The 144,179-nt window shown below is 44.3% G+C and overlaps 1 protein-coding gene and 1 long non-coding RNA gene across 4 annotated transcripts; one reads left to right on the forward strand and one right to left on the reverse strand.

The window, feature by feature from the left end:
* Positions 1-25,775: 25,775 nt before the first annotated feature.
* LOC137340607 (uncharacterized) lies at positions 25,776-80,898 on the reverse strand. Of its 2 annotated transcripts, XR_010966833.1 has the most exons (3): positions 80,653-80,837; positions 30,891-31,061; positions 25,776-26,097 (listed from the first exon to the last, which is right to left on the reverse strand). It is a non-coding gene; the product is annotated as an uncharacterized lncRNA (long non-coding RNA). The 2 variants fall into 2 exon arrangements; XR_010966832.1 differs by lacking the exon at positions 25,776-26,097 and having other exon boundaries at positions 30,093-31,061; positions 80,653-80,898.
* LOC137340606 (carbohydrate sulfotransferase 12-like) lies at positions 80,822-117,793 on the forward strand. Of its 2 annotated transcripts, XM_068003165.1 has the most exons (3): positions 80,822-81,225; positions 110,415-110,511; positions 110,912-117,793. In XM_068003165.1, the coding sequence occupies exon 3, from the start codon at positions 110,986-110,988 to the stop codon at positions 112,288-112,290; it is 1,305 nt and encodes a 434-aa protein (XP_067859266.1). In that variant the 5' UTR covers positions 80,822-81,225; positions 110,415-110,511; positions 110,912-110,985; the 3' UTR covers positions 112,291-117,793. The 2 variants fall into 2 exon arrangements, with proteins under 2 accessions (XP_067859266.1, XP_067859267.1); XM_068003166.1 differs by lacking the exon at positions 110,415-110,511.
* Positions 117,794-144,179: the final 26,386 nt, after the last annotated feature.

Here is a 144,179-nt window from a genome sequence, read left to right on the forward strand (position 1 = left end):
GGGGGTATCCCCTGTCCCCGAGGAGCCAGCCCTTAAGGCTGTTTGGTGTGTGGAAGAGGGCCGGGATGTTGGATTCCCTCAGAATGAATGAATCATGGCAGCTGCCAGGTAATCTGGCACACACATGAAGAAATCTTTTCTGGTGGTCACAAACGAGCTGTGCGTTGATGGAGTGATAGCCCTTTCTGTTGATGAACAGTCCTGGCTCATGTAGAGGTGCTCAGATTGCAAATTCATTGCACCCTGTACCCGTGGGAAACTAGCTATGGAGTGGAAACCCATTGCCCTCTCCATCTGGCTGAGGTCGTCCATGGGGAAGTTGATGTAGTGGGACGCCATGGGAAACAAACTGTCGGTGACCTGCCTTATGCACTTGTGGGCAGATGACTGAGAGACCCCGGCGATGTCACCGGTGGTGCAATAGAACGATCCAGAGACGAAGAAGTTGAGGGCAGTGTGACTTTAACTGCGGCAGGCAATGCGATGCCACCAGGCCCAGCCGGGAGGAGCTCTGCATGAAGGAGGCTGCAGATGCATGCAACCACCTGGCGACTCACTCTCAGCCTCCATAGGCACTGCTCCTCAGAGAGGTCCAGGTAGCTCAGCCTCGGTCTGTAGATCCTCTCACGAGGGTAGTGCTCTTGCGACGTCGGTCCTTCTGTTGTCCCATAAGAACATAAGATATAGGAGCAGGAGTAGGCCATATGGCCCCTCGAGCCTGCTCCGCCATTCAATCAGATCCTAGCTGATCTTCAACCTCAACTCCACTTTCCTGCCCAATCCCCATATCCCTTGATTCCCCGAGCCCAAAAATCTATCGATTTCAGCCTTGAATATACTGAACGACTCGGCATCCACAGCCCTCTGGGGTAGAGAATTCAAAAAGATTCACAATCCTCTGAGTGAAGAAATGTCTCCTCATCTCAGTCTGAAATGGTTGACCCCTTATCCTGCGACTATGCCCCCTAGTTCTAGATTCTCCAGCCAGGGGAAACAACCTCTCAGCATTTATCCTGTCAAGCCCCCTCAGAATCCTCTATGTTTCAATGAGATCACTTCACATTCTTCTAAACTCCAGAGAGGATAGGCCCATTCTACTCAATCTCTCCTCATTGGACAATCCTCTCATTCCAAGAATTAATCTAGTGAACCTCTGTTGAACCACCTCTAAGGCAAGTATATCGTTCCTTAGATAAGGAGACCAAAACTGTATGCAGTACTCCAGGTGAGGTCTCACCAAACCCCTGTACAATTGTAGTAAGACTTCCTTACTCTTGTACTCCAACCCCCTTGCAATAAAGGCCATCATGCCATTTGCTTTCCTAATTGCCTGTTGTAGCAGAAAGCTAACTTTTTGTGATTCTTGTACCAGGACACCCAAGTCTCTCTGGACATCAACATTTAATAGTTTCTCACCATATAAAAAATATTCTGGTTTTCTATTCTTCCTACCAAAGTGAATAACCTCACATTTCCCCACATTATACTCCATCTGCCACCTTCTTGCCCACTCACTTAACCTGTCTATATCCCTTTGCAGTCTCATTTTGTCCTCCTCACTGTTTACTTTCCCACCTAGCTTTGTATTGTCAGCAAATTTGGATACATTACACTCGGTCCCTTATCCAAGTCATTAATATAGATTGTAAATAGCTGAGGCCCAAGCAATGATCCATGCAGTACCCAACTGGTTACAGCCTGCCAACCTGAAAATGACTCGTTTATATACTCTCTGTTTTCTGTCCGTTAACCAATCCTCTATCCATGCTAATATGTTACCCCCAACCCCACGAGCCCTTATCTTGCGTAACAACCTTTTATGTGGCACCTTATTGAATGCCTTTTGAAAATCCAAATATACTACATCTACTGGTTCCCATTTATCTATCCTGCTAGTTACATCCTCAAAAAACTTGAATAAATTTGTCAAACACGATTTCCCTTTCATAAAACTATATTGACTCTGCCTAATTACATTAGGATTTTCTACGTTCCCTATTACCATTTCCTTAATAATGGATTCCGGCATTTTCCTGATGACTGGTGACAGGCTAACTGGCCTGTAGTTCCCGGTTTTCTCTCTCACTCCTTTCTTGAATAGCGGGGTTACATTTGTTACCTTCCAATGCACTGGGATCATTCTAGAATCTAGGGAATTTTGGAAGATTATAACCAATGCATCCATTATCTCCACAGCCACCTCTTTTGGAACCCTCGGATGTAGGCCATCAGATCCAGGGGATTTATTGGCTTTCAGTCCCATTAGTTTCTCAAGTACTTTTTCTCTACCGATAATAATTACTTTAAGTTCCTCACTCTTATTAGCCCCTTGGTTCCCCATTATTTTGTGTCTTCTAATGTGAGGACAGATACAAAATATTTGTTTAACCCATCTGCCATTTCCTAATTCCCCATTATAATTTAGCCATAAGAGCATAAGACCATAAGAGATAGGAGCAGGAGTAGGCCATTTGGCCCTTCGAGCCTGCTCCGCCATTTAATGAGATCATGGCTGATCTGATTTTTACCTCAACTCCACTTTCCCTCCCTTTCCCCATATCCTTTGACTCCCTTGCTGATCAAAAATTTGTCTAACTCAACCTTGAATGTATTCAGTGACTCAATCTCCACTGCTTTTTGGGATAAAGAATTCCTAAGATTCATGACCCTCTGGGAGAAGAAATTCCTCCTAATTTCCATCGTAAATGGGCGACCTCTTATCTGAGACTATGCCCCCCAGTTTTAGATTCCCCCATGAGGGGTAACATCCTCTCATCATCTACCCTATCAAGTCCCCTCAGATGCTTATACGTTTCAATAAGATCTCCTCTCATTCTTCTAAACTCTAATGAGTATAGACCTAACCTATTCAATCTTTCCTCATAACACAATCCTTCCATTTTTAAAAATTTGTTCATGGGATGTAGGCATCGCTGGCAAGGCCAGGATTTATTGCCCATCCCTAATTGCCCTTGAGAAGGTGGTGGTGAGCCTCCTTCTTGAACCGCTGCAGTCCGTGTGGTGAAGGTTCTCCCACAGTGCTGTTGGGAAGGGAGTTCCAGGATTTTGATCCAGCGACGATGAAGGAACGGCGATATATTTCTAAGTCGGGATGGTGTGTGACTTGGAGGGGAATGTGCAGGTGGTGTTGTTCCCATGTGCCTGCTGCCCTTGTCCTTCTAGGTGATAGAGGTCGTGGGTTTGGGAGGTGCTGTCGAAGAAACCTTGGGAGTTGTTGCAGTGCATCCTGTGGATGGTACACACTGCAGCCACAGTGCGCCGATGGTGAAGGGAGTGAATGTTTAGGGTGGTGGATGGGGTGCCAATCAAGCGGGCTGCTTTGTCCTGGATGGTGTCGAGCTTCTTGAGTGTTGTTGGAGCTGCACTCATCCAGGCAAGTGGAGAGTATTCCATCACACTCCTGACTTGTGCCTTGTAGATGGTGGAAAGGCTTTGGGAAGTCAGGAGGTGAGTCATTCGCCACAGAATACCCAGCCTCTGACCTGCTCCTGTAGCCACAGTATTTATGTGGCTGGTCCAGTTAAGTTTCTGGTCAATGGTGACCCCCAGGTGTTGATGGTGAGGGATTTGGCGATGGTAATGCCGGTGAATGTCAAGGGGAAGTGGTTAGACTCTCTCTTGAATGGAACTGAACACTGTGCAATCATCGGCGAATATCCCCATTTCTAACCTTATGATGGAGGGAAGGTCATTGATGAAGCAGCTGAAGATGGTTGGGCCTGGGACACTGCCCTGAGGAACTCCTGCAACAATATCCTGGTGCTGAGATGATTGGCCTCCAACAACCACTACCTTCTTCCTTTGTGCTGGGTATGACTCCAGCCACTGGAGAGTTTTCCCCCTGATTCCCATTGACTTCAATTTTACTAGGGCTCCTTAGTGCCACACTCAGTCAAATGCTGCCTTGATATCAAGGGCAGTCACTCTCACCTCACCTCTGGAATTCAGCTCTTTGGTCCATGTTTGGACCAAGGCTGCAATGAGGTCTGGAGCCGAGTGGTCCTGGCGGAACCCAAACTGAGCATCGGTGAGCAGGTTATTGGTGAGTAAGTGCCGCTCGAATTGGCTGAAGACTGGCTTCTGTGATGGTCGGGATATCGGGAGGAGGCCGAGATGGATCATCCACTCGGCACTTCTGGCTGAAGATGGTTGCAAACGCTTCAGCCTTGTCTTTTGCACTCACGTGCTGGACTCTGCCATCATTGAGGATGGGGATGTTTACAGAGCCTCTTCCTCCCGTTAGTTGTTTAATTGTCCACCACCATTCACAACTGGATGTGGCAGGACTGCAGAGCTTTGATCTGATCCGTTGGTTGTGGAATCGCTTAGCTCTGTCTATAGCATGTTGCTTCCGCTGTTTAGCATGCATGTAGTCCTGAGTTGTAGCTTCACCAGGTTGGCACCTCATTTTCAGGCATGCATGGTGCTGCTCCTGGCATGCTCTTCTACACTCCTCATTGAACCAGGAATCAGCCAAGTGAACGTTCTCTGAACTGCCTCCAATGCAAGTATATCCTTCCTTAATTAAGGGCACCAGAACTGTATGCAGTACTCCAGGTGTGGCCTCACCAGCACCCTGTACAGTTGTAGCACGATGTCCCTGCTTTTATGCTCCATCCCCCTAGAAATAAAGGCTAATATTGTTTGCCTTCCGGATTACCTGCTGCACTTGTATGTTGACTTTCTGTGTTTGATGTACGAGGAAACCCAGATCCCTCTGTACCACAGCATTTTGTAGTATTTCTCCATTCAAATAATATTTTGCTATTTAATTTTTCCTCCCAAAGTGGATGACTTCACATTTTCCCACGTTACATTCCATCCGCCAAATTTTTGCCCATTCGCTTAATCTGTCAATATCCCTTTGCAGACACTTTGGGCTCGATATTAGGAGGGCTGCGGGTTCGCGGCGGGGGGGGGTGGGGGGGTGACTGGGCACATGGGTAATGCGCCCAGTGAAATCAATCTGCCCCGCGCTCGATCGCAGCCTAATTGGATCCACTTCCCTGTTCTTCCGGGTCCCCCGCTGCTGAGCTGCGCGTCGGGCTGACTGCGCATGCGCAGTAAGGTCTGTCAGCTGGAGGAGCTCTATTTAAAGGGGCAGTCCTCCACTGACTGATGCTGCAAGAAATAGGAAAAAGTACAGCATGGAGCAGCCCAGGGGGAAGGCTGCTCCCAGGTTTAATGATGCCTCACTCCAGGTATCAATGGATGAGGTGAGGAGGAGGAGGGGGAGGACAGAGATCTTCCCCCCGGCGGGCAGGAGGAAGTGGCCTGCCTCTGCCACCAAGAAGGCCTGGCTCGAGGTGGCAGAGGAGGTCACCTGCACCACCAACATATCACGCACCTGCATACAGTGCAAGAGGCGCTGCAATGCCGTAAGTAGGTCAGCCAAAGTGAGTAAACTTATTCATTCCCCTAAACTCCGTCTGCCACATCACCGCCCCCACCCCACATCTCCTTCTGCACTGTCAACACTACTCTGTCACATCACCCCTCACACCCACTCAAACCTCATCCTCATCTTACCTGCACTTACTCACCTCGCCAGTACTCATCCCGCCACTCCCACTCAACCCAATCCTCATACAATCTCATGGCTCTATCTCATACTCACCCTCTCATGCATCTCTTTCACGGTCAGCCTCACTCCACCTGCCACTACCTGTGCTGCAGCCACAGGGCATGCATCACATATGTGCAGTAGGAAGCGTAAGGCAAACGTGTCGTAAGCATGAAGGGGATGCACAAGGGTGTTTGAGGGTTTATCATGGTTTTTACTTATATTTAATTTCTGATTAACTCACATCACATATTATATTGGCACCACTACTGCCACGTCTTTGTGAATCTTGTCTAGTTTGTGCAATAATGCCCTTTCCTGAGGATCACAATGAAGATCCACACCTGATGCCACCCATTGTGTCACTGCAGAGTGGGTGTAGGTGTATTTGCAGGGCTCTTTTGTGCAGTCGACTGAGAGACGTCGGCGATGTCCCCGGTGGCACCCTGGAAGGATGCGGAGGAGAAGTTGTTGAGGGCAGTGGTGACTTTGACAGTGACAGGTAAGAAGATGGTGCTCGGGCCAGCCGGGAGCAGCTCGACATGAAGGAGGCTGCAGATGTCCACGACTACATGTCGAGTGACTCTGAGCCTCCGTGTGCACTGCTGCTCAGAGAGGTCCAGGAAGCTGAGCCTCGGTCTGTAGACCCTGTGGCGAGGCTAGTGCCCTCTGCGACGCATCTCTCTCTGCGGTTGCCCTCCCTCCTGCTGTGCAGGTGGATGTGTCACAGCACTTTGTTGTGAAGCTCCACGTGTCAGAGGTGGACGGTGTGGCCGGCGAGGCTGGTGATGTTGTTCGCCCTCCGAGGAGGTCATGACTGCAGCTATGGCGGCCCCCATCCGGAAGATGTACATTTGAGGGGGTCCGCAAGGTAGGTAAGTGTGTCTGGACCCTGGGGTAAGTGTGCAAGTTTGTGAATTTGATTGTTAGGAGGAGGGTGGTGGACGTCAAACTTTGTCCAAAGTGACAGAGTGGCCTCCTGCAATGAGTGAGGGTCTCCCCCCACCACCTGTCAAATGGACCTTTGCAGCTGCCACAGGCTGATGGCTGCAACACGTCCATTTCAACTGGGAGTGTTCCCCCAGTACGGGAAACAGTCCTAGTTGTTTCTAAAATCCCACCCCTCCTGACATATTCCCTTAATCAGGTCTGTTAATGACCTGAAATAGCTAGGTAAATACTCTCAAGTGGCACCCCGCCGGCTTTAATTGCCTGCACGAGTCCCACATGCAGGGGCTGCGCGCGCACGTCAGAGTGTCTGTGGGGAACCCGGAAGTAGGCGGGTTGGAGCCGGGCTCCCGACCCGCTCCGGGATTCCCCGATTTTCGGAGCCCCCCCGCCAGGAATGCAGCCGATAGCGGGTGCTAATATAGGGCCCTTTGTGTCCTCCTCGCAACTTGCTTTTCCACCTATCTTTGTATCATCAGCAAATTTGGCAACAATACACTCTGTTCCTTCATCCAAGTCATTGATACATATTGAAAATAGTTGAGGCCCTAGCACTGATCCCAGCGGCACCCCGCTAGTTATAGATTGCCATTTTGATAATGATCCTTTTATCCTGTCTCTTTGTTTTCTGTTAGTTAGCCAATCCTCTATCCATGCCAGTATATTACCCCCAACACCATGAGCTCTTACCTTGTGCAGTAACCTTTTATGTGGCACCTTATCGAATGCCTTTTGGAAATTCAAATATACTGCATCCATTGGTTCCCCTTTATCCACCCTGCCCCTTACTTCCTCAAAGAACTCTAATAAATTTGTCAGACACAATTTCCCCTTCATAAAATCATGTTGACAGTCCTTGATAGTACTATGAGTCTCCAAGTGTCCTGCTACTACTTCCTTAATAATGGATTCTAGCATTTTCACAATGACAGATGTTTGGCTAACTGGTCTATAGTTACCTGATTTCTGCCTCATTCCCTTCTTGAATAGGGGCATCATGTTTGCACTTTTCCAATCCGCTGGGACCTTTCCAGAATCTAGTGAATTCTGGAAGATTACAACCAATGCATCCACTATCTCTGTAGCCACTTCCTCTAAGATGCTCAGATGCAAGCCATCAGGTCCAGGGGACTTGTTAGCCTTTAGACTCATTAATTTACCTAGTACTTTTTCTCTAGTGATTGTGATTGTTTTTAGTTCCTCCTTCCCCTTTGTCCTTTGATTATCTACTATTATTCATATGTTATTAGTGTCTACTACTGTGAAGACAGATACAAAATATCTGTTCATATTCCTCTGCCATTTCCTTGTTTTCCATTATTATTTCCCCAGTCTCATCCTCTAAGGGACCAAAGTTCACTTTAGCTACCCTCTTCCTTTTTATATACTTGTAGAAGCTTTTACTGTCTTAGCCTCTGTGGGGCCAATGTTTACTTTTGCTGCTCTCTTCCTTTTTACACACTTGTAGAAGCTCTTACAATCTGCTTTTATATTTCTTGCTAGTTTACTTTCATATTCTATTTTCTCCCTTTTTACCAATTTTTTGGTCATCCTTTACTGGTTTCTAAAACTCACCCAATCCTTAGGCTTACTACTCTTCTTGGCAGCATTATAGGCTCTTCTTTTAATCTAATACTATCCTTAACTTCTTTAGTTAGCCACGGGTTGATCACTTTTCCTGTGGAATTTTTATTTCTCAATGGAATGTATATTTGTTCACAATATTGAAATATTTCTTTAAATGTTTGCCTTTGTTTTTCAACCGTCATGCCTTTTATTTTAATTTCCCAAACTACCTTAGCCAACTTGCCCCTCATACCTATGTAATTGGCTTTATTTAAGTTTAAGACTCTAGTTTCGGATTTAAGTACATCAATCTCAAACTCAATTTGAAATTCTATCATATTATGATCACTCTTCCCCGGAGGATCCTTTACTGTGAGATTACTAATTAACCCTGTCTCATTACACAATACAAGATCTAAAATAGCCTGTTCCCTGCTTGGTTCCATGTGTATTGCTCTAGAAAACCATGCATTCCATGAACTCGTCCTCCAAACTACCTTTGCCAAATTGATTTGCCCAGTCTATATGAAGATTAAAGTCCCCCACGATTACTGCATTACCTTTGTTACAAGCTCCTATTATGTCATGATTAATACTCTGTCCAATGGTATAGCTACTATGAGGAGGCCTATAAACTATTCCCGCCAGTGTTTTCTGCCCCTTGTTATTTCTTACTTCCACCCATACTGATTCTACTTCCTGAACTTCCGAACCAAGATCCTTTCTCACTGCTGTCCTTATGTCATCCTTTATTATTGGAGCTACACCCCCTCCTTTTCCATTGTGCCTGTCTTTCTTAAACATCATGTACCTTGGAATATTTAGTTCCCAATCTTGGTCACTTTGCAACCATGTCTCTGTAATGGCTATTAGATCAAACCCATTTATCTATATTTGTGCAATTAATTCATCTATCTTGTTACGAATGCTCTGTGCATTCAGACAAAGAGCCTTTAATTTTGACTTTATACCATTTTTTCCTGCTTTGACCTGACTTGTTGATGCTCTATTATTGGTAAACTCTCTGTCCCTTTCTGCCACACTCTGCTTATCTTTACCCAAATCACTACACTGCTCTGTTGTCTTGACTTTTCTCATTAGATTTCTAAATTTCCCCTCACCTGGCCCCTACCCCCCTTTTTAGTTTAAAGCCCTATCTACAGCCCTAGTTATTTGATTCTCCAGAGCGTTGGTCCCAGGTTCTCCTCTCTGCTCTTGTGCAGATGCCTGTGGCGCACCACTATGTTGTAGAGCTTCAAGTGGTGGAAGTGCATGCCGTGTCTGGCAAGGATGGTGATGTTCCTCCTCCTTGGATGTACTGGTGAATGCAGACAATGCGTTCCCCCATCCTGATGGTCTCAGTTTGAGGGGGTCCAAAAAGTAGGTAAATAGATGTAAACAGAACAATTCTGAGTGTGAACCAAGAATTTTCAGTCTAAATACAAAGATCTCCCAGCCTGAGAGAACTGAGTGCCCTGCTGCAATAACTCACCTTTTATCCCCATCTGTCCAAATGGCTGCCGGCTGCAACCTGCCTAGTTTCCCATGACATGCTTCACACAGCACGGGAAAGACGTTGAGGCAGGTTTGAAATCGCTTGCCATCATGTTTAATTACATTCATGCACATTTCAAGTACTTTAAGTATTTGAATTGTTGGTTTAAATATCGTCCCGCTGGCTTCAATTGCCGACGGGACTTCTGGGTTAGGGAACGGGGCGCGCAATCAGATGACTCTGGGTCGTGCATGTTTTTCAGCGGGTTGGAACCGGGATTCGTTCCCACTCCAGAAATTCCCAGTTTTGTTTGCCCCCCCGCCCCAACGGACCTGCACTTTGATTTTAAAATCATGCCCTTCGCGTCAAAAGACTGAGTTATGAGGAAATACTGGAGAACTTGGGCTTTTCAACCTATAGGAGACATCTAAGAGGGAATTGTGGTGTCCACACTCGAGCCTATGGGCCATATTCAGCCCACAAAGCCCAGGCAACTCAATTGTATTTGCACTTTTATTTCTTGCTCTCTGATTTGCCCTGATTGAATTTCTTGGGTCTGAACATTTGGAAATGGCTGTTCTTAGCACTGTTGCTTCAGTGGTTGGTAACTCCTAAATTAGAACACCAGGATCAGTTAATAACAGCAACTTGAGATGTATGTAAATTAATGGGAACATGATTTGAAATTTATAGATTCATTTTAACTATGGCCTAGAAATTCGAAGGTACTGTGCCCGTTTTTCATGCGCAAAATGTGCACCTAAGCATCAAATATGGTGGGCGGGGCAGGCGTGCCCAGCACGAGCCGGAAGTGCGTCACCATATTGGTAAAGGCAGAAAAGAGGCATCAAAGACCCGTACCTGAAACAGACAGTGGGCACTTTGCATATGCAAATAGGGGACCTAACGGCTGTTTGAGGCCCCTGCATTGCCAAAGACGACAGCAATTTGCATTTATATAGCGCCTTTAACCTAGTAAAATGTCCTGAAGTGCTTCACAGGAGTGTTACCAAACAAAATTTAACACTGAGCCACATAAGGAGATATTACGACAGGTGACCAAAAGCTTGGTCAAAGAGGTAGGTTTTAAGGAGTGTCTTAAAAGAGAGAAAGGTAGACAGGCGGATAGGCTTAGGCAGGGAATTCCAGAGCTTAGAACCTAGGCAGCTGAAAGCACGGCCACCAATGGTGGAGCGATGAAAATCAAGGCTGCGCAGGAGGCCAGAATTGGAGGAGCGCAGAGATCTCGGAAGGTTGTAGGGCTGGAGAAGGTTGAAGAGATAGGGAGGGGTGAGGTCATGGAGGGATTTGAACACAAGGTTGACAATTTTAAAATCGAGACCTGGAGCCAATGTAGGTCAGCGAGCACTGAGGTGATGGGGGAATGGGACTTGTTGCGATTTAGGATATGGGCAGCAGAGTTTTGAATGAGCTCAAGTTTATGGAGGGTGCAAGGTGGGAGGCTGGCCAGGAGAGCATTGGAATAGTTGGGTCTAGAGGTAACATAGGCACAGATGAGGGTTCCAGCAGCAGATAAGCTGAGGCGGGGAGGAGATGGACAATGTTACAGAAGTGGAAGTAGGCAGTCTTGGTAATGGAGAGGACATGGTATCAGCTCAGGATCAAATAGGACGTCAAGGTTACCAACCCCCCACCTGATCGCTTTCTCCCCGCTTCCAATCCCCTCTCCCAATCGCTTTCTCCCTCTACTAATCATTTCCCCTCTTTCTCTAATCACTACCCCCCTCTCCCGATCACCCCCTCCCTCCCACTTGCATCCCCCCATACCTATCGGCCCCCCCCTTCCAGGATCTAGCTGAGGGCCGCTGCTGGTGACGCAGTAGCCTCTTAATCAGCGAGCTGCCCGGGGATGCCCAGCAGGTGTCTGCAGCTTGCCAGTCTCATGTAAATGAGGTCAGAGATCCAATATTGGGTATTCCTCAGGCCTACCCATTCTGGTGCATAGACCGTTCCAAGTTCCCAGTTTGTGCCAGCACCAATTTGTAAGGCTATAAATTTAAAAGGCCCTTTTCAATTAACTTCTAATGTTTTATTGGCTTGTTTAGCAAACAACACAAACATCAATATTTTATATTATTCTGAGTATGAACTCAATCACACTGGTTTGTTAGCAGTGGATTAGTTCCATACTTGGCATTATTTTTCAAGGCTCAGGTATCACAATAAGGCCGTCACATGGATACTGACTGTTCAAACAGGCAAGAGAGGCACTTTTTTATATAACAACTAAATTAAAACATAAATACAAATCGCTTCCCCACTTGAATTACTTTTTGTAAATTAATTGGCCTAGATTTTCCACTATGCTGGGACTGGGCTGCGTTGTCAGCCATTCCCTGCCTGCCACAAAGATGCGTCTCTGATCCCAGTTGATTTACGTGTTTTTTGTCAGGCTCCCTAGCCTCAAACAGGTGGTTGTCTGTGTTACAAACTGGATAGCCAGGGGGCGAAGGATAGAATACTAGTGCCTAGTCTTCAGTTGCTTCAAGTCTTTATTCACAAAGCTCCACATTGCATCCACCCCACATCTTCGATCAGCTCTCCTATAAATGGATACAAGAGCATGCCCAATTGATATGCACACCTGAATACAATTAACACTAATTGATATAAATCACATGGATACAATTAATAGTCTGGGGGTGGGAGGGGAGGTTGGAGTGGAGAGGAGAGGGGCGGGGCGGGGCGGGGCGGGGCAGGGCAGGGCAGGGCAGAGCAGAGCTTGTCTGTGGCAGGCTTTTGGGTCTTGCTGCAATGTAGTGTGATTGCTGGTCTCTCCATTGCTGGTTAAAGGTTGTAGAAAAAAAACTTTAAATTTCCAAATTCTTGCCCGAGCCTGTGCAATTAATTTCCCTAAGATAATTTGTATAGACTTTCCATTTCTTTTATAATTTAAGTGCCCAATCTGTCGTCATAGTGACACTGGATGCCAGGGACATCTAGCTGTTCAGGTATCCCTTGCACCCATGGTTGCTATGGCGCAAATGATGGAAATACATTGGATGGCGTATTGCCACCATTTGATATCATTAAAATATGCTCAGCCATATATGGGCAGACGTATTGCATGTCACTTCTGACGCAAGACTGCAACAGTGTACAAATGGGCAAGGTGCAGTGGAGCGTATCCTTTGCAAGAACTAGTTCTTATCACTGCCCACCTGAATTAGGCTGAACAATATGCCATTATGTATTTTCTTCCATTCTCTCTTTGTATGCAGTTTTTATTTTTGCCTCCTTTCTTCGATGTTCCTCTCCTCCATTCTCTGCCTCTGGCTCTCCTTCTGCCCTCGTTCTTTCCTCGGTTTTTACTGTTCTACCGAACACATGATCCTTTAGGTGGCCCCGCCTTTCTGTTTTCTATTTATCATTCTCTGAAGGGGCAAATTTAACCCTATCTGCCTGGCGGAAACCGGGCATGTGGGCTGTTAAAATCGTCCGGGAGACTGACCCACTGACGTCCTGTTCCACTCCCACTGTCTTCTATTTTAATCTTCTCTTCTGAGCAGGCGGCAAGGAAACCTGTCTGAGACCGGCAGGATCCTTCTTTAAATATGCAGATCAGGATGTAATGGGAAGAGGAGCCGAGACTAGAAGAGTCCTAAACAGATAAGTCTTTTTACTTTCCTTGTGGGGCTGGAAGGAGGCTGGAGTGCTTCTCCGAGTCACGCAAGGAAAGTTTAGGTCTCCTCGGCCCCAGGCTCCGCCCCTTCCCGATTGCGAGACCCTCCGAAACCCCCTCCTCACGACTTACCAGAGTTTTGGTGACCGTTTCTTCAGTCCAGATCGGCAGCCTCCAGCCACCCAAGATTATGCTCCCGCCTGCTGACCAGCATCTGCTTCCCCCCAGTTTTGGGCGGGCGCCAGCGTGGGGCCATGCAGTTGAGGCCTGGGAGTTAAAATTGTCCAGACCAGTGGGGTTTGGCCCTCACCTTGGCCCCCGTCCGACCGATTCCCACTCCGAGTTAAAATCGGGGCTCTAGTCTCTGTCTCTCACACCAGACAATTTTTCCCCGATCCCCACTGCAGATTGCAAACTCTCCGCAATTATACAAACTGCTGTATCCCGTGCTTCCCAGCACATCTCATTACATCAATCCTACATAAAGGGGAGAGGCATTTTTTAAACTTAACCTAATATCCTTTAATACCACATGATGTAAAGAAGACACAGTAAAGAGAGAGTGATGTAACAAAAAATAAACCACTAGTGAAACAACTTTATATCCTTACCCTTTGCAACCCTGAGTTATGCACCTTCTGACTTTTTGACAAAGGCTTGAGATATATCCTCTATTTAACTTTACATTAATCCTTTTATTTGGACTTGATGCTGTTCCAACCACTGAAACTTTACACCTTCAGCCCAGCACTCAAGAGTCACTCGAAATTCCATGCAGACAGAAATTTAGGCTTATTACATTGTACAATGAAAAGAATCCACCTTGGTGCAATTAGAAATTTAAGCAATGGGTTGTTATTGCAACTAACTTTCTGGCTGCTCAGAAAATACTCTGATTACTTTGGCTGGCAGCATTTTTCTGAAGTTAATCCACAGAAGATGTGTAACCTCATAAATGATAGAAAGCAACCATGGGTACCCACCATCGGCAGGCAAATTAAGTACCTCATATATTCTTTTGAAACAAAGGCCCCGAAAATCTGCAGCAGGAAGGTTGGAAACAAGGCCGAGAATTGAATACTCCAGACAGTTGTTGGGGTTGAAGTGTCCAGCCGCTCCTTACAATGACATCAGTGTAGAAGGAAGCAGGGTTGAGGGTGGGGCGGGGGTGGGGATCCATACGTCAGGCTCCAGATGAGCCCCAGTGGTGTGGGTACCCACCATTGGTGGGCAAATTAAGAAGGTCTGTCAGGGTTCAGCAGCAGAGGTTCACCATAGGCAGATCTTGGCACTTCAGCCAAGATGCTCCCTATTATGGAGTTTTGGAGCCGAAGTGCTTAATTTAATTTTAAAAACAAGATTTACAAACTTCTGTGGAGGGAAACCATTCTATCAAGTAAAATTAGTGGAACTAGGTATGTTAGTTTAACAGCTATGGTAGCGCAGAAGTTACAGTGTTGACTAGCAAACCAGAGATCCTGATTTTAAATACTACCATGGCAAGTTGTGAAATTAAATTCAATAGGGCCAATTTTAACGCACTTGCCCTGGTATAAATAGGGCGCTAGCTGCTCAAAAATGGCATTGGGTCATTTGCCGCCCTGTTTACACTGGCGCTGTGGCCGCCATTATCTTGGGTAAGGACCTGAAATGGGCAGCTGGAGCACCAACCTGTTTCAGGAGGGATCCTTAGAGCCCAAATGTGATTTCTTTTTATTCGTTCATGGGATGTGGGCATCGCTGGCGAGGCCAGCATTTATTGTCCATCCCTAATTGTCCTTGAGAAGGTGGTGGTGAGCCGCCTTCTTGAACCGCTGCAGTCCGTGTGGTGAAGGTTCTCCCACAGTGCTGTTAGGAAGGGAGTTCCAGGATTTTGACCCAGCGACAATGAAGGAACGGCGATATGTTTCCAAGTCGGGATGGTGTGTGACTTGGAGGGGAACGTGCAGGTAGTGTTGTTCCCATGTGCCTGCTGCCCTTGTCCTTCTAGGTGGTAGAGGTCGTGGGTTTAGGAGGTGCTGTCGAAGAAGCCTTGGCGAGTTGCTGCAGTGCATTCTGTGGATGGTACACACTGCAGCCACAGTGCGCCGGTGGTGAAGGGAGTGAACGTTTAGGGTGGTGGATGGGGTGCCAATCAAGCGGGCTGCTTTGTCCTGGATGGTGTCGAGCTTCTTGAGTGTTGTTGGAGCTGCACTCATCCAGGCAAGTGGAGAGTATTCCCTCACACTCCTGACTTGTGCCTTGTAGATGGTGGAAAGGCTTTGGGGAGTCGGGAGGTGAGTCATTCGCCGCAGAATGCCCAGCCTCCGACCTGCTCTTGTAGCCACAGTATTTATGTGGCTGGTCCAGTTAAGTTTCTGGTCAATGGTGACCCCCAGGATGTTGATGGTGGGGGATTCAGCGATGGTAATGCTCTGTAGATCTCTAGATATAAATAGGTGCACCGTGTGTGGTGCCTATTTTTAGCCTGGATATGAGCATCCCCTTTCCCGCCCTGGGATCGCCTCCTCCCGCCAGGCCCCAGCTGTCATTCAGCTCAGTGTGGGAGCCAGCCGATTTCCCGCCCTCCCACAACCTGCGAGCTTAAGCAGGGTGCCCGCTTGGCACCGGCAGCATGTAAGTGCAGCCCAAGCCTGAAAATGGCTAGCCTCATGCTAGCAATAACAGGCAGGCGGCAGGCGCACACTGCCCGTTGACTGGCTGTAGTTAAAATCAACCCTAATAAGTCAGGTAATTTCTGGGCAAGCACCAGGAAAAAGTGATGATAGCAGCTGGATTGTTGTCCAACTGGTGTCCTTCAGCACCCGCTGTTTGAGAGAAAATAGAAGCTTTGGTTAAGGTCTAAAATCGTTGAACTCAATGTTGAGGCCGGAAGGCTGTAAAATGGGCCAGCACCAGAAAAAAATGGTGATGAAAGCTGCTGGTTTGTGGCAACAGACCAACTTTCTGTTTGGCACTTTAGAGCCTTCCGGCAAATAACTGCCCCTAATTTATAATAGATTGCTAGTTTCTTTCAGGGAAACAGTTATTGTGGGGAATGGAAATATGGCCTTTTTTTTATTCGTTCATGGGATGTGGGCATCACTGGCAAGGCCAGCATTTATTGCCCATCCCTAATTGCCCTTGAGAAGGTGGTGGTGAGCCACCTTCTTGAACCGTTCCAGTCTGTGTGGTGAAGGTTCTCCCACAGTGCTGTTAGGTAGGGAGTTCTAGGATTTTGACCCAGCGACGATGAAGGAACGGCAATATATTTCCAAGTCGGGATGGTGTATGATTTGGAGGGGAACATGCAGGTGGTGTTGTTCCCATGTGCCTGCTGCTCTTGACCTTCCAGATGATAGAGGTCGCGGGTTTGGGAGGTGCTGTCAAAGAAACCTTGGCGAGTTGCTGCAGTGCATCCTGTAGATGGTACACACTGCAGCCATGGTACGCCGGTGGTGAAGGGAGTGAATGTTTAGGGTGGCGGATGGGGTGCCAATCAAGTGGGCTGCTTTGTCCTTGATGGTTTCGAGCTTCTTGACTGTTGTTGGAGCTGCACTCATCCAGACAAGTGGAAAGTATTCCATTACACTCTTGACTTGTGCCTTGTAGATGATGAAAAGGCTTTGGGGAGTCAGGAGGTGAGTCATTCGCTTCATGATACCCAGCATCTGACCTGCTCTTGTAGCCACAGTATTTATGTGGCTGGTCCAGTTAAGTTTCTGGTCAACGGTGACCCCCAGGATGTTGATGGTGGGGGATTCGGCGATGGTAATGCCGTTGAATGTGAAGGGGAGGTGGTTAGACTCTCTCTTGTTGGAGATGGTCGTTGCCTGGCACTTGTCTGGCCCGAATGTTACTTGCCACTTATCAGCCCAAGCTGTCCATGTTGTCCAGGTCTTGCTGCATGCGGGCATGGACTGCTTCATTATCTATGGGGTTGTGAATGGTACTGAACACTGTGCAATCATTAGCGAACATCTCCATTTCTGACCTTATGATGGAAGATCTGAAGATGGTTGAGCCAAGGACACTGCTCTGAGGAACTCCTGCAGCAATGTTCTGGGGCTGAGATGATAGGCCTCCAACAACCACTACCATCTTCCTTTGTGCTAGGTATGACTCCTTTTCCCCCTGATTCCCATTGACTTCAATTTTACTCGGGCTTCTTGATGCCACACTCGGTCATATGAACATACGAATTAAGAGCAGGAGTAGGCCATTCGCCCCCCCCGAGCTTGCTCTGCCATTTGATGAGATCATGGTTGATCTGATTGCGACCTCAACCCTACTTTCCTGTCTACCTACTATAACCTTTGACTCCCTTGTTAATCAGGAATCTATCTAACCCAGCCTTAAAAATATTCAATGATCCTGCCACCACCACTCTCTGGGAAAGGGAGTTCCACAGACCCACAAACCTCAGAGAAAAAATTGCTCATAACCAGAAGAACAAAAACAGAAGCAAAATACTGCGGATGCTGGAAATCTGAAATAAAAACAGAAATTGCTGGAAATACTCAGCAAGTCAGGCAACCTCTATGGGGAAAGAAACAGAGTTAACATTTCAGGTCAAAGACCTTTTGTCAGAACCTGACGTAAGGTCTTTGACCTGAAACAGATGCGAACAGGAAAGGGGGAAGCGATCGGGAAAGGGGGGAGGCGATCAGGGGGGCAGTCGTTCAAGAGAAGTGGGGGGAGGGGGGAAGACGACCGAGAGTGGGCTGATCGGGGTCCGGGAAAGGTCTTTGGGACTGCTATATAGCTGGCTCCACATTCAGGTAACGAAGCACCACAAAGCAGCCACAATTTTCCAATAAGGACCTGATGGTGCGGGTCCTCGGAAAGATCCCCTCTTTCTTCTGACACTTGATACATAGGGGATAATTTTAACCCCAAGAATGGGTGGCCTGGGGGCAGGTGGGCAGTATAAATTGTTGATTTAATCAGCGGGACCGCAACCCGGCTCCAACACGCCCACTTTCGGGTTTAACCCAGGTTCATTTGGATGCGTGCACACAGCCAAAACACGGAAGTCACATCCCGTATTAATGCCGGCGGCTGGCTTGTTAAAGGGACAATGTAGGTAATTTAAACAGTTGAGGTACTTAATTTTTTGTGGATTCTGAACCTGAAACGAATTTTACCTTACCTGCAGGGGTTTTCCACAGCTTCTCAAATTCGCCAGTGAAATGGAGGCAAGATTCATGCAGAAGTTGATTGGCCCTTTAAACCAGTGATTGACACATCTCAAGAAAAACTTAGGGATTGCAGCTGGTCTCTCAGTTCTCTCAGGCAAACGTTTGGTTGAGAGTTGTTTGTGTTGGGTCTCTATTCACTCTTGCAGCCACCACTCAATTAAATTAAATAAACTGAAAATACTCAATTGTTAACATCCTGAATCAATGTTGAGTTTGTGCACAAACTTATATTTTTAATGTAAGGAGTCTTACAACACCAGGTTATAGTCCAACAGCTTTATTTAAAATCACAAGCTTTTGGAGGCTTCCTCCTTTGTCAGGTGAGGAAGGAGGAAGCCTCCGAAAGCTTGTGATTTTAAATAAAGCTGTTGGACTATAACCTGGTGTTGTAAGACTCCTTACATTTGTCCACCCCAGTCCATCACCGGCATCTCCACATCATGGCTTATATTTTTAAGAATGTTGACAACATCTGAAATATTGGAAGATTCTGCACTCAAGTTACTTGAAAGAATCATAACGTTTTATAAGAGCTTGGCCGTTTAGTCAATAAAAATTATGGAACTCCAAATGTGTTTCCAATTCTCATCCATTTTTTGCCTTTGTGTGGTCCATCTCTTCCCTTCTTTTTCTGGCTTTCTCTGTCTCCATCTTTGCATCCTTCTCCACCTCACCTTCTTCTCTCCCTCTCCCCCCCCCTCCTACTCCCTCTCTATTCCTCCCCTCCTCTTTCATTTTCCCTCTCTCCTCTCCCTTATCATCCCTCCTCTCCTATCATTTCTCGCTCACCCCACTCCTCCCCTGTCCTCATCCTCTATCCACCCTCTCTCCCCTCCCCATTCCTCCCCCTCGGTGCCTCTCTGTTCCCTACCCTTCCTCTCCCCCTCACTCAGTCTGCCTTCACTGTTCTCACCCTCTCCCTTTCTTTCACCCTCCCCCCACTGTCTTAGTTCAAATATCTCCCTTGGTTAACATGAAAAGTTGCATTGGTTTTGACTCCCCATGTGCAATGCCATGGCGAGTCTACATCCCCGGATAATAAACCCACTCAACTGAGCCAAAAAATAAAAAATCAAAACCCACCCACTGAGCAGAAATTCTGGCATAGGATCACAAACTCTCATTCACCCCATCTCAGAAATTGCTGCTTAGGATATTAAACTAACATTTACACGAGAACCCACCCCCCGATGGTGGAGAACCCCCTTATGGTGGAGAGCCCCCATGGTGGAGACCCTCCCCCACGGTCGAGACCCCACCCCCCAGGGTCGAGACCCCCCCGATGGCCACCTCCGGCATCAAAACACCCCCCACCCACGTCCTCCATGGCCTATGATTTCTCCCTCCCTCCCCTCCGATTCCCTGCTGCTTTCCCTCCCGACAGCCAGCCAGCCTGTCAACCTGGCTGGCTGTTATGTGGGAAACCAGGAAGTAAAGTCAATTGCCTTCAATTGAGTTGCGATCGCCGAATCCAGTGCGCTCATTTCGCTTCCGGGTTTTCCACGCGATTATCTACCCACCCACTCAGTTCCCAGCTTCATGCTAAAATCAACAACAACAAATGATGCCAATGGAGTTGGTTAGTGAACCTTGACAATGATAAAAAAGAGATTGTTCGTAGATAAGCTATCCAAGTTCTCTGCAGACTTATATCCCTACATAATAAAGTAGGACATATTTGTGACCTTTAAGAAATGACAAAACGATTGCCAGCCTGAAACTAGTTTAATGGCACAGTACAGAAGAGACTACCTGAATTCATAATACATGCAGGGCATTATGGGCACATCAGCGTCTTTAACATTTTCACATTATGCACAAGTTTTGCTAACTTCACAGTTGCCTGCACAAATAATTTGTTCCTAATACCAGATAATTGGCAATTTCATTGATTTATAAGTATGAAAGGAGCAACATTCACTAGAATAGGTAGATACCCACCCCCTTTTTAAAATTTACCAACAAGGCTCAATCTACTGTTTGTTGTTCAACTTCTTGTGGAAATGGGTCAAAGAGTATTCAACCTCTAAATGCTTCCCCCTAGACTGCTAAATAGCATAGTCTGTCTTTACTATGGAAAAAACAATTAAGTCTGTGGGGCCTCAAAATCTATTATTAGCTGAATTTTAAAGTCATTTGCTCATGTTCATTTGAAGGTACCGAAGAGATCTGGTAACCAACAACTACGCACTTGACAGAATTACTTCTCAACAATGTGTGAATGATATTGTTCCAGTTAATGGCCTCAGCTGCCAAACTTCACTCAAACTACGAGATTTCATGGCACTTTTCCCCCATGTATAAAAATATATATAATTTTAATGACAGATTAGTCTTCTTAGCAAAGTGGGATTTACCGTCCTTTAGTTTTAGCTCATGTTAGAATCCCGTGAAGTATGAAATGCGATTTTTAATTAAAAAGCTGCTGACTGAGAAAAGGAAACAGCAGCCAAGTATTTTCTTAGAAAATGTCACGAATCAGACAAGTGCAGCTCATTATTCTTATTAGCCTAGACCTTCTGCCCTCCCCCCTTGATTAGAGTGCATCTCAGGTGAGGCCGGATTTCTCCCACTCTAGGGTTGCCAGCGCTGGTTGGAGACATTCCTGGAAATTTGATCATCTGACATTCTGACCACATGACATCAGATCACACGACTTCTACAAATGTTATTGTATTTACCTTATAAAGCTTGGGTCCCCTGAAGTTGAGTATTTTTGCTTGTGGTTTCGCGCCAGCAACTGTTGTGCTGCAAGTTCCAAGAACCAGGATGCCACTTGTGAGCAGGCAAAGAGGGGAAACCGAGGGTGGGGAAGAGGGGAAACCGAGGGTGGGGAAGAGGGGAAACCAGAGGTGGGAGGAACTTGGATTCCACCACTAACTAATGGTAATTCGCTGAAATTGCACTGATAACTCTTCGTAAAGTGGTAACATTCAGATTCCCCTCATAATTAACAGTAATACAGTAACTCACTGATAGTCTATATGTAACTGGTAGAAATAGATGTAATGTCCCGATATCCTACCTCTAAGTAGTAGTAATCCTATAACCTACTGATATTCACCCTGAAACCATAGCCAGAATCCCCCTGCACTGCACAAGGTGCGGTCAGGCTCCCCAGTCGATGCCACTTTTAAAAGGCCCGATCTCTCTCCCTTTCTCCTTGGACTCTAGTTTGGACTCCGATTCCATGTGGAGGTTTCAACTCTGACCTGGGAGCCTCGGTCAGAGCTGATCTGTGCTTGGACTTCACACATCAAAACTGGGCGGCACAGAGCGACCCGAACCAAACCAAGAGATCACACAAAGGGCTCAGTGTTTGGGACAATTCTCACAGGGCGTGTCGTCCTAAACTCAGCTCAGCACCAACATTTCTAAAGTACTCCCTGGGCTCGGACTCAATAAAGGAACATTTTCGTAGAGTTATAGAAATTACGATGTGGAGATGCCGGTGATGGACTGGGGTTGACAATTGTAAACAATTTTACAACACCAAGTTATAGTCCAGCAATTTTATTTTAAATTCACAAGCTTTCGGAGATTTTCTCCTTCCTCAGGCAAATGTTTCAAGATCTCCTTGAAGCCTACGCATTTATACATATTGAACAATACATGGTGTTTACAGACTGCCCCTGCAACTGCCCGTTGCCAAGGCAATCACCGTGTTCAGACAGAGAGGTGTTACCTGCAGAACCCCCGAATACACATTCAACAAAAAAACAAACAGGGAAAAAAAACAGAGAAAAAAAAACACAGAGAGAGGCAGAAACATCCGGAAGGCAGAGAGAGCCAGCAAATGACCCATTATATTAAAAACAGATAACATTTGTTCGCTGGTGGGGTAACGTGTAGCGTGACATGAACCCAAGATCCCGGTTGAGGCCGTCCTCATGGGTGCGGAACTTGGCTATCAATTTCTGCTCGACGATTTTGCGTTGTCGTGTGTCTCGAAGGCCGCCTTGGAGTACGCTTACCCGAAGGTTGGTGGATGAATGTCCATGACTGCTGAAGTGTTCCCCGACTGGGACCCACTGGTCTTTCTATGGACCCACGGCAAGGAATCACTAAAGAGACTACACGATAACATCAACAAGTTCCATCCCACCATCAAGCTCACCATGGACTACTCCTCAGAATCAGTTTCTTTCTTGGACACACGAATCTCCATCAAAGACGGGCACCTCAGCACCTCACTCTACCGCAAGCCCACGGACAACCTCACGATGCTCCACTTTTCCAGCTTCCACCCTAACCACGTCAAAGAGGCCATCCCCTATGGACAGGCCCTGCGAATACACAGGGTCTGCTCAGACGAGGAGGAACGCGATGGACACCTACAGACGCTGAAAGACGCCCTAGTAAGAACGGGATATGACGCTCGACTCATCGATCGACAGTTCCGACGGGCCACAGCAAAAAATCGCATAGACCTCCTCAGGAGACTAACACGGGACGCAACCAACAGAGTACCCTTTGTCGTCCAGTACTTCCCCGGAGCGGAGAAACTACGCCATGTTCTCCGCAGCCTTCAACATGTCATCAATGAGGACAAACACCTCGCTATGGCCATCCCCACACCTCCACTACTCGCCTTTAAACAGCCACCCAACCTCAAACAGACCATCGTTCGCAGCAAACTACCTAGCTTTCAAGAGAACAGCGTCCACGACGCCACACAACCCTGCCACGGTAACCTCTGCAAGACATGCCAGATCATCGACACAGATACCACCATCACACGAGATGACACCACCCACCAGGTGCATGGTTCATACTCCTGTGACTCAGCCAACGTTGTCTACCTCATACGTTGCAGGAAAGGATGCCCCAGAGCATGGTACATTGGCGAGACCATGCAGACGCTGCGACAACGGATGAACGGACACCGCGCAACAATCGCCAAACAGGAGGGTTCCCTCCCAGTCGGGGAACACTTCAGCAGTCATGGACATTCATCCACCGACCTTCGGGTAAGCGTACTCCAAGGCGGCCTTCGAGACACACGACAACGCAAAATCGTCGAGCAGAAATTGATAGCCAAGTTCCGCACCCATGAGGACGGCCTCAACCGGGATCTTGGGTTCATGTCACGCTACACGTTACCCCACCAGCGAACAAATGTTATCTGTTTTTAATATAATGGGTCATTTGCTGGCTCTCTCTGCCTTCCGGATGTTTCTGCCTCTCTCTGTGTTTTTTTTTCTCTGTTTTTTTTCCCTGTTTGTTTTTTTGTTGAATGTGTATTCGGGGGTTCTGCAGGTAACACCTCTCTGTCTGAACACGGTGATTGCCTTGGCAACGGGCAGTTGCAGGGGCAGTCTGTAAACACCATGTATTGTTCAATATGTATAAATGCGTAGGCTTCAAGGAGATCTTGAAACATTTGCCTGAGGAAGGAGAAAATCTCCGAAAGCTTGTGAATTTAAAATAAAATTGCTGGACTATAACTTGGTGTTGTAAAATTGTTTACAATATAGAAATTACAGCACAGGAGGAGGAGGCCATTCAGCCCCTGGTGCTGTGCTCCCTTCTGTAACCCTATCCCCCTCCCAAAGATCTTTTTATATTTATTTACCCCATTCCTTTTGAAATGAAGTTTTAGTCTCTACCTCAATAGCCACATATGGTGAAGTATCCCACTGTCTAATAGCCCTAAGTAGAAAAACCTTCCTCCTCCCTTCTCCATTGTTTCTTCCAATGAGAATCCTTGGTTTCTGTTCCCGTGTTCCCCATCCGCCCACCAGTGGAAATAATCTTTCACTAGTTCCCCACCGTAAGGTCCCAGGGTTTCACTTACCCCTTTATGTGCTGCTGATCTCTCAAAGCTGCTCCCGCTCACCACCTTGCTGCTGATTATCCTGGCTCTGTGGGAAACGCTGGTCCCAAGCCCACCCCCAACTCATTTTGCCCAAGCCCAGACTCCTAGTCCCTTTATCTTCCCAGTCCCCTTCTCTCCCTGACCGCCCATCCCCTAATCCCCCATCTCCCTCGCTCCCCATTCCCCGGACTTGCTCTCTTCTACCACTCTCAAGCCTCCCCTGATTTCAGAACCTCCCTCCATTTCAGGGCCAATGTCAGAGCCCCCCCGCCCGATGTCAGAGCCCCCATCCCACCGATTTCAGAGCCCCCTCCCTGATTTCAGACCCCCTCCCCCGATTTCAGCGCCCCATCCAGATTTCAGAGCCCCTCCTATTTCAGAGCGCCCCTCCCCCCCATTTCAGAGCCTCCCTCTCTATCCGATTCCCGACTCTCCAGCCCCCTCCCAACTGCACTTCACGTGGTTGCGGGTCTGATTATGATGTCACCGAGCTGGAGGCTTCTCCAACAGCAGCTGGTGATGTCACGGAGCAGGGAGGGGAGGGGGAGGTGGAGGAAGAGGGGGAGAGGGAGGGGCACAGTGCGGCGGGAAATTTAAATTGAAATTGGAGGCAGTGCTCAGGAGAAATAACCCTGATTACGGGAAACTCCGGGAGGATTAGGAACCCCATCCTACTCCAAAGATGCCCCACTGACCCTGGCCTGCCACAACAGTAGAAAGAGGTAGCCGGAGAGCTGCCTGTGGAAAGTTATCATTTTAGTTTACCCTTCAAATTTTATAATTGTTGATGGCCCTGTGCACGGGTGCGATGGGAGACTGTTTGCACTGGGCCCACTTCTACTGAAACTCTGAGGCTCCTCTGCCAACCTCTGAATGCAGGTTGCTGGGGTCCCCAGCATTCTAACTGGGCAAATGAAAACACAGCAGGAGAAATTTATTTAGGGAGAGAGTTGTTGGACTAAGGCATGATTTGCCATGGGAGTGGTTGAGGCAGAGACTATTGCATCTATTAAGGGAAATTTGGCTAAATATTTGAAGCAGAGGTAGATACAGGACTATGTGGAGAGGGTGGGGCAGTGGGATTATTTTAGGTGGCTCTAGCAAACAGCTGGGACAGACATGATAGGCTAAATGGCCTTCTGTGGAAAGTTATCACTTTAGTTTCCCCTTCAAATTTTACAATTGTTGATGGCCCTACGACCACTACGGTTCTTTAATGCTCTGCACAATTGAATAATCCGCTAACTCTCAGAAATGTAGGGTGGCCCCATGGATGGGATACTGGGGGCTGCAACTGTGTGTGAAACCATAACCAGCAACAGCCACCAACACTTTCAGGAGGGGAGAAAACTGGGGGGGGGAGGGGGTGGAATTGATGACAATGTGACCAGGAGGGAGAAAAATGAGATCATTCACATTACACAAGTTTTAACACATCTTTGTGTAATTATAAAAATGCTCTTTTTCACAAAAATGTAATGGTTGCAGCAAAAAAATAAATTTGCAAGCACACATTGTAATAACTGTAACCTTGTCTGAGAACTTTAAAAGCAGTAAATTGCACTGAAGAGTAGTACATGTGGAAAATATTTATGTTAATGATTTAATGCAACCTCTCTTGCAAATGATAATGACATCAGCAAGCTCTTATCAGTGATGTTTTTTGTTTTATACTCTTTGCTTCATTGGCGTCTCCAAACAGACAGAAGCATATGTACAGAAACAAGATAAAATGCAAATCTGATGTATTCGGTTTCCTGAAAGTATTTTGTATTCAAAAAGCAGCATGTGTTGATGAACAAAATCCTTCTTTATTCCTGCAGTGCTGAGTTCTTTGTGAGTTAGTTAGGTTATATCGAGGAACTGCAAAACAATGGCAATAATTACATACAGATTCCAAAGTACAAGGTAATGACTTTCATACAGCTGGACAAAACTAGCATTGTTCAGAACACACGTAGGTGTTTTTATTTTTGATAAGTAGCAGATTTCACCTTGGATTGTTAGCTCACCTTGCCACAAGTTTCTTGCAACAAGTACAAACAGCGTAAACACAGGGAACTTAGAAAGAAGGAGACGATCGTGTGCAGCGCTGAACTGTTCAGTCTGGCACCATGACTAGCCTAAATGCTTATGCCTGTGATGAAAGTGGAGACAAATGCTCTAGCGACGAAAATATGTTAAGTGCAGAGTTTTAGTTTTTCTGCATCAACATCCTATTTCTTTTAAAAATATTTGTTCTCAGAGTGAGTGTGACACTGGCCACAATTAGTCTGAACAATTGAGTGGCTTGCTATACAACTTCAGAGGGCATTAGATTCAACCACATACTGTGGATTACAATCACATGTAAATCAACCAGTTATGGATGGCAGGTTCTATTCTCTGAAGGACATTAGTGAACCAGTTGCAATTTTACATGAAGGCCACAGCCAAACTGTTGTGAAATGCAGAAATACAAAGCTCCTTAAATGCTTTGACAGTGGTGTCCTAATCATGAGGAGAAGTACACAAGAGGATTACACTAATAGTTATTTCATGCTGCATACATTTCCTGGTACTAGCTGATCCCACCATGCTGTTGCTCAAAGGCAGCCTGGGGTCTGGACCATAGATTGTTTAGCTGCTTAAGATGGCACTGTGTTTAACTTTGCCTTTCTCTTTTAAGACCAGTGCTCAAGTATTCTCAGCAGGGTACTGTTCTAAATAGGTCAAACCTGAAGTCAGTTGGTGGCTAATTCCCAAAGAACGTTCCTGTAGATCGGCAGTTGCTTGTTGTTGTACAGTTGTACAGTTAGTTGTGAATCCCCAGCTCCTGCCCTTGAGAACAGGAAAAAACTAAAAAGAAATGGCTGGCTTTCTTTTTTATACTTATGACATTTCTAAATGCAACAACTGAAGTCTGATGAGCATGTGCTAGATTTAAGACTAAATACTTCTTATATATCGTAGGAACATAGGAACAGGAATAGGTTATTCAGCCCCTCTAGCCTGTTCCGCCATTCAATTAGATCATGTATTAGTAGCAAATCTCCTGTGGCAGTGCTCATGATAAATCATGTTTACATTGTCTTACAAGGACAGGACTGTTATACCATGTAACGTACAATGTATTACAAAGCGTGGGCTTAAATTTTATAGGTAGCTGCAGCAGCAACAGAAGAGGCCAATGTCTGACACACCAAGTGCAATGTGGTTGTTACATTTTATTATTTAAATCTACAGGTGTCTCCGTTTCCCAAAATATTGAAAAGGTTGATATACTTTTTTATATATAACTAATTAGCAATGCCAGAAAACTCTCAATAGGCAGAGAGATGCTTGGATCATTTAGTCTCAGGCATAGTGTATTCTGTTTCCATAGTTACACTCAAACATGTGTGCTCACCAATGGATTATTGTACTTAAGAAAGTTTTTCAACACGTTACTGTTGTCATAAATTTGAAGCAAGCTATTTAACATTGCTTTTAGTGTCTGATTCAATGGTATTTTGTTTATACAGGACCAATTGTTCTGTTGGCCTTGTAACAGAATGATATATAAAAAGTACATAATGGCACACTGAAGTGTTACCAACTTGTAATTCTATGGGAAATATAGAATAGGCTTTTAGAGAAGGCAGGTAATCATTTTTACATATGATTATAAAATGATGTAATAATGTGCACTTTCGTGCTTGCAAACCAAATAAAAAGCATATTGACAGGATGGTTTATGGGATGAACATTGTAGCTGTGTTTCTTGAAAACCTTGTCAGCAGCTTCACTGTAAAACAACAACGTGCATTTATATAGCGCCTTTAATGTAGTAAAACCTGCCAAGGTGCATCACAGTGGTATAATCAGACAAAGATGTACACTGAGCCAAAGAAGGAGACATTGGGGGGGTGGGGGGGGGTTGGAGAGGGTAACCAAAAGAGGTAGGTTTTAAAGAAGGTGTTAAAGACAGAGATGGAATTGGAGAGGAGAAAGGGCGTAAGGAGGGAATTCCACAGCGTGGGCTGAGATAACTGAAGGCACAGTCTGCAATGATAGGGTGAAGGGTGAAGAGAATAGGGCTTGCACAAAAGGCCAGATAGGTTAACAATACTTAAGGAAGGTATGTTGCTCATGACATCTTTAGTGAATAATTGGACAAAATAATCATTTAAGAGCCAAATCCCAATGATGCACTCATGGAGACCAACCAGACAATCCCTGTACATACATTATGAAATTGGGTAAGTAGGCACAAATGCCTAAATTTGACAATCCAAATATGTGAGATCTTTGAAGGCTGTGCTAAGAGCTTGCCCGGGCCTCATTACAACCCCTAAATTTATTCTCTAATATTTCAGTAGGTCCCTTGACAAATTCCACATGTTTTCTGGCCTGTTCATTCCTTTTGTAATGCTCACCCCTATAATGCAGGTCCTTCTGGGTTGTCATTCCAATTGCTTGAGAAGTTGTATTCCTAAAGTTGTGATTGACAGTTTGGTGCCACATTGTCATTTGATTTACTGTTTGACATTACATGCTGCAATTTCTGCTTTATTGTTTTTGCATTACTTTCTTCTGCAGCTTGCTGCTGCATTTTTGCAACATAAATCTGTAGCCACAGCACTATTGCTGCCAGCAACTGCAAATCTTAGCTGTAACCATACTGCTCAGCATCAGCATTAATTGGGGCTTCCTTCCAATGGCTGTTATAGATTTGGAGGAGGAAGAGGAGTTCAGTTAGAGGAAAGAAAGTCAGGCGCACTTGTATCTGAGGCATCTGGTGCTTAATTAAACTTGGCCCGGAACACAAGTATGCAAACCTAGGCACACCTATTGGTCATGTCTGAGGAGACCTGTCTTTGTTGTCTTCACTTTAAGTGAAGCTGTACCAGAATGGTACCATCCACTTGAGTCCTACTTGCAGATAAGATCTAGCAGAGGGACAGCCCTACTCGTTGCTGTGAAGGTTACAACTGCATTTAATTTCTACGTGACTGCATCCTCACAAGCCATCATTGGGAACATTTGCCACATTAGTCAGACTTCAGTCCATGGATGGATCAATCAGGGGAAGCACTTTTGTCCATTTCCCCATTGAAAGGAAGTAACAGAACAAGACGGCACAGCTATTTTACTAGTTGGCAGCTTCTCTAAAGTGCAAAACCTCATTGATGGAACACATATAGCCAACAAGGCCCTAACAAGTACCCTAAACCATATTTGATGTACAGGTGGCAACAGACCGGGCGGACAGAATGTACAATACTCCGGCAGAAGCCACCAGCCTTCACTGTGTCAGCACCAATTTAAGGAGTAGACAAAATGGACAGCAGGCATTTAGGGGATCATGGCTATCCCTGGAGTCCTGCCAATAAAATCAGTGAGGAAACCCCAAACAGAAGCTGAAAGGAAATAAAATGAGGCTTATCCTCCATCTCAATTGCAGTGCTACATACGATTGTCACGTTGAAACAGAAATTCTGCTGTCTGGAGACAGCAAGTGAGGTATTGCTGTGCAGTCCTGGGAAGGTGTCTAAAGTTATCAGTGCCTGCAGTATCTTGTATTATTTGCAATATATAGAGGAGAATCCCTTCAGCCAGAGGACCAGGAGGATCAATCTGCAGCCTTAGCAGATAATGAGGAGGCAGCTGAAATAGTGAGGTTGATGTGCAGCCAGGAAGACTGGTGAGTTAATCACTGACAGGAATTTCACCCATAATCTGGTGGCCTTGCATGGACATCCTGATATTTCTTTTCATAATGTATTGGCTCCATGAACAACGTGCTCTGCCTAATCACCAGAGCCTTTATTACTAATCCTGCCTGTGTTCCAACACATATTTTATGTCGCTTGTTTACAATAAATTTACACAGTACATTCCAAAGAAGGTGTAACCAGTTTATTTCCTGATTCAATTTCTGTCCCTCCTTCAATGTTTACTTCCTTTGGTGAGGGTATAGGGCATGTGCCTAATCTAGTGCACCTTCTAAGTGTTACCTTGGTGGGAGGTATAAGTGTGGTAGCAGCCTGCTGCTCTTCAATGAGGGCTTCTCGACATGGTTATGCGCTGCCACTCTTTTGTGCTTACTTGTAATCTGGATCTGCAACTACTGTCAGCCTGTGCTGGCTGGCTGCTTCCATTTACCACCTCTTCCTCTGAAGGGGCCAGCTGGGTTGGGTGGATGGGGCATCACGCTGAGGGATAACTGCCTCATCTTGGCAAGCTTCATCTGCCATGCCTCAACTGCTGAGTGCCTCTTGTGGACCTTTGGCCACCATAATGAAATATGAAGCCCACCATCAAGGTTCTCTTAAGTTGTTCCCATAGGCTCCCAAAGCCAGAAATGAGACCCTCCTGTAAATTGAGCCCAAGGTCTCAATAGCAGGAGTCACAGCACTGGCAAACTAAACGTTGGCCCTATGTCCTAGGGAGCTTCCCTGCAGATAACCATGGAGTTACCATTCATTCCATGGTTTGACTGGAAGCCACTCACATACTTGTACAGATATCAGAACTGCACTTCTGAATAGTCTCCGCCATAATATGCAGGAAACTCTGAAGATACTCAAAAGAACTGCATGACAAGCTTCTGCTGATTAATAAATTCAACTTTATATGTAGCCCCTGTTAGTTATGATGCTGTGGGGCCTGCAGCAGATGAATGTCTTGCCTACCCTTTTGTTGGGATGGCACAAAGCCACCAAACTCTCTCTCACCCATAGCCTCTATGGCCTCCACCCCAAACATTTCTAGTATTATCTTCTTATGGCAGTTCAGCTGGCACAGGTTAGCAGGGTTGCCGTTAGCCCAGGTTCTTTGTCTCCGGTTGTGGGCAGCCTTTTCCTCTAAAAATAGACAAAATATATGATTTCAACATTTGTATGTAACATGAGGTGCACCCCAAAGCTCAGTAAACATTCTGCCAACATACAAGTAGTTTGAGGTACCATTTGGACTTTGGCAAAACATGAAGGGGGTGAATTTCCATGGGGGGGTTCTCCCATTTGTCCACAGTAACTTCAGAAGAGCCGCGGAAACCCCAGAAAAATGACATAAATGGCATTTACACCATCTTTAAGCGGTTTCCATGGTTGTTCTACTGACGAGTGGTAAATACCCCCGGTCTAAAATCACCACCCTACCCCCCACCCTCGGAAGTTTCATGAGGCATTGGAACTATTTCCCTTTGCCAGCCACCAAGTTCCAGTTAAAGCATTATAGACATGGTAGTTTGGATATGAGGGGATGAGAGGTTGTGCCAGTGCTTTCCTTCCTGCATTGCTAATGTTGCACTATGTTGGGGGTTTAGTGTTTATTGCATGCATATTACAGGCATTCATTTGATTTGAGCTGAAAGATCATGCACAACTGTATCTTTGCACTCTTCCTAAGTCCAGAGAATTCGTTTCTCATCTGGACTCATAGTTACAGACATGGGAGACTGTATTCACTCTCTGGAAAACCTCCTGCTTGTTGCACATTGGTTCTGAGAGGTGAGTTCCCTTCTGTATCCAAAATGGAGACCTTCCTCTGTTGCACTTCTGTAGCAACTACATTCCTTGAATTTCCTGGCCCAGGCTATTTGCATAGCCCAGGTGCAGGTGCACCCCCTAGCAGGGCATTGCACCAGGAACTGGGGAGGAGTGGAAATAAGAGGGGCCTGCAGCTACACTCTTGGTTGCCGGCATTGGGGCCAAAAGATCATCTGGAGGTGGAAGCGCTTAAAAAGCACTTAATTTAATATTATTTCTTCAGCTGCCCTGGCAGCCCAGCAGACCCTCTGGTCCATGGAATTTTAAATGCAGAAAATACTTTTGTGGGCTTGCCTTAGTCAAATTTGCCCTCCAATTATATGCTTAATTGACACATTAGTCAATTATATTCTAAAGTTAGTTGGGTTTAATGGTTTGTGGAAAATGAGGATTTGCAGTAATTACTGGATGTATTGCATTTCTGCTAGTGTCAACATATGTGGTATGTGGTAACATTACTAGATATATGATGATTTGGTAGGGGTTTCTTTGAATATCCTGACATGGTCTAATGCTCCAAATTTCAAAACCCCAGCACTTTTGTAAGACTATGTAAAGTTAGTGGTTAAAGAGAAGCTTCTCTTCCATAAGTTCTCTTCTTGTGTACAGATTTGATCCATAGGTGCTAAAATTAATAGATGATTTTGAATTTGTCAACCTGTTATTTTAATCACAGATTAAGTTGATGAAGATGCTTGATCGTAATTCTGGCTAAATGTAGCTTTCTGCCTTTGTGATTATTGTAAACATTTTTCTATGACAAAAACAAGGGCAAGTGGCCTTTTTAGATCCTCTAACAAGTACTAGCACAAATACAATCTATGTTGCTTCTGTTTAAAAGCAGGTTCTCATGCAGTAAAATACATATATAACAGGAGTCACTTAGTACATGGACTGTGAGGGATGATTTTGCCAATTACATTGCAGGCCTTTAATACGATTAAAAACTTTGTTTATAGTGATACTACTCATTTAAAATAGGCAGCGTGAAATTTATAGCCCCCCATCACCCTGTCCTGGAGAAAGCCCAACTATAACTTCCCCATGACTGTTCGCTTTCAAACTTAACCAACTCTTTATTTTGCCCTTGAGTACATATTGAACTTTCTGTTCTCTTCAAACTTTATGTACTTAAACAAAATAACAGTTTGTCCCTGCATACTTGCAATTATATTTGTACTTGTTTTATATCAATTAAAACTTTTGGAAACATTTTATCTCAATGCTGCACAATCTCTTGCCTCTTGCTCCTTTGTAAGCGTAAGTAAAACAATTTGGGGTAAAATTCCTCTTTCACAAAAAAAAGGGAGGTTACCTATTTTTCTTTTAATTAAGAGCCCACTAATGAAATCATAGGAACACATAGCTTTAAATTGTGTGATTTCCAAGAATATAATTTTGTGAGGGGAATGTTAATCTTGGACCAAAATGGGCATTCTCCTATTTTTTATTAGAAGAGTTTCACCCTTGTTACCTGCTCATTGAAAATAAGAAAAATGAAGCGTAAGCTTGCAATCCTGCAAAGTAGCACACAATCATGCCAGTAAGTGCATTCCTTATTCATGTTTGTCATGCTTGACATAAAAACATCTGAAATTTAATTAACAACATCTGAAGCTTCAGAACATCCACTACTTAACAAAGTTGTTTTGCGATGAGAGAATGGTAGAACAGTGCCAAAATTCAAAGTATTTTGCTTTTCAAAGGCTTCTAACGAACAACACATGAAATACTATGGCCCCGAATTTCCATGGGCTGAGTTGCACTACATTTGCATCAAGGTTAGATGACTTGAGTCTGCTGACGGTCTGTAGTGCTGTTTGCATCAGAACTTTGTGGATCAGCTTATTTTCATATCAATTGGCGGATCCATTGGCGTAACCCCTATGTAAAACAGCAGTAATTTGTTGGGGTGCTTGGAAATTAGAGTGCAGCCTTTAAAAAGCCAGTTCCGGTTGTATATTGCAGCAAAAGACTGGGGGAACAGCAGATAAGTACCAAAGTGCTGAGCTTGGTAAGTTGACTGTCAGCATGTTTGACTGGATGTCTCGTGAGTGTTTGTGTGCCAATTCTTAAGAATGTCTATTACAGGAACAGCTGATAGAGGCAGCCAAAGAAGGGACAAGGACATGGCACAGAGACAAAGAAAATGATGACACAATTTCATGGAGACAGACCTGCAAATCTCTGGATGCAATTGTGCTCAAGAGAGACTGAGTGTCTGGGTGTCTCTGGTAGAAAACCTGCAAAAAATGTTGTTTGTGCCGTGTGGAGTGAGGTGGTACTGGCACTTCTCACCCCCAGGACTGAAGACCAGTGCTGGAAGAAGTTCAATGACTGACCAGGGCAAGACAGGTAACATATTGACCGCTCTCCCTTTTCATCTTTATGCACCAGTGCATTGTTTGCCCTCTAAAATAGCTGCACAAATAACACTTCACAATGGACTCTGCTTAAGGGGGGGCACTAATTCAGAATCTTACAGAATGGCTACCCATCTCCCCTAACAGCAATTCTAAACTGCCTCCGCTGAATTCACTCATTGTTGTTGCAGGACAAACTGGTCCACAATGCCTGCAAGAAGCAGGCAATTGAGGCATAATCAGCAAACTCAAAGACCTCGCTCCCATGAGGAGCCAGCCATGGAATTTATGGGATGGCACTCCATTCTTGTTGTGGGAAATGGCAAGATTGGGGGCAGAGTGCCAGGTCAGTGGCCAGCAATGGCTCCCTCCTAGGAGCAAGTGGTCATGAGAGGAGGGCCACCTCAGTGCCTCAGAACAAGAACAGCCAACCATCTCTTGTGATTCTGAACCTCAGGTTGCACCTAACAGAAGCACTAGAATAGGAAAAAAAAGACACGTGCACTTATATCATGCTTTGTTATCCGTGGAGGTTAGTATCATACAGGAAAGGCTTTTATTTGGTGTTGACTTATTTAATCAGATGATTCTTATTGGCATGTTCATGTAGGGGCAAAGAGGTCTGATGTGTAGTCATGTTCCAGGATGGGTACTGGATTAAAGGATTGGTCCTTTATTTGAAGGTGGAGCTGGAATTACAGGAGCGTTGACTTAAGTATCTGTGTTAACCCGAAGAAAAGTCCTCAGTAATCAGTTGTGCTCTGATGCCCCTAGCAGCAGTCACTGACGAGTCCTCTGAGTGATGTCATCATCACGAGGCTCTCCTCCATGTACATCTGCCTCCAAAGCTGCTAAGGTCACTTCCTCAGAAATATCTAAGTCCAGGCCTTTTTGTTTGGCAAAGTTGTGGAGTGCATGGCAGGCTACAATTACACGTCACACACAAGCTGGAGCATTCTGCACAGTCCCTTCCAACCTGTCTTGGCAACAAAGGTGCCCCTTTAATATCCTGATGGTCCTCTCAATGACCACTCTTGTAGAGGCATATGCCACATTGTAGAAATTCTCTGCTGCTGTTTGGGCCACCCTGAGTGGTGTGTTTATCCGTGGGAGAAGGGGTGAGGTATTGTAGTCCACAAGCCATCTGTTGACACGATTTTCTTGGAGGTCAGGGAGGGTGAGGGCTGAATTTCAAAAGATGAATGCATATCGATAACTTCCAGCATATCATTGATGTGCATGTTATCACGCACAATCTGTAAATTAAGGGAATGGAAACCCTGCCTGTTGAGGAAGTAATCTGGGTGCTACCCTGGACCTCGGGAAAGCCAGCAACCCCATAAAGCTGGATGGCACAATTTCAGTTCTGCCTTGCTGTGATGTCAAACTGGATGAATTCCCCAGCCATCCTGTAATGTACGTCAGTCATCTAACAAATGCATGCTCACACTACAGCCTGGCTAATATTACAGTGGTCCCCATGGCTGCCTGGAATTAAATGCCATAAAAGTTGAGCACGGTCATCGCCTTTATAGCTACAGATAGATTGGTGTGGACAGGTGACTGTGGCTGCAGGTTCTCCTGCAGTAGATGTGTGACCCCCCCCCCCCCCCCCCCCCCAAACAGTGCCTCTCTGGTTATGTGCACTCTTTTAATACACATCTCCATACTAAAGTCCTCAAGTCTTACCATATATTATTTGGTGGGGGGGGGGGGGGGGGGGGTAATATCTGGTGAGGTACATCCTCTCTAAGAGCTGCCTACCTCTTCTTTCCTCTATTCTCTGATCCGCCTCCTCCATTATCATGGCATACGATGATACACTCATAGGAAATGCCATACCTGCTCCTGAGACACCCTCACTGAGGGTGGTGGAGGGATCAAAATCTCTCAGTGGTCTCAGACTCCCAGCAGCAATAAGAAACAAATCCATGGTTTTGTAGACAGGATGCCAAACAAACGCAGTCGTTCCCAACTGCAGAAGTCACTGGTCAAGCTCTCCAAACTCAAAAACTTCTCACTTCTGCCTGTCTCATCTGATTCTGGCGACAGCTGTGATTTGAACCTCTCATTCTAACTCGCTCCTAGGGCACTGTTGAGTATAAAACCAGGAAATTTGTGGCTGCAGTGCCATTGGCCCTCATTTAAATAGACTGTAATGAACTCGGGACTTGGTGTCTGGATTGCAGGAGGAGCCAAAAAGCACTTGGGAATTGTGAGGGGTGGGAATCTATTTTGGGTCAGAAAATTGGAAGAAACAACTTCAGCTCCATTTTGCTGGCAAAAAAGAGCCCAGTCTTATCTAGTTACAGGCTTAGTAACTCATCCTTATCCATGATCTAAGTTTGTTACTCATACGGTATTGTAACATTTTCATCAGGGTATCTGAAAAATCAATTCAGTCATTAACATGGGTAATTTAATTGCAAAGTGGAGCATCTGAATAACTGTACATTTGTTGGTGAATTTAGCAGTTTTGAAAAATGTCAAATAAAATTGTCACCAATAGGAGCAGAAGCGGTTTCAAGTAACACACTGCTTTTCAAAAAAAAATCATTTGGGATGTATGAAGGATCTGTCAGCAGTGTTAACTGCCAATCTATCTTACAATACCACACAATAAAATGCCAGAATGTGTGAAAATGTCTTTACTAAGAACAGTGCTTTTGAAGAAAATGTTACCTGTAAAATAAATTTTAGGGAATAATTTGGTTCAGCAGTTTAACAGACCTTCTAGGGTATGGATTTGAATCCAATTCAGAATGATGGAATAAAAGACTCTTCTTTCTGCCAGTTGCAAATCGGTCAAGGGCATCTTAACTCAGTCCTGGTGGGCTCGAGTCCACAGCATGAAACTGCTCATAAGTGGTCACTAAATTGGCAATCTCACTCAGAGTTCAAAAGAATTTGGAAAATGGAACGTTACATTAGTATACCAGAAAGTTCTCCTCTGTGGTTGGCATTAATATCCACAATTAGGACTATATACTGGGAACCTCACTTGGCATCTAATATAAGAGTGTTTGATAATGTCCACCGAGTGAAAAATGTGCAAACATTTGACAATCTCCAGGACATTATTTGCTTTACACGTATTCACTAAAGTTTTTTTTTCTTTTAATTGATATTGGGTATCAAATTTGAAGTTATTAAATCAATGTTCTGACAATCTTAAACAAATGATAAAATGGAACGATTGATATGTGACCTGAACCTGCCTAACAAATATTCTGGATGAATACAAAAGTCATCCAATGAATTTTCTGGTACTTGGTTTTTTGTCAGATTCAAATTGCCAACAATCATTAAGAAAGATAAATGAAACCATATCAAAGTAGTAGATATTGATAATGTATAAAAATTACTGGACATTTCAGCTACTGTATATCAAAACAAGTGTATATGATTAATGAATATTCAGCTGCCCACTATTCTGATGATCAGATTGTCTGTGTACTAATTAAATAATCACTCAGTTTCTCACTGAAATGACAGTATTTTAGTTAAAATATATATTGCCCTCAGTATTTTTACAGTTACTCTGAGCTGTGAAAGGCTTGGTTTACTGATACACAATTTGACACTGTTTAAATTGTAAATCAAACAGCTTGAAACAATCTAGACTCTTTCCAATAATGGCCTTTTATGTTCCCCTCCCCCTCCATGGTATGAGCCTATTTGTAGGTAATGTGTCAACACTATTTGCCAACATTTAATGCAAGGAACAGAACAGGTAAGTGGGGGTTCAAATACAAATAATGTTACTTAGTACTTCTGACCTTCACAAGAGTAAAAGCTAACAGTGAAATCCAAAATCTTGTTTAAATGTCAATCTTAAGTCCTCGGGGTTCTCCTTAGTTAAAACATTGTTCCAGCTGTAAAAGTGCAGATTTATTTTGAAATGAATTGCATAAAGTAAGGAAAATGTAATACTGACACATAAACTAAATGTTCAAAAATGGAGTTAGATCACAAATCTGCATCTGAGTAACTTTACAAAAGGAATTAGCAATGGTGTGAAGTGGTTTAGGCTTTGCACTGATGCTAATCTTGTGAAGTGTCAAGGCCCAGACTGACTCTGAAGTGAAGAGTGAGAATACCTTCGCTAGGGAGTTTTATTCCCCTTCATTCTGATGTCAAGTCAGGCCATGACACTGGGTTGAGGCTGCATTACACTATAACTGTTGTGTCAGTACAGCTATAGTGTAAATGCACTCATAAAAGTTTAATGATTACTCATTTGGTCATGAATTTAACATCTAATTTTTCATAATTATAAATTAGAAGCTTTTCCATTAAACTTTTAAAAATGACTGACCCTTTGGGCCCGATTTTAGCACCCGGTCTCGGGTGCGTTCTCGGCGGGGGGGGCCTCTAAAATCCCGAAATCGAGGAGCGGGACCGGATCGGGCCTCGATCCCGCCCACTTCCGGGTTCCGCGCTGACTTGCGGGGGTGCGTGCGTAGCCCCCGCTGGTGGGAATCCCGCAGGCAATTAAAGCCAGCGGGGTTCCACTTGAGTGTATTTATCTAGGTATTTCAGGTAATTAAATGACCTGATTAAGCTGTTTTTATAACAAGTGTGGGATTTTACGGTGAAATGAGACTGTTTCCCATACTGGGGGAAACACTCACACTCCCAACGGACGTGTTGCAGCCAGCAGCCTGTGGCAGCTGCCAAGGTGCATTCCACAGGTGGGGGGGGGGGGGGGGGGGGGAGAGAGCCTTCACCAACGCAGGAGGACACTCCGTAACATTGGGCAACGCCTGCCCTCCACCACCCTCCTCCAAGCAAGAAGATTCACCGGCGTGGAAGTGCAACCCCTGTGCGAGGACACACTTTTCTAGCGTGCACAACCCCGCAGACCTACACCTGCCAGATGGGTGCTGCGTTGACATCCTCGGAGGATGAACAGCATGTCCAGCCTCAGCAGCCTCGCAGTCCACGCCGTCCGCCTCAGAGACGTGCATCCCCACAACACGGTGCTGTGGCACATCCACCTGCACAGCAGGATGGAGGGCATCCGCAGAGAGAGATGCGTCGCAGGAGGCACTACCCTCCGCACAGGGTCTACAGACCGAGGCTCAGCTTCATGGACCTCTCTGAGCAGCAGTGCATACGTAGGCTCAGAGTCACTCGCCAGGTAGTCGCCGACATCTGCAGCCTCCTTAATGACGAGCTGCTCCCGGATGGACCAAGCAGCATCTTCTTACCCGTCGCCGTCAAAGTCACCACTGCCCTCAACTTCTTCGCCTCCGGATCCTTCCAGGGTGCCACGGGGGACATCACCGGGGTCTCTCAGTCGTCTGCACACAAGTGCATAAGGCAGGTCACCGATGGGTTGTTCCGCAGGGCCTCGACCTACATCAACTTCGCCATGGATGAGCGCAGCCAGACGGAGAGGGTGGTTGGATTCCATGCTGTGGCTGGCTTCCCACGGGTGCAGGGTGTAATCGATTGCACCCACATAGCGATACAGGCACCTCCACATGAGCCAGGGCTGTTCATCAACAGGAAAGGGTATCACTCCATGAACGCCCAGCTCATTTGTGACCACCGCCAGAGATTCCTATACGTGTGCGCCAGATACCCTGGCAGCTGCCACGATGCCTTCGTCCTCAGGGAGTCCACCGTCCCGCCCCTCTTCCATGCACCCAACACCGGCAACGGCTGGCTCCTTGGCGACAAGGGATATCCCCTGCACACGTGGCTTATGACACCTCTGAGGAACCCCATTACCGAGCCGTAGCGTCGATATAATGACAGCCACATTGCTACCAGGTCTACAATTGAGCAGGCTATAGGGCTGCTCAAGATGCGCTTCAGGTGCCTTGATCGTTCCGGGGGAGCGCTCCAATACACGCCACTCCGAGTGGGACGAATTATAGTTGTCTGCCGTGCCCTGCATAACATGGCACTACAGAGAGGGGTGCCGCTGGAGGAGGCCCCATGCACACCCGCCACCCACATTGAGGACGACAATGAGGAGGAGGAGGAGGAAGAGGGAGAGGAGGAGGAACGACCCATGGGCCGAACACCGGCTCACCTGCATGCTCGTCAGGCCAGGGAGGCACTCATATGCCAACGGTTCTCCTAACATCACACTGTGTGAGGCGTTCACATGCCATAACGTGCACAGACGAGAGTCCATACAGGCTCCCTCCACAGAAGAGTGGTGCCTGTACACCTGCACCCACTGTATTATGCCCAATGGGTGGGACGGGGTGGTCGTCGTCACGATGAGGCGCATGGAAGGGACATATTGCACAAGCCGCAGAATTATGGACAAGAGGTGGCTGCATTGGTGAGAAAAAGTTTATTTTTTGTTGACATTCAAAGAGTGGAAATAAAAAAAAACAAATAGACAAACACCCTGGTGCAATCCCTGTGTGCTCACGGAACTTTAGGCTTTCGTTTCCGGGTACCCCTACGTGGTGCTACCCCTGTGGCTCCAGCAGAGGTGGTGGCAGGTTGCTCCTGTTCGTGCCCTGGTAGATGCTTTGGGCCGACGCCCCCTGGGTTTCAATGCCCATGAGGGCACCTCCACAGACTGCTCCTCCTGCACCTGTGGAGGGGCAGACTCGGCCACCTGGAGAGGATGGACTATTGCGGGCACTGGTTGAGAGGGGGGCAACGGGTGAGACGTGGGGGCGCCTTGAGTAGCGTCCACACTTCCATTTCCCCGTTCACCATCTTCCCTCTCATGGCCAAGGCCCACATCACCCCTTCCACCCTGCTGGACGGCAGTTTGGATGACGTGGGTGAGACCTTGCAAGGCCACCTCCAATGTATCTGTCAACCTGTTGATGGCGGCAGAATGTTGCTCACCCTGAATCCGAACAGCCGTTGTGAGGGCCTGGATGGACTCATTGGTGAGCTGTGCGTGACGCTCGAGGGAGGCTAGCCTATCCTCCACCGCAGACGTTCCCACACCTACCCGTGACACTATCTCAGAGATGCCTTCATGTCCCTGCGACACTATCTTGGGTACGGTAGCACAGTGGTTATGTTACTGGGCTAGTAATCCAGAGGCCTGGACTAAAATCCAGAGTCATGAGTTCAAATCCCGCCACGGCATCTGGCGAATTTAGATTCAATTAATTAATTAAAAAATTCAATTAATTAAATAAAAATCTGGAATTAAAATACTAGTATCAGTAATGATGGCCATGAAACTACCGGATTGTCGTAAAAACCCATCTGGTTCACTAATGTCCTTTAGGGAAGGAAGCCTGCCGTCCTTACCCGGTCTGGCCTATATGTGACTCCAGACCCACAGCAATGTGGTTGATTCTTAATTGCCCTCTGAAATGGCCGAGCAAGCCACTCAGTTGTAAAATCTCGCTACGAAAAGTCATAATAAGAATAAAACCGGACGGACCACTAAGCACCGGACACGACAACGGCAAAACACCAAGCCCAGTCGACCCTGCAAGGTCCTCCTTACTAACATCTGGGGACTTGTGCCAAAATTGGGAGAGCTGTCCCACAGACTAGTCAAGCAACAGCCTGACATAGCCATACTCACAGAATCATATCTTTCAGCCAACGTCCCAGACTCTTCCATCACCATCCCTGGGTATGTCCTGTCCCACCGGCAGGACAGACCCACCAGAGGTGGCGGTACAGTGATATACAGTCAGGAGGAAGTGGCCCTGGGAGTCCTCAACATTGACTCTGGACCCCATGAAATCTCATGGCATCAGGTCAAACATGGGCAAGGAAACCTCCTGCTGATTACCACCTACCGTCCTCCCTCAGCTGATGAATCAGTCCTCCTCCATGTTGAACACCACTTGGAGGAAGCACTGAGGGTAGCAAGGGCACAAAATGTACTCTGGGTGGGGGACTTCAATGTCCATCACCAAGAGTGGCTCGGTAGCACCACTACTGACCGAGCTGGCCGAGTCCTGAAGGACATAGCTGCTAGACTGGGCCTGCGGCAGGTGGTGAGCGAACCAACACGAGGCAAAAACTTACTTGACCTCGTCCTCACCAATCTACCTGTCGCAAATGCATCTGTCCATGACAGTATTGGTAGGAGTGACCACCGCACAGTCCTCGTGGAGATGAAATCCCGTCTTCGCACTGAGGACACTACCACCGTGCTAAATGGGATAGATTCAGAACAGATCTAGCAGCTCAAAACTGGGCATCCATGAGGCGCTGTGGGCCATCAGCAGCAGCAGAATTGTATTCCAGCACAATCTGTAACCTCATGGCCCGGCATATTCCTCACTCTACCATTACCAACAAGCCAGGGGATCAACCCTGGTTCAATGAGGAGTGTAGAAGAGCATGCCAGGAGCAGCACCAGGCGTACCTAAAAATGAGGTGCCAACCTGGTGAAGCTACAACTCAGGACTACATGCATGCTAAACAGCGGAAGCAACATGCTATAGACAGAGCTAAGCGATTCCACAACCAACGGATCAGATCAAAGCTCTGCAGTCCTGCCACATCCAGTCGTGAATGGTGGTGGACAATTAAACAACTAACGGGAAGAGGAGGCTCTGCAAACATCCCCATTCTCAATGATGGCGGAGTCCAGCACGTGAGTGCAAAAGACAAGGCTGAAGCGTTTGCAACCATCTTCAGCCAGAAGTGCCGAGTGGATAATCCATCTCAGCCTCCTCCCGATATCCCCACCATCACGGAAACCAGTCTTCGGCCAATTCGATTCACTCCACGTGATATCAAGAAACGGCTGAGTGCACTGGATACAGCAAAGGCTATGGGCCCCGACAACATCCCAGCTGTAGTGCTGAAGACTTGTGCTCCAGAACTAGCTGCGCCTCTAGCCAAGCTGTTCCAGTACAGCTACAACACTGGCATCCACCCGACAATGTGGAAAATTGCCGAGGTATGTCCTGTCCACAAAAAGCAGGACAAATCGAATCCGGCCAATTACCGCCCCATCAGTCTACTCTCAATCATCAGCAAAGTCGTCGACAATGCTATCAAGCGGCACTTACTCACCAATAACCTGCTCACCGATGCTCAGTTTGGGTTCCGCCAGGACCACTCGGCTCCAGACCTCATCACAGCCTTGGTCCAAACATGGACAAAAGAGCTGAATTCCAGAGGTGAGGTGAGAGTGACTGCCCTTGACATCAAGGCAGCATTTGACCGAGTGTGGCACCAAGGAGCCCTAGTAAAATTGAAGTAAATGGGAATCAGGGGGAAAACTCTCCAGTGGCTGGAGTCATACCTAGCACAAAGGAAGATGGTAGTGGTTGTTGGAGGCCAATCATCTCAGCCCCAGGGCATTGCTGCAGGAGTTCCTCAGGGCAGTGTCCCAGGCCCAACCATCTTCAGCTGCTTCATCAATGACCTTCCCTCCATCATAAGGTCAGAAATGGGGATGTTCGCTGATGACTGCACAGTGTTCAGTTCCATTCGCAACCCCTCAGATAATGAAGCTGTCCGAGCCCGCATGCAGCAAGACCTGGACAACATCCAGGCTTGGGCTGATAAGTGGCAAGTAACATTCGCGCCAGATAAGTGCCAGGCAATGACCATCTCCAACAAGAGAGAGTCTAACCACCTCCCCTTGACATTCAACGGCATTACCATCGCCGAATCCCCCACCATCAACCTCCTGGGGGTCACCATTGACCAGAAACTTAACTGGACCAGCCATATAAATACTGTGGCTACGAGAGCAGGTCAGAGGCTGGGTATTCGGTGGCGAGTGACTCACCTCCTGACTCCCCAAAGCCTTTCCACCATCTACAAGGCACAAGTCAGGAGTATGATGGAATACTCTCCACTTGCCTGGATGAGTGCAGCTCCAACAACACTCAAGAAGCTCGACACCATCCAAGATAAAGCAGCCCGCTTGATTGGCACCCCATCCACCACCCTAAACATTCACTCCCTTCACCACCGGCGCACTGTGGCTGCAGTGTGCACCATCCACAGGATGCACTGCAGCAACTCGCCAAGGCTTCTTCGACAGCACCTCCCAAACCCGCGACCTCTACCACCTAGAAGGACAAGGGCAGCAGGCGCATGGGAACAACACCACCTGCACGTTCCCCTCCAAGTCACACACCATCCCGACTTGGAAATATATCGCCATTCCTTCATTGTCGCTGGGTCAAAATCCTGGAACTCCCTTCCTAACAGCACTGTGGGAGACCCGTCACCACACGGACTGCAGCGGTTCAAGAAGGCGGCTCACCACCACCTTCTCAAGGGCAATTAGGGATCGGCAATAAATGCCGGCCTTGCCAGCGACGCCCACATCCCGTGAACGAATAAAAAAAATAAAAAAAAATCTCGGCGATACCCTCCTGCACCTGTGCCACCATTCCCCTCATGCAGGAGTTGGACTCCTCCATCCTCCGTGCGATTGTGGAGAGTGCGCGTGGCACCTCTCCCAGTACCTCAGCAATGTGCTGGTGCCCCTCGACGACTCTCCTTTTGACTGGTGGCCCCCTGGGTTCAGTATCTGGGTCCGGCTGAGCAGAGCCTGGAGAAGAGTGCTCCCACCGACGCGGACCCTCCGCGGCTGACCCTGCCACCAGGGTCTGCTTATGCTCACGTGTGCGCGGTGACTCACCATGTGCAATCCCAACTAACTGAGGGGGGGGACCCACCGAGGTGTGTGTATCTGCACTGGTGGATGCAAGGCTCATGTGTGACGATGCACCCTCAGAGACGGGCATGTCCTCTGAGGAATCGCCCTCAACCGAAACGTCGATTGCAGACGGCCTGCAAGAGAACAGAGGGCAATATCAGGCATGTGTCCAAATGTGGCGGTGCGGCATATGCCATGTGATGCTAAGATCATTCGCGCTCATGAGTGATGAGTGCCAGCTTTCCCTTACCGGCCGTTTCGACAGAAACAGCCTCGCCATCCGCCACCGACAGGCAATGCAGCGTGCGGCTGATCTCCAGTGCCTCGACCTCGGCGTCTGTCAGAGCCACCTCGTGTGGCGGGCCCCCTCCGGTGCGTGCCCTATCGCGTGTGTTCCTGCACCTCTTCTCCTGTGAGGGCAAAACACAAAAACGTTATTGAGTGATGATTACAATGTGAGACGCTTCAGGCATTGGTGTGAGTGGGTTGAGCGTGTGGCAGATGGATGGGAGGATGCGTGTGCCACATGGCCATCCCACTGTATGGGCATTGGGGTGTGTGGTAGTGGTCGAGTGGGGACAGGGACGGTGGGTACGTGCAGGCACTGTGAGGATGATAGTTGGGTGGCTGTGAGGATGATAGTTGGGTGGCTGTGAGGATTGGTGCGGGAGCGCAGTGCTGTCAGTGGAGATGGGGTTGTGAGGTGGTTGAGGTGATGTGGAAGACGGAGTGACGCAGAGTGCGTTAGTGTACTCACTTTCCCGGACCTGGTGAGGTCATTGAATCTCTTGCGGCACTGAATCCAAGTGCGGATGGTGTTGCCCCTGCTTGTGACCTCCGCGGCCACCTCCTCCCATGCCCTCTTGGTGGCGCTGGCTCCTTCCATCCGCGGGGAACAGCGTCTCCCTCCTCATGCGGACCCCATCCAGCAGCACCTGGAGGGCGTGGTCCGTGAATCGGGGAGCAGCCTTACCCCTGCGTTCCTCCATCCTTCATGGACTGTAGGTTGTGGCTGGAGGGGCTTTGGTGGACTGCCCCTTTAAATAGAGCTCCAACATCGCTCAGACGTCAATGCGCATGCGCAGGCTGCTGGCACGCAGCTGAGAAGTGCGGAACCCGTAACTGCCGGCTAATTACATCAATCATCCCGCGATCGCGCGCGCAACGCACTCAATTTGGACGGCGCGTTTTCCTCGAGCCCGAATGACCACCCGCTGCCAACCCGCACCCCTGGTAAAATCGGGCCCTTTAAATTTGGTTTTGAAAGGAGTCTTACAGTGACCTCTTGTGGATAGATTAAGTAACATGCAGCATATTTAAGATGTGGAGATGCAGGTGATGGACTAGGGTTGACAAATGTAAGGAATCTTACAACACCAGGTTATAGTCCAACTGTTTTATTTGAAAATCACAAGCTTTCAGAGGCTTTCTCCTTCGTCAGGTGAGTGTGGGCCTGACGAAGGAGAAAGCCTCCAAAAAGCTTGTGATTTTCAAATAAAACAGTTGGACTATAACCTGGTGTTGTAAGACAGCTTATTTAAACACAGCAAAGGATTGTTCAAAGTGTTGTGACAGCATTACCTGCAATGAAAAAAAAACATGCACTATTTGCTTGTTTGCAGTACTTGTATGAGGCACAAATATCTGTCAAGTAATATATACTATATTTACCTGTAATTTCTCAATTTGTGTGCCTGATTTCAGCATGAAAATTAAGTTACCACTACACCCAAGAAGATGGAGTTATTGTAGCTGCTAGTCTGCCTGTCTGCTTATTTTTCAACCATAAGAAGCAACTGAATAATATTTTAACCTGATATTTAACTTCAAAAGGTTGATATCGTTGTAGAAGTTGAGATGTGACTAGATCCAACTGCAATATTTTTGGCAGTCAAAGCTATTCAGGTTTTATTCTGTTTTATACTAATCCCTACATTTTTGATAAAATTAGTAAACAGAAGAAAACATATCCTATAGAGCTTAAGGTTAAGACACATTATTAGAGAACAATGGAGGGAGTTTTGTTCAGCATCTGTGCTACACTTGAACTTGGAGTGATTGATTCTGACACTGAGGCCTAAATTTTAACCCCATGAATGAGGGCGAAGGTAAAAATTGTAAAAAAGACTAAAACCCGACCCCAACCTGCCTCCAACCCGCCCACTTCCAGTTTTAACGGAGGTGGATTGAGGGGCGGGCGACCAACCTGCTCTCAGGAGGCGGGTCAGTCAGTAAAATCTTTTAAGGAGGCTGTGGGCCTTCATTTTGACAGCTTTTTTATTTTTAATTCCAGGGGGCCGGGATTCCCGGGCCTTCTGCTTCACACCACATGAGAGGAGGCAAGAATGCCCGGATCAACAGGTAAGTGCCTTTATTGCACGGCTTGTGGGCCAGGAGGGGCAGGAGTGCCCCAGGCCCAACAAGCCTACCTGCAGCGATCCCACAGAGCGATCGGCCGACACCCTGCCTCCCCACCATGATCTCTGCCCCCCCGATCTCCATCACCCCCCATGATCTCCGCCCCCCCGATCTCCATCACCCCCCATGATCTCCAACCCCCACCCCCCACGATCTCCGACCCCCCGACCCAATGATCGACCGCCCCCCCCATCTAAGACTTACCTGCTGGCATCTGCTTCCTGGGTCTTCTCCCCTCCCACTGACGGCCAGCCTATCAATCTGGCTGGCCTGTTGGGCGGGAAACCGACAAAAAAAAATGAAAAGACGTCCTTACATCAAAATCGTAAGGATGTCCGGGAAATCCGTACTTCCGGGTTTCCCATGAAGAAATCCCCACCCCGGCTCGCTTCCCGGCTCTGGGTTAAAATTTACCCGAGTAAGGACAGCATTACTGACTTTGATGAGCAGAAAAATGTACATTCTCCTCCTTAAAAAAAATAAGGCATTTGAATCATTAAAGTTTGTTCCTGCTACTTTTCTGCTAAAGGTGTTGACTTGTGCTATAGTTTCTATAGGTGCCAGCAGCTATCCAATACTTTGTCCAAGTGGCCATTCTCCACGCACAATTCTGAGGTGAAGCAATGAGCATCAGACTATTCAACCATGGGAAGAATCACAGCTGAGCCTGATCCTGTCCTTAACCAGTATTCACAGACTTTCACTTCCAGAAGTTGGGGGGGAGGTCACTATAAAAATAACTTGCATTTAGGACCACGGGAATTGCTAGACGATAAAAGACCAAGGTCCATCTCGTTCACTTTCTACCCCATCCTGGTAGTCACATGGTACAATGATAATGAAGTTGTTCACTTATCACAGCAATCAATTAGTCTACAACACAGCCAGACATGACATGACGAAAACCCGAGTAGGCAGAGCTTTAGGAACCAAAGGTCCAAAGTCACCTGTTCCTCCTAAGCATGCTGCACTCAACACTTGGCGTGTCTCAAATTACTCATATGCTGTATCCCAAAATGTTATTTTCTGAAAGAAATCTAACTAACTGCTTCCATCATCTCGCTAGGGAGCGTGTTCCATAGATTGACCACTCGCTCACTGAAACATTGTTTCCACAGGTTAGTTTTGAATTTACCCCCCATCAAGTACAGGCCGTGTCATCTGGTTCAGCTATTCAGAACAAGGTGAAACAGCCTGTCATGGCCCACATTATCTAGCCTCTTTACAGTCCTAAAAACAGAAATCATATCACCTCTCAACCTTCTCTTTTCCAGTCAGAGCATGTCCGATTTATATAATCGATCCTCATAATCCAATCCCTCCACCCCTCAATCGCTCTGGTTGCTCTCTTCTATATCCTTTCAGTAGCTGCAATATCCTTTTTGTACTTTGGCGACCAGAACTGTACAGAGTATTCTAAGTGCAGTCGGACCAATGATTTATAAAATGGCAGAATTACCTCACTATTGCGGCTCTGAGGTGGGGATGCAATGGAAAATGGTTGGGTGGCCGTGGCCCTGGGAGTTCTCAGGTCAAACAAACCTAGGGCCCACCTTCCCACCCCACCAACTAATGAATCAGTATCCACGTCACTGAATCTACAGTGTTCAGCTCCATTTACAACTCCTCCAGTAATGAAGCAGCCCATGCCAACTTGCAGCAAGATTTGGACAACATCCAGTCTTGGGCTGACCAATGACTGGTAATATTCACGCCACATAACTGCCAAGCAATGACCATCTCCAACCACCCCCCTCTGACCTTCAACGACACCACCATCGCCATTCTGTGGCTCACTGCTGATCAGAAGCTTAACTGGACAAGCTATATCAACACCATGGCTACAAGAGCAGAGTAAAAGCTGGGTACTCTGCAACAGGTAATTTTCCTTCCGCTCCCTCAGTGCATCTCCACCATCTACAAGGCTCAAGTCAGGAGTATGTTGGAATGCTCAACACTCAACAGGGTACAGCCACAACAACACTCAAACCATTCAGTGCCATCCAGGACAAAGCAGTCCGCTTGATCGGTACCCCGCCACTGAAATCAATAGCCACCTATTCCACCACCGGTGCACAATGGCTGTAAAATATACTATCTACAGGATGTTTGGCAACTCACCACGCTTATTTGAACAGCACTTCCTAGTCCTGCAACCCACCATCACCGTGAAGGACAAGAGCAGCTACATCATGGGAATACCATCACCTGAAAGTTCCCCTCCAAGTCATACACCACCCTGATTTAGACATATATGCCTTTCCTTCATTGTCGATGGGTCAAATCCTAAAACTCACCATCTAACAGCATTGTGGGATCACTATCAGCACAAGGGATGCAGCAGTTCAAGAAGAAGACCTACCAGGGGTGGCAACTTGGGATGATCAATAAATGCGCTGCTGTCACCCACATCCTGTGACCAAATTAAAAAAACAAGCACGAGGTTTTGCACGCATCGCAGGCTTCCCCATAGTGCAGGGTATTATTGACTGCACGCACACTGCATTATGTGCTTCTCATCTAAATTCGGCCAAATTCATGAACAGAAAGGGATTCCACTCCCTCAATGTGCAGCTGGTATGCAACCACAGGCAGTGCATCATGCAGGTGAATGCCCACTATCCTGGCAGCAATCATGATTCTTTCATTCTACAGCAGTCCTCTGTTCCACCTGTATTTGAACCAGCATGGCAAGTCAAAGGCTGGTTACTGGGCGACAAGGGTTATTCCCACATGACATGGCTCATGAACCCGCCCAGACATGCACAGCAGGTCTACGATGAGAGCCTTGCTGCCACAAGGAACATTGTAAAGCAGACCATTGGTGTCCTCAAGCAATGGTTTTGCTGCCTGGACTGCTCTGGAGGAGCCCGTCAGTACTCAGGTGAGCGGGTATCGAGATTTGTGGTAGTATGCTGCACAACCTGGCCATTATGAGGGAACAGCCCTTGCCAACACCTATCACGCAAGAAGCTCAGGAGCAGGAGGAGGAGGAGGTGGAGGAAGAGGAAGAGCAAGAGGAAGGGAGGCTACAATGTAGACAGCCTCTTTCTGCCAGGGCGCTACATGATCAGATTATTCATGAGTGATAGCAGTAACCTCAACAACACCCCCCCATTCACCAACAGTCCCACACTCCTTACCTTTCCTCTCTCACTGACCACTACATCGTCCTCTTTCTGACAACACTTATTGCTTCCTCCCTCAGTTCACTGTGGAAATTAAAACCACCACCAACTGCAAATTCAAATCCAAATTTTTCAATTCAATCATTAAATAATATATAAAATGAAACTATTCACTCTTGTGCATTCCCTTAATGCCTGTCTTCCGTGTGCCTTTACCTACCATAGTGCTCCTACAAGGTGCTTCCCCAGTGGCTGCAGTATAGGAGGTGATTGCAGAAGGCCTTGGAGGACAATCTTGAGCAGCTCTGGGCATAGAGAGCCCGGCTTCAGACTGCACCATCTTGGCCTGGGCTGCGGCAGTCTGGGCCGGCTGGCTGACTGACAACAGGCAGGGCACTGGTGGAGTGGGAGCAGGAATGCTGACATCCTGAGAGAGGACAGCAGGTTCCTGTTCCATGGAGCCACTGTCACTCTCCTGGGGTGGCGCCTCAGCAATCCTGGTGATCTGTTGGAGAACAGATTGCTGGACTGCTGTGACTGAAAACCCCTTTCAACAGTGGTATCCAGAGCCACGATGTCAGCAATCTAATATTCCAATGCAGCAGTCAGAGCTTCACTGGAAGCTGTCTGTGCTGCAATACAAGCTGTGACTTCGGTCATCAGGGGCTGCATCATGGTGGGTCCACAGGTGTGCTGATGGAGATGATTACCTGTTCCAAGTTGGAAAGGACGGGCACTGAGCTCTGCACGAAGCCCTGTACCAAGTTGGAGCTGGTCTCCTCCATGCTCCTTGACATTGTGTGCAGGCTTTCCGGCAGGCTTTCAAGTGCACCAAGCATTTGGTTGTGTATGACCATCAGCCTTCTTTTGTAGCCTGGGCCATCGAAGTCATCATCTGACCCTTTTGCAGCAGAACTAGTGTGCGAGCTCGCCCTCCGGCAAGCTGGCACCTGCAGTATCCGTTCCCCCCGCCCTGGCTCCTGCACACTTGTGCCCGGTGTCTCACCACGTGCAGATCCCTCCTCTATTCTGTCCTCTAGAGTACCCGCAGTGTCAGTCTCTGAGCTGATGGCTGCAAGTGTAAGATCAAATGATGGTGTCTCTTCATCATCATTGTCTTCTTCCTCTTCTGACTGGAAAGGTTCCAGTTCTTGGGTATCTGAAATGAGAAAGGGACAATGGTTAGGTTGTGGTGAGGGGAGAGGAGAATGTAAGAAATGCGTGCTTATACCATCTGCAGCTTGTGAGTAAGAAGATTGTGGGATGAGAGGGAAGTGAGTAGAGAGGATTGGGAATGCAGAGACCCTTCCCATGGCCAGCACTGCCTCCTCCATGAGGGTTAGAACATGCAGGCATGCTTGTTCTCCTCTAGTTTCTTGCTGCTGCCTCCTGTTATGCGCCATTTTGTCCTGCAAGAAAGAGAGAAGTGTGTCAGTGAGTGCCCTACCATGCGTTTGGGTGATGTGGCTGTCATGGTTGAATAGTTGTCAGTGTGTGTGACTTGTGGGTGTGAGGCTTGCAACAGTGCTAAGTGTGTGAGGGTGAGGTAAAGCTTATGAACTGAAGGGTCGAGTACTGATTGATAGAGATTGTTGGTAGGTGGGTGATGGGGGTGTAGTGAATTCAGCAGTGAATGAGGCTAGCGGTGCAGTTGGTAGGATATGCCATTTGAAGATTGAACGCACTCACCTTGATAACTCGAGTCAGATCATTAAACTTCTTCCTGCACTGCATCCATGTTCTTGGAGCTATACTCCTGGCATTGACCTACGTCGCTATTTCCTCCCACTGCCTCCTGGGCATATGTCTCAAGGGCCCCCTGCGGATACAGGATGTCCCTCCTTCTATCCACCTCTTGCACCAAGGCCTCCAGTGCCTTATCAGAAAACCTTGGTCCACGCTTGCTCGCTCACATGTTCAGTCATTCCTCAAAGTATCACAGCACAGATTCCGTTTTCAAATGACTCCCACCACTTCTTGCAACCAGAATGCGCCTCCCCTTTAAGAGGTGAATGCTGCCTTTAAGTAGCGCTAGCCACTCGCAATATCGGGTCCCTGCAGATGGGTGCAGCCAATGAACAGCGCAGCGCTGGCTGCACACAGCAATCCTGTAAAACAGCAGGCAGCATGAATTTAATGTGCTGCCTGCAACGCAATGAACTGGCATCTCCGCGACCATTTTTGGGGGTTATCCAATTTAACCCCCCATGACTACTGTTGAAATAGCTACTGATGAAATTGAAAGAGACTCAGGTGTCTTAGTAAATTCAATGGTCCAGTCAGTGTCCAGCAGTGCAGAGCAGCAATCTACAAAGCCAATAAGATTTTGAACTACATAGCCAAAACAGTAGAGTACAGAGGAAGTGTGATCAAACAGCATTCAGTGCTCTGGTCAGACCACACTTGGAGTGCTGTGTTCAGTTCTGGCCGCTGAGAAACAAGGGAGACATTTAAATGCTGGAACAAGTGCAGAGAAGAGCCACAAGTTTGATCCCCACCTTCGGGTGTTTAAGTTATGAGGTAACACCAGAAAGTCTTGGGCTTTTCAGCCTGGAAAGGAGGCTTCTGAGAAGTGAGAATATAATGGAAAAGGTTAATCCAGAATACTACTTTAAATTTAACAATGGGAGTAAGACAAGAGGAGGGACACTGGTTTAAACTAGTATAAGATCATTTCAGAAACAATTAGATGCAGCAATGGGGGAGTGTTCTAGATTGATGAATTAAGATAGGCCAAATGGCCTTCCTCATCCATAAATACCTTGTGACCAAATAGAAGTGAGAGAGAAGTTGCACAGCTTAAGGAAAAACACAAAGGTAAGGCAGGAATATTATGGTAAAACTGCAGCATAAGACATAAATAGAAAGATGTAGTTGTAAAAAAAAATGCAAGGAAGTTGTACTGGTATCAGACAAATGTTAACAAGAATATAGCAAGTAGGCATTTGATATGAAAAGCAGGGTTTTACAAGTCACATCATATATGCCATAATGGGAGAATGTACTACAAGAAATTATTTCTGAGCCAAATCATCCTCTCTCAATTTCAACTGTTCTTATGTTTATAGGGAAAACACGCACATAATCGGAGTTTGCAGGGTGGATTAGCTGGTGAACCCCCTCTCACCCAAACTATAAACCATTAATGCCATATGAACAAGTTACTGTTGATCTGTTTGTGAGGAACAGCTTGGGAGGTGTAGGATCTGTATAGATCTGAGGACAGTGTAGAATCTGTATGAGTATGTGTCATATTATTCAGATATTCTGATTTGCACAATATGAACTTGTTCACATAGTTATTGCGTCCAAGCACACAATTGAGAATAGAATGCAACATGTATATGGATAAGTGTACTTATTTACTCATATGCACTTTCTGCTTTTTTTGCAGAGCAAGTGGAACAGTCATCCTCCAACCCAACTTGAAACAGATACAAACACTTTTTGGGAAAAGTAGATAGGGATAGTGGAAGCAATCACATGGTGAAGCACAGAGCACCAATGAGGAAGTAATGGTGGTTGATGAGGAGCCAGCTAGTGCAGGGTAGAGGTCCCTACTGAGTTGTATGCATACCTTAGTGGATCAGCTTTAAACTAGCGAATGCTACAACACAGATCTGTAAAGAAGAGTTACCTGCTGCCTTGTGAACGACAGTGGACGATGACAGAATCCAATACCCAAATTATGGGCTGCTATTTCCAACAAGTGATGTCTCTGCTTTTGATAGAGCAGAGAAGATTAAAAGATTTACGAGGTGTTCAAAATCATGAACGGTTTTGATAGAGTAAATAAGGAGAAACTGTTTCCAGTGGTAGAAGGGTCAGTAACCAGAGGATACAGATTTAAGGTTTCCTCATGTTGCCAGAGATGAGTTGTTATGATCTGGAATGCACTGCCTGAAAGGGTGGTGAAAGCAGATTCAATAGTAACTTTTAAAAGGGACTTGAATAAATACTTGAAGGAAAAATTTTACAGGGCTATGGGGAAAGTGCAGGGGAGTGGGACTAATTGGATAGCTCTTTCAAAAAGCAGGCACGATGGGCCGAATGGCCTCCTCCTGTGCTGTAACATACTATGATGATACTATGAAAGCAACAATTGTCTGCACAGCATTCTCTTATAGAATATGTAACAGTAGCATCTGCAGTAAACACCTCAAGTGCACAGGCCATAAACACGGTGAAAGTATCTCAAGAAGCTGCCATTGTTACTGTACAGGCTTTGAGCTCCAGATTCTAAGATGCAGTAACAGTCAGCTTTAGCTTATCAGGAAAATGGTTGCAGGCAACCATGAGAAGATATTGGGCCAGAATTTGCTGTCAAAATAATGGTGAGGCTAATGGCACTTGCCGTTATTTATGTGTAAATGGTACAGCAACTTCAGGCGAGGGGCAAATGCGTGTTCAAATGCGAATATCTGAAAGTTGCTATCCGAGTTATGCCGCTCCGCTGTTAGCTTTGCAAAAACAGCATCTTGCTTTTTTTATGTTTTGTTTCTGTCTTTTTTTCTCTTAATCCAATCATTCTTTCCCTTTGTTCATTTCTCTTTCTGTAACTGATTTGACATTGAATTCACTATTCTAACATACACTTCCTGGTTCAGACTCTGTGCTAGTCAATCCTCAATCCTTCAATCTGATTGGTTAAGGAGATACACAGATCCCAGATGCCCTGTAGAGGGTGCTGTGCCATTTTGATCTCCCACTTACAGCAACTTGCAGTCCAAAGTCTCATGGAAATTAAATGGGCAAGTCTAATGAACAGCAGGTGCTGGCTGCAGTAAATTCTGGCCCATTATATTTTGGAGACAGTGATCATTTTATCATGCAGAAAATAAACTGTCAATTGTCCAAAAGGCAAATGCAAAGAAAAATAGCTTGCTCTTAAGATGCTCCCAACTAGGAAGGCTCAGAAGCACTAATCCTGAGAATGTAGTGACCTGCAAGTCTTCATGGACCATATTGTACATGGTTCCTGGTGAGTCTGAGCCTCCTCAGGTACTTCATCACCATCATGACCAGCTTTCTGACTCTGCTGTGATACACCTATCTGAGATTATACCTGCTATGATTTGTGTGCCTCATATGCCCTCTAAGTACCCAGGTCAGCCTCTCCTCCTCATCCTCATTGTCCACTGCAATAAACCCACCAATGGCTGCCATACCCAATAATCAGATCAAGTGCTGTACAAACTGCATTCTACTAATTTGAGCCGTTTTAAGTCAGGGCTTGTTACATGTATAAAATATGAACAAAGCAACCTGGTATAATTATTCTGTCTCTCTTGACCTCCACTGCAGAATAAGAAGTATTGATGTAAATAATATTGTCTTTGGATAAAGAGAAAATGCAGCATATTATTACAAGATCATCCTGTTATTTTGTGTGCGTATTCGTATTTCAAAGGCTCAAAGTACTGTAAGGCATGCAAGAGCGAGATTTTTCACATCGCCTAACGTTTAGACAAAATTTTTAGAAAATAAAAATGGGGGAGAAAAAACTTTATGCACCAAGGTTTTGATCAGGCTTGTCTGACATTTTTATCACTTTCAAGTGATGATATCACAGAGCATTAAAAACAAGCATAGATTGACAACATCACTAGGAATTGAACAGAATTATTTATTATTTGCATGCTGTTTAACTGCTACCCTTCCTGTTAATGGCATACTTTTGAAACATATGATCCATGTATTAGAGCTAATAATAAATTTGATAAAATTTGTAGTCTGTTGTTTACATAGAATAATCAGGTAATGCTTCAGAGGACCAACACTCTACTTGCTCAGTCTTCCATACTGTACAATAGAACAATTTACTTATTATAACTTGGCAATAAATTATCCTGTCACTTTAATGAAATGCCTCAATGTGCAGCCTGAACAGTTCATCAGCATGGGAGCTAGTTTTTGCCTTTATAAACTTCTAACAAATAGAAGTTATTGGATAACTAACATCTCTTAAATTTAAGAAGTCTGGGTTTAAAATATTCATATTTTGTGCATTCCAGATTATTTTGAAGTATTTACTGAATACTTCAGAAATGAAGGTTAAAAATTCTCATGTAATAAAATCTGGAGCTCTAATTATTATACCAAGTAAATTGTTCTATTATGGTATGGAAGACTGAGCAAGTTTAAAAGTAAAGACTGCTGATGGTCATTGACACAATCTTAATTATATCACTGGTTCTTTGAAACAGTACCTGATTACTCTATGTATACAAAAGACAAAAATGTATAAATAACATTTATTAGCTCTAATATATGGATGACTTGTTGCATCTCATTTGCAATCCCACAAATGTAAATTACCCATTTTAAAAATAATTTTTAAACAGATTTTCTATGACAAGACACATACATAAAATGTATTATACAATTATATAACTACCTGAGGCTTCTCCAATTTTTTATATTCAATTGTCTCCAGTAAGATGGTTCAGGTGCATCAACGATCATGGCAGTAGCTTATGTGTCAAGAATTTTATTGCTCACTAGTAATCAATTAACACTGTGGGATTGTGGAGTGCTTGTGTTTACCTTCATTAAATTTTACACACATATTTTCAGCTTGCTCCATATTGCTTCTAAGGTAGCGATTTAACCATTCATTTCCTTGCAATGGTGTCTAAGACAAGTATCAACAACACTTTTTTAAATATAGGGAATCAAGATGCCTTTCAAAAGTCAAAGAATTACAATGAACATTAGTGTGCATTTTGTGTGTTTTTTTTGTCTATTTGGTCCATTAGACATTTTTATTTAAACAGTGAATGCTGAGGACATCACCAAGGGTACTGGCTTGAGTGTTACGATTGACTGCTAAGAGTGATTCAACACGAACTGCATATTATTAATTCAAAAATAAGCTGAGTCATCTGGTCCCTCAAAAACATAAAATATATTTTGCAATTCATATGCGTGCCATTTTAGATCAAGCTGAATAATACTGTGTAATTGCCAAACATTTTTAAGAGCGGTTTTACAAACTTTATTTAGCTTCTTCAAAATGTTGGCTATTTTTATTTTGTCATCAGTAAATTAATGTCACATGACCAACTCCATGTAGGTAGCTATTTGTAGCAAAATCATGAATGCTTTATTTATACTCCAAGGTTTATGAATTCACTACAACTAGCAAATAGAGACAATTAACCCCCCCCCACCTCCCCCACTCCCTGCCAATACCTCTACAGGTATTCGCTGTGGCTCAGTGGTAGCCCTCTCGCCTTGAGTCAGGTTGTGGGTTCAAGCTCCACTCCAGAGACTTGAGAACTTTACCTAGGCTGAAAGCTCAATGCAGCACTGAGGGAGTGCTGCATTGTCGGAGGTGCCTTCTTTCAGATGCGACATTAAGCCGAGGTTCTGTCTGCCTCTTAGGTGGGCATAAAAGATCCCATGGCACTATTCCAAGAAAAGCAGGGGAGTTTTCCCAGTGTCCTGGCCAATATTTATCCCTAAACCAACATCACTAAAACAGATTATCTGGTCATTTATCTCATTGCTGTTTGCGAGGCCTTGCTGTGTGCAAATTGGCTGCCGTGTTGCCCTACATTATAGCACTTCAAAAGTATTTCATTGGCTTTAATCAACTAGAAACTCATCCCATCACTGCTTGATTTTTGGTTCTATGTGATAACAAATAACACAGCAGATCTTATCAACATTTCTTTTTCTGAGCCCCTTGCTTCGCAGGTGATACCAATATGCTTCAGCAAGTTTGACATTTTGCACGTCGCGATTCTAAGCTTACTAACAGAGGCTTGGAGGGTTTACAGTTTATAATATAATTTATGCATCGTTTCTTTAATGTTGGTAGCAGAGATGACCAATGCTCAATAGTGTCCTGTCTTTCAAAACAGTTCCTTCACAATTCCTTTTTCTGTGTCTTCCATCACAGCTTTAATTACTAGCTCTGAATAAATGTTTCTGAAGATTCTTTGCAATTGTTTTTAAAAGGAAGCCATTTCTTTTCAATAAAAGTCTAGTAATCTTGAAGTGCCCACTTTGATAATGTACCATTAAAAGGATAAATGGTTAATTCACCCCTTGGGCATTAATACCTTTATTCCCAGGATGATATGACCTTCCTGCAACCTTTCCTTCAAATATGCTTTCCAAGTTAATTAATTGTAAGTCATGTATACAGTACAAAGTTCAAATTGTTTACTAAAATTCCTTGTTACAGAGTAAATGGTGGGAAGAATCACAACTAATCTCAAACAAATCTGAAACATTTTGCTGTTGCAACCTTGTCTCTAGCTTCCAGACCAAACTTTGTTCTTAGAATATCACACATTTGTTGACATGGGTTTCCACCAGACTGTACTTTTTGTTTCAAAGAAAGTTGTTAGGCCCCAGCAATTCATTTTAATTACAAACTATGATGACATTTGTTCAAATACTTTCTTGAATGAATGGACAATAGTAGCTCACCAAAATATAAAAGTCTTTTGAAACTGTTGCTAGACACAGTAAAGAATTTGTTTATCTAAAAGTTGTCTAGGTTTTATGTTTAGTTTCTTTTTTTCTCTCACCAGGATAGCTACTAAATGTAGTTTATTGTAGGACTAGTGCCAAGTAAACTGTTGTCTGTTTCAGTGCTAAGACAGACTAAAAGCAAATGTATTTAGCCCACTAACTTGGACAGGGCTGTGGGATGTCTATTCAGAGGTGATGGGTGAGCAGGACTTGGTTTGGGATATGATACAGGCAGCAGAGTTTTGAATATGCTGAAGTATATGGAACGGAGGATGGGAGCCCGGCCAGGAGAACATTGGAATTGTCGAGTCTGGAGATGACGAAGGCATTGATGATGGTTTCAGTAGCAGATGGGCTGAGGCAGGGGCAGAGATAGACGATATTATGGAGGTGGAAACAGGCAGTCTTTGTGATGGAGAGCATATGGGGTCAGAAGCTCAGCTCGGGGTCAAATAGGATGCCAAGGTTGCAAACAGTCTGGTTCAACCTGAGACAGTGACCAGGGAGGGAGATAAAATCAGTGGCAAGGGTATGGAGTTTGTGGGGAGGGGCCAAAGGCGATGGCCTCAGTCTTCCCAATGTCTGACTGGAGGAAATTGCGGCTCGTTCAGGACCAGATGTTGGACAGGCAGGCTGACAACACAGAGGCAGCAGAGGGGTTGAGAGAGGTGGTAGAGCTCGGTGTTGTCAGCATACATGTGGAACTCGATCCCATATTTTCAGATGATATCACCAAGGGCAGCATGTAGATAAGGAAGAGGAGGATCCTTGGGGGACTCTAGTGGTAACAGTGCAGGGTGGGAAGAAAAGCCATTGCTGGAGATGCTCTAGCTACCATTGGTTAAGTAAGAGTGAAACCAAGCGAGGGTAGTCTCATGAAACTGGACAATGGAGGTGTGTTGTGGGAGGATGGTGTGGTTGATCGTGTCAAAGACTGCAGAGAGGTCGAGAAGGATGAAGAGGGATAGTGTGCCACAGTCACAGAGGATGTCACTTGTGATTTTGATTAAGACAGGGTGGAAATCTGACCGGAGAGATGCAAACATTAAACTGTGGGAAAGATGGGCACGGATTTGGAAGGTAACAACACTTTCAAGGACTTTGGAGTGGAAAGGGAGGTTGGAGATGGGCAGTAATTTGCAAGGACAGAGGGGTCAAGGATGTGTTTTTTGAGGAGACGGTGATTATGGTAGTTTTGAAAGGGAGGGGAACAGTACCTGAGGAATGGGAACCATTTACAATGTCATGGAGACCAAGAAGGGAAGGTCATTGGAGCAGGAGATGGATCTCATGGGCAAGATGAGCTCAGAGGTGTCATGAGGGGAGAAATTACAGAAAGACGCGGGTTAAGGCAGGAGGGAGCCTTGGGGGTAAGTTTGGCTTGGGGGTAAATTTGGCTTGGTGGGCAAGGAAAAGGGGGATGCAGCAGAGCCAGCTGAATGGATAGTCTCAATCTTAGTGACAAAGAAGTCCATGAGCTCCTAGCATTTGTTGTTGGAGGTGAAGGTGGAAGAGGCAGAGGAGAGGTGTTTAAGGAGATGATTGATTGTGGTGAAAAGAAGCCGGGGTTTATCTTTGCTTTCCAGAATGATCAGCCTAGAACAGTGAGTGGTTTTAGCAGAGGAGAGCAAGGACTGCTAGTATTTAATGTGGTCCAGCAACATCTGGGGATAGATGGCTAAACCAGTTGTGCACCATATACATTCAAGTCTGCACCCCTTAGACTTGAAGGAGTGAAGATGGGGTCCGTACTGGGGAAACGACCAGGTTGGGAGAGAATAATGGTTTTTACTGGGGACAAGAGCATCAAAGGTGAAATACAGGGAATGCTTGAGCAGATTGAAAGCTACAGAAATACTGTGGTGAATGAAGAGCCAAAGGCTAAACAGTTGGGAGTTTGAAAGTGCAGTTATAAGTGACTCGGGAGAGAGCTTATTCCAGGAGCAGACGCATAAATAAGTGGGGTTGGAAGGGATTAGGGGGGTGTGGGTGGTGAGGGATATAAAGAAGTGATCAGAGATGGCCTTGTCTGTGATTGAGACGATGGGAGTGAGATTTCAAGGTCGAGGGGGTGACCGTGAATATCGGTAGGAGTTTATATGGAGGGAGTTTAAGGGAGGGCAGTGAAATGAGAGAGGTGAAAGGTGAGTTGAGATGGAGATTGAAATCACTGAGGATGAGGAGTCACAATGCAGAGGCTGAGGTAGGAAAGGGAGGGAGGACTCACAGTAAGGAGCTTGAAGGAGCTGGTAGAAAACAAGGATTTTAAAGGCAATGCAAGAAAGATGGAACAATGTGAGGTGCATGAAGGAGGAGATGGTACCAGAGGAGTAAGGAGAGAGACCAAGGTGTGAATTGGTGATAAGGGCCATGCTGCCCTGCGGTGGTTTGGACAGGGCAGATCGTGGGAAGTATAGCCAGGCGGGGAGGCTTCTGTAAGGGGCAAGGTGTTGTCACCCATGAGCCAATTTTCCATCAAAGCCATGATGTCAATGCAATTATCCACAATAAGCTTGGCGGGGGATGGGAACCTCAGATGGGACAGAATCAGAACTGGAGATAGAAGGCAGAAAATTAGTAAGTGACTTAGAAAGGCAGAGGAAACAAAAGTTAGAAAATAAACAGCAAGAGAGCTTGGCAGTGCTTAAAGGTATATACCTCAATGCAAGGAGTATAGTGAATAAGGCAGATGAGCTAAGAGCACAGATAGACATGTGGCAGCACAATATCTTAGCTATTACTGAAACATGGCTTAAAGAGAGGCAAGAATGGCAGCTCAAAGTTCCTGGTTACAGGGTTTTTAGATGAGCTAGAGAAGGGGATAAAAAAGGTGGGGGGAGCAATTTTGGTTAAAGAAACAATTATAGCTGTGAGGAGGAATGATATGTTGGAAGGATCATCAAATGAGGTCATATGGGTTGAGCAAAAGAACAAAAAAGAGGCAAATCACACAACTGGGAGTGTACTATAGACCAGTCAGGGGGAGATGGAAGAGTCAGGGGGAGATGGAAGACCAGTCAGGGGGAGATGGAAGAGCAAAAATGTAGGCAAATTTCTGAGAAGTGCAAAAACAGTAGGGCAGTAATAGTAGGGGATTTCAACTACCCTAATATTAAATGGGACACAAACAATGTGACGAGTATATAGAGCGCAAAATTCCTAAATTGCATTCAGGACAACTTTTTTTTAAGCCAGTACGGAGCAAGCCCAACAACAGAAGGGATTGTTCTGGATTTAGTTCTAGGAGATGAGGCTGGGCAGGTGGAAGGAGTATCAGTGGGACAACATTTTGGTGGTGATCATAATTTAGTTAGTTTTTAGCATAGTTATGGAAAATGTCAAAGACAGAACAGCCATTAAAGTTCTCAATTGGGAAAAGGTCAATTTTACTAAGCTAAGATGTGATTTAGCAGAAGTGGACTGGAAACAGCTACTTGAGGGTAAAACAATGTCACAGTAGTGGGAGGCTTTCAAGGGGAAGATTCAAGGGGCGCAGAGGGGCCCACAAAGAAAAAGGGTAGGGCTGCCAAATCTAGAGCTCCCTGGATGTCAAGGAGCATACAGGATAAGATAAGACAGAAAAGGAAAGCTTATGTCAGACACCGAGAACTCAATACCACAGAAAGCCTAGGAGTATAAAAAGTGCAAGGGTGAAATTAAAAAGGAAATTAGGAAAGCAAAGAGAGGGCATGAAAAAATATTGGCAAGTAAAGTCAAGGAAAACCCAAATATGTTTTATAAATACATTAAGAGCAAGAGGATAACTAAGGAAAAGTAGGGCCTATTAGAGACCAAAAAGGTAACCTATGTGTGGAGGCAGAAGATGTTGGGGTTCTTAATGAATACTTTGCATCTGTCCTCACAAAAGAGAGGGATGATGCAGATATTGTAGTTAAGGAGGAGGTGTGTGAAATATTGGAAGGGGTAAACTTAATGAGAGAGGAAGTATTAAAGGGATTAGCATCTTTGAAAGTAGATAAATCACCAGGGCTGGATGAAATGTATCTCAGGCTGTTAAAAGAAGCAAGGGAGGAAATAGCGAGGCTCTGACCATCATTTTCCAAACCTCACTGGATACAGGCGTGGTGCTGGAGGATTGGAGGACTGCTAATGTTGTACTATTGTTTAAAAAGGGAATGAGGGATAGACCGAGTAATTATAGGGCAGTCAGTCTAACCTCGGTGGTGGGGCAAATTATTGGAATCAATTCTGAGGGACAGGATAAATAGTCACTTAGAAAGGCACAAGGTAATCAAGGACAGTCAGCATGGATTTGTTAAGGGAAGGTCGTGTCTGACTAACTTTATTGAATTTTTTGAGGAGGTAACAAGGATGGTTGATGAGGGTAGTGCATTTGATGTGGTCTACATGGATTTTAGCAAGGCTTTTGACAAGGTGCCACATAGCAGACTAGCCAACAAAGTACAAGCCGATGGGATCCAAGGGAGAGTGGCAAGTTGGATCCAAAATTGGCTCAGTGGCAGGAAGCAAAGGTTAATGGTCAACGGGTGTTTTGTGACTGAAAGGCTGTTTCCAGCAGGGTTCCGCAGGCTCAATACTAGGTCCCTTGCTTTTTGTGATATGTATTAGTAATTTGGACTTAAATGTAGGGGGCATGATTAAGAAGTTTGCAGATGATACAAAAATTGGCCATGTGGTTGATAGTGAGGAAAGCTGTAGAATGCAAAAAGATATCAATGGACTGGTCAGGTGGGCAGAAAGGTGACAAATGGAATTCAATCTGGAGAAGTGTGAGGTAATGCATTTGGGGAGGGCAAACAAGGCAAGAGGGTAGACAATAAATGGGAGGATAATGAAAGGTGTAGAGGAAGTGAGGGACCTTGGAGTGCATGTCCATAGATCCCTGAAGGTAGCAGGACAGGTAGATAAGGTGGTTAAGAAGGCATATGGAATACTTTCCTTTATTAGCCAAGGCATAGAATGTAAGAGCAGGGAGGTTATACTGGAACTAGATTAAACACTGGTTAGGCCACAGCTTGAGTACTGTATATAGTTCTGGTCACCACATTACAGGAAGGATGTAATTCCACTAGAGAGGGTATAGAGGAGATTTACGAGGATGTTGCCAGGACTGGAGAATTTTAGCTAGGAAAGACTGGATAGGCTGTGGTTCTTCTCTTTGGAACAGAGGAGGCTGAGGGGTGATTTAATTGAGATGTACAAAATTATGAGGGGCCTAGATAGAGTGGATAGGAAGGACCTATTTCCCTTAGCAGAGAGGTCAATAAACAGGGGGCACAGATTTAAAGTGATTGGTGGAAGGATTAGAGGGGAGCTGAGGAAAATTTTTTTCATCCAGAGGGTCGTGAGGGTTTGGAACTCACTGCCTGAAAGGGTGGTAGAGGCAGAAACCCTCAACTCACTTAAAAAGTAGCTGGACGTGCACGTGAATTGCCGTGACCTACAAGGCTACGGACCAAGTGCTGGAAAGTGGGATTAGGCTGGGTGGCTCATTTTCAGCCGGCACGGACTCGATGGGCCGAATGGCCTCCTGTGCCGTAAATTTTCTATGATTCTAAGGTCGTGGATGGTAAGGGCCTTATTTGGGGGTGAATGGACTTTCTGGAGGGAAATGTGGAGAGGGGCAGTGATTTTTGATCCGTAACTTAATGATTTGTACCTGGTCTTAACTCACTAAAGCGTTATTGGTTTCCCTACTGAAAGATTGGAGAAGCGCACGAGGGCATATGTAAAAGTCATGATATCGGAAATAAAAATAGGAAATGTTGGAAGTACTCAGCAGGTCAGGCAGCATCTGTGGAGAGAGAAACATAGTTCATGGCTCCGATATTACCAGGGAGGTGGGTTGGCAGCAGGAGGGGGCAACTGGGCATGTGGGTAACCCGCCCAGTAAAATCGATGTGTTCCCCATGCGATCGCAGGTAAATTGAAGCCACTTACCTTGGTTTCCCGTTGGAAACCTGCACAGCGGGCGGACCGCTCACCCGCATCACAGGCTGTCACCTGGAGGAGCCCTATTTAAAGAGGCAGTCCTCCACTGCTGCTCCTGCAGCAAACAACCAAAAAAGGAGCATGGAGCAGCCCAGGGGAAAGGCTGCTCCCAGGTTTAATGATGCCTCACTCCAAGTATTACTGGATGGGGTGATGAGGAGGAGATATATATTCTACCCAGCGGACGGGAGGAAGTGGCCTGCCTCTGCTACCAAGAAGGCCTGGCTCGAGGTAGCAGAGGTCAGCAGCAGCAGCAATGTATCCCGCAGCTGGATCCAGTGCAGGAAGGACTTCAATGACCTAACTAGGTCAGCCAAAGTGAGTACACTTACTCATTCTCCTACACTCCGTCTTCCACATCACCGCCCCCACCCCACAACTCCTTCTACACTGTCAACACTACTCTATCACATCACTCTTCACACCCACTCTCCTCATCTTCAACTTACCTGCACTTACTCACCTCCCCAGTACTCATCCCACCACTACCACTCAACCCAATCCTCATACAATGTCATGGTTCTGTCTCATACTCACCCTCTGATGCATCTCTTTCACGGTCAGCCTCACCCAAACCAATGCATTCAGCGGTTGGCCACGTCACCATCCCTCACTCACGCCTCTCTACTTTCTCCCCTTATAGGAGAAGAGAGCCTAGAATGCATGGGAGAGGGCGAAGACCGGAGGGGGGCCGCAACATCAGGTCATCCTCACGGATGCGGAGCAGGAGGCTCTCTAATTGAGCCGCACCCTCGAGTACCTGTCTGTGGGGGACGGCTGGTGACAGAACTTTAACATTCAGCACTCACAATAGCAAATGATGTTAACATGCCTTGCCATCTTCAGCACCTCAACATCCGTCATCATGCTTAATATTGCCTTCTGTTCTCTTACAGGGCCTTCAGCGGCTGCCGTGACGGCAGAGGGCGATTCCACAGAGGACCCGCCGGCCTCTGAGGGGACACCGTCACATTTGAGCGAGCCATCCACCAGCGCAGATACACACACCTCGGTGGGTCTCCGTCGTCACTTAGTTGGGGTCGCATATGGTGAGTCACCACACACGTGAGCACGAGCAGACACTGGTGGCAGGGGCAGCTGTGGCAAGGCCGCGTCGGTGGGAGCATTCTTCTCCAGGCTCTGCTCAGCTGGACACAGATGCTGAACCCGGGGAGCCATCCATGAAAAGGAGAATGATCGAGGGGCAGCAACGAGGTGCTGGAACAGGTGCTACGCGCACTCTCCACAATCACGCAGAGGATGGAGGAGTCCAACTCTTGCATGAGTGGAATGGTGGCACAAGTACAGGAGGGAATCTCTGGGATAATGTCACAGGGACGTGAGGGCATCTCTGAGATAGTGTCGCATGTAAGTGCGGGAATGTCTGTGACGGAGGGAAGGCTAGCCTCCATCGAGCTTCAAGCACGGCTCAACATTGAGGCCTTGACAAAGGAGGTTCAGACTCGGGTGAGCAACTTTCTGCCGCCTTAAACAGGCAGGCAGATACACTAGCACTGGCCTTACAAGGCTTCAGACATGTCCTCCAAATGGTCATCCAGCAGAGTGGTAGGAGTGATGTGGGCCTGGCCCAGGAGAGGGATGATGGCGAAAGGGGACATGGAAGTGGGGACGCCACTGAAAGCACTTCCACGTCTCACCTGTTGCCCCCTGCTCAACCAGTACTCGCAATGCTGCCTCCTCTCCAGAGTCTGCCCCTGCACAGGTGCAGGTGGAGCAGATTTTGGAGGGGCCCTCACAGGCACTGAAACCCAGAGGGCGTCAGCCCAAAGCATCTAATCGGTCAGGGCATGAACAAGAGCAACCTGCCACTAGCTCTGCTGCAGCCACAGGGGAAGCACCACGTAGGAGCAGCCGGAAGCGTAAGGCAAAGGTTTTGTCAGCACAAAGGGGATGCACTAGGGTGTCTGACGCTTTGTCATGTTTTTTATTTATATTTGATTTTTTTTCCAATCACAATAAATCTTATTATCACTACTGCCACGCCTTGCCCATTCTTGACTGGCTTTTGTAATAAGTCCCTTTCATGAGGTTCACCATGAACACCCACACCCATTGGGTCACTCTACAGTGGGTGTAGGTGTAGTTGCACGACTATTTTGTGCGGGGGGCGGGAGAGGGGGCTGGTGTGGCTGCTCCTCTGTCCAGGTGGTGAGAACTGGGCTCTTCACACTGTCTGATGTTAGGAGAACTCGTTCACATATCAGTGACTCGCTGGCCTCACGAGCAGCCGGGTGAGCCGCTGTTCTGCCCATGGGTTGTTCCTCCTCCTCCAATATGGGTGGCAGACGTGGATGGGGCCTCCTCCAGCGGCACCCCTCTCTGTTGTGCAGGGCACAACAGACGACTATAACACGTCCCGCTCTGTCTGGCGCGTATTGAAGCGCTCCCCCAGAACGATCAAGGCACCTGAAGCGCATCTTGAGCAGCCCTATAGCATGCTCAATTGTAGACATGGTAGTGATGTGGCTGTCGTTACATCGACGCTGTTGCTTGGTGGTGGGGTTTCTCAGAGGTGTCATGAGCCATGTGTGCAGGAGGTATCCCTTGTCCCCAAGGAGCCAGCCCTTGTGGGTGTTGGGTGCGTGGAAGAGGGGCGGGATGTTGGACTCCCGGAGGATGAAGGAATCGTGGCAGCTGCCAGGGTATCTGGCGCACACGTGAAGGAATCTCTTGCGGTGGTCACAGATGAGCTGAATGTTAATTGAGTGATAGCCCTTCCTGTTGATGAACAGTCCTGCCTCGTGTCGAGGTGCTCGTATTGCTATATGGGTGCAATCGATTACACCCTGCACCCGTGGGAAGCCAGCTACAGCATGGAATCCGAGTGCCCTCTCTGTCTGGCTGAGGTCATCCATGGGGAAGTTGATATTGTGCGAGGCCCTGCAAAACAAGCCGTCGGTGACCTGCCTTATGCATTTGTGTGCAGAAGACTGAGAGACCCCGTCAATATCCCCGGTGGCACCTGGAAGAATCCGGAGGTGAAGAAGTTGAGGGCAGTGATGACTTTGAAAGCGACAGGTAAGAAGATGCTGCTCGGGCCAGCCGGGAGCAGCTTGGCATGAAGGAGGCTGCTGATGTCCGCTACTACCTGACGACTGAGTCTGAGCCTCCGTATGCACTGCTCCTCAGACAGGTCCAGGAAGTTGAGCCTCGGTCTGTAGACCCTATGGCGAGGGTAGTGCCTCCTGCGACGCCGCTCTCTCTGTTGTTGCCCTCCATGCTGTTGTGCAGGTGCGTGTGGTGCAGCACTGTGTTGTGGAGCTCCACATGGCGGAGGTGGATGGCGTGCCTGGTGAGGCTGGTGATGTTGCTCCTCCTCGGATGAAGTGATGAATGCAGCTATGGCGCCCCCCCCCCCCCCATCCTGACAATGTGAGTTTGAGGAGGTCCGCAAAGTAGGTAAATGTGTTTGCACAGCAGTGTTTAGGGTATAAATTAATAATTTTGAGTGGAAAGACAAAGGTTTTGCAGCCAAAACTTTGTCTTTAGTGACAGAATGCCCTGCTGCAACATATGAGGTTTTCCTCCCACCTGTTAAAGAATCCTTTTCATCTCCCACTGGCTGCTGGCTGAAACACGTCTGCTTCAACAGGGAGTGTTTCCCACAGCACAGGAAACACGCTGAGGATACTTGAAAATTGCACCCCTGCCAAAATCTCCTGTCAGAGGTCTGTCAAGGACCTCACCTATCTAAATAAGAATGTGAATTGTCATCCTGCCGGCTTTAATTGCCAGTGGGAGTCCCGCATGCAGGAGCTGCGCGCGCACCCGAACGCGTCATTGGGGAACCCGGAAGTGGGCGGGTTGGAGCCGGGCTCCAGACCTACTCCAGGATTCCCCCATTTTATGATATCCCCCCGCCCCAAACGCATCCGCTCGGCCATCTGAAAATCGGCCCCAACGTTTCACGTTGATGACCTTTCATCAGAACTGGAAGAAATAAAGATTTAACAGTTTTTAAGGAAGTACAGAGCCAGTAAAGTGGGGAAGTGGTGGTGGTGGGGGGGGGGGGGGTGGTGGAAAAGGGGAAGGGGGGGGAAGAACAAAAGGAGTGATTAATTGACAAAAGGGATGATGGTGAAAGGCAAAGAGCGTGGTAATGGGACAAGTAAAGAAACAAAAGATGGGTCTGGAGAAGCTGAAAATGGCAGCAGCAGAACCATTACCAGCACCTGCTATCTGGGAAAAAATGGGAGTAGTGGTTATGATGTGAAGTTATTGAAATCAGTGTTGACCCTGGAAGGTTGTAAAGTGCCTAATCGAAAGATGAGGTGCTGTTCCTCGAGCTTCCGTTGAGCTTCATTGGAACAGTGTAGGAGGCAGAGGGCAAAGAGGTCAGGGTGGAGTGGGACGGAGAATTAAAATGGCAAGCGACCGGAAGCACAGGGTGACGCTCGTGGACTGAACGGAGGTGTTCAGTAAAGCGATCACCCATCTGCGTTTGGTCTCCCCAATGTAGAGACCACATTATGAGCATCGATTGCAACAGGTTACTATTGTTACGTCCCAGGTTACGCTATTCGTATGATTAGAAATTGCAGTTTGTGTACATTTCTAAATGTAAGCTGCAGACACTGCTTATGGGAGTGACCATTGCTGCTGAACCCAAGAGAATGTGACACAGACCTGAAATTTGTAACACAGGACTACTGTAAATTTCCACCTCTTTGGTTAGCTGGCATACATATTAAAATAGATTTATATTTTGTAGTTACTGCTTACTCATGGGCATTTCCTGCTTCTATTACACTCTGTGTTTTGCAATAGGAGCATGAAGATCTCCAACATCTCTAGACTGAGTTGAAAACTGTCTCACATTATATCACAAGTTGGAAATATTAAAGTGGCCCCAGACCCCCTAGTGCTTATCATATAATTAGGAACACAGGGATAGAAGGAGGCCATTTAGCCCCTCATCCCTGTTCCACTATTCAATTAGAATTCCATTTACCCCCCCGCCCCCACCACTGATCCATAATCCGTTGATACCCTTACCTAACAAAAATCTATTGATTTCAGTCTTGAAAATTTCAATTGACCCAAGCATCCACAGCCTTTTGGGAAAAGGAGTTCCAGATTTCCACGATCCTTTGTGTGAAAAAGCAGGTCCTGATTTCACTCCTCAATGGCTTAGCTCTAACTTTATTACGTCCCCTTGTTCTAGATTCCCCCACCAGAGGAAACAGTTTCTCTGAATCTACCCCATCAAATCCCTTTATCATTTTACCTTGATTAGATTGCCCTCAACTTTCTAAGCAAGGGAATAAAAACCACGTTTATTCAATGTAGCCTCATAATTTAAACCTTTAAGCCTTGGTATCATTCTGGTGAATCTGCGCTGTACCTCCTCCATGGCCAATACATCTTTCCTGAGCTTTGGGTTCCCAAAACTAAACGCAGTACTCCAAATGAGGTCTGACCAAGGTTCTGTACAACGAAATAATCTCTTCCTCATTTTTGTATTCTAAACCGATTGAGATCATATAATTATATTTATATTCCACTTATCTTACAGCATAATCAGAAGGCTCACCACTTAGGCATTGGATACGAAACTTACAATGTTGTTTCTACAGACCTTGCACAACATTATTGTTTATATAAGATTATGGATGATTGGGACTGTTATAAACTTATAATTTGTTCTCTGGAATCATATGTTTCCATAAACCATTTAAGGTTTCATCTTGTGTTTTAGTGATACTATCTCAATCCCTCAACAGCTTTATTATTCATTCTCAATGCACCATAATTCTCTACAGAAATACTTGTTCAGTGCCAGGACGCTTGTAATAAAAATCATGTTTCCAGATTTATACGGTCAACACACAACACATGGTACATTTTTAAGCTAATATTTTTATTAAATCATATTCCAAAGCTTGTGTGTGGGACAGACAAAAAGCAGCAGAAATGTTCGTCAAACAATTACTGCGTTTTAGGAACATAACAAACAGGAGTCGGCCATTCAGCCCTTCAAGCTTGCTCCGCCATTCAATTAGATCATGGATGATTTGCACCTCAACTCCATTTACCCGCCTTTGCTCCATATCACTTGATACCCCTTGAAAACTTGAATTGACCCAGCATCCACAGTTTTGGGGAAAGAGTTCCAAATTTCCACTACCCTTTGTGTTTAAAAAGTGCTTCCTGATTTCACTCCTAAATGGCCTAACTCTAATTTTAAGATTATGGTCTCTTGTTCTGGATTCCCCCACCAGAGGGTATAGCTTCTCCGTATCTACCCTATCAAATCCCTTTCTCATTTTAAAGACCTCGACTAGATCACCCCTCAACCTTCTAAACTCAAAGGAATACAAGCTAGATTTATGCAACCTGTCCTCATAATTTAACCCTGATATTATTCTGGTGAATCTGCCAGAATACTCCCTGCACTCCCTCCAAGGCAAATATATCCTTCCTAAGGTGCTGCACCCAAAACTGAATGCACTACTCCAGATGGGGTATGACTAAAGGTCTATATAGCTGAAGCATAACTTCCTCCCCTTTGTATTACAGCCCCCTTGCGATAAAGACATTAGCCTTTTTGATTGTTTTTTTTGTAACTACTAGCTTTTAATTTGTTAACTTGCATTCGCAAATCTCTTTGCTCCTCTACAGTTCCTAGTTTCTCACCATTTAGAAAATACTCCGATTTTATCTTTCTTGGGTCTAAAGTGGATGACCTCACACTTACCTACATTGAGCTCCATTTGCCATAGTTTTGTCCACTCACTTAATCTGTCTATGTCCCTTTGCAACTTCCTGCTCCCATCAGCACTACTTACTGTCCTTCCTAACTTAGTGTCATCTGCAAACTTGGATTTACAACTCTCTATTCCTTCCTCCAAATCATTAATAAATATGGTGAAAAGTTGAGGCTCCAGAACAGAGTCATAGAAAATAGGAATAGAAGTAGGAGTAGACCATTCGGCCCTTTGAGCCTGCTCCTCCATTCAATATGATCATGGCTGATCCTCTATCTCAATACCATATTCCCGCTCTCTCCCCATACCCCTTGTTGCCTTTTGTGTCTAGAAATCTATCTAACTCCTTCTTAAATATATTTAGTGACTTGGCCTCCACAGCCTTCTGTGGTAGAGAATTCCACAGGTTCACCACCCTCTGAGTAAAGAAATTTCTCCTCATCTTAATCCTAAATGCCCTACCCCGTATCCTGAGACTGTGACACCCCTCGTTCTGGACACCCCAGCCAGGGGAAACATCCTCCCTGCATCCAGTCTGTCTAGCCCTGTCAGATTTTTATATGTTTCAATGAGATCCCCTCTCATTCATCTAAACGTGAGTGAATACAGGCTGAGTCGACCCAATCTCTCCTCATATGACAGTCCTGCCATCCCATGAATCAGTCTAGTGATTCTTCGCTGCACTCCCTCTATGGCAAACATATCCTTTCTTTGGTAAGGAGACCAAAACTGCACATGATAATCCAGGTGTGATCTCAACAAGGTCCTGAATAACTGCAGTAAGGCATTCTTGCTCCTGTACTCAAATCCTCTTGCAATGAAGGCCAGCATACCATTTGCCTTCCTAACTGCTTGCTGCACCTGCATGTTTGCTTTCAGTGACTGGTGTACAAGGACACCCAGGTCCCTTTGTACATCACCATTTAAATAATACTCTGCCTTTTCTATTTTTCCTTCCGAAGTGGATAACTTCACATTTATCCACATTATACTGAATCTGCCATATGTTTGCCCACTCACTCAACTTGTCTAAATCGCCTTGAAGCCTCTTTGCATCCTCCTCACAACTCACGATGCCACCTCGTTTTATGTTATCAGCAAACTTGGAAATATTACATTTGGTTCCCTCATCCAAATCGTTGAAATATATTGTGACTAGCTGGGGCTCAAGTACTGATCCCTGCAGTACCCCACTAGTCACTGCCTGTCACCCCGAAAAAGACCCATTTATTCCTACTCTCTGTTTCCTGTCTGTTAACCAATTTTCAATCCATGCCAGTATATTACCCCCAATCCCATGTGCTTTAATTTTGCACACTAACCTCTTATGTGGGTCTTTATCAAAGGCCTTCTGAAAATCAAAATAAACCACATCCACTGGTTCTCCCTTATCTATTCTACCAGTTACATCCTCAAAAAGCTCCAGTAGGTTTGTCAAACGTGATTTCGCTTTGATAAATCCATGTTGACTTTATCTAATCCCGTTGATATTTTTTAAGTGTTATCACATCTTTTATAATAGAGTCTATCATTTTCCCTACTACTGATGTTAAGCTAACCGGTCTGTAGTTCCCTGTTTTCTCTCTCCTTTTTTAAATAGTGGGGTTACATTTGCAATCTGCAGGAACTGTTCCATAAACTATAGAATTTTGGAAGATGAAAACTAATGCATCCACTATTTCCATGGCTACCTCTTTTAGTACTCTGGGATGCAGATTATCAGGCACTGGGGATTTATCGGCTTTCAGGCCCATTAATTTCTCTAGCATTATTTTTTTATTAATATTAATTTCCTTTAATTCCTCCTTCTCACTAGTCCCTTGGTTCCCAAGCTTTTCTGGGAAGTTATTTGTGTCCTCTTCTGTGAAGACAGAACCAAAGTATTTGTTTAATTGCTCTACCATTTCCTTGTTCCCCATTATAAATTCTCCTGTTTCTGACTGTAAGAGACCTACATTTGTCTTCACTAATCTTTTTCTTTTTACATACTTGTAGAAGTTTTTACAGTCCACTTTTATGTTCCTTGCAAATTTACTCTCACTCTATTTTTTCCCTCTTAATCAATCTCTTGGTCCTTTTTTGCTGAATTCTAAACTGCTCCCAATCCTCAAGCTTGCTACTTTTTCTGGCAACTTTATATGACTCCTCTTTGGATCTAATACTATCCTTAATTTCTTTTGTTAGCCATTGTTGGGCTACTTTTCCTTTTGTGATTTCTTTGGGGAACACCACTTGTCACCAATTAGAATACATACCCTTTATCCCCATTTTGTCTCCTACTTCCCAACCAATATTCAATTTGTCAAAAGGCTCCTCCAATTCTGTCATTTTTGCTAATAATCTCTTGTGTGGAACCTTATTAAATGCCTTTTGGAAGTCCATATAGATAATATCCATATCTACCTTATTGGTGATATCGTCAAGATTCAACTAGATCTGTCAGACATGACTTACCCTTAACAAAGCCACACTGGCTCTCTCTGATCAGCTCATATTTGTTCAAGTCACTCTAGCCCGAATGGCAGATTCTAGTAACTTCTCAGAACTGACAATAAACAGACAAGCGTGTAGTTACCTGGAGTGTGATTTTAGCTTGGAAAAACGGGTGGGCTGGAGGCAGTAACAATTGCAGAAATCTAAAACTTTCCCATTTCCGGTTTTCACGGGGGTGGGATGAGGGGCGGGCAACTAACCAGCTCTCAAGAGGCGGGACGAGCATTATAAGCTGTTAAGCAGGCTGCGGGCCTCCATTTTCAAAGCTTTTTTGATTTTTACCCCTGGGGGCCGGGATTCCCGGGCCTTCTACTTCACGCCACGAGAGGAGGCGAGAAGGCCCGAAACTGCAGGTAAGTGCCTTTATAGCACTGCTTGTGGGCCCAGAGGAGCAGGAGTGCTTCCCCCAGGCCCAACAAGCCTACCTGCAGCGACCGCCCCTCCCACCCCATGATCTCCAATCCCCCCCTACGATCTCCGACCCCGTGATGACTTCCCCCGCCGCCAGTGACTGACCCCTGCCCCCGGATGACTGAAGCCCCCCCCTTACCAAATCTAACACTTCCCCGATCACATCCTCTTCCTGGCTCTTCTCCCATCTGACTGCATCAAAATCGTAAGGGTGTCCGGGAAACCCATACTTCCGGGTTTCCTGTCAGGAATTCCAGCCCCCTGCCCCCTTCCTGGCTCCGGGCTAAAATCATTCCCCTAGTTTCTTTCTCCCACCCTTCTAAATAACGGAGTGACATTAGCAAATTTCCAATCCAACGGCACAATTCCCGAGACAAGAAAGCTTTGAAAGATTATGACCAATGCTTCTGCAATTTCCACACCTACTTCTTTTAGTATCCTGTGGTGGAACCCATCAGGTCCTGGAGATTTATCTATTCGAAGACCCATTATTTTCTCCCTTACATTTTTTTTTAAAACTTATATTGAATCCAATAAGTTCCTTCCCTTGATTCAGTTTTAGTTTCCCTTCCATCACCGGTATTTTCTCCACTTCCTCTACTGTGAAAACGATTACAAATTACTTGTTTAATAAATCTAACATTACCTTGTTGTTTATTACAGTATCACCTGCATCTGTGTTTAATGGACCCACAGCTCTCTGAGCCATTCACTCATTGCAGGAGGCCACTCTGTCACTTGGGACAAAGTTTGGCCTCCACCATCCTCCTCCTGATAATCAAATGCACCAACTTGCACACTTTCCCCGGGGTCCAGAGACATGTACCTACCTTGCGGACCCCCTCAGATGTACATCTTCCGGATGGGGGCCGCCGTAGCTGCAGTCATGACCTCCTCGGAGGGCGAACAGCATCACCAGCCTCGCCGGCCAAGCCGTCCACCTCTGACACATGGAGCTCCACAACACAGTGCTGTGACACATCCACCTGCACAGCAGGAGGGAGGGCAACCACAGAGAGAGATGCGTCGCAGGGGGCACTACCCTCGCCACAGGGTCCACAGACCGAGGCTCAGCTTCCTGGACCTCCCTAAGCAGCAGTGCACACGGAGGCTCAGAGTCACTCGACATGCAGTCGTGGACATCTGCAGCCTCCTTCGTGCCGAGCTGCTCCCGGCTGGCCCGAGCACCATCTTCTTACCTGTCGCTGTCAACATCACCACTGCCCTCAACAACTTCTCCTCCGCATCCTTCGAGGGTGCCACCGGGGACATCGCCGACGTCTCTCAGTTGTCTGCACAAAGGAGCCCTGCAAATACACCTACACCCACTTTGCAGTGACACAATGGGTGGCATCAGGGGTGGGTCTTCATTGTGATCCTCAGGAAAGGGCATTATTGCACAAACCAGACAAGATTCGCAAAGACGTGGCAGTAGTGGTGCCAATATAATATGTGATGTGAGTTGATCAGAAATTAAAAATAAGTAAAAACCATGACAAACCCTCAAACACCCTTGTGCATCCCCTTCATGCTCACGGCACGTTTGCCTTACGCTTCCTACTGCACATATGTGATGCATGCAGCACAGGTAGTGACAGGTTGAGTGAGGCTGACCGTGAAAGAGATGCAGGAGAGGGTGAGTATGAGATAGAGCCATGAGATTGTATGAGGATTGGGTTGAGTGGTAGTGGCAGGATGAGTACTGGCGAGGTGAGTAAGTGCAAGTAAGATGAGGATGAGGTTTGAGTGGGTGTGAGGGGTGATGTGACAGAGTAGTGTTGGCAGTGTAGAAGGAGATGTGGGGTGGGGGCGGTGATGTGGCAGACGGAGTGTAGGGGAATGAGTAAGTGTACACACTTTGGCTGACCTACTTACGGCATTGCAGCGCCTCCTGCACTGTATGCAGGTGATCAATATGTTGGTGGTGCAGGTGACCTCCTCTGCCACCTCGAGCCAGGCCTTCTTGGTGGCAGAGGCAGGCCGCTTCCACCCGCCCGCCGGGGGGAAGATCTCTGTCCTCCCCCTCCTCCTCACCCCATCTAATGATACCTGGAGTGAGGCATCATTAAATTGGGAGCAGCCTTCCCCCTGGGCTGCTCCATGCTGTAATTTTTCCTATTTGTTGCAGCATCTGTCAGTGGAGGACTGCCCTTTTAAAAAGAGCTCCTCCAGCTGACAGACCTTACTGCGCATGCGCAGTCCGCCCGACGCGCAGATCAGCAGTGGGGAACCCAGAAGACCAGGTAAGTGGATCCAATTAGGCTGCAATCGCGCGCGGGGCAGACTGATTTCACCGGGCGCGTTACCCACGCGCCCAATAGCCCCCCCGCCGCGAACCCGCAGCCCTGGTAACATCGAGCCCATTGTTTCAGAAAACCGTCCTGGATACACTCCAGAAATTCAATGTCTTCATGACTTGAGTTGTTTTGCAGACAAGTGGCGCCTTTGCCTTTTAGGGGCATGCAATGATTTTGTATCGTAACAAGTACTTCTTTGAATACTGATTGCCTGCAGGTTTATCCATTCACTGTTCAGCCCAGTTTACTGTAGCCAATTCATTAATCATCCCTTCAAAGTTTGCCTTTCTTAAATTTAAAACCTTGGTTTCAGACTCTCCTTTCTCCCTCTCAAACCTAATATCAAATTCAATCATATTGTGGTGACTATTTGCAAGATGTTCCCTTACCGTCAGATTGTTAATTCTGATTTGTTACTCATCTCTAAATCAAGTATGCCTTTTCTAATAAAAACCATAAGGAGACACTGGGTTGTCTCAGTGTCATCAAACAAGAACAAACAAAAGTGCCCCCCTTTTTTTTAAAGAGGGGCACAACTATTAAGGAACTAAACCATAAAACAAATGAAATCTATAAAATTAAATATTACACCTAGTGTCCAGTATGCCCTCCAGTCCCTGCGGTGCCCACTGGCCACGGAAGACCCCAAGTGCATTGGCAGACATCCGCATGCTCCTTCTCCAGGGCCACCCGGGCGCGGAAGAGAGGTAGACAGTCAGAGCGACCACCCCCATTGGCCGAATCCAGCCTAGACCTGTAGATGGCCGCCTTGGTCAAGCCCAGGAGCAGACCCACGAGGAGGTCCTCCGACTTACCCGTCCCCTTCCTAAATCGAGTATGGTCTGTTCTCTTGTTGGTTCTAAACATATTTTTCTAGAAAACGGTCCTGAATACATTCTAGAAATCCACTGCCTGTTTTGAGCTGTTTTGTTTTTCCCAGTCTGTGAAAATTAAAATCTCCCATTATAACCGTTTTGCCTTTGCTACATGCTTCTCTGACCTCAGTATTTATGCATCCCGGTACTGCATCACTGCTGTCAGGAGGTCTGTTGACAACTCCCATCAGTCTTGCATCCTTTGCTACTATTTAATTCCACCCAGAGTGTTTACACTAACTGCTGACCTTTACTGAAATCCTTTCTTTCAACTGCTGTGATATTGTCTTTTAACAATACTGCCACTCGTCCTCCTTTCCCTATTTCCATCATTTCTGAAGACCTTATGGCCAGTTTGTAGCCAGGTCTCTGCAACGGCTACTACTACGTCATATCCTTCAAGCTAAATTTGTGCTTCTAATTTGCTTCTTTTATTCCTTATGCTACGTGCATTTGGGTAGAGAACTTTGATTTGGTTAACAGTCCCACCCTGCCCAAATGCACTGATGGTGTTTTCTCAGTTTTTAAACTTACCACATTTTTCTTATTTTTCTACACTTTTTTCATTTACATCAGGTATATTATTAATTCCTATAGTATCATCTGAACTTGGATTATTTATATCTCTTTTTGCACTCTGACCTTGGCTCTGATCCCTTTTTCTTATCTTTAGGTTGTCAGCTTTACCATTATTTCTAGTCAAACCCTGACGCCCCCCACCCCCACCCTCCACCCTTTATTGGTTTAAAGTCCTTTCTACAGCCCTATTTATCCTTTCAGCTGGTAACTTGGTCCCAGCCTGGTTCAGATACAGCCCATCCCAGCAGTACAGCTCCTTCCTGTCCCAGTACTGGTGCCAGTGTCCCATGAAATGGAACCTCTTTCCCACACCAGATGTTCAGCTATGCATTCATGTTCCTGATCTGTATATCCCTATGCCAATTAGCACGTGGCTCGGGTAATAATCCTAAGATTACTACCCTCGAGGTCCTGCTTTTTAATTTAGCTCCTGATGCACTCTTAGCAGGACCTCCTCCCTGTTCTTTCCTATGTCATTGGTCCTGACATGAACTACGACAACTAGTTCTGCACCCTCCCTTTCCAGCTGTCGTGAGCTATCCCTTAGCCTGGCACCAGATAAGCAACACACCCTTCGGGACTCCCGATTGTTTTAGTTAACCTTGTCATAGATCAGGTTCCTTCCTAATTTAAGATTTGGGGTTCCATTGGTGGCAAAATCCCCAACTGTTCCTAAGGAGTAGCTCATAATTTATGTATTTTGTACTAAGATTCACAAGTCTAAGGCCCAATGCTCCTTTTCTTTATATTATTATTGTTCAGAGACTCAAATCAGTTTATGTAATTGTGCAATTATTCCACACTTCTCTAACAGGAGTAGCATACCAGAAATAGTGGGAAACCAAGGGGCTAATGAGAGTGAGGAACTTAAAGTAATTATTATCAGTAGAGGAAAAAATACTTGAGAAACTAATGGGATTAAAAGCCAATAAATCCCCTGGACCTGATGGCCTACATCTGAGGGTTCTAAAAGAGGTGGCTGCAGAGATAGTGGATTCATTGGTTATGATCTTCCAAAATTCCCTAGATTCTAGAACGGTCCCAGCGGATTGGATGGTAGCAAATGTAACCCCGCTATTCAAGAAAGGAGGGAGAGAGAAAACTAGGAACTACAGGCCAGTTAGCTTGACTTCAGTCATTGGGAAAATGCTGGAATCCAGTATTAAGGAAGTGGTAACAGGGCACTTAGAACATCATATGATTAGGCAGAGTCAACATGGTTTTATGAAAGGGAAATTGTGTTTGACAAACCTATTAAGAGTTTTTTGAGGATGTAACTAGTAGGGGAACCAGTGGATGTAGTATATTTGGATTTTCAAAAGGCATTCGATAAGGTGCCACAAAAGGTTGTTACGCAAGATAAGGGCTCATGGGGGTAACATTAGCATGGATAGAGGATTGGTTAACGGACAGAAGAGAGTAGGGATAAACAGGTCATTTTCAGGTTGGCAGGCTATAACTAGTGGGGTACTGTAAGGATCGATGCTTGGGCCTCAGCTATTTACAATCTATATTAATGACTTGGATGAAGGGATCGAGCGTAGTGTATCCAAGTTTGCTGATGATACAAAGCTAGATGGGAAAGTAAGCTGTGAGGACAGAGTCTGCAAAGGGATATAGAAGGTTAAGTGAGTGAGCAAGAAGGTGGCAGATGGAGTATAATGTGGGGAAATGTGAGGTTATTCACTTTGGTAGGAAGAATAGAAAAACAGACTTTTTAAAATGGTGAGAAACTATTAAATGTTGGTGTCCAGAGAGCCTTAGATGTCCTGGTACAAGAAACACAAAAAGTTAGCATGCAGGTACAGCAAGCAACTAGGAAAGTAAATGGCATGTTAGCCTTTATTGAAAGGGGGTTGGAGTACAAGAGTAAAGAAGTCTTACTACAATTGTACAGGTCTTTGGTGAGACCTCACCTGGAGTACTGTGTACAGTTTTGGTCTCCTTATCTAAGGAAGGATATACTTGCCTTACAGGTGGTGCAACGAAGAATCACTAGATTGAGTCCTGAGATGAGAGGGTTGTCCTGAGGAGAGGTTGTAGAATAGACCTAAACTCTCTGGAGTTTAGAAGGATGAGAGGTGATCTCATTAAAACATAAGAGTCTGAGGGGGCTTGACAAGGTATTTGCTGAGAGATGGCTGGAGAGTCTAGAACTAGACGGCAGTCGCAGGATAAAGGGTCAGCCATTTAAGACTGAGATAAGGAGGCATTTCTTCACTCAGAGGGTTGTGAATCTCTTTGAATTCTCTACCCCAGAGAGCTGTGGATGCCGAGTGGTTGAGTATATTCAAGACTGGGATAGATAAATGTTTGGACTCTCGGGGAAATCAAGGGATATGGGGATCGGGCAGGAAAGTGCAGTTGAGGTTGAGGATCAGCCATGATGCGATTGAATGGCGCAGCAGGCTCAAGGGGCGGTACGGCCTAGTCCTACTCCCACATCTTGTGATAACGATAGGGCGTAGCTGAGTCTGAATCTTCCGTTGTGCATAACGGTTATATTTTATTTGAAAAACAATGTCCGGACACCGTATATCCCATTAACTGTTAGCGAAATAACTTACATTACTACCACTTCCTAACGAGTTGTTTCACTCCATTGTCTGAGGAGCCCGCTATCGTTGTTGTTGTTGTTTGTACCATTCAGCTTCCGACCGCACAGCCTCCCAACCGCGGTTTCACAGAATAGGCGGGCACGCGGGATCTTCTCGCGAGACGTGGCTCGCAGAGGGCGCTCGGCAGCGATGTGGCACCGTTGCTCGGTTACAGCAGCTCGAGCTGGAGAGGGAGGGCGATAGTGCGCGCGCGGTGGCTGCTGTTAGCCGTGGACTAATATGGATGTGAGACAGGGCGGCTGAAGGCTCATCGGGCATCTTGGCGGAGCAACATCTCCCGTCGCGCAGACATTCATTTTTTAAAAAAAAAACATCCCGCCCGTGGTGGTGGTGGTGGTGACATTCCTCAAAGAAAAGCACAGAAGGGGAGCCTGTCTGTAGAGAGGAAGACCAGAGCCATCGAGGAGACAAGGAGCCAAGCCCCGGAGTAAAGTGAAGAGACTGCACCCGGAAACGGCCGCTAACTCACCGGGGACCCCGAAAAGGCACCGGCTTGGAGGTGCTGTGCACAGGGGTGAGGAGGTAAGATACACCCGCGGGAGGGAGGCACCGCGGAGCAATGACATCAAGTCAAAGGAAAATTACTGTCAGGCGAAGAGAAATAAAGAGGACATTGTGAAGGAGAAGCTCTACAGGGATGGAGGGACGTACATTACTTAATGTGACTTTACTTTGCACTTAGTAGTTCTGTGAAGTAGGAAAGGAAGAGGCAGAACGCATAAGGAAAACTTTTGTCGCTGCAAAAATGCAAACTACGTATAGTTTGCTAGAAATTGGATGGAGCTATCTCTCTAAATTGATGCTTTAGGAAAACACATACTAAAAATAAATCTGCTTTGTTCGATCACGCCCTACAACTTGAAGATGAGATGTGTATTTTTGTAGATCCTTTTTTGAATTCAGGGACTTTCTTTAAAAAAATCTCTAGGAACTCTAAGCTATTACTGACAGAAGCTGCTGTAAGTTTGGCTCCCTGTGCCCACTGGTCAGGAGTTAAGAGTAGTCATTACAGCACTAGAAACCTTTGCACCCCATATTCATTTTAGTGGAATTAGAGTCAGAGGGTTTAAAGAAGATTTGAGGTGTTTCTTTAAATTATAGCCCTGGTTAGATGAAAGGTGAGATTAGAGCTTTTCTGCCTTTTTTATCTTGGGCAGTTGGGCTATTATGTAATTTAAGACAGGATAACATCGAGCTGTGTGCCAAGAAATCAATCTCTAGCTGCAAGATGCCAGAACTGTGTGAAGTTTAGCATCAGCAGGAGTGATTTGAGACATGACTAGTAAAAAAATATATATTTATTTCAGTATAATTTGAATTTAATTTACTTTAACTTTAGTTTAGCCGTTCAATACTAGGAGCTGTTTAAATTTGCTTACATGGTGACTTAACTGTCGCAGATTTGAGCTGGTGATAGGTGATTGATTGCAAAAGAGTTGTAATTAACTAACTGTTCTTGGCAGTTTTTCCCATGGCAGTTGGGCTATTCAGCCTTGCGATATAGTTAAACAAGAGTTTTCCCCCTGTGGGAAATGAATAAGTAGAGTTTGATTCTTGCAAGAGTTTGGTGCTAATGGGAATTCAAGTTAACACTAACTACATTTTTAAGTTAGATACGGAGGAATGGCAGCGCAGGGAACCCTTGTGATGAGTGAGGAATGCGATGTGTGGGACATTATGGATCCTCAGTGTATCCAGGAGCAGCACATTTACACTAAGTTTAGGAAAATTGAGTCTCTGGAACAGAAGGTATCTGTGCTCGAGGAGCAATTGGCCACACACTAACAGGTTTCTGGATCGTACACTCCAGAGGCTGTGCTGGACAGTTCAGGATACAGGGATAGTGTAGAAAGAGAGAACCGGGTGACCATCTGTAGGGACAAGAGAGAGTGAAGACTAAGGTGCAGGGAACTTTTAAGTTAACTGGAATTTTCCAATATATACATAGTATTTGACAATTATGAGGTGGACAGTGACTCAGAGGAAGGTGGTCTTGAGCAATATTGTGGAGCAAAGGACTATCTGGGGGAAGTGAGAGGCAAATAAACTACAAGAATATGTAAGTGGTGTGAGATTTTATCAGTGAAATAGATAGGATTTTTTTTTAGTTGTGACCTGGAATCCTGAATGGTATGTTGCATCCTTGGTGGCAGGCTGAAGCACCTCACAGAATGGGTGGAAAATCTGGGAAGGGACAGCAAGCAGCCAAAGTAATGGTCCATGTTAGAACCAATGACGTAAAAGTATTTCTTGCAGAGAGTTTAAGGAGATGGGCACTAGATTGAAAAACAACACCTCTTAAGGTAATCTTGGGATTGCTTCCTGTGCTACATACTGGACAAATTAAGGAGAGGAAGATTAGGCAGATCAGTATGTGGCTGCAGGGCTGGTGCAGGAGGGAAAGATTCAGATTCATGGGAAGTTGGAGCAATTTCTGGATCAAGGGAAAGCTATACCAAAGGGACTGCCTTCACCTGATCTGAAACGGCATCAGTGAGCTTGTGAATCCATTTTGCATGTGCATTTTGGCTGCCGGTCTAGACCCAAGCTCATTACTTCTATCACCCAGTTTTCCTCTTGGGCCATTCTCTCCTGTCTCCTCCCCTTCCTGTTATCCATTCATGCCACCTTCCGAACCTGGATATCAGTTCGTTGATGTTCCAAGCTGACTCCACCCTATCTATGTCAACTTCATCCTACCACGGGACATCTGATTTTAACTTTGGACTCTCTCCTATTGTCTCCTCTCCATTCTCCATTTACTACCAGGCCATATCTATCCTAACCTTTGCAAAGCCTATGTAACCTGAGTTTCTTTGTGTCCATTCGCGTGCGTGTTTTGGCTGCCGCTCCGGACCCTAGCCCATTTCTTCTATTTCCCCTTTTTTCTTTTTCTTTTCTTCTCGTTACCCCTCTTAGGCCCTTCTCCTGCCATCGTGCCTCTTTTCATTTTTTCCCTCTCGGGTAATCTGCACCCCCCCCCACCAAATCCCTACCACCAACCCTTCACTACTCCTTAACCTTCCTATTCTCCTGTTACTGTCCCAGGCTTGACTCCCTCTTGGATGAGGCCACAGCTTCCCTTTGTGCCTCTCGCGGCATCTTTCGAAAGCACACGTCGCTGCCTCGTTATGAGTAGCAACCCCAACTGCCCCATTCTACTCTATCGTCAACTTTCTTGCCCAGCGTGCCTGCTGGGGACTAATCTTCCCATCCCATTCACCTCACCCACTGCTGATCCTGTGGTCTATCCCATTGGATTATCTATCACCGCCTTTCTCTGCATCTCCCTCCAGAATGTCTGTTCACTTGCGAACAAGGCCCTTGCCATCCATGACTTATTGTGGATGATTGCAGCGACATCATGGCCTTGACGGAAACTTGACTGATGACACTGGTGATGACACCTTCTCCCTTACATATAAATTCTCCTACTCATATTCACAGCCACTCTCTCGACCTTGCCATCTCACGTGGTCTCTCTACTTTCACTATCTCAGTCACAGATAAGGCCATCTATGATCACTTCCTTCTATTCCTTTCTCCCTTCCTTATATCCCTTTCTCTCTTCCAACTCCACTTCCTTCTGCATCCGCTCCGAGAATAAGCACTCTCCCAAGTCACTTACAACGGCACTTTCAAATTGCTAACTGTTTAGCCTTTGGCCCTCTAGTCTGCCGATCTGCTCAATCACCCTCACCTCCACCTTTGATACCCTTGTCCCCAGTAAAACCCTTACCCTCTCCCTCCCTGTTCGGTTCGCCTGGTACAGCCCCCTTAAATCCAAGGGACGCAGACTTGAATATTTATGGAAGACAACTGGTTTAGCCATTCATCGCCAGATCTGGCTGAACCACATAAAGCACTATCGGGTCCTACTCTCTTCTACCAGAACTGCTCACTACTCCAGGATCATCCTGGAATGCAAAGATAACCCCCTGCTTCCCTTCTCCATTACCAACCTTCTTCATAAACACCTCTCAGCTGCCCCTTCCATCCTCATCTCCAACAAGTGCAAAGAGCTCATGGACTTCTTTAACACTAGCATTGAGATCATCCGTTCAGCCGCATCCCTCCCTTCCCCAGCCCACCGAGTCTAACGACCCCAAGATTCCCCCCTGCTCTAGCCCTGAATTCGCACCTTTCTCTAGTTTCTCTCCTATCTCCCCTCATGCCCTCTCTGAGCTCATCTTGTTCATGAGAACAACTTCCTGCTTACTCGCCCCTTTTCCCTTTAAATTGTGACCACCCAATTTTCCTTCCTGGTCCTTGCTAGCTGTTATTGTTAACGGTTTCCTCTCCTCTGGTACTGTCCTCCTCCCTTTGAAATTTGCCGTTATTACCCCTCCTCAAAAAAAACCACCCTTGACTCTTCTGCTTGCAAACTGCTGCCCCATTTCCAACCTCCCTTTCCTCTCAAGTCCTTGAACCTGTTTTTGATTCCAAATCCATGCCCATCTTTTCTATAACTCCAAATTTGAACCCCTCCAATCAGGTTTCCACCCTGCCACAGCGCAGAAATGGCCCCTATCAAAGTCCTAAACGACATCCTAAGTGACTGTGACCATGGTGCACTATCCTTATCCTTCTCAATCTGTCTGCAGCCTTTGACACGGTTGACCATACCATCCTCCTCCTACGCCTCTCTTACATTGTCCAGCTGAGTGCGACTGCCCTCGCCTGGTTCCATTCTTGTCTATCCAGTCATAGCCAGAGAATCTCCTGCAATGGCTTCTCTTCCCGCTCCCACCCCGTTACCTCTGGAGTCCTACAAGGATCCATCCTTGGTCTCCTCATATTTCTCATCTACATGCTGCCTCTTAGTGACATCATCCGAAAACACATCAGGTTCCACATGTATTCTGATGACACCCAGCTCCACCTGACCACCACCTCTCTCGACCCTTCCACTGCCTATGATTGGGCATGCTGCCTGTCCGACATCCAGAATTGGATGAGCAGAAAATTCCTCCAATTAAATATTGGGAAGACTGAAACCATTGTCTTTGGCCCCTGCCACAATCTCTGTTCCCTAGCCACTGATTCCATCCCTCTCCCTGGCTACTGAGACCGAACCAGACTATTGGCAACCTAAGCGTCCTATTTGACCCTGAGTTGAGCTTCCAACCCCATATCCTCTTCATCACCAAGTCCGCCTACTTCCACCTCTGCAATATCGCCCGTCTCCGCCCTGCCTTAGTACATCTGCTGAAACCCTCATCCATGCCTTTGTTACCTCCAGACTTGACTATTCCAATGCTTTCCTGGCTGACCACTTCTAAATTCCGTAAACTTGAGCTCACCTAAAACTCTGCTGCCCATAGCCTAACTCGCACCAAGCCCTGTTCTCCCACCATCCCTGTGCTCACTGACCTACATTGGCTCCCGGTCCAGCAGCACCTCAAATTTAAAATTCTCACCCTTGTGTTCAAACCCCTCCATGGCCTCTCCCCTCCCTATCTCTGTAATCTCCTCCAGCCCTACAACCCTCCATTCGTTCAATTCTGGCCTCTTGTGCATCCCTGATTTCCTACGCCCCACCATTGACGGCTGTGCCTTCATCTGTCTATTCCTTCCCAAAACCTCTCCTCCTTTAAGATACTCCTTAAAACCTACCTCTTTGACCAATCTTTTGGTTGCCTGACCTAATATCTCTTTATGTGGCTGGGTGTCAAATTTTGTCTGATAACAATCCTGTGAAGCGCCGTGGAACATTTTACTATGTTAAAGACGCTATATTGTTGTTGTAGTTGAAAGATTAAATAGAGCTTGGAGGGGAGGAACATAAATTAAAATGGGAGGACGGTGGGGACAATCTAGATTTCATAGAATCGTAGAAAGTTAGGGCACAGAAGGAGGCCATTCGTGTCCGTGCCGGCCGAAAAATCCCACTTAAAAATCCACAGCTTAATCCCACTTTCCAGAACTTGGTCCATAGCCCTGTAGGTTACGGCACTTCAAGTGCACATCCAAGTACTTTTTAAACGAGCTGAGGGTTTCTGCCTCTACCACTCTTTCAGGCAGTGATTTCCAACCCCCCACCACTCTGGGTGAGAAAAATTCTCCTCAGTTCCCCTCTAATCCTTCTACCAATTACTTTAAATTTATGCATCCTGGTCACTGACCCTTCTGCTAAGGGAAATAGGTCCTTCCTATCCACTCCATCTAGGCCCCTTATAATTTTATATACCTCAATTAAATCTCCCCTCGGCCTTCTTTGTTCCAAAGAAAACAACCCCAGCCTATCCGGTCTCTTCTCATAGCTAAAATTCTCCAGCCCTGGCAACATCCTCGTAAATCTCCTCTGTACAATCACATCTTTCCTGTAATGTGGTGACCAGAATTGTACATAGTACTCAAGCTGTGGCCTAACCAATGTTTTATACAGTTTTAGCATAACCTTCCTGCTCATATTTTATGCCTCAGCTAATAAAGGAAAGTATCCTGCAGTCTTTTTAACCACCTTATCTACCTGTCCTGCTACCTTCAGGGATCTGTGGACATGCACTTCAAGGTCCCTTTGTTCCTCTGCATCTCTCAATATCCTCCTATTTATTGTGTATTCCCTTGCCTTGTTTGCCCTTCCCAAATGCATTACCTCACACTTCTCTGGATTGAATTCCATTTGCCACTTTTCTGCCCACCTGACCAGTCCATTGATATCTTTTTGCATTCTATAGCTTTCCTCCTCCGTATCAACCACATGGCCAATTTTTGTATCGTCTGCAAACTTCTTGATCAGGCCCCCAAATTCAAGTCCAGATCATTAATATATACCACAAAAAGCTAAGGAACCTAGTACTGAGCCTTGTGGAATCCCACTGGAAACAGCCTTCCAATCGTAAAAACACCCATCACCCATTACCCTTTGCTTTCTGCTACTGAGACAATTTTGGATCCAACTAGCCACTTTCCCTTGGATCCCATGGGCTTTTACTTTTTTGACCAGTCTGCCATGTGGGACCATGTCAAAAGCCTTGCTAAAATCCATGCACACTACATCAAATGGATTATCCTCATCGACCCTCCTTGTTACGTCCTCAAAAAATTCAATGAAGTTAGTCAGACACGACCTTTCCTTAACAAGTCCATGCTGACTGTCCTTGATTAATCCGTGCCTTTCTAAATGAAGATTTATGCTGTCCCTCAGAATTGATTCCAATAATTTGCCCACCACTGAGGTTAGACTGACTAGCCTATAATTACTCGGTCTATCTCTTTCTCCCTCTTTAAACAACGGTACAACTTTAGCAGTCCTCCAAACCCCCGGCACCACGCCTGTAGCCAGGGAGGATTGGAAAATGATGGCTACTTCCTCCCTTGCTTCTTTTAACAGCCTGGGATACATTTAATCCGGGCCTAGCGATTTATTTACTTTCAAAGATGCTAAACCCCTTAATACTTCCTCCCTCACCATGTTTATCCCATCCAATATTTCACACTCCTCCTTAATTACAATCTCTGCACCGTTCCCCTCTTTTGTGAAGACAGATGCCAAGACATCTTTCACCTCCACACATAGGTTACCTTGTGGTCTCTAATAGGCCCTACTCTTTCCTTATCCTCCTGCTCTTCATGTATTTATAAAACATTTTTGGGTCTTCCTTAATTTTAAAAACAGTAAACGGGTAGTAAGAGGAGGGGTGGGGCCCATTAGGGACCATAAAGGAGATCCACTCATGGAGGCAGAGGGGATGGCTGAGGTACTAAATGAGTACTTTGCATCTGTCTTTTCCAAGGAAGATAATGCAGCCACAGTCTCAGTAAAGGAAGATATAGTTGAGATACTGGATCAGCTAAAAATTGATAAAGAAGAGGTACTTGAAAGCTAGCTGTACTTAAAGTAGATAAGTCACCTGGTCCTGATGGGATGCATCCTAGATTGCTGAGGGAAGTAAGGGTGGAAATTGTGGAGGTACTGGCCATAATATTCCGAACATCCGTAGATACGGGTTGGTGCCAGAGGACTGGAGAATTGCAAATGTTACACCCTTGTTCAAAAAAGGGTGTATGGATAAACCCAGCAACTATAGGCCAGTCAGTTTAACATCAGTGGTGGGGAAACTTTAGAAACGATAATCCGGGACAAAATTAACAGTCAATTGAACGGGTGTGGATTGATTAGGGAAAGCCAGCACGGGTTTGTTAAAGGCAAGCCATGTTTAACTAACCTGACGGTTTTTTGGTGAGGTAACAGAGGGTAGATGAGGGCAATGCAGTTGATGTGGCGTATATGGTCTTCCAAACGCGTTTGATAAAGTGCCGCATGGTAGACTTATCATCAAGATTGCGGCCCATGAAATAAAGGGGGCAATAGCAACATGAATGTAGAATTGGCTAAGGGACAGGAAACAGAGAGTAGTGGTGACCGGTTGTTTTTCAGACTAGAGGGAGGTGTACAGTGGTGTTCCCCAGGGGTCAGTGCCACTGCTTTTCTTGATATGTATTAATGACTTGGACTTGGGTGTACAGGTCACAATTTCCAAATTTGCAGATGACACAAAACTTTGAAGGGTAGTAAACAGTGAGGAGGATAGTGATAGACTTCAAGAGGATATAGACAGGCTGGTGGCATGGGTGGACACGTGGCAGATTAAATTAAACGTAGAAAAATGCAAAGTGATACATTTTGGTAGGAAGAACGAGGAGAGGCAATATAAACTAGAGGGCACAACTCTAAAAGGGGTACAGGAACAGAGAGATCTGGGGGTATATGTGCACAAATCATTGAAGGTGGCAGGGTAGGTTGAGAAAGTGATTTAAAAAGCATACTGAATCCTGGGCTTTATAAATAGAGGCATAGAGTACAAAAGTATGGAAGTCACGATGAACCTTTAGAAAACACTGGTTCGGCCACAACTGGAATATTGTGTCCAGTTCTGGGCACCGCACTTCAGGAAAGAAGTGAAGGCCTTAGAAAGGGTGCAGAAGAGATTTACTAGAATGATTCCAGGGATTTATCCATGTAACTTTAGTTACATGGATAGACTGGAGAAGCTGGGATTGTTCTCCTTGGAATAGAGACGGTTGTGAAGAGATTTGATAGAGGTATTCAAAATTATGAAAGGTCTAGACCGAGTAAAAAGAGGAACTGTTCCCAGTGGCGGAAGGGTCAAGGACCAGAAGACATAGATTTAAAGTGAAATTGGCAAAAGAACCAAAGGTGACATGAGGAAAAACTTTTTTACACAGTGAATGGTTAGGATCTGGAATGCACCACAGAGGGGGTTGTGGAGGTAGACTCAATCATGGCCTTCGAAAGGGAACGGGATAAGTACTTGAAAGAAAAAAAATTGCAGGGCTACGGGGAAAGGGCGGGGGAATGGGTCTAGCTGGATTGATTTTGCATAGAGCCGGTGCGTACTCGAAGGGCCGAATGGACTCCTTCCGTGCTGTTACCTTTCCATGATTCTACATGTCAGTATTTTTTCATGCCCTCTCTTTGCTTTCCTAATTTCCTTTTTGATTTCACCCCTGCTCTTTCTATACTCCTCTAGGCGTTCTGCAGCACTGAGCTCTCGGTATCTGACATAAGCTTCCCTTTTTTGCCTTATCTTACCCTGTATACTCCTTGTCATCCACAGGGCTCTAGATTTGGCAGTCTCACCATTTATCTTTGTGAGAACATGTTTACTCTGAACCCCTTGAATCTTCCCCTTGAATGCCTCCCACTGTGCAGACACTGATTTGCCTTCAAGTAGCTTGTTTCCAGTCTACTTTTGCTAAATCACTTCTCAGCTTGGTAAAATTGGCCTTTTCCCCAATTTAGAACTTTTACTCCTGTTCTATCTTTGTCCTTTTCCATAACTATGCTAAATCTAACTGAATTATGATCACTACCACCAAAATGCTCTCCCACTGATACTCCTTCCACCTGGTCAGCTTCATTCCCTAAAACTAAATCCTGAACTGCACCCCCGCACCCCCCCACCCCCCCAAGTTGGGCTTGCTACATACTGGCTAAAAAAGCCCTCCTGAATATAATTGAAGAAATCCGTGCCTTCTACACCTTTTACACTGACTGTATCACAGTTAATATTAGGGTAGTTGAAATCTCCTACTACTACTGCCCTATTGTTTTTGCACTTCTCAGAAATTTGTCCACATATTTGCTCTTCTATCTCCCTCTGACTGGGGGTCTATAGTACACTCCCAGCAGTGTGACTGCCCCTTTTTTGTTCTTTAGCTCAATCCATATGGCATCATTTGATGATCCTTCTAACATAATCATCCCTCCTCACAGCCGTAATTGTTTCTTTAACCAATATTGCCACCCTCCTCCTTTTTTATTCCCCGCTCTATCTTGTCTGAAAACCCTGTAACCAGGAACGTTGAGCTGCCATTCCCGCCCCTGTTTAAGCCATGTTTCAGTAATAGCTAAGATATCAAACTTCCACGTGTCTATCTGTGCCCTTAGCTCACCTGCCTTATTCACTTTACTCATTGCATTGAGGCATATACCATTAAGCACAGCCAAACTCCTTTGCTATCTAGTTTCTAACCTTTGTTCCCTCTGCCTTCTAAACTCACTTACTAATTTTCTGCCTTCTATTTCCAGCTCTCCTTCTCTCCCTTCTGAATCTATGCTCAGGTTTCCATTCCCCTGCCAAGCTAGTTTAAATGCCCCCCACAGCACTAGCGAACCTCCCTGTGAGGACATTGGTCCCAGCTCCATTGAAGTGTAACCTGTCCGGCCTGAACGTGTCCCACCTCCCCTGGATCTGGTCCCAATGCCCCAGGAATCTAAAGCCCTCCCTCCTGCACCATCTCTCCAACCATGCATTCATCTTCTCTATCCTCCTATTTCTATACTCGCTAGCGCGTGCCACCGGGAGTAATCCTGAGCTTTCTACCTTTTGAGGTACTGCTTATTAATCTCTTTCCTAGCTCCTTAAAATCTGCCTGCAGGACCTCATCCCTCTTTCTACCTATGTCATTGGTACCGATATGGACCACGACCTCCAGAATATTCTGCAGCCGCTCAGTGACGTCCTTGACCCTGGCACCAGGGAGGCAACATACCATTCTGGAATCTCGTCTGCAGCCACCGAAACGCCTATCTGTTCCCCTAATTATAGAATCCCCTATCACTATTGCTCTCCTGACTTTTCTCCTTTCCCCCCCCCCCCCCCCTCCCCCATACAGTTGAGCCACCCATGGTGCTGTGGACTTGGTTCTGGCTACACTCCTCAGAGGAACCCTCTCCTTACATAACCTAATGTAGGTGTCTGTCCTTGGTGGTTATGAAAGCGATATGACCACTTGCATGCACAAAAGCCTGAAACCAACAAGGAACCCGTACACCTTAATTCATCTGACAGCTTGTGTTATTCCATATAATGCCCTCTCTATGTATTGCTTGGATTGGAGAAGGGTTGTGATGGTGTACCCAGAGTTAAATGCTGGGTCCACTTTTGTTCTCCGTATAAATGATTTGGACTTGGGTATCGGGAACACAGTCTCAATTTCCTGACGACACAAAATTAGGAGGTTTTTCAAACAGTGAAAGATATGGGCAGGTTAGCGAAAGGGGCAGACAGGTGGCAGGTGCAATTTAATGCACATAAGGTATATATTTTGGGAGGACAAGCGAGGAATGGGAGTGTACACTCAATGGAAAGATGCTGAATGGTATGGATGAGCAGAGAGATCTAGGGATGCAAATGCATAATTCCTTGAAAGTGAGAGTGCTGGTAGATAACCCATAAAGGCCAAAAGCTTCTTGGATTTTATAAATAGATACAGAGTACAAGAGCAAAGAAGTAATGATAAATTTGTTCAAAACAGTCTTTAGGCCAAAGTTGGATTTCCGTGTGCAGTTTTGAGCACCCATTGTAGAAAACACATTGATGCCATAGAGAACATATGGTGCAAATTCACCAGGATGATGACTGATTGGAAACTATTATGAGTGAATTTGAGATACTGGGATTATTCCCTCGAGAGCAGAGAAGGCTGAGGAGATTTAGTGATTTTTAAAAAAAATTATGAAGGGTTTTGATGGAGTGATTAAGGCAAGATGATTTCTTCTGGTTGGGGAGTCGGGCGAGTGGTCATCAAATTGCCACTGAGAGTGAGGAGAGGCTAGGAGAAATTTCTTTACGTGGTGGGCTGCTGGTGCTTAGAATACTTTGCCAAGTGTCTGAGGCAGAGACCATGCCATCTTTTTAAGAAGAAATTGGATAAACATTTGAAACAATGGAAGATGCAGTGAACTGGCACTGACACGATGAGCTGAATGGCCGCCTATTTTTGCTGTAAACTTATCTATTTCTATAGGATATGCCAAAAGTAATAAGGTAGTAGAGTGACCTGAATCTAAGAATAATTAAGAATAATAAACTAGTGTAGTATGGTTTTTAAAAATACAATATTGTAGTTCACTTGAAACTCTGATTGACTTTTACAGTACAGTGATCAAATGGCTCTGAATGGGGCTGATCCAATTAAGTAAAGTATGGAATGAAAGGCAACTCGGGCCATGCCTTTCAGAGGACCGTGTACAATTTTTGCTGTAGTAACACTCCATAATTGAACCTCATAATGAAGGAGACAAGAAATCACTGGCAGCAGTGCAGTACAACCCCTCTACTCCAGACAATTCCATAAGACTGCTAACAAGTGGGTACTCAGCTATGTTTTTTGATTTTGTTATAGAATAGTGACACAATCTTCTGCAGGAATATTTTGGTTTCTTCCAGCAGATTACTGATATTTATGCTCATTTCCTCCTGTAAAATATTGTTTCCTTGCCTTGACCTGCTGGCTACATCACAACTTATTCCTTATTTACCTGCACAATGACTTTTACTAATAATGATGTGGAGATGCCGGTGATGGACTGGGGTGGACAAATGTAAGGAATCTTACAACACCAGGTTATAGTCCAACAGTTTTATTTGAAAATCACAAGCTTTCGGAGCTTACCTCTTTCGTCACTCACCTGACGAAAGAGGTAAGCTCCGAAAGCTTGTGATTTTCAAATAAAATTGTTGGACTATAACCTGGTGTTGTAAGATTCCTTACATTTACTAATAATGATTGTGGACACAATGCTAATTTACTTGGGTCAAAAAGTTACAAGAGATAGGCAGACAACAGAAGGTTGCCAGTGCTGCAAGAGATTAAAAGCTCAGAAAATGAGGTGCTATTTCTCAGATGGCCAGTGATTGTTGTCAGCATTATGCAACAATATAACATTTATGGTAGACCAATTCCCCTTCTCACTGTGTTTGTAAACTGTGAAATAAAATTTCATTTAAAGTGTTTGTGGAATGAAATTGCAGCATTTTTCTTTGCATTGGAAGTTTACTTTCATTTTTTAAAAAAACAGACCATTTGATTTGAGACAATAGATGCATTGCCGTGCCATCTTTTCACTAATGATCTGCTTAATATACAGAATTATGTAAAATGCAAATGGTTAAATCTGTAATAAAATCTTGTCCACATGCCATAGTGCATTCAGGTCCTCTCCTCCCTTCACTTCCCTCCAACAGGGTTCTAAGCAACAGGTTGGTGTAGGCTGGAGCCTTTCGTCCCTAACTTTTAAAAGGGGATTAGATGAGATTTAAAAAGAAAAATATCCAAGGAAATGGGGAAAGGGCAGGGAAATGGGATCGCTCCAGTTGGAGTTAACACCAGCAGAAACATGATGGGCCATATGGCCTTCTTACTTGCTATAATATCCATGATTTGTTAAGATACTTTAAGGTTAATCATCACAGGAAAACCAAACTTCATGTTAGAGGGTGTTTATTTGTAATGTTGCACAAAACTGAAGATTTATAAAGGAAACACTGCCCAAAACACTGTTCATAGAGGAAACAGTCACAAGTGTGTTACACTTTGCTTTTAAGAGTTCTATAAAAATGGTACATAACAATCCATCTAATTTTCTGTTAATCACACTTTTTCTAAATTAAACTTTATAAACAAAAAGAATATTACTCTGGTTGAAGTGCTTTTGATATTAAGTATTTCCCCTGCATCCAACACTAGATATACTTAGAGATTAATTTTAAAAGATGTGTGATGGCTGGAGTTTCTGGCCCAGAATTTATTGTGAAAATAATGGTGAGGCTAACAGCGTAAATCGGACAGCAACTTCAGGCGAATGCACATGCAAGGCTAAATGCGGAAATCGGGAAGTTGCTGTCCAAAATGCGCTGCCCTGCTGTCAGCTTTGTGAAAATGGCATTGGTCTGACTCACTGTTCAAATACATTGAAAGGCATGAAGTTCCTGTACTTATAAGGTAAGTACGGACTAGTCTGTTCCAGTCTAAGTACCCTTTCAATGGTGTAATAAGTCTTAATTACTGCCATCAACCTTTCTGACACTGAAAATTAACTTTTACAAGTGTGAAATCTCGTTCCTTCAGCTTTTAATTATGGAGATTTAAAAAAAATATTGTTTTACTTTTTCTTTGTCTCTTTTATCTTTCTCTCTCTCTCAATCCAATTTTTCTATCCCTCACATTACTTTGCTTTCTGTACCTGATTTGACATTGAATTCATTATTCTAACGTACACTTCCTGTTTCAGACTCAGTGCTGTTATTAACTATTCTTCAATCTAATTGGTTAAGGAGATACACAGTTGCTTGCCCTTTTCACACTGGTCCCAGATGCCCTGTAGAGGGCGCCATGCTGTTTGGATGTCCCGCTGACAGCAACTTGCCGTGCAAAACCCCATAGAAAATCTATGGGCAAGTGCAAGTCTAAAGGACAGATTGCACCATTCGTTCACCGCTCACAGTAAATTCTGGCCCATTCATATTATTAAGGCTGTCTCCATGCAGCTTACACACATCCAGCTCTGCTATGGACTTGATTGGAAGTGGTCCCATGGAAAAAGAATGTATACAAAGGGTGTCGTCCAACAATTCAGACAGTAGAACCATGGTATTAAAAGCAAGTTACATTCAGTACGGTATTATAGATTTGTGATGGAATCATTTTTTAATGGTTTCAAAATACACACAATTTTTATTACATAGTATTTGCAAAAAATCCTTTTGGTTACTTGAATAATGAACATAAAGTGTTTATATAAAGCTTTAGAACATTTTCACTTTGAATGTGGGAACTTCATTGAAGTTAGCAAAACAAATTTTGTGACAAACAAGTCATGAGCTTAAAGTTGTATTTTGTAGAAATCTTTATTTAATTTATCTTCCCTTTGGAACATTTTTTGCCTTTTATAGTTTATTTATTTGAAGATTTCATCACACATTCCTCAAATATAAGCTTTAAATATTTTGTTGGGAGAAAGGGTAGAGAGAGACTATAGTTAGTTTTTTTTTTCAGATGGTTCTCTGTGATGATGATCTTTCACATTAATTTCACCAGATTTTGTTAAGCAGATGTTGAGGGAAAAAATTGTACTTTAACATGTACTGCTGTTACCCATTTGTGCATCTTGTTATATCCCTACAATGTAATCCATACAGATAGGACAGATAACATTTGATGCTTATAAGGGTCCAAAGGAGCAAAATGTGTTTAAGCAGTCTATAGAACAATAGTAGTTTACAGCACAGAATGATTCCATTCGGCCCATTGTCTGTGTCAGCTCTTTGCACTCCAAAACTAATTCCACTGCCCTGGATTCTACCCATTGCCATGTTTATCACCTTTTCCCTTTAAAGCAGGGGTGTAAAACTCAATTTACATGGTGGGCCTAATCCGACATCTTGGCATTGGCATGGGCCACATTCACCAAACATTATTTGGACGCATTGGGGTAGAAATTGGTAAGCAGTTCGCCCGTTGTTTTGGGTGTAAAATGGGCACAATGTATACCAATTTCTGGGTGCGAGGTCATAGAATCATAGAAGTTACAACATGGAAACAGGCCCTTCGGCCCAACATGTCCATGTCGCCCAGTTTATACCACTAAGCTAGTCCCAATTGCCTGCACTTGGCCCATATCCCTCTATACCCATCTTACCCATGTAACTGTCCAAATGCTTTTTAAAAGACAAAATTGTACCCGCCTCTACTACTGCCTCTGGCAGCTCGTTCCAGACACTCACCACCCTTTGAGTGAAAAAATTGCCCCTCTGGACCCTTTTGTATCTCTCCCCTCTCACCTTAAATCTATGCCCCCTCGTTATAGACTCCTCTACCTTTGGGGAGTCTATAACGAGGGGGCAGTGACAAGGCTGCCACTGTATTGGTCCTCACTGTTTTTAGGCAAACCTGGCAGCTGCCTGAAATCAGAGTTGGATCAATTTAAACATCCAAAGAAGGATCCCACGACTCATCACTGATTCCCTAACCAGAGGAAATTGTCTTCCCTAAATCAGTCTTATCAAAACCCTTCAGAATTTTAAGAACTTCTATTAAATCTCCTCTTAATCTTCTCTGATCCCAGGGAACGAGTCCCAATATCCCAAATCTCTCTTCATAACTATGGTTTCTCATCCCTGGCATCAAGGTCCTGCAAACAGCAATGAAATAAATAACCAGATAATCTGCTTTGGTGGTGTGTTGGTTGAGGGATAAATGTTGGGCCAGGTGACCAAGAGAACACTCCTTCTTCTTCGAATACAAGCCATGAGATCTTTACCTCTATCTGAGCAGGCAGATAAGTGCCAGGCAATGACCATCTCCAACAAGAGAGAGTCTAACCACCTCCCCTTGACATTCAACGGCATTACCATTGCTGAATCCTCCACCATCAACATCCTGGGGGCCACCAATGACCAGAAACTTAACTGGACCAGCCATATAAATACTGTGGCTACGAGAGCAGGTCAGAGGCTGGGTATTCTGCGGCGAGTGACTCACCTCCTGACTCCCCAAAGCCTTTCCACCATCTACAAGTCAGGAGTGTGATGGAATACTCTCCACTTGCTTGGATGAGTGCAACTCTAACAACACTCAAATAATGAGGGGCATAGATAAGGTCGATAGTCAAAATCTTTTCCCAAAGGTAGGGGAGTCTATAACGAGGGGGCATAGATTTAGGTGAGAGGGGAGAGATACAAAAGGGTCCAGAGGGGAAATTTTTTCACTCAAAGGGTGGTGAGTGTCTGGAACAAGCTGCCGGAGGCAGTAGTGGAGGTGGGTACAATTTTGTCTTTTAAAAAGCATTTGGACAGTTACATGGGTAAGATGGGTATAGAGGGATATGGGCCAAGTGCAGGCAATTGGGACTAGCTTAGTGGTATAAACTGGGCGACATGGACATGTTGGGCCGAAGGGCCTGTTTCCATGTTGTAAACATCTATGATTCTAAGCTCGACACCATCCAAGATAAAGCAGCCCGCTTGATTGGCACCCCATCCACCACCCTAAACATTCACTCCCTTCACCACCGGCACACAGTGGCTGCAGTGTGTACCATCCACAGGATGCACTGCAGCAACTCGCCAAGGCTTCTCCGACAGCACCTCCCAAACCTGCGACCTCTACCACCTAGAAGGACAAGAGCAGCAGGCACATGGGAACAACACCACCTGCACGTTCCCCTCCAAGTCACACACCATCCCGACTTGGAAATATATCGTAAACAATTTTACAACACCAAGTTATAGTCCAGCAATTTTATTTTAAATTCACAAGCTTTCGGAGGCTTCCTCCTTCCTCAGGTGAACGTTGTTGGAAATGACGTTCCAACAACGTTCACCTGAGGAAGGAGGAAGCCTCCGAAAGCTTGTGAATTTAAAATAAAATTGCTGGACTATAACTTGGTGTTGTAAAATTGTTTACAATTGTCAACCCCAGTCCATCACCGGCATTTCCACATCATGGAAATATATCGCCGTTCCTTCATCGTTACTGGGTCAAAATCCTGGAACTCCCTAACAGCACTGTGGGAGAACCGTCACCGCACGGACTGCAGCGGTTCAAGAAGGCGGCTCACCACCACCTTCTCGAGGGCAATTAGGGATGGGCAATAAATGCCGGCCTCGCCAGTGACGCCCACATCCCATGAACGAATAAAAAAAAAGATGGGGCTTTGATTTAGCGCATCTCCTGAAAAAGCATCTCTGACAATGCAGTACCATTTCAAAATTGTACTGAAGTCTGTTTAGATTCTCTAGATTATGTGCTGAAGACCTCTAGTAGGGTTTGAACTCCACGACCTTCGGGCTCGGGTGAAAGTGCTACCATTGACCCAAGGCTGACACGTTTTTAGTTGATGTGTGATATGATCTGCAATATATACCTGTAAACTGCAGTTTTGAAACTCATTTTAATTATCCATTTTCTGTTACATAGTATTGGTAAGTGGCTTTTAACCATTATTTTGAGAACATCCCAAATCCTCCTTCCTTCAGAGTGAAAATGGTTTCCAGTAAAAAAAGGATTGTCAAAGTTGCTGCTAAATTTTTGTCTTCAGACTGTTTTTTCCTTTTATTCAGTGAGGAGAGTTCTTGAGGAAAGAATGTTGATACCGAGTTTTTAAAAAAACTGTTAAATGAGTGCAGGTGTTCCATTTAAGATGTGATCTGCTCAAACACCGATCTGTCAGGTTAAAACCATGTGATGTTCAGATGGGGGTTGATTATTTTAAAATTTGGCCAAAGTAATGGAGAATTAACTATCTGTTCAAGATGTGTAGATCATGACCAGACATAAAGATAATTTGATCATTTGTTCATTGTTTTCAGTTGGCTATGGTACTGTCCTAAGTTTTATTTTCTTTCAAATGTTTCAGCGTAGATTCAGGAAGATTAGGTCTCCTCGGTTACCCTTAACAACTTCTGAGAATCTTTATTGGTGTTTCTGGAATTGTTCAGAAAAACAATTCAAACTAGATTAAAATGTTCTGACGATAGGTCTTCGACCTCAAACGTTAACTCTGTTTCTTTCTCCACAGACGCTGCCTGACTTGCTGAGCTTCTCCAGCATTTTCAATTTTTATTTCAGATTTCCAGCATCTGCAGTATTTTGCTTTTGATAAAATGTTAGTTGATGCCCAATTTATACTGGCAGTTGGAGGTTTGAGTAAATCCAAGTTTGCCTAAACTTAAACCCCATTGTTAAATAATGCAGTCTAAATTGTTCTTGGTATAAAGTACACCCACCTCTTGGATTTCATGTCAGGACCAGTTTATAGGCAACGCACTTGTTGACTTTGCAACTGCATATGCCCATTGCATCCACTCTGTTATGCTTATGGTCCAGTTAAATATTAAAAGATGTGTGGGATATATTTGATTGTACATGCATGGATATAACATCTTGTACTGCAGCATGTACATGTTACATGCTGCTGTCTTGTTGAGAGACAGCTTCACTCAATTTTTATTTGCTCTCAAAATATGGGTGACATTAGCAAAACCGCAACATTGCTCATCCCTAGTTGTCCTGAAATTGTTTTTACAACTGAGTGTCCTGCTAGGCCACTTCAGTAGTCATTAAGTTTCATGAACGCAGTGTGGTGGGACTAGAGTCACATATGGGCTGGACCAGATGGGGGTAGTTGTTTTTATTTCCTAAAGGGCATTAGTGAACCAGTTAGACTTTTATGACAATCCAGTAGCTTCCATGGTAATGCAATTCAGTTTCACAACCTGCCACAGTGGGACCTCTTTTTCTGTTTTTGATACCATTTTGTCAGCATCAAACACTTTCTAGGTCACATAAAGCTGGCCCAGTACCAACTAAAGCTTCCTATAATCTGCCTAAACAATTGCCTTAACCATAGCTTCAGAACACTGCATCAGGATGAATTTTTCCACTTCCCAAACCAGCTATCCTTATGTGTTCACTGAGTGAGATTGCCAGTTTGTGCTGAACTGTGTGCAGTTTAGTCCTGCGGACCTATGCTCAGTGGGAACTAGGCTGAGATTGACCGAACCCAAAATCTATTTCAATTAATATCCTCACAGGCAGCAGAGAGAAGAAAAACTATGCAACATGTAATACTTAGTTGATTTGCCATAGGAACATACAGGACTTTTAAAAAAAATAATTACTGTCCATCAGTCCAGTTCCAGAGTTCATAAAATGTCATTCACTCTATCTTTCTTACCCCCTTTCAATCCCTTCTCAAATATCCATCCAGCTGTCTTAAACTTACTAACCCAATCTGCTTCTACTGGATGATACATTCCATCTGTTTACTACTATGAGTGCAATTCTGTCCCTCACAACTTTATAACCCAATTATAGTAGCAGAGAGACATTGGCTTCATTGTTACATGAGCTTCTTTTTGACACTGTGACCTGCACAACTTATTAATTTGGACAGCAGTAAACCAGATCCCACCTTATGTAGCATTCATGCTAATGTGGATGAATTACTAGAGTAAACTGATAGGGGACATGCAACCGGATTGCCTTAGGTCAGCTTATTTCTTCCTTCTCTCATACTTTCTACTAATTTGAATCTGGAACTTCTTATCGCTGATAAGGTATGTTGTTATACTGGTTGATAATACATTACCATTGTTAATTATAAATAAGAAAACTTCATAATTTATTTATTATTATTCAGAGTGTTCTGTACCACTCATTGAGCAGGAGTTTAAAATGATTTACAGTACAGATGTAATTAGTTGTAATTAAATGTTGCCATTGTGCACTTTTAGAATTAGCAGTGGCCGTACAGTAACTTCTGTTCTGAAGCATGCTCATTTTTCACAGTGTAATTATTCTATATGATTAAAGAAAGAATTGCAGTGAAGTGTCAATCTACCTTTCTGCTCGCACCATCTGCTGAGATATCGAATGAGACTGATTTTAAACTACTTGTGTATGCTAAACCATTATAACCATTCCACATCATAACTGTTCCTCCAGTTACCTCCAAATATTTTTTATTGTTTGAAAGGTACCTGGAATAAAAAGAAAATCTTGCCAAAGAACAGCAAATACTGGCATTCAAGAGTTGGGTCTTTTGACTCGTGAAAGATGACCATTATTCATTGCTCCCTCGTGACATATATTTATAAATGTATTTATGCTGTGGGAATGAATAGACCCTGGAATCCTAGAATGCCACATGTGGCTGCCAACTAATCAGTGATTTCCATGCATCTTATTTTTGCTATTGTCCAAAATTACAGAACCTAAAAATATTCATCCAAAAGATTAACTGATTTTTATAGAAACATAGTTTTTTTTGAAACTCTATATTCAATTCAAATTGTTGTCTTTTCCAATTGAATTTTATAACAAAGGTTAGAAATTTACAAAATATTGTTTTTTTTACCAGATTACACGATTTAACAAAAAATGTTTTGAAAGCCGTACAACAAATTCTAAATGCACACGAATATCTCTTATCTTTGAGATCCATAGAACCGTAGTAGTTTACAGTATAGAATGCCATTCGGCCTATCGTGTCCGTGCTGGCTTTTTGCTAGAGCAATCCAAAATGAATCCCGCTACCCTGTTGTTTCCCAATAGCCCTGTAAGTTCCTCTGCTTTAAATCTTTATCCATTTTTCCCTTATAAGAGGCAATGGTGTCTGATTCAACTCCCCATGTGGCAAAGATCCTGTTTAATGCCCTGTCCTGTGTAATGTAGTTAAAACGTTGCAGCTTTGAAAATGTGCAGATCAGTCACGACATTTGTTTCTGTGAGATTACAAAGTAAGCAGAACATCTTTGGAGAAAAGTGAAGTGGATATTTTAAAAATAATTTTGGTGCAGCAATGCTTGCAGGGTGATGCAATATCCAAAGCTTCCTTTTTTGCATTGGACACATACTCAGATTGTGACTATGTGGAAGAAATGTGATTTGGAGTATTTGACTCACTGAGAGTGACACATCTGTTGCTAACAAAACACCTCCTGAGTTTGGCAGTGCAATGTGTCTGTGCTTGCTGACAAGAGTCTGCAAGTTTAGCTGTTTAAGCTTAAGTCCAGTATAAACTGAGTATTGAGCATGAGTGTAAAAGTACGATCTTAATAAATTTCTCGTATGAGTTCAGGTTAATGTTTATCAAAAAAATCTATTCCTTAACTGATTTCTTTATAAATTCCAGCAGTTGTTCCAGCTACAAGTGCCCATTTATCTTGGAATTCAATTGCCATTACATGCTGGAAGGATTTTGTTGTAAAACATTTATTTATAAAAATTCCAACTTGGCTCATTTAGAAGATAATACTTTTAATGAAGCATGTCAGGATTCTGCTAAACTGCAATTGTTTGCCAATCTTGTGACAGTAAAATTACAAAATGTTATCTTGATTTTGGTCCTTTCTAACAATATAGTAACATTCAAAATATGTTTTTTTTTTAAAAAGTGAAAGCAGTTGTTGCTGTATCTTCACAATAGCAAAATGCAGTTATGTTGAATTTCAATCACTAAACATTAGCCAGGATTAAAACCTGTGCTTTTTCTGCCTCAGTGCCAGCAACTGCCACCTTGTGAAACATTGTTCCTTTGATCTTGTGACATAATGCCCATTAAGCTATAGAGGCATCTATAATAGTTTCTTTCAGCCTTGGTTACATCATTAAGCAAGGATGTCCGATGTAGATACTGGGAGAACTACGTGGCATGCATTTTCAGAAAAACAGTATTTTATACGTTTCTCCTGACTGCTGCAGCTGTAACAACTTATAATTTTGTGTTGCTCATGTAATGAAAAACGTCTTAGCGCTTTACAGGGTGGAGGGAAAAAAGTGGACACCAAGCAGGACAGAACAGAAATGGGTGGGGGGGATCGGGGCAGTTGGGAGAGGCCTTGTTGAAAGCTTGGATATAAAGAATGGTTTTTAGAAAGCTTGTAAACCAGGGATTGAGGTGACCAAGCAAAGAGATTTAGGAAGGCCGTCTCAAGAGGTCAAGGACACAATGGCTTAAAAAAAATGGCCACCGATGGTGTAGCAAGGGGAGCACAGAACAAAGAGTAGTCTTGTGTAAGAGAAGTGAAGGGTGCCTGTTGGGACAAAGATCTGAAGATCGCTGAAACAGGGTGGGGTGAGGTCATGCAAAAATTTGAAGACAGGCATCTTAAATCAATTTGCAGGGACACAGGGAGTCAGCGGAGCTTGGCAAGGATGGGGGAACATAGGAGTGTGGGAAAGGATGCAGGCCAAGGCATTCTGAGTTGTGGTTTGTGGACAATTGAGGCAGGGAAGGCATTGGAAAACTTGAGCCTCGAAGTGATAAAGGCATGGATTAAGATCAGTACTTAATCAATATTTTTCTTATCTCATCTTGACTGATGTAAATGCAAAACCCAAGGTTCAGAGAAAGGTACAGAAGAGTATATAAAACTAAGATGAAAGAAAGATAACAGAAAGGAACCTGAAAAGAAAGCTGGACCAAAAGTACGAAAGTGAGTTTAAAAGAAATTTAAAAAAATCTTATAACAAAAGGCAGTACTTACAAAAGTGGATTGCTAGTCTGATTTGTTAATTTATTGTAGCATGTTTCAGAAAAACACAGTAATTGAAATGTTATCACTGCATTTAAAGACAGTGTTTTTATTAGCTGAACACTAGCCTGGGTTTTCCACTGCTGCACTCAGCAGCCTGCAATTGTCCGCTAATTCATTTTAATAGGCGGAAAATTGTGGAATGGTTAGTGCACAAGTGGAAAACTCTGGCTCGAATGCTCAACCAGATGGGGTATTAGCCCAAGCATTTGTTCCTGTTAACACAACTTTCCTCAAAAAAAATCGCAAAACACAGAGGGAGATGTGACTTCTAGGAATCAACAACTGCCTCTCCTGAGCAATTGAGTATGAAGGTCGATTTGAAGGAATCAATCTGCCTATTATCAGTTCTTCAGTACAGCATGCTGGATATCCATTATTACACATCCTCCTTCACCACTCTCACCTCTTTTTCAAAATCATCCTCATCTACTCCCTCTGCAGGTGCATTCCTTGCTGAATTTGCTTCCATGTTGTACACCTTCAATCTCTACAATGAGACTCTCATCTTAAAGGATTTCAACCTCTCCCAAACCTCACGCTGCCCCACCACAGCTGATTTATTTGCCTACCTTACTTCCCTCAACCACGTCTTCCATGTTAATGCTGCCACACACACCCTGTCACTCCCTTCGCCCCTCCCTATCTCTCTAACCTCCTCCAGCCCTACAACTCTCCGATATCTCTGCGCTCCTCCAATTCTTGCCTCTTGCGCATCCCCGATTTTAATCGCCCCACCACTGGCGGCCATACCTTCAGCTGCCTAGGCCATAAGCTCTGGAATTCTGTCCCTAAACCTCTCCGCCTCTCTATCTCTCTCTCCTCCTTTAAGACGCTCCTTAAAACTTACTTCCTTGACCAAGCTTTTGGTCATCTGCCCTAATATCTCCTTATGTGGCTCAGTGTCAAATGTTGTTTGATAACTCTCCTGTGAAGCACCTTGGGATGTTTTACTACGATAAACGCATTGTTGTTGAGACCTCTGAGCTCCCAATCACTGACAAGACACTCATCACTTCTTTATCTCCTTTGTCATATTAATCCCTGTTCCTTACAACATCCTCATCATCAGCTGCCCTTAACAAAAAAAGGTCTCACTGCCGTGCACGCGCTCTCGCTCCTGCGGCCTGCTGCGTTCGCTCGCACTCCGCTGTGTTCTGTTCAATATTTATCCCTCATTCAAAATCACTAAACTGATTACCTGGTCATTTTCACATCGCTGTTTGTGGCACCTTGCTGTGCAGAAATTGGCAACCTAATTTCTTAAGTTACAACAGTGACTTCAGCGCTTTGGGACCCTGAGGTTACGAAAGGCGCTATATAAATGCAAGTCTTTCTTTTTATATACTCCACTGCTTCAGGCACCAACCTCCCTTTACTCTAGAATGTCTTGTTCATTGCTCCATCCCCTCCCCATTCATCACTAAAGTAATCTCTTCCATGAAGCCTGCTGCCTCTCTTGCAGTTACTGTTACACTCAACTTCCCTTTCTCAATCACATAGCACGTACCTCATCCCTGTCCTATTGCTTGATCCCTATATCTTTCAAAAACCTATTGCCTCTCTACTTTCAGCTCCATCTCTAATCTTCCCTTTCTTTCTAAAGTCCTGAAGCATGTTGCTTCACAACTATGTTCCCAAATCTCACCATTCCCTGTTCAAAGGCTTCTACCCAACCCACACTACCAAAACCACACTGGTCAAAGTCACCAATCATATCTTACATGGCTGTGACACATAACTGAGAGTTTATACCTATCAAGAAAGATTGAGCAGGCTGGGGCTCTTTTCTCTAGAAAAGAGAAGATTGCGGGGTGACCTGATAGAGGTCTTTAAAATTATGAAACGGTTTGATAGGGTAGACATAGAGAAGATGTTTCCACTTGCGGGAGAGACCAGAATTAGAGGCCATAAGTATAAGATAGCCACTAATAAATCCAATATTGAATTCAGGAGAAACTTCATTATTCAGAGAGTGGTTAGAATGTGGAACGCTATCACAAGGAGTAGATGAGGCGACTAGCATCGATGCATTTAAGGGGAGGCTAGATAAACACGAGGGCGAAAGGAATAGAAGTGCTGAAGACTTGTGCTTCAGATCTAGCCGTGCCTCTAGTCAAGCTGTTCCAGTACAGCTATAACACTGGCATCTATCTGACAAAGTGGAAAACTGCCAGGTTTGTCCTGTCCACCAAAAATAGGACAAATCCAATCTGGCCAATTACCGCCCCATCAGCCTACTCTCAATCATTAATAAAGTGGTGGAAGGTGTCGTCGACAGTGCTATCAAGCGGCACTTACTCACCAAAGACCTGCCCACCAATGCTCAGTTTGGGTTCTGCAAGGATCACTCAGCTCCAGACCTCAATACAGCCTTGGTCTAAACATGGACAAAAGAGCTGAATTCCAGAGGTGAGGTGAGAGTGACTGCCCTTGACATCAAGGCAGCATTTGACTGAGTGTGGCATCAAGGAGCCCTAGTAAAGTTGAAGTCAATGGGAATCAGGGGGAAAACTCTCCATTGGCTGGAGTCATACCTAGCACAAAGGAAGATGGAGGTCAATCATTTCAGCCCCAGGACATCACTGCAGGAGTTCCTCAGGCAGTGTCCCAGGCCCAACCATCTTTAGATGCTTCATCAATGACCTTACCTCCATCATTAGGTGAGAAATGGGGATGTTTGCTGATGATTGCACAGTGTTCAGTTCCATTCACAACTCCTCAGTTAATGAAGCAGTCCGTGCCCGCATGCAGCAAGACCTGGACAGCATTCAGGCTTGGGCTGATAAGTGGCAAGTAACATTCTTGCCAGACAAGTGCCAGGCAATGACCATCTCCAACAAGAGAGAGTCCAACCACCTCCCCTTGTTATTCAACGGCAATACCATTGCCGAATCCCCCACCATCAACATCCTGGGGGTCACCATTGACCAGAAACTTAACTGGATCAGCCACATAAATATTGTGGCTACAGAAGCAGGTCAAAGGCTGGGTATTCTGCAGCGAGTGACTCGCCTTCTGACTCTCCCCAAAGCCTTTCCACCATCTACAAGGCACAAGTCAGGAGTGTGAGGGAATACTCTCCACTTGTCTGGATGAGTGCAGCTCCAACAACACTCAAGAAGCTCGACACCATCCAGGACAAAGCAGCTCGCTTGATTGGCACCCCATCCACCACCTTAAACACTCACTCCCTCCACCACCGATGCACCGTGGATGCAGTGTGTACCATCTACAAGATGCACTGCAGACACTCGCCAAGGCTTCCTCGACAGCACCTCCCAAACTCATGACCTCTACCACCTAGAAGGTCAAGGGCAGCAAATGCATGGGAACACCACCACCTGCACGTCCCCCTCCAAATCACACACCATCCTAACGTGGAAATATATCGTCGCTGGGTCAAAATCCTGGAACTCCCTACCTAACAGCACTGTGGGAGTACCTTCACCACACGGACTGCAGCGGTTCAAGGAGGTGACTCACCACCACCTTCACGAGGGCAATTAGGGATGGGCAATAAATGCTGGCCTTGCCAATGATGCCCACATCCCATGAATGAATATAAAAAAAATTGCTGATGGGGTTAGATGAAGTAGGGAGGGAGGAGGTTCGTGTGGAGCATAAACACCAGCATGGACCTGTTGGGCTGAATGGCCTGCTTTTATGCTGTACATTCTATGTAATGACTCCATTTCACTGCCCTTCCTTGACCTTTCTGCTGCCTTCAAAACTGTTAACCAGGCCATCCTCTTCTGCAGTCCACAGCAGTGGCATTGGTTGATCCTGGTTCCACTCCTACCTGTTACACCACAGACATTGCATCACTTCAAATGGTTTCTCCTCTTATACCCACATAGTCACCCCTGATGTTCCCCAGGGTTCTACCCATGGCCCCTTTCCTCTTAACAGAAATCTAGAAGCAAGAAGTTAGCTTTCACATGTATGCTGATGATACCCAACTCTCCTTGCCACCTGCCCCGTCAAATGCATAATGTTAAGACATTTCCTTACCCTCAATATCGGAAAAACTGGTTCCCAAAAACACACATGCACCTCCAGCCTCCCGGACTCCATCTTTCTCCCAGGCTCCCACTTCTGGCATAGCCAAACTCTGCCTCCTCCCCATATCTGATCTCTCACCAAGGTCATTTGCTTCCACCTCCACCACATCTCACATCTCCACTCCTACCTCTCTCCCCATCACTTTCTGCTTTCTGCCTGCATTCTCAGGAAAAAAAATTACCAGTTGGGAGCAGATCTCTGGGCATTCATGTAAGAAAGACTTGCATTTATATAGCACCTTTCATGTCCTCCAGAAATCCCAAAGTGCTTCACTGCTAATTAATTACTTTTGAAGAGTTATCACTATTGCTATGTAGGCTATAATTAACATGTAACTAACTTGGCACAGCAAGGTCCCACAAACAGCAATGAGATGCATGACCATTGAGCGATGAATGTTAGCTTGGACACCGGGAGAACTCGCTGCTCATTGAAAAAGTGTGGAGATACCGGTGATGGACTGGGGTTGACAATTGTAAACAATTTTACAACACCAAGTTATAGTCCAGCAATTTTATTTTAAATTCACAAGCTTTCGGAGGTGTTATAAATGCGATTTCATTTCGAGGATTTCATTTTCACATCGTTCACCTGACGAAGGAGGAAGCCTCCGAAAGCTTGTGAATTTAAAATAAAATTGCTGGACTATAACTTGGTGTTGTAAAATTGTTTACCATTGAAAAAGTGCCATGGGATCTTGACATTCACTTGAACAGTTTAACGGCTCATCTGAAACATGGCACCTCCAAAAATGCAGAACCTCTGAGTACTGCGCTGTGTTAGCCCTACATTTTGTGCTCAAGTCTGTCGTGGGATTTGAATGACGATGATGGCGACGTGCATTTATATAGAGCCTTTAGCATAGAAAAGTGTTCCAAGATGCTTCACAGAAGTGTAATCAGACAAAATACTAAGCCAAAGAATGAAACATTAGGAGGGATGACTAAAATCTTAGTCAAAGAGGTGGATTTCAAAAAGGGTCTTCAAGGAGGAGAGGGTGGTGGGGTTTAGGGAGTGAATTCCAGACCATTTGGCAGTTAGTTAATTCCATGTTAATTATTTTGCATACTTAGGTTTATCACTTCATTGACTTACATTATGTTTCAGTAATTCATCATTCAAAAATGTATAGCTTGCTGCATGTCAATATCTACTATCAGAGCTACTCCTTGCAAAAATCCCAAATCTCAAAACAACTAGTGGGAGATTCAGATCCAAGTCTTTTTTCCCCCCACTGTTCTGCACAGCATGAAACTAATTTCTCCCTTCTGTGTGTGCCCTCGATTCAAGTGGAGACTTTGTCAAAAGAAAGAACTTGCATTCATATAACACCTCAGATAGCCTCCAGAAATGCCACAACACTTCACAGCCAATTAAATGCTTTTGAACTGTAGTCATTTTTATTATGTAGAGAACTAATCTTCAGAAATAGTCAATTCCACCCAATTTTGCTCCCATTCTACATTTCTTAACTAAATCATAATGGGAAGCACAGAAAAATGACTAAAATAAACACTGAAACTTGAAAAAAAGCATCTACTTGTATCTATAATATAGAAAAAGTATGTATATTGTGCATTTCCTGTCTGTCACACTTCATGGGTCATATTCAAATTTCTGGATCATTGATTTTTTAAAAAATAAAGAAACAAAGCTATTCATTCACCACATGAGCCAGTATGACTGTAAGCTCTGAATGAGCTTACCAACCACAATCAAGCAGGGTGGCCTGAAGCTTGAGCAATTAAACTTTAACCACACCCAGTGTTTGCTTAGCAGCAATTAGACTTTATAGTCTTAAAGGGACACAGCATCATTTAAGCAACAGAATGATGTATTGTGCATTACAGTGTGTCATCTGGCTTACTGTGAACAACATCACGATTGGAAAAATAGCCTGGAGAGATTACAAGATTGTAAAGGAAAGGTTTCAGGCAACATTTATATACTACTGCCTTATAATCTCCAGGTGTCAATAATTCTTTTAATGACTTTACTGAATTAAATCTTTCTATATACTATTATTCATTCTCGGGATGTGGGCGTTTATTGCCCTTGAGAAGGTGGCAGGGAGTCGCTTTCTTGAAGAGAATTCTTTAATACAACTGAGTGGCTTGCTAGGCTACTTCAGAGGGCAGTTAAGAATCAAACACTGTGTGGGACTGGAGTCACATATAGGTCAGACTGGGTAAGGATGACAGGTTTCATTCCCTAAAGTACATTAGTAAACTTGTTGGATTTTTACAACAATTTCATGGTCACTTTTACTGATACCAGCTTTTTTTTAATCTACAGATTTTTTAAAACTGAATTCAGATTCTCAAACTGCCATGGTGGGATTTGATCTCGCGTTCTCTGCATTATTAGTCCAGGCCTCTGGATTTCTAGTCCAGTAAGATAACCATTATAATGCTGTACCCGTTCTTTCCATATACTGCTACCTGCTTTGCCTCTTTAATATTTTTAATGTTCGATAAAATATTAATTTTTCTTAGAACTGTCTTCTTAGAAAGTTGTATGTTGAATATAAATTAGGATAACATAGAAGTACACTGTCAACCTTTTGTGGACCAGCAAAACAGTTATTGAAGTTCATCACATCAAAGTTTAAGTACCTCTCCTGATTTTAATTGTGTATCAGCTGGCATCAAAACACTAAGTTTGTTTATAATTAGATTAGACTGTATAGAAAATACCTTGGTTAAATAATGCAACTAGCATTCTCACAATAAACAGATTAATGTTAAACTGATTATGAATTATTCTGAAATCTTTCTGCTGTTTTGTTTCAGAGTCCACTTGTTTCGAGATGATTCTTTATAGATGAACATCCAGCAGAGGCCTGGTGACAGAGGCAGGGGCAAGTATGCACTTACTCAAAATGAGTAAATCTCGGATCTTCCAGATCTGCGGCATCATGGTCTCTGTTTTCATGATTCTACTGATCATATTTTATTGGGATGATGTTGGAACACCCCATTTCTACTTGCACACTGCTATCACAAGAATTCAGGCCACACATCTTCCTACCATGACAAACCAAAATCATGACCATCCAAATTCCAAAAAGGCAATAGAAGAAAAAATGCCCAGTTCCAAAGTTGATATTATTCAGGATGATCTTGAATTAACATATGTAGAAAATACAAAGGGATACCAAGAAAGAGGTTCCCGTGAGATGGAGCAAACCTTCAATGCAATATCTCCATCCAGTCTTGAGGAGCAGCTCCAAGGCTTTGACTTGGGAATCAATTCTGCAAAAACTAAAACTGCGTTAGAAAGGATACAGAATGAAAGGAAACAAACAATTAAAGATATTTGTGCAGACTCCAGTTTCATGTTCTCAGGGAAAAATAGGAATTTTGAAGATATTCCAAATAAAGAATTGGACCATCTAATTGTGGATGACCGGCATGGGATTATTTACTGCTATGTTCCCAAAGTGGCCTGCACTAATTGGAAACGGATCATGATTCTATTGAGCGAAAGTCTTTTAAAGCAAGGCACTCCATATCGTGATCCGCTTGAGATCCCCAGGGATCTTGTGCATAACTCCAGCAGCCATCTCACCTTCAACAAGTTCTGGAAGCGCTATGGAAAATTCTCAAAACACCTCATGAAGATCAAACTGAAAAAATACACCAAATTTCTCTTTGTACGTGATCCTTTTGTAAGACTAATTTCTGCATTTCGCAGCAAGTTTGTGATTCAGAATGAAGATTTTTACAAGCGCTTTGCAATCCCAATGCTCCAACTGTATGCTAATTACTCTAAGCCGCCACCATCTGTCAGTGAGGCATTCTCTGCAGGAATCAAGCCCACCTTTATTAACTTCATTCAGTATTTGTTGGACCCTCGGACTGAGAAGGATATGCCTTTTAATGAACACTGGCGACAGGTATATAGGCTGTGTCACCCATGTCAAATAAATTATGACTTTATTGGAAAACTAGAAAGTTTGGATGAGGATGCCAGTTACTTACTTAAATTGCTGAACGTGGAAAAGCTTGTTCAGTTTCCACCCAGTTTGCGGAACCGAACAGTTACCAGCTGGGAAGAGGACTGGTTTGCAAGAATTCCGGTGGCTTGGAGGAGAAAGCTGTATGAACTTTACAAGCCTGATTTCGTTGTCTTTGGTTATCCCAAACCGACAAATTTATTATTTGACTGATCTCACTAAAAGCCTTAAAGAAAATGAGTATGCAGTTAATGCCTCATATGCAACTCCTTGATAGACCTCATCTTGCCAAAAACAAGTTGGAAGTACAGTGAAGATGTCACAATATATTGATTACATCATCAATATGTAAAATTCTTTCCCTCACCCCATGTAATAATCTCAAACCGCAAAAATAATATTTTTATATTGGCCAGTAAAGGAGTTAGAGCAGGTGGCCTTGTCAATGGATAGACTTGATAACCAGCTAGAAATCAGTCTGATAATCCAGTCTCTGAATTTTATATTCCATATATGCTAAACTACTAGGCAGTGGAATACAGTCACTGGTATTTTAACAATAAGATGTTCCTTACTGTGATATAATTATGATATTTTGGGCTATTGAATGTTGATAAGAACTCCATAGCAATCAGTGAAAAATCTGAAGCAATTTTACTTACTTGTTTTCCTTGAAGTCAAAACAAGAACTGTATAGTATTAGGTTGTTTGAATCAGTATCAGGGTTGATACTGGGAGAAAGGGCTTGGCTTCATCAATACCTGATAACTGCTGTGATACCAATTTTAAGTATAATTTCCTTCTACTTTATACAGGCTTTAAAAATCCAGGCTTGGGATCACCCATTCATTTGACTTACCTTGCTCTTTCCTTCGTACTCTTTTCAATCTTGATGGTGTCCTGCACAATAGGTCTTGGCCCTTCACCTAGGTTTCTCATTTTTTATAAAAATAGCCTAATATTGCACACATCTTATGATTTCCATAATGCAATCTGGTATAGCAACTTCAAAGTCATCTCTCGTGAGAAAGTTGAGTCAATTATGAAGATTTCTTACTTGAATAAAAATATCCCTCTGAACACATGCTAGAGTGCAATATTGGGTTAATTATATCGTAACCCTACTATTACTACAGGCAAATTATAACTTTAATTTCATTTTATTTCTACTAAACATAAGGGCTACAACCAATGCCGTTTGTAGTCATTTTGCTTGGAAAAATGTCAGAATGCAAAGTTGTGTGCCTTGTATTACCCCACTGCAGCAAATGTGTTTTGCACATAATTCAGGAAGTGTCAAATTTCAGATAGTAAGTTGAGCTACTGACCCTGTCAATAAAGCCACATAGAAATGTGTCAAAATATTGACTAATGGTAAATATTATACAAATATATATTTTATACATTTATGGGATAAAGCAATAGATTTTGTTTTGAGAATTACAGAAGTATCTTGTTTATCAATTTAGGGGATTTTTGCACACTTAGTTTTACAAGAAGGAAAAGCTAGTGGAGTATTTTCTGTACTAAGTAATCCACTTTCCTTTTTCAAAAAAAATCCTGCTACTTTTTTAGGATATGTCTGAAACAAGGATAATTTTAACTTTATGGAAATCTGATATTTTGGATCTCTGTTCCACTCCTTTTACCTACATTATGACCACTTTGATTTTAATGGGGTCTGACTGGCCCTTTGGAACAGACTGGAGAAAATTAGAAATGTCCATCTGTGGAAAAGTTTTTGCTAGCTTTGAAGCATTAGCTGCCATTAAATCAGTGGAGCTCTTCCAGGATGCACACATTAAAATTCAGATTATCTGCAACACTTCTTATTAGGGTTCACTGCAAAAAGCAGTTTCTACAAGCAAACCTGCATCTCCTATGATCTGAAACTTCGTATGTGTGTTGTGTATTGGACAGTGTGTTACAGTACTAACAATTTTCAATTTTGTTTGACTGTATTAAGGACTTACATCCCAAAGCACCTCAAAGTCAACAAAGTGTAGTCACTGTTTTGTAGGCAAACACACACTGCAATGTCTCACAAACAGGTGAATGACTAGTTAATCTGCTTTTAGTGGTATTGGTTGTGGGATGAATCTTGGCCAAGACACCAGGAAGAGTACTTTCTTTGGAAAAAGTGCTATAGGATCTTTTATGTGCACCCAAACAGATAAATGTCTAATCCAAAGGACATTACCTCTGGCAATGTTGCATTCCCTCAGTACTGCACTCAAATCTCAGTTTAGATTATATGTTCAAATCCTGGGTGGGGTATGAGCCCATAACCTGCTGACTCAGAAGCGAGAAGGCTAACACTGAGCCAAGCTTATACTTCAAGCACTGGAGACCCACGCAGGTTGCTCACCATTCACTCCCACATTATCAGAATATATGATTAAAACTAATAGCCTAATCTATTTACAAGTGAGATATTTACACACAAGTTGAAAAATACAGCAAGATATATTACACATACCTATAAACAACAGATTGAATCAGTGCACAAGGATTTGAATGTCTTCTCCAGAGTGCAATTCTCACACAGTCTGATGATCTGCAAGACTTTCGGAAGTGGGGCGGAGCAGGTTATTTAGACTTTTTGTTATGTTTGTACACTGGTGAGGTGATGGCCCTGCCCTCTGAGTCCAATTGTCAAGTACAGAAATTAAAATAGAAGTGAAAGCTGGATTCTGAACTTGAGCACTGAGGTAAGGATGACTAGTAATGCAGTGCCTTTATGCCAAAAGAAGCCTTTCATGTCACGGGTGTTAAACTTGTGATAAAAATCGCCTTCCTTTTGAGATGATCGCCTGTCCCCCAGGGGTCCGCTCAGATAATAAATTGGTCTATAAATTTGTACTCTTTGACACCAGTCAGCAAAAAAAAAGCCATTCTGTCTGATTGGAATCCACAAATAAACTACCCATTATTCTTTAAAGGATCAATAATGTCATAATGTTGAACTGAGAAGAAGCTTACTATGCAATCAAAGTCTGCATATGTTTAACATTTCAAAGAAACAAGGGAATTCTGATGTAATTGACTCATGGATGCAGCAAGCAACATCACATGGGGAATCTGTTGAGGTCAAATGGCCCCCTATAGAAATATGAGTGCCTCCATATTACCTTTCTTACCACAAAGACATAAAAAACATTTTCAGAACATAACTAACTGAAAGCCATTTTAAATTTACAACATATTGGCCTAAAACTCCATATGGCAGAGGCACGATGGTCCGAATGGCTGCCTTCTGTGCTGTATCATTCTGTGATGATGGGAATTTTAGACATGATGTGGAGATGCCGGTGATGGACTGGGGTGGACAAATGTAAGGAATCTTACAACACCAGGTTATAGTCCAACAATTCTATTTTAAAATCGATTTTAAAATAAAATTGTTGGACCATAACCTGGTGTTGTAAGATTCCGGGAATTTTAGAGTTTGAAGCAAGACTGAACCCTGCTTCTAACACAGTATGCAGTCTGCTGCATAATTTTGGCTAGGCTGGGAAGGGAGATCTAAAATTGTGGTCCACTTGAGATTGAATATATGGTGTTAACATTAGGATATCTCCAGATTACTGTTTTTTTTAAAAAGAGGGGTGTTTTGTACAGAAAGAAACCCCCACTGCCACCCTCCCTTTTATATCTATTGTTTCAAAACTGCAATCAATATTTTTCTTAATATGTTCCTTAAATTCAAAATACGTCTGCTCTATTGACTACTGATCCCAATAAGTTGGCAATAGAGAAAGTGATCTTATGAAAAAGTCTCCTCCAAACCCATTTTGCTCTTAAAAAATAAATTAGTTAAATGGGCTCGACATAATAATTAAATATGCTGCATATACAGCGGTTGTTTCTGTGCTAACAATTGTCGGTTATGCCATTGCATGTTCTTGACATGTTCACCACCTTACCTATATTACCAACTGCTGTGCACTAATCTCCAATCAAGAAGGCAGGTGGGCAAGTTGTTCCATACCTTTGCCCAGGAGATGTGTGAGTGCAGCAAACATAAACATTTTGTATTTATACTCTTTCCTCTCTGTTTCTTCCCTTTCTCCTCTCTCCTCGCCTCAGTAACTTGTCTTTACCTTCAACCTTTCCCAAACAAAACTTTGAATAAAATTCGGCATGACAAGATCATATTTATAAGCCTGCTTGTGTGACCTTTTCTTCTTGGGCTTTCTGCCTATTTTGAATCATTTCCACAACTTTTTATGAATACTTTGTTTTAGAGAGGTAGGAATTTGAGTTTGCTAGATTTTAATAGAATATCTATTTAAGATTTTTACAGCCCTATTTTAACAGGGTTTGAAGTTATTCAGGTGGTTAGTGATAAAACGCATGTAATCTAAAACATTATGCAATCGGGTCACTTTGTCTAATTTTTAATCTTTACTGCAGTGTGGTAATACTCACTACCATTTAAAAACAAGAAATGTGAGAAAGCTTTGCAGCCAGCTTCGGAAGGTTTATAGGTGTTTTGTCGAGGATTGTTTAAAACAACTACAAAATAATAAGCAATGTCTACTTCTGTCTATTAATCAATGCTCTAACCTGCCTATAATTAAGGATGTTCCTGTATCAGAATATGTAAAGTCCTTTAAATTGTTATTTACTTCCTGGTAAAAAGAACAACATTACTTTTAATAAGGTTTGTTAAATTGAATGTTTTCAGAAAGATGTCCAGATAAATGGTATTTCATAGCATTGTGATTAATGGTTTTTAACACTTTTAATTATTATTGTGCTAATGGCATCCCATACTACCATACACAAGACTAGAAATCTGAGTTCACAGTTATGTTGCACATTAATATAGTCTTACTTTGACTTCACACACTTGTTGGAAGTGTTGATATGAACTGATATAAGTGAAAGTTGGGATAAATATTTTGTAATTGGTTCAGAGACCAGATGCGAATTTTATTTTTAATATATAAAATGTCTGAGAATTTGTGCACTTTGGCCTTAGAAGGCACACTTCTGCTGCCAGGTCAGTGCATGCTACTTTTCTTAGTATGATGAGAAGTTCCATCAGATCTCCTGTTTAAGAACATACAAAGAAGGGAATAGTCTTAGACATTTCTGCAAATTGAACTTTATAGAAATGTATTTGAAGCACCAAAATGTTAATGCTCATGTCATAAAATTGTATGTTATTTTGGGACTTCACTTCATTGTGCTCCTTAAAACATATACCGTACATTATTTATTCAGTTCCGATCTCCAAAGTAAAGTGGTGACATCCAGGTGAGTGGCCACAAATGGACTGGGCAACAGCTATAATGGAGCTTTTGGAACAAAGGGGGAATGCATTATGTTAGTCTGGTTTTTTAAACTGGTATTTATAAATTTTCTAGATGAGTAGATTAGATGAGGGATTGACTGACTTCCTTCGGCTTTTACTCAAAAGATACCAAAACTGCTGAAAGCAGTCTTTTTATTTTGAGGGTTTTGCATTTCTATAAAAGCTGGCAAAAAGTGAAGAATGTTTGCTTTTCTTAGCTGTGTATAGGAGAAGTTTAAGTTTTTGAAAATTTGCTTTTCTGTTTTTTTTGTAGTAAATTGTGCAATAAAACTCCTCAGGCTTAATTATGTAAAATTGGCTTCTGTGTGATGGATAACGTCAGCTGCATCCTGCTAAGGTGCAGGATGTGAACATGGTAAAAATACAACATTAAATATAACTGGACATTTAGAACTTTTGTTTCTGTTGCAAATTGTACTGTATAAAATCAGATTATCTGACATGATCACTAATGTTCTTTAAAAAAAAATCCCTGTTTATTCACCCAAAAGCAATTGTATCTGCAATCCATCACCGATCAAGGATATCAGTTATCTACTGATTGTTTAACCTTATTTGATAGTGAACACAGCGAACTCTAAGGATATTACACATACATCCACCCACCCTATTCCACAAAGATCTAAATATACCCTGAGCCTATTCTGACCATTACAGCAAATTGCATAGAATTTTTTAATTGAGTTGTGTGCAAACTTCTTTCTAACTTGTGTATGACATTTACTTTTGACCACCTTGACACCGTATCATTGTTTTGGGTAACTGCCAGTTACAAATGTGGTACAAGTTAATTTTAATCCCTTTGCACATTCAGTGGATAGAACTTATCTCTCTTCTTTCTACCCCTCCCACCATGTATTGTGAATGAAAAGAACATCCCTCGTGCTTATTGCAAAATTCTTGTAATAGGTCAAAGTTCTGTTTCAAATCCAAAAAAATTAGTGCAAAATTAATATGGGTTTTTTGGTGCAAGAAAGAACAAACTTGCATTTATATAGCATATTTCATATGTTTATATCCTGAGGATGTCCCAAAGCACTTTACAGCTTATGAAGTACTTTTTGAACTGCAGTCACTGTTGTAATGTAGGGAAACAGGGCAGTCAATTTACACACAGCAAGGTCCCACAAACATCAATGACATAAATAACTAGATAATCTGTTTTAGTGATGTTGGTCAAGGGGTAAATGTTGACCAGAATACCATGAGAATCCCCTGTTCTTTGAATAGTGCCATGGGATCTTTTGCATCCACTTAAGAGGGCAGACAGGGCCTCGGTTTAACATCTCATCCAAAAGGCTTAACTTTGCTGTTGAAGGGAAATTGGCACAATGCTACATGAATTGCAGGCTATTTGTACACCTGGCTAAGCAGAGATTCCAGGTACATTCCTCCAATTGCAAGAAAATACATTTTCTTTTAAGTGGGGCCACAGGAAAGCTTTAGAGGAATACGAAGAGAGCGATGGAACTGAAAGCCATTTCTGAACCGGAAGATCATAAAACAATTTTGATATTAGTAATAATTTATCATTACTACTAATATGATAACTATATTTATTTAGAGCTTTTAATGTCAAAAAGTGCTTCACAGGCAAAATGGAAGGCAAGCATTGGTAGGAGACACGCCTGAAAGTAAGGTCGAAACGATAGGTTTTGAGACTTTTAAAGATAGGGGGATAAGTAACAAAATAGAGGAGTTCCAGAGAGTAGGGCTGATATGGCCAAAAGTTTTGCCACCAATGGTGGAGTAAAAGGAGGGATGCAAAGGAAGCCTGGTTGGAGGATTGAAGGTCATGGGCTTGGGATGTCAAGTTAGAGGAGGTTGTAGAAGTAGGGTGGAGCAAGACCATGGAGAGATTTGTAAACAATGAGGATTTTTTTATTTGGTTTATTGTGGGACAGCAAGTGAATGGAGTTCAGCAAGGGAAAGGGTGATAGATGAATGGGTATGATCGTTGATGCCTGATGCTGTGGTTCTTTGCTTTAACTTCACGGGAAAAAAATATTTTAAAAAATAGTTCAGGAGACTATTGAGCCACATCTCGTGCTTGTACAATTAACGTTGTTTCATGTGGGGAATTCACAAAGAAGGGAAATCATGCAACTTAAGTGCATGCTTTGAGGCAACCTGCAAAGTACACTATTCTAGTGTTGAAAGGAACAGAGTATTTAAGCAAATGGTAGTCAACAACTACATTAATGACAAAAGGTCAGGGACACAAGCATCTGCTTAAAAATCTAAAACTCCACAATTCTGACTCGATCCTGCCTTAAGACCATCAATTCTATTTATTTACATATTTTTAACTTGCCTTTGTATTCAAGTACTGAATCTGACCTTACAAAAGCAGTGCATCAAATACACAGGAATATGCTCTATCAGACTCTGTGCTGTTTATTAACAATCCTTCAATCTAATTGGTTAAGGAGATACACAGTTGCTTGCCCTATTCACGCAGGTCCCAGATGGCCTCGTATAGTTTCCATCTCTCACTTACAGCAACTTCCACTGCAAAATAGAAAGTATTTTGTAAAATGAGAAGACTAATGTCTGATCTCAATCCTGTGGATCTCCACATTGGTGGCCTGTGCCCTTTGTGGTATTCTGCCTTTCTCTTTCACCAGAGCCCTGAAACACTGGTGCTTATTCCACTTTGCCAAGTTTTCATTCTTCCCCTTCCAAGTCACACAATCTCTGGAGCTTGTATATTTTTCTCATCCTGCCACCCATTGTTTTACACCATTATCAGTTCTGACTGATGAGAAATCTTCTCCCTGCAAAAATACAACATTTTATGATCTGTGTCATTATTAAGTCTTCAGGTTTCCACCCTATTCTCCACCCAATCAACTTAACAACTCAAACTTTTTCTTGTGTATGTGGTCCACTTCCCCCCCCCACCCTCGCTCTGTTCCTTTTTATAAGCTGTTCATCTGTAATACCTACGTAAAACATCGGTATTTTCTATTCCTTAGAGCTGCTGTCTGATTGCTGAGCGTTTCCAGCATTTTCTGCACAATAGGTCTTGTTTATTTGTAGACTGCACAGGATTTGCGGTGCTCAAGGGGTTTCTTAGAATAACAAAAGAAAAAGGTCGATTGCGACAAGCAATGAAAAGTTTTCCCGTTTAGGAAAGCTACCTCACAGTAGTTCATGTTTGCCACTACTATGAGCATGTATAATACCCAAGGTCAGAACAGCACAGTATCGCATACTTTTCCAATGATGCCCGAAGAGTTCAAAGTTCAAACTCAAAACATTACAGATTTTTCATGCAAGTCTATCAGGGTTGGGAATTTTAAGTAATGCCATTCAGTGCTGTGCACTTGTTAGTGCTGGCATTATACCAAGATAGTAACTTATTTGGTTTGTAACACTTAACAGATGTTAGCTCTCAGGAGACCTAATCTACTTTATTGACCGTAGACATTTCAGTGAGTCCTGGTTTTCCAAAATTAAAAAAAAAGAAATTTCAGAACAGCAGACCACTAACCTCTCTGGTTCCCAGCAATTATCGTCACAAGAAACAAGGAGGCATCGAACACTGACGTTTCTAATCTTAATTAAGCAATAAATTGGAATTCCAGTCTGTACAAAGTAGTAAATGCACCAAACAGCTCCTGCATGTTGATAAACATTGAGATATTTAATTATGCATAAGCATTTTTTTTTAAACCCACATGCACCTCTGGAATTTCCAAACTTTGTTCATTTTGTATACTTACAACATGCTCTCAATGGGGGAGAGTGGAACTGGAGTACACAATTTCTATCACTCACCTGTGGCAGGAGATGAGAGTCTCTCCGTTGAAATTCTCAGAAAGCAATCAAAACAGGCGCAGGGAATTTCCTCCTGGCTGGTCCCACTCCCCTCTAACTTTGCTGGAAGTGGAGCAAGCTACATTTCTGTTGGATTTAGGTTGGCAGGGCAGGACCGGCCATGATGAAACTTCAGCAGGGAATGGCTGAGACTGAAGATAGACAACTCCTCGAGTGGCAGCGAGGCAGGTAGGGTGGTGCAGGGTGGGAGTTAAGAGTACGGGCTACGGAGGAGTGCATACGTGAACCACATGTACAAAGTACTTTTCCCCTGGGTTCCCAGCAGCAGTGCCTGGGGGATGAATCGTTAATTCTGGGAGACTCCTGGACAATCCGAGAGGCTTGGCAACAGGGTTGGAGGTGACATTCTGACCATATGACATCTGATCACGTGACATTTGATCACATGACTTTTACAAATGTTACTGCATTTACCTTCTAAAAGTTGGGTCCCCTGTAGTTCAATATCTTTGCTTGTGGTTTCACGCCATCAGCTATTGTCAACAAGTTCCAAGAACCAAGCGGCAACCAGTGAGTACTCGAAGAGGAGAAACCAAGGTTGGGGAAGAGAGGAAACTGAGGAATCCCCCCCCGAAGGCCGAGACCTCCGCCCCAAAGGCCGAGACCTCCGTCCCGAATGCCGAGACGCCCCAAATGCCAAGCTCGCCAAATGCCGAGACTCCCCGATTGCCAAGACTCCCCAAATGCCAACAACCTCGATTCCTGACTCTCCAGCTTCCTCTCGACTGTACTCCATGTGGTCGCGGCTCTGCGGGTGTGGCAGGAAATTTAAATTGCCGATCTCCCGTGCTGCTTGGAGGCAGGGGGAGGAACCTCCATTCCGGTATACTCCCGGTCACTCCAGGAGGGTTGGGAACCCTGGTTGGCAACCCTAGTGGGACTCCCAGGAGGTAGTAATCTCACACCACTTCGATTTGACACCACATTGAGTGTAAATCCAGTGCAGTGTCGTACCTATTTTGCAAAGCACTTAAGGGGTCTGTTGGATCCCCTGGACAATTATAAACCTACATGATCTTAACTTAAATGTTTGGACAACAGAAATTGTCCTCTCCCTGTGCTCTAAACATTTCAATGTCTAACTTTTGAGAGAGAACTCTGTCCCTGCACATATCCATGCATACATAGAGCTCTCAACTAAACAGGATAGTTAAAGTTCTAGCCAGACAGAAGTTAAGCAACGGAAAAAGGGTTCTGCCTGGCTGGAGCCCAAACCGCATCTACTGATTTCACACTGCAATCTAAGAATTGCCAGGAGCATTGGAATGATTTGATATAAAAGGTCTAAATCTCGATCTCTGTCTACACCAGTTTATCTGCTGAGTTCGCTGCAAGACAGTCAAGTCCGAGTATGTCCTCACTTGATGTCTTTCAGAGAGGGTTATTAGATTGCAATGAGGAATAGAAACCTCTTCTTTTCCCCGTTTTCTAACCCAGGGATCTGGAAACCAATTGAAATGTTTCTGCCACCACCATTGCTGAAACCAGGAATCAAACCTGCGAGTTTCCTAATCTGTATGTCTTGGTATCACATCAAAGATATGTCTATTACCCTCATTTGGACCAGGGTTTAAGGGTATCTGTTATACTCTCAGTATGAGATGGGGCTCAGGATGAGTACTGGGAAAGGAGAGGAAAGACAGAGGTCTCTTCTTGAGAATCCGAGCCACAGATTAAGAAATTTGTTCATGGAGGAGACTTCAGGGAAGCTTGACCTTTGGATGAAAAACCCAAAAGCAGAAAATGTTGTAAGATCTTACAGAAGGAGCTCGAGGACCAGATCAGAATCTGCATTTTTGAAATTAACATGGAGCAGAACAAATCTAAATTAGGCATATGGCTTTTGTGAGCAGATTGGAACTGAAGCATAGTTATAGTATTAAAAATATCAATTTAATGACTTTTCTTTTTATCAGTGTGAAGGCCTGAAACATTGATAGTTGAAGAAGAAAAGGTTAAGTGAATATATGGTTTAAAGCTTGTCCAGCTGGGGAATAGATTAAAGTTAAATTAAAATGCATTGAAAGAGGAAAAAAAGATAATAATTAATTGAGGTGTGATCAAGATGAAAAGATATACTTAAAAAAATTATGACTGGCAAAAGTATAGGAGCGGATCTACCAATAGGAAAGTTAGGAGGTTTTTAAATCCAGAAGGCAAGAAATGAAACACATGAAAGGAAATGTTATGTATTCAGTCTCTTCATAGGTTAGATCAAATAATTAATTGTGGTGGTATAATTTGATCCAAGATTGATATTTTTTCATCTCACTGATTTGAATAAGGCAAGTTAAAATGTAAATATAGAATTAATGAGGTTTTAAAGGATCATTGAACTCAAAGTGCCTCAAAGGAATTTTAAAATGAATAACTAGATTAAATGTGAACATGAGTGGTGGCAGAGTACATTAAAACACCATTGTGTGGTGCCACAGAGATTTTCATTCATGATCGTCCACATACTGAGTTATTGATCTAAGCTACATTGTTGTGAGGAAGTGTCATAATTTTCCCACAGTGAAGAAGGGGAAATTAAACATTCACCCTGAGGCCTCTGACCTATTCATTGGAGCAATGCCAGATGCCTGGGAGTAGGTTGACTGTCTTTTTTGTGGCTGGGGATGATTTATATTACAGATAAACTCAATTGGGTGAGAAAATAGTGGGTTTTTTAGCAAGGACATGTACCCTTTTTTGTCTTTAAACTTATTTTCTTTCCCCTTGATCTTCATCTCCCTGGCCGTGCACTGACTGTAACTCAAAGGCCAGATGGGCACCCTGACCCCAGGCTTTTGTTAGTGTCAACTCTTAGTTGGCTATTGGATGCATGAGAGCGGTTTGTGGGACCTTGCTGTGCGGAAATTGGCCGTCGTGTTTCATACATTACATCAGTGACTACACTTCAAAATTACTTAATTGGCTGTAAAACACTTTGGGATGTCCTAATGTCGTGAAAGGCGCTATATAAATGCAAGTTATTTCTTTTCTCTTTAATAGAAAAGCGGCATCTTCTCCTCACCCAAAATCGAAAATGATGATTACGAATGGGAAACCACGAGAAGATTTAACTGAAATGCTTATATTGAATTAATCGATTGTGTAATGATGAGGCTATGAAATTACAATCCAGTTAAGAACACAGGACGGATGGTTGAGTTGATATGTCTGTAAACGGGTCATCCCGCTCAGGCAATGTTACAGTGTGTGAATAGGTATTAAAAACATTTTTATTGCAGTAATTTAAAGGAATGAAGGATAAAGTTGGTCAGGTTAAATTTAGGGGAACAGCTGTGGGGAGTTTAGAGATCTTAACCACGGGTACAAGTGAATAAGCCACTGTCATCTGTCATACTGGTTGAGCAAAGACGAAGTGGATTATGGGGTTTTGACCTTTAATAGAGAGAAAAGCTTTAGAAAGTGCAAGCAAGCTCATAAAGCGGAAGAACACTGAAATGAGAGGAAGTAACATTCTTTATTGGTATCAGCTTCCTTCCATATCTTGACAGAATCTCTTATCACAGAGGAAAAAATAGTTGTTTCCCCTCCTGATTTTTTAAAATGTCCCCCCCCCTCCCCTGGTCATCGCCCCCCCCCCCCCCCCACCCATCCCCCCCAGAGCACTAATTCAGTAAAAAAACAACAAACAAACTGAGGATCGTTCCAATGAGTATCACATATATAGTGCATTTATCTGATGAAGCACAGAGTTCCTTCACGTGGTGTTAATTCATGTGTGCATGTGTACATATCAAATTCATGTACATAGGACACGCATTTCATTAAAAAAAACTTTCACATGAAATTTGCTCCTATTGGAACCCATTGTAGTTCCTGTTACACCAGTAGGTGGTGCTGTGATTGTAGTTTTCAATGTTAAAGGTGTCCCACCGTACCTGTCACAGATTCACTCCACCTGGTGTCCCACACAGGTGCTATTTTATACTGAGCTAATATGGGAAAAATAATTTAAACCATTTTAATTTCTTCTTAACTTCTTTCAGATTTTTAAAAATTGTTTAAAATTATACTTTTTCTCCCTTCTTAGCCTCTTGGTTCTGTTTTTTGTCACCTGCCCACCTCCCTCTCTGCCTCTGACCTGACCACTAAGACTATATAGCTAATTTTTATTTTAAATAGTGTTTATGTTTCAGCTAATATTTTTCCAACCCTTGACCGGCCCTACTCCCACACCACCTGTTTTTTTAAAATCTTTATCTCTAAAACTTTAATTTTCAGCCCTCTGTTATCTCTTTCCTTCATGCCTGAAGCCGCCATTAGCAATTGCTTCGGAAATTTTTTTAAACTGCTTTGTTACTTTTTAATCATCCAGCATCAATGGTAACAATCTGGGCCATTCTGCTGAGGTAAGGATGAGTAATGCTGAATAGAAAACAAGAGAAACTACAAAAATGATCAACACTCACAAAGAGCCCAACTTAATGCTATGGCTAGCAGTATTTACAGTTATGGCCACAGTGAATGGCTCCCTGCCCATACCCACTGACTCTTGGACCAGACCTTCTGCTTAGAAATGTTTTTTTAAAAACTTGACATGCTTACAGTCTTTACTTTATTTTAAAAAATATATATTTTGGAAGCCATACTTTGATTTAATATAGTGTTCTGAGCTTGTCCTTCTCCCACTTACCCCTCTCCCCTTCTATCTCCCCCCCCCCCCCTCCTCCTCTCCCCTTTCTGGCTTCCACTTGCCTCCAGTCTCATCTTCCCCCGCTCCTCTGCTCACTTTACCTCCTCCAATTCCTCATCCACCCCTCCCTACTCCAATCTGCCTAGGCTTACCATGCTGTTGTCAATGGGTCCAGCAATGCAACTGCTTCCTTTGGTTCCAGTTCCACTCTGACATCATATAACAGCCTTTAATTCTCTCTCCCCACCCGGTCCTCTAACTCTCCTGTAACCTTTTACAATGATCTACCTTCCCGACTTCCTTCTTCCTGTTCTCTAACCTTGCTCTACCTTCCCCTCATCCCTGCAACCACTAGCCCTATTCTACCTTCTCCCCTCAACCTCTAACTTGGTCTATATTCCCACTCACTCCCAAGCTATGTAGACATAAATGTATTCATTTCCAATGAGGTGGAGGTCAGGCACTATGATGAATAGTCTTACGATGTAAACATTTGGTCTATTCAGAGGTAATTTGAAACCAGTTAGATGTGGGAGAAGTCAAGGGCGCAGGGATCATTTACCCAAAGATCACTTAAGAATTCCCAGGGGACAAATGATAACAGAAAAGGGAAAAGTTAATTATATGGTTTAGCCATTGGAGTACTCATGTGTTGCACTGCGTCAATAGGTTGGTGGAAAACAGGGTTGATTCGCCCAGACCACCCAGTTCCTGATTTGAGTTTTGATACTGTGGGGAAATACCAAGCAGAGGCCAGATTCAAAAATATGATTGGGAGATTATCCTCATTAGTTTGGGGTAGAGGAGAAAAAATCCACCTACAGAAGCTCTCCAACACACACTATCCAGTACATCTGGAGAAAACATCACTCAACTTGATCATAAATGTTTCGGTATCAATGTGAAGTTCAAGCCATGCCTGTAAATACTGCGAGCCATGACATTAAGTTGGGCTCCTTGTGAGTATTGATAATGTCTGTAGTTTCTCTTGTTTTCTGTTCAACATTACTCATCCTTTCCCCAGCAGAATGGCCTAGACCATTATCATTGATGCTACATGAACCAAAAGCAGAAGAGACAACTCCAACTGGCGCATACTTCTGTCCTTTCCACCAGCCATGACGAAAGATGTCTATTTTTGTATGAAACTCCAGCTGAGAGCCCACCTAGGAACTGACAAATGAGGCAGGTAAATTTGACTGATAGGCTACCCTGAGATTCAAACCCTTGACATTCTAGTCCAAGTTGAACTACTGTACTGTGGCTCCTTGAAACATCTAGTTTATTTGATCAATGTAGCTGTTACATTTCAGGCTCTTTCCCATATATCACAATTTGTGTTTACATCAGAGTGCAGCTTCCATGGGGCAGACCCCATGTCTCCTCTGATCCAAAACTTAGACCCATGATTGCTGTGAATGGGAGCAGCAGGGTTGACAGTGTCCCCTTTACTGCAATATTTTGCATCATTAGCTGTGCATTATGTGTTCCTGTCTACTCTGAAAGGCGAAAACCACAACACTGTCAGACTGCTATATCCAGACTTAAACAATACAAGATTTATAATTATGCTGAAGCATTAAAACAATAACAAACTGCAATACAATGCTTGACTTATATGCTGTCTTGAAAGTAGGTGTTCAAAATCTTAAGAGTCCTTTTCAGAATCTGAGACTTTGATGGATACAGTATGGGCGCTTCTTCACTTCTCATCGCGTAATGTGGAAACACAGGAACACAGAAGAGGGAAAGTCAGCAGCATTTATAGTACTCCAAGCAGATTTTTGACTAACCGCATTTCATGGATTTCAGTTGATTTTGACACCTGACTTACATATCAAATATCTTGGCTGAACTCAAACAAATAACTAGACTTAGTAAGTTCACATGCATTGACATCTCACAAATGAGAAAATTGCTGATGAAAATAACTTGTAACTATAGGGATTTGATGGCACTGTGTGGAACAGGCTGGCTGCTGTATAACTATCTCTAGACATAACACCAAGACAAAATAATTCTTTTGAGAATTCCATTTAAATTCACAATATATATAGGCCTATCTAAATTTCGTATGAAAAAAGATAATAGCGATTTTACGGTTTGAAAGCGGAGCCCTGCTTCCATCACAGTGGCCATTCAAATTTTAATTAATTTCAAAATATTACAATTCAAAACAGACAATATTTCAGCATAATGGTTCCTAAGCAACATTGGAAACAAATAGCAAGTGGTGTTGTTTTATCTACTGTTCCAAATTATGGTACCTGCCAATGGAATCTTGTGCTCTGAGAACATTACCTTTTCATCTTGTGAAGGTTCTGAACAATCTCAGTTAAACAGATGTTATTGTACATCTGCCAACCAGAAATCGAAAGGTTAAAATCTCACTGGAAATTGTTAGCTAAGGCTCAAGCCATTACATTCAGCAATCACAATAGCATGTAATTGAAAACAGCAGCTGGAAATTTCCCATCTCAAAAAAACTTAAAAAGAAGCATTCTCGCGTACCGAATGACTTATAGCCACAGACTGAAAGTCTTTTGTAATATTCGTATGATTAAAAAAGGCTAAGACATAATTCTTGGAAAAATTGAGTTGCGATCTGGTGAATTTAATATTATTGCTCACAAAAGTGGGCGCAAGATGCTGAAAACACCGGAAGGTTTATTGATGAGGCACAATAGGAATGGTGGAACTCCCACCAGCGGTGAAGGTAGCACCATAGAACCATAGAAAAGATACAGCACAGAAGGGGGCCATTCGGCCCATTGCGTCCGCACCGGCTCGGAGAACAACCAGGTGCCCGTTCTAATCCCACCTTCCAGCACCCGGTGATCTCACAACTTAATGTGGATTCACCTATTGATCAGTTATATGTAATGCTCTTACATAGAATCACTTTGTCACTCTTTTTTAAGTAAAAGCAATTGTTAAAACAAACCATAAAGTGTTGTGATGTAAATTACTACAGTATTGCCATTAAAGGATATTTAAAAATGAACAGCATACAAATTGAAATCTCTGGATCTGTGCCAGCTGTTCCCACTATATTGCTAATAAATAAATGATTTCTGTGCTTTCGGGGATAGAACTTGGGAAGACTTTAAGGCTTTTATACCACAAAAGTCTAGAAAAATCAGGGTTGTGCATGCTACAGCTGCATGTGTACCTGTGTTGGCAGTATGGGTATTGTCCTGGGCCAATTATCTAAATTGCGTCCCTCCTCCTCATTTTAATGGGCTCCCTCCCTATACAGAATATACACAAGGAATCAGGCATCAATGCGGTTGGTTACAAGTTGGATAATGGGACGAGCGAGCAGCTCTTAAAGAGCTGCTGCTTGGCTTCCAAGGGAAGTTGGCTGCAATTGTTGCGCTATATGGGAGCAACAAAGTAATTGTATGTACAATAAGGGCTGCGCTGAAGGCCCAACCTTCAGTAATAACTTTTATGCAGGCAATGGAGCAAAGGAAACTGACCTTGTTTGAGGTTGAAGGCTAACCACCTGTCAAATCCCAGATGCAAGCTGCATGGATGGAGGTCACAGAATGGGTGAATATGTATCTCCCAGGTTCACCATACATGGGAGCAAATGCATAAAAAGTTCAGTGGCATCAGGAGAATTGCCAAGGTAAGTATAGTACTTTTGTATGTTTATGTACTCATCCTTCATACAACGCATGGATCTAATGCAAATGTTCATCTGCTGTATCCTCAAAGCATGCACAAAACATTTACCCCTTTTTGCAACACTCCCTCATTCAATGGTACAATAATATCATGAATGTGGAACTTCACAGTTCACCAGCAAAAGAATCAAATCAGAAAAAACACCATGCAAACTAAGGTAAGAAGGCCAGGGAGGGCACTGGTCAGGACACATAGATACTGTTTGGGGAGCTCAGGCTCTTACCAAAATTTTCATTACTGTACTCTGCTTACAGGCCAAGTCTGCTCACAACCATCTGGAGCTGAAGCAGCTCTCATCTTCCTACATTACAATAGTGACCACACTTCAAAAGTACTTTATTGGCTGTAAAGCGCTTTGGGTCGTCTTGAGGTTTTGTAAGGTGCAATATAAATGCAAGTCTTTCTTTTTTTTAATCATGTGACAAGATATCCCTCATCTTATTTGGTCATGAATCTGTAGAGTGCATTGGAGAAGGTGAGTTTGGAGGTGTTGTGTCGCCATCCATCAAATATCCTCCACTTCATCTGCTGACCGTGTCTAATGGGCTACATTTGCTAAGCACGACAAGATACGTTACAGGTCTTGTGATCTTACCTGTCTTGCAAGTCATTATCTGGGGGATAAATTGTAAGTCTTATTCCCTTTCTCTTCTCTTGGATTCTTCCCAAGTTGAGAAGCTTGGAGGAAGTGATGGCACCATCCTAGTCACTTCACAGCACGTTGCAGCAAGCATCCCACCTGCCCCAAGCATCAGCACTCTGGAGAATGTAGTTAGAGGGTATGAGGAATCCTCACCCAGTGAAGCAAAAGTCATAAGTGAGGAGGAGCAAGTGGCAGTGGCAGGAGAGGACAAAGGTTGATCTGGCCATGTTAGGAGCCCATACGGTTTGCCAACTGTAAGAACAAGGGATTGACATCTTACAGTTCTCATCTTCAGATGGCAATTAATGAAGGAGCAGAAGGTATTTTCTACATCTTTTGAGGCTGCCACGAGCTGCCTGCAACAGCTGTCGGAGAATGTGCAGTAGCAGCAGTGCACCTCTGACGTCACTAGTGGTCCCTAATGCTGCTGCATTTGACAGACTGGGGAACATTTGGAAAATGCCTTGATGGCTGCTACACCCACATTAAAGACACCTTGTGGACTGTTCTCACGCAGAGAGCAGCCGCATGAGATGCCCAATACATGGGGCATGGCAGAAAAAAGGATCTGATCAGGTGGCATCCTTACAAGCTGGCTCTCAATCTAGCCAGGCCCCTCAAAGGATTGATTAAAGTGGAGCACTGCTGGCAGCCAACGCATCGTCGAATGCCTTACCAACTGCTGCAGAGACACTACATGATCTTGTACCCAGGAGTTCCAGGCAATGGCCATCCCAACAGGGCTCCACCACTGAACATAGTCCCACTAATTTGCTTACATTGCTGGTGCTCTGTTTGGAGCAATAGCAAGGAGTTTCTGTATTGGTAACTTGACTTTTTGAATAACAGATATCAGAGTATCCTGGATATCTAAACTCTTGCTTTGATCTTTTAGTGATTATTAAAGACCTTCTTATATTGATGTAAGGTGGGGGTGTTTGGACTGCTGGTTTCCCAAGTCTGGACTTTATGCAGCCCCACTGTTTACCTGTCAGATTCAGTAAATCTGGCTGCAGGGAAAATCTATTGGATGAGGAACATTGTGCAGTCTTTACTCTGCGTGTACACTGAGACATTGCGAATGTGCACCAGCGATGATGCACAGTGTGTTGTGGGGAAGAGTTTGCTCGGGGCCGCAGGGAATGACCCTGCCATTATAGTGCAGCATTCCAAGTAGATGAAACTCTCTTTGGAAAAAGTGCCAACACTGAAGCAACAGTTGTGGTATCCGAGCACATGAAGTCAACGATTAGTCAGATCAGCTTTTTGTAGGCTTGCAAGAGCTGAGGCAAAGAAAGAAAAAGAAAAGAAAGACTTGCAATTAAATAGTGCCTTTCACAACCTCAGGATGTCCCAAAGTGCTTTACAGCCAATGAAGCATTTTTGAAGTTTAGGGGGTAATTATAAACCCCCAGGATGGACAGGCAAGGGTCGGGGGGCGGGGGGGTTAAATTGTTAAAAATGGGAAACCAGACCCCCAACCCACCAGGAACACTGGGGCAGGTTGGGGGTCGGGCAAGTAACCCACTCTCGAGAGGCGGGTCGTTAATTATAATATGTTAATGAGGCTCCGTGCCTCAGATTTTGACAGCCATTTGGAATTAACGCCCCCACTACAGGTTTCCCAAGGCTCAGGAAACTCGGCAGCTAAAGGGAGGCGAGAACTGCCGGATCCAATAGGTAAGTCTTTTCCAGCACTGCTTATGAGTCAGGAGGAGCAGCAGTGCTTTCCCCCAGCACCCCCAACAAACCTGCCGCGAACTTCAGAATCCCCCCCATCCCACCCCCGTGATCGGCCGACCCCCCCCACCGCGATCTGCCAACCTCCCTACGATCCGCCGACCACTCCATGATCCGATCTCTTCCACCATCCCCACCACAATCTCTCCCTTCCTTCCTCCCTCTCCTTTGGTTCCCGGCTGCGGCCTTGTACAGCAGGCTTCCCTGCCTGCCTGCCAACCTTTCAATCTGGCTGGATGCCGAGCGGGAATCTGAGTAAAAATATTCTAATGAGGTCCAGCCGTTAAATTCGTTAGGACCTCCGCCTTGCCCATATTTTCTGGTATCCCGGCCGCCAACAGACTCCCTCCCCGCCTCACCATAAATATCAGGGCTGTAGTCACTGTTGTAACGTAGGAAACATGGAACCAGGAAGAACTCACCTGCTTTCTTTTGAAATAGTGCCATGGAACCTTTTATGTCCATCTAAGAGGATAAACGGGGCCTTGGTTTAACATCTCATCTGAAAGACGGCACCTCTGACAATGCAGCTCTCCCTCAGTACTGTATGGAAGTGCTAGCCTGGATTATGTGCTCAGGTCTCTGTACCCACAAACTTTTAACTCAGAGGTGAAAGTTCTACCACTGAGCCACAACTGCTGGCCCTGAAATTCCATGTGGATTCTCTCTAACTTTGGCGGGAGGCCGGCGGAATCTATGCAGAATTTCAGGGAAGTTTTAGTTTCCTCCATATGGAGTGGTTTGGATCAGCATTTTATTACCATCATTTTAGTTATTGCAACTGCCCAACAAGAATGCCTGTTTTAATCAGTGCTACGTAATCCATTATTTGGTATACATAAATCAATGTTACATTTCTCCACTTCAATGAGCAATAACAAAACAAAAAGGAAACAATCCTTAATTGCCTAATTACTTTTCTATAATGTTCTCAAAATAGTTGATACCACGATTGATGGATGCTCCCTGGCTGCTTAACTGTGACATCTCAACCTCAAACAAAACACATTACAAACAACACAGCATTATACTTACAGTAAACCTATCCACAATGGAAATAAAAATTAGAAGAGATGTTTAATAGGTGGCCAAGCCAATATCTTGCATTTTAACAATCGTCTATAGCCAAAATTACCCACTAGGACTTGAGCAGTAATCTAGGCTGACACTCCAATACAGCACTGAGGGAGTGCTACATTATCAGAAGTGCTGTCCTTTGGATGAGTAATTCAGATGGAAGTTAAAGATCCCCTAGTACTATTTGAAGATGAGTTTGTCTGGTGAATGTATCATCATTCTTCCCTCAACCATTACCGATAAAAATACATTAACTGATCATTGATCTTACTGCTGTCTTCGGGACCCTGATTTCTGCAAAATGGCTACTGTGTTTAACTCCATAGCAACAGTGAGTGCAATTCAATAGTAATTCATTGTATGTGAATTGCTTTGGGGCGATTGTGAGAGATATGCAAAGGTGCTAAATAAATGCAAATTCTCTCTAATACATTACGTACCTTGATGTTCCTCTTCACTGTCTTTTTTCTAGACTGTAGATTGTTTATATTTTTTCCTAGCAACCAATTTTGTGAAAAAAGACATGCAACTATTAACTCCTTACAAAAGACGTCTGTCAGTTTGGAAAAATAAATGTGCTCCAAACAATAGAGACATCAGGTTCACAGACAAATTATTGGCCCTAAAATAGCTCGGGGCGTGAACCTGGTACTTATGCCAGGATTACAGCCTGAGGTGCCCTCCAGCACTAACTCTGACACTGCTCCAACCAGCCTCCGAGCAAGGGGTTGATCCACAAATCCACTATTTTTTTTTTACCTCTTTAGTGGTCCAGGCTGTTTGCCTGACCTGGACCTCACCGTTGGGGGGCTACACGTGCCCTTGTGGAAGCTGGTCCACCTCAGCTCACTGGGCTACCGGCTGTCAGTACAAAGCCAGGTTCAGGAGCAGGAACCCCTGCCGTAGCGAGTCCTCGTCCCTGCCCTTAACCCTCCCCCTTGCTCATCACTTCTCTTGTAAGTGGCTAACGGAAAGTTAACCTCTAAATGTCAAATCGAAAACGCCCAGAAGCAGCATGATAGATTCAGTGCAGCCCCACTGTACTCACTGAGTTAGGTACAGGATTCAGCTCCCTCTAGTGACAGGCAATGGAAACGGCAGCACTACAATTTAACCACTTATTTGACTCAAATACTCCCTATTCAAAAATAAAACTAGGTTGCTCACTTCAGACAGGCTTCAGTGTTTGATTTTTAAACCTGTTTCTAATTTTGTGGCCAACTAATTCTTATACATTCTTTTACGTGGCTGCAGTGTGTGCTATCTACAGGATGCACTGCAGCAACTCGCCAAGGCTTCTTCGACAGCGCCTCCCAAACCCGCGACCACCACCACCTAGAAGGACAAGGGCAGCAGGTTCAAAACACAATGCTGCACGTAGTCTTCAGAAGCTAAGGCATTGTCTCCGCTGACAGGCTCTTTCCTTTTGTTAATCTGAAGTTTCATAACAGACAGCGTATCTATTTCAAGGCTTTCCATTTTCTTATGTGAAAAGGAGATCTGATGGCAAACATGCTTGTATCTACTATTAAGCTGGGCAACCCAGTCCAGCCATAGCATAGTCCTGAATGGCAGTCCTCCTGTGCACTTATGCTTCTATCCTCTCCTACAGAGACTCGTTCTTAAACGTTAAGGCTCTCAAAAACAATTTGACTTCTGGTCTACCTTTCTGTTTCACTTTGACTTATTTTTCTCAGTTCTGCCACAAAAGCTTCATTCTGTCGGAATTTACTTGCTTCAAATGGAAATATTCTACTGGAAACAAAGGGGAGAAGAAAACTATCCCACGGGAAATTATAATTATAATCTCAGGGTGATTCTGATGGGAAGGTGATGTGTTAAGTAATAAGGAGGTAAAAATAAATAAATGATTGCTACCTTGGAGTAACAATCTTTCATAATATTGATAAATATAATTTTTGGAATTAACGCAATGAATTAATGCTGAATTTTAAAATTAAATTAAATTAAGATTTTACATTAACACACGGAATAAGAACTGAAGCCTGAAGGTTATATATGAGAGAAGGTAGATAGAATTACATAGAATCTACAGCACAGAAACAGGTAATTCAGCCTAACAGGTCTATACCGGTGTTTATACTCCACATGAGCCTCCTCCCTCTCTAATTACCTCTTCTGGCCCTACCCCCATGTCCCTCTATTCTCTTCTCCCACATGTATATGATTGGTTAAATAGAGACAAGATTAAAATTTGGGGCAACCTTAGGACATTCTAAAGCACTTTAACCAATGAAGTATTTTTTTGAAGTGTGGTGTAGGGAAATTCAGCAGCCAACATGCACACAGCAAGGTCCCACACAGGACAATAAGATAAGTGACCAAATAATCTGTTTTACTGATGTTGGTTGAGGGATAAATATTGGCCAGGACACTGGGGAGAACTCCTCTGCTCTTGTTCAAATGGTGCTATGGGATTTTTAACATCTATCTGAGAGGGGATATGGGGCCTTGTTTTAACGTCGCATCAGAAGAATGGCACCTCTGACAGTGCAGTACTCCCTCAGTACTGCACTGAAGTGTCAGTCTAGATTATGTGCTCAAATCTCTGGAGCGGGGCTTGGAGTCCTCAGCTCTCTGACCCAGAGGTGGAAGTGCTACCTCTGAGCCATGGCTGACACCTATGAGGTAAATGTATGGAGCTGGTACAGGACTGCTGCTTCATGCGGCATATTAAGAAGGACACCAGATGAAAAGGCCATTGTACCTAACAGTAAGTATCAGTGATCAGTGATCCTAATGACCTGGTAATATGGACTGGAGTAAGAAATAATAAAACCAATGTGCCCAGGATTTAGGAAAGCTGTTTATAAGGCAACAATGAGAAAACACTGAGCAAAAAAAATGGTACATATTAGATATAGCATATGAAGTAGGAGGGTCATAATGAAATCTAGACCTAAATGGTGGAGTTGGAAGATTAGTGTACTGGGAAAATAAAAATGCTTTTTGACATTTAAGAAGATGGGCAAAGGGAGAGATTAGAAAATATAAAATGGCAAAATACAATGACACTGAAGGTTGGTAAACGATAAAATCAGAACAAACATTGGGAAAAATGTATGAGGCAAGAACAGAACAGGTACGTTTCCGTAAAGTGAGATTGTGAAGGAGACAAATAATATGACAAATATTAGTGGAGGAAAAATGAATTGTATATACGATAGATGGGTGTATATTCTAGTTGGTGTGACTATTTACTGTTTAAAGAAAATGCCCTTTAAACACAATTTCCTCTTTGTCACCTGCCGTACATTTAGCGGGAGGTGAGTGGAGCCCCTGGAGAAAGTGTGTAAACCCAACACAATTTCAGCGTCATTCCCCCTCCTCCCCCTCTCCTCTCACCTTCTCCCCCCCCTCTCTTTCTCCCCACAACCCACAACGCTCCTCCCTAACTACCCTTCCCTCACCACTGCAAAGAAATGGGTGTTAGCCCAGTGCCAAGCGTCCATTCTTTGTCTTCTGTTGCTCTCTTTCCTCCATCCCCTCTTCCTACCTTATCATATTTCTTCCCCTCTCTGTTCTTCCTCTCCCCGTACCTTTCCCATGCACTCTCCATCCCCGTCTCCTCCTCTCCCTCTCTCTCCACTGATCCCACCCCCTCACTTAGGTCCAGTTATGACTTGCTTGGCCTGAATACTGGTCTTGATCGTGACTTCTGTTAGCGGGAGATTGACTAGTGTGCTAAAAATCCAATGCCCAACACTAAAACTCCCCATAAATTGAAAATCCAAGTCTCTCATAAAATAAAAATGTAACTTCTATTACACTAAAACTCAAAAAATTCCCCAGCCCCCACATAGTCCTTCACTTCCTGGTCTGGTCTGCTCCTTCACCATTCAATCAGACTTTAATTTATAAAGAAATATTCCTTGGTTTTTAATATTTTCCTTACCCGTTTCCCAAATTCTGAGCCATTTACACAGCCCAATTGAATCCACTGTACAATAAAGACATCTTTAGCTGTATTTCAGTTTTAAGCTCTTCATTTCATCAGTTTGAATATACCATTCAGCGCAATGCAATTCATGGCCACATGGCAGTGCTAAATCTTGTTCAAACTTGTTTTGAGACTGTTTCACCAGGACGCCAACAAAACTGGTCCAGCTTTTATATATATAGCGAACCTCACACTGACGAATGCCTTAGGAAAAGAGGACACTGACCAGGAGTTAGGAAAGGTTTTTGTGGGAAGCGTTGGTGGGGGTGTGCAGGGAAGAGATGGAAAGGCAGAGTGGTTTAGAGAGAAAGTTCCACAGGGCAGGGGCAGGGTGACAGAAGGTTTGACCTCCGATGGTAGAGCAGAGGAAGTAGGGGATGAGCAGATTGCAGGGTGCAAAGTGATGTATAGCTTCAGAGGATTGCTCAGATAAAGACCATGAAATTGATGCCTTGGCAGACAGGTAGCCAATGGAGCTTAACAAGAACAGTGATAATAGGTGTGTAGGACTTGACAGGATTTGGACCATGAAGGTTCTTTATAACAATAAGGGAAATACACAGGTAGATTTTAATTTTTGGGCGGCTGATCGATGGAGCCATTTTGAGGTCTGAGCCTCATTTAAATGGAACCTGCAAGCTGTGGGCTCCAAATGGGCATCGCGATGCATCTCGCCCGTTTCGGGCCAAAGAAATTTTGGCCAGCTCCTACACCCAGCCAGTCCACAGATAGATTCTGGGGGTGGGGGGGGAGATGAAGTGGAGGGGACGAGGTGAGTCGAGGCAAGGCAAGTCTTATTGTGGCACCAGGAGGAGTACTCTTGCTCCTTCTGGCTCCATAAAAATATGATGTGGAGATGCCGGTGGTGGACTGGGGTGTACAAATGTAAGGAATCTTATAACACCAGGTTATAGTCCAACAGTTTTATTTGAAAATCACAAGCTTTCGGAGGCTTTCTCCTTTGAAGGAGAAAGCCTCCGAAAGCTTGTGATTTTCAAATAAAACTGTTGGACTATAACCTGGTGTTGTAAGATTCCTTACATTTCCATAAAAATATAGCATTGGGAAGGTTTTGGGGCCGTTTTTGGAGTGGACAGCAGAAGCCCCTTTAAGGACTGCTGCTTAGGTCGCTCCATCCCAGGACACGTGGGCAGAGTGTGCACGGGGCATGGTCTGCCCATCCCTCACTTGAAATTGCAGTCGGGTTCTTAACTACATCGTAGGACCCTGATTTGCACCATTATGAGGACTACCAGCTGAAACAGGCAGGTGCTCTGGCAGCCCAAGAGAAGGCCCCTTTTGAAATGGTGGTGGCCGGCCTGTCAATGTCAATGGGGTGAATTCCTTGGTGTTTCTCCCCCTCTGCTGCTGTAACTTGGGCAGAAACCCCATTTACGAGCATTAACAGGGTTTTTGCCAAAGTTACAGAGGTGGAGTGGGAGAAGCTCCGAAGAAGTTTACCCCCGTAATGAAACAAAGACAAACAGATACATAAGTGCACGATAGCACACACTCACACACACACTCACAGACTTTTTCACACACATTCATACACACTCACACAAACTCACAATCACACACACACACACACACACACATACTCACATGCTCACACACACACACTCACATGCTCACACTCACACACACCCTCATACTCACAATCAATCACACTCACACTCACACACACTCACACATACTCACTAACACACTCACACAAACTCACAATCACACTCACACACACTCACAATCACACTCACACACACTCACTCACATACACCCACACTCAAACATTTATGCACACATGCATTCACACTAACCATCATTCACACTTGCACACACTCTCACACACATTCTCACTCACACGCTCACACTCACACACGCTCTCACATAAACACACTCCTATGCACACTCACACAAACTCGCAATCACACACACTCAATCACATGCACACTCACACTCACCTACTCACTCACACAAGCACACTCATACAGACACACACAAACTCACAATCACACGCACACATATTCACATACATTCACACACTCACACAAACACACTCATACACACTCATATAAACTCAAAATCACGCTTGCACACACACACACACACATGCACAATCACACATTCATACAGACTCTCACACACACTCAGACTCACACTGACAAGCACACAAAACTACAAACAATGATGGATTTGCAGGCACCCTAAGATTACACTGGACGACACTGTGGGCTGTGATCATTTTCAGTGCATTAACTGTTTACAAGGCTCATTAGCCTGGATATTCCAATCCAGCAGGAGTCCTGCCTCGACCCCATCGGGTCTCCCGAGGTCTGGCCTATTGTCGTATTGGAGGCAGAATCCTGGCAGTATTTCTGTTGGGGGCAGTTCGCACACCTCTTGGAATGTCACTGCTGCAGACCTTGGACCCCTGCTGAAATGGATTGTGGCTGGCAGTGGAAGTAAAATTTTAAAATGTTTAAACTTTTCAAATTTGGCGTGCTGGCTCACCCTGCGACTGATTGCACTCGGCTTGTGGATCACTTAAAATTAAATTCCCCCACCCCCCTGTACCTCCTCAGCAATGCTAGACTCCAGGAGCTCTTTCTCTCTTAGGGTTACCAACCCCTCAGATTTGATTGCTGATCTCAGCTGGAATAGTAATAGGGGAGGGAAAGACCAGCTCGGACCCCTGCCGTTGATTAATATCCAGTGAGTCTTGCTGGGAAGTGTCTACGCTTGCAGGTGCCAGTTCTGCTTGGCTATGCCCTCCAAGGTTGAATAGTCTGGTGACAGTCACTGTCTGGAGTCACATATGAAGTATAGCCATTTGAGTGAGGTATGAGAGGGTTACAGGTGCCTGTAGAATCCTGCCTCAACCTGAATGAAAGCTGCCAGGAGACAAGGAGAGAAAATTCAAAGACGGAAAAATGAAACTGAGTGGGTTAATTTGGAATCACAGATCTCTTTGTTTCCACACGCGTTACCAGAATGGAATTCTGGTGTGGGAATATTTTCCCTTTTTTGGACACCAAGTCAGCATTTTTGCACTGCGTCCAAAAATAACAAAAACTGAGAATTTTCCATTTCTCACTGAACGTATTACAGATACAGACATGTCGCTTCTACCTTTACTTTGCTGTTACTGTATTCTATAGTGTTCGGCAGTCTGGCCAGGAAATTCCTTGAAGCTGCTCCTGCTTCGCTGGCGTTACTTTGCCTGAAACCCCGTTTACACATGGGGCCTCCGCCACATGTGCGTCGAATCTGATGAATTTCCTGACTTATGTTGTTTGCCTGGACATCATTTCAGTAAACGGGTCCTAGTAAATGTTTGTTTGCGAGAACCAATGAGAGCTCTCGATTGTGTTCAATTTTCCGCCAGTCGAGTCCCTGCCTTGATTAGAGAGGATTCTTTAATATTACAGTTTTCAGACCACCCTCAAGTGTTAAGTCTACATTCACATTCACGTTTAGGGAATTCACAAGACAGCGTGTTTGCCAATCTTGACTAGGTTGTTGGGGAGAGGGTAAGAGATGTAGAAAACCCTAGTACACCACCTAGTATGTCCAGCCAATAATGTTCCAGACACCATGGCCTGGATTTCCCTCCAAATCACCACCCATTTCTTGAGGTTACCACCTCAATTCCACTGGTAAAAAAACTGCACCTGAGTTATCCTTCCAAAAATGTACCAGTCCCCTTGAAGGCCCACCAGGAGCCCAATCCACCTCATGTAATTGAGATCAAGAGCTGTGGCTAACCCCTTGGAGCCATTTCCTCCAACTTCCACCCCAAACCTTCCAGCCCAAATAATTAGCACCACTATAGAAGTGGCGGTAGGAGCTGCAAAGAGGTGTCCCTGAAGTGGATACCACATTGAGGAGGCCATTTTGTGTGCAGCTACTGAAGGTTGATGTTACTTTGCTTGAACATTGATCTTTTTAGTACTTTGGAGGTTCAGTCAGGACTTCTGCTGCTAGTTTTACTTAACTCTGCTCAAAGTACTGCTTTGCAATGGGGACATGGACTTGCCAATGGGAATCCATCTATTCATGTCTAGAAGGCCCTCAGAGTCAGGCATCACAGAAAGCACCTCTTCCCTACATGCTCATACATACTCAACAGTTTCTACAGATAAAGAAGATCTTAGATAGACTTTTCTAACTGTTGGTATCTCAGGGTTGTGCTTCGATCCGGAATTTGTTGGGGAAATATGTCAACTGCTGGCTAAAGATCTGCAGCCCAATTCAGCCAAGTGAACAACATTGTCTGCATCAGTCAAGGTCATCAATGGCTTTAATTTATTTGCATCTGGAGCCTTCCAGGCAGCATCAGGTGATCTTTGCCACATTCAAAAGGCAGATGCTCAGCACTGAAGCAAGGAAGTCACTACAGGAGGGTTGCACAATTCATATCTTTTCCAATGGAAGCAGGCAAAAAAAAAGAGAGCAATCTAGTTCTCCAAACTGGCAGGGTTCTCACAAGTGCAAGGAGCAACTGACAGAATGCATGTGGTACTCAAAGTCCAATGCCAGAATCCCACTCGATTTTACGAATGGGAAAGGCTTTCATTCAATTAATGTCCAGATAGTGTGTGATGCCAATCACCTTATCCATCACGTCAATGCAAATACCTAGCAAGCTGCCACGATGCTTTCGTTATGTGACAATTCACTATATGAGCCCTCATAATTCAGAGCCATGTAACCAGATGGTTGATTGATGGTCAGCGCTAATCCCTGGCATCATGGCTGATGATTTCAATAATGCTTCCACAGAAAGAGAGCGACAGCAGATACAGTGAGGCCCATGCCACTACAAGAAGTGTCATAGAGTAGATTGTAGGAATTCTCAAGTTCCATTTTAGGTACCAGGATAAATCTGGTGGAGCCCTGCAATACAGTGCAGTGAGAGTCAAGCATTATTGTAAGTTCTGTGTTCTGCATAATAATCACACTGAAGAAAGGTTTGCTGCTTTCACAAGTTGAAGGCGATGATGATGAAGAGGGTTGGAAGACCCTAGCTTCCCACAGCATGAGGAGGGTTTACAGGGAGAACAGGATGTGGGACAGGTCATCCAGCAGAGAAAGGAGAGCATAACTAATAGCCCGGTGCCTTCAATAAATAAAGATGCACTCACCGAATAAAATCACTTCACCCCTGCCTGTTCTCCTCCTACATCCTCACAAATTCTTTCACTGTCAAAGACTTTTGCCAAGTTTTGTCATAAAACATAAGTCTATAATGCCCCTGCCATCATCGAAACTGTCAAAAGCTGAAAGTATACATAGAAAGTAACTCAGAACTCTAAATGCACAAACCGTGAATACTTCACAGAACAACATATTCTCCAAAATGTGCCAAAAAGTGCCAATCTACAACTATTTCTTAACTCCATGACTACCCTTTGTGCCAGCTAACTTACTTGCTTGTGCTCCTAATGCACTGCTCCTGTGAGGAACTCCCTGAGTGAGATGTTTTGAGCAGTGAGTGCCTGGGACGGTCCTCCCGGAGCCTACAAGGCCTGAGGTCACTCTTGTCTCAGGGAAGCAGCTGTCCCAGAGGCACCTGCTCCTGGCAGTCTTTTTCTTGCAGTGGTAAGGGGTGCTGGGCCCAAGTCTGATACCCTTTCACGGTGTAGGCATTGGAGAGGGTCTTAAGGCAGGAGGCTCAATGCTACTCTCCAGAAAGGCAATGACATCTGTGCCCAATCCTCACAGCCCACTGGTGCTAGGCACAGACTTAGAGGAGATACTGGTCGGTGTCAGTGCAGACTGATCAATCCCAACCAGGCTTTGGAAAGTGTTCTGTTCACAGTAGCTATGGCAGCGCTGTTAGCTGTCACTCTAGAAGCCACCAATATTCTTAGAAGCCATTCCTGGCCTCTTGATGCTGATGTCTTCAGGGTGTTCTGCAGATCATGGGAAACTTCCCTCAATGTATTGCAGAATAAATTCCTCTTATTTATCCATCATCTCAACCATATATCTGGAAACCATGCACATGAGATTGATGCTCCTCAATCATAGATCTTTCGAGGACAGGCCTCTGAGATCTGGGCCTATAGGCAGCTCAGCTGAGGGTTGTTTCTCCACATCCCGTAGAGGAATAGTGCTCCCTTCTTCCACTCCCAGGTCCTTATTCACCCAAGTGCTCAGTGTTTCACCCAATGACAGCCCTTCTGACTCACTCGCTACTTTGTTCTGAGTAGCTGTCTCTAGGCTGGTGCTTGTGCAAGTAAGATGCCATGATGCAGTTGGTGAGGAAGTGGCAGCAGTTGAGGTTGTGGTTCCAGCAGCTAATTCCCCAGAGGAAGTGGTTGCTGTTTGCAGGAGTTCCTCTGACACCCAAATGCTGAGAGAGAAAGTTATGAGAGCAAATAAGGTGAGGCTGACTGAGAAGTAGAGTGTGTGTATTGGTAAGTGTGCCTAGACTTACTTTACTTGTGAGGTCATTGACCCGACACTGTGAGGGCAATTTTAACCCTGCCTGCCCGGCGGAAACTGTACGGGTGGTCACTTAAAATTGCCAAGCTGCTTATCTGCCTGAAAGATACCAGGAACCCACCATTTTGAATTTTAACCTGCTCTACTCAGCAGGCGGCAAGGACAACCATCCAAAGCCGGCAGGGTCCTTCTCTACGTGTTCATGTCAGGTCCCACTAATGTCACCTGACCCAACTGCAATTTTAACTGGTGGCCTGAGCCACTCTGGCTTTCCCCCCCAGGTGAAGACAACAGGAAGAGGAGCTGGAGCCTGAAAGGGCCCAAACAGGTAAACTTTTTTTACTTTCCTTGTAGGGTCATAAGGAGCAGGTGTGCCCCTCTGGGCCCCAAAGCAAAGCTTAAGCCTCCCCTAACATGGACTCCCTTCCTTCCCGAAGAGATTGCTCGGAAGCCGATCTTGTCACCTACCTACAATGCGATCTTCCACTGCTTCCTGTCAGTCAACAGAATTTAAACGAGGCCTGGAAGTTAAAATACGTTGGGCCTCATTTCTGGAGTAGCATGTGAGTTTCCAATTCACCTCGCTACTCGCCTGTCCAAAACCCGCTCAGAGTTAAAATCGGGGCCTTTGTGGGAGAATTCTTGGGGTGGTGGAAATTGCACTGACTGCCTCTGTCGCCTCCCTATGGACAAGTTGCACCATCTCGGCCTCCTCCCGATATCC

Source organism: Heptranchias perlo, chromosome 22 (assembly GCF_035084215.1).
Source record: "Heptranchias perlo isolate sHepPer1 chromosome 22, sHepPer1.hap1, whole genome shotgun sequence".
NCBI lineage: Eukaryota > Metazoa > Chordata > Chondrichthyes > Hexanchiformes > Hexanchidae > Heptranchias > Heptranchias perlo.

Coding starts and splice junctions, on each gene's coding strand:
- LOC137340606 (XM_068003165.1), top strand. CDS start 110,986: ATGCACTTACTCAAAATGAGTAAATCTCGGATCTTCCAGATCTGCGGC.